This window comes from Ovis canadensis, chromosome 24 (assembly GCF_042477335.2).
Source record: "Ovis canadensis isolate MfBH-ARS-UI-01 breed Bighorn chromosome 24, ARS-UI_OviCan_v2, whole genome shotgun sequence".
Classification (NCBI taxonomy): domain Eukaryota; kingdom Metazoa; phylum Chordata; class Mammalia; order Artiodactyla; family Bovidae; genus Ovis; species Ovis canadensis.
In genome coordinates this window covers 48,078,200-48,218,543 of record NC_091268.1, presented here as the reverse complement: position 1 = coordinate 48,218,543, position 140,344 = coordinate 48,078,200, and the positions used below count along the sequence as shown (strand labels likewise).

General features: G+C 55.4%; 1 protein-coding gene across 14 annotated transcripts; it reads left to right on the top strand.

Annotated features, from left to right (window-relative positions):
* Positions 1-19,345: 19,345 nt before the first annotated feature.
* On the top strand, positions 19,346-138,564 carry GTF2IRD1 (GTF2I repeat domain containing 1). 14 transcript variants are annotated; one of them, XM_069570995.1, is made up of 27 exons: positions 19,346-19,679; positions 59,228-59,356; positions 63,883-64,024; positions 66,438-66,593; positions 68,960-69,143; positions 69,861-70,171; positions 71,193-71,282; positions 73,531-73,614; positions 78,804-78,987; positions 84,274-84,299; positions 85,167-85,275; positions 86,093-86,130; positions 86,712-86,792; positions 87,570-87,659; positions 91,397-91,444; positions 92,582-92,647; positions 93,667-93,850; positions 97,314-97,363; positions 97,578-97,634; positions 99,356-99,439; positions 100,931-101,114; positions 101,844-101,872; positions 125,171-125,248; positions 127,610-127,802; positions 130,969-131,006; positions 133,953-134,092; positions 135,163-135,421. In XM_069570995.1, the coding sequence occupies exons 2-27, from the start codon at positions 59,234-59,236 to the stop codon at positions 135,229-135,231; spliced, it is 2,838 nt and encodes a 945-aa protein (XP_069427096.1). In that variant the 5' UTR covers positions 19,346-19,679; positions 59,228-59,233; the 3' UTR covers positions 135,232-135,421. The 14 variants fall into 14 exon arrangements, with proteins under 14 accessions (XP_069427096.1, XP_069427100.1, XP_069427099.1 ...); XM_069570994.1 differs by lacking the exon at positions 19,346-19,679 and adding an exon at positions 50,106-51,277; XM_069570999.1 differs by lacking the exon at positions 97,578-97,634 and having other exon boundaries at positions 135,163-135,427.
* The last annotated feature ends 1,780 nt before the right edge of the window (positions 138,565-140,344 follow it).

Here is a 140,344-nt window from a genome sequence, read left to right as displayed (position 1 = left end):
CTCCAGGGGATCTTCCCAACCCAGGGATCCAACCTGCGTCTCTTATGTCTCCTACCTTGGCCACTGAGCCATGGGAAGCCCATAAACTGAGCTGCGTACATGGAAATCCTGGGGTAGGACTTGTTGATCAAAAAGAGGTGACCACTTTGTCCCTGCCCTCCGGGAGTGTCCAGTCCAGCCATGGAAAGAGTGACCCGTGTCAGTGCCTGAGGACTGGCACTCATTCACGTGTCCAGAGCACACTGGGGAGTCCTGCCACGTGTTGGGAATGCAGGCATTTGAGGATGACCAAACCAGGTTTCCTCAATGGCTCAGCAGGTTAAAGAATCCACCTGCTAGTGCAGGAGACTCAGAAGACTAAGTTTCAATCCCTGGGTTGGGAAGATCCCCTGGAGAAGGAAATGACAGTACTCTGCCTTATTCTTGCCTGAAAAATCCCATAGATAGAGGAGCTTGGTGGGCTACTGTCCAAAGGGTTGCAAAGAGTTGGACATGACTGAGCGAGCAAGCAAGCAAACCAAGCCCTGTTTGCTCAGCCACCTGTGGCACTGGGTTGCAGGAAGCCTGGAAACCTAGGCATCCCTCCTTGCCCTCAGTGAAGACGTGGTCCATTGAGGACACCAGGGCAGCCGGGAGAAGAGGACCACTTGGAGGATCAGGTGTCAGTGGGCAACCTGGGCAGTCGAGGATGACATAGCTCAGAGAAGTGAGAGATCCAGGAAGACTTCTGGGAGGAGGTGAGTTGGGGATGAGATATGGAGAACAAAAAGGAAGGGTTTCTGGCTGCCCCAGCCCTCAGGGACCATGGCCTTTTCTTGCCTCAGTTTTCCTTTCCTCATTTTCCTGTGAAGGCCTGGTCTCCCCAGATTCCCTGGGGACTCACAGAGCCTCCTCAGGAGGCCCTACAGCATGAGATGCAAGGATGTTGAAGCCCTGAGTGATGGTGAATAAATCCTTCCCTTTCCCTGGGTCTCAGTGTTCTCATCTGTTAAATAGGTTCATCACCCTCATCGCCCAAGGTTTGCTGGGAGGAAAGGAGACGATTTGTGGTTTCTGAGCCAGGAGAAGGCAAAACTCCTTAGCGGTCACACCATCAGCCCTCTCATTTCACAAAGGGGAAACTGAGTCCCGGAGAGGCAGAGGGTCCTCTGTCAGGCTCAATGAGACCCGATCGGGGCCTGAGTTTTTAGGATGATGGCAATGAGCTCCTAACCAGCAAAGTGGGGTTCCTCCCCAAGCCAGGGGGGTCCCCACTTGGGGATGTGTGAGCTCTCTTCTTCTTTGGTACCTTAGAAATGTTCACTGAGGGGCATTATGCAAAGGAGCCCGGCTCAGAGATGCTTATCTGAACCTCAACAAGGTTCTATGTTAAAAATAGCAGGATGAATTAGCTTTGCAGTTGGAGGAGGGCAGTGGGCCCTGTGCCTTGCGGGGCTATAGGCTCCTGGGTCCCTGGTAGGGCATCCAGGCTTCAGACCCTGGGCCCAGCTCTGACAGCCTGGGGTCCCCACTGCAGTTGGGCTCCCATGAGTCTTTGTCTTTTAGTGGTTTGGCAGCATGGTGTAGCCTGTGGGATTGTTAGCTCCTGGACCAGGAATCGAAGCTGCACCCCCTGCATTGGCAGCATGGAGTCTTAACCACTGGACCACCGGGGAAGTCCCCGCCCACAAACCCCTTTTGCACACTGGACACCCAAGCAACGATTCTAAATATCAGATCTGACCCCATTGCTCTTCTGTATACAACCTGCTGTGGCTGTCTGCTGCCCTGAGACTTACCCTCAGTCCCACACTCAAGTCCTGTCCTGCCTGCTCTCTCAGACTCTTCTCCCACCAAATCCTCAGGGCTCCCTGGAGCTCCGGCCCAGGGACCATCCTTCCTGATCATCTCCTCTGCAAGCAAACGCCGGGAGACGGTGAAGGACAGGGGAGGCTTGGCATGCTGCAGGCCACGGGGTCACAAAGAGCCGGACATGACTGAAGGACTGCACAGCAACAGCCTTTGCGCCTGCACTCAGAGCCTTTGCACGGGCCGCTCCTGCTCCTGCGGGAGCCGCGTCTCCTCCTTCCCACCAGGAGAGCTACGTCATCTTTCACTTTAGTGGCTCAAAGGCACCTTCTCGGCGCCTCCAGGCCAGCCAGGCTGGCTGGCTGTCTCCGCTCTTCCAGAGATTTCTCCTCTAGAGTCTGCCTTAGAGTGGATGCATCTGTGGGTCTAAACACCCCAGGGCTCTACATGCTCCCCAAAGTCGGAGGGGCCTCCTTTGGACCTGGCCCCGCCCAGAGGCGGCTCTTCTGCACAGAGCATGTTTTGGGGGGGGTAGAGGGGTGTCAGAAATGACTGCATGCCTCCCTTCAGAGCTGGCTGAACAGACCTGGATTGACTTTGGGTCCTTCACCCTGGCCTGTCCTCAAGGACAGCAGCGAGGGGAGAGGGGAGAGAGGAGAGAGGCTGGTTATTAATTAAAAAGCAAGTCATGTGTAGGTCCTGCCTCGTTCCAATAAAAAACCATCAAGGGTATTTAATTACCTGATCTAGTGATAGATGTGGGGTAGGTTGACTCAGGCCAGGTAAGGATGCTGGCGGTCAGAATGTCAATGAACGCCCGGCCTCTGTGGCTCGGGCCTGAGCTGGGGCGGGGGGCTGGGAGCTGAGGGGCACCGTGGGTGGACGTCGGTGATGAAAATAACCCCCCACTGCCAGTTCCCTCCTGCCAAGTTTCCCAAGTTCCAGGCGGGGCCCACGTGACCGCTTTTATGTGCTTTCTGTCATTTCACTCCCTCCAGCCTCGTGAGATTGGTTCTATTTTTATCTCCCTTTTTCAGCTGAGGCCATTGGGGCACAGAGAGGTCTCGTAACTTGACAAGGTCACACAGCTAGCAAGTGGCCGCATGAGGACGCCAGTCAGGACTCTTAAGCACGGGGACACGAGGACCTAGCATGCCCCTGTGATGCTGGCTAGTGTCATCAAAAGGCCCCTGGTTGCACAGATGGGGAAACTGAGGCAGGAGAGGGCATCACTTGCCAAAATCATACTGCACGTTGGTGGGATCGAAACCTTGTCCCTGGATGCTCCGTCCAGGAGTCTCTCTCCTCCTCAACAGCTAACTGCATGTGGTGGGGGATCCAACCAGGATGGAGGGGCTCCAGGTGGGCCAGGATCTGGGGGCCAGGGCCACCTGTCGAGTCCCATCTTCCTCCACACCTCCCGGCTCCTCCCCTCGCCACCTCCCAGAACCCTCAGCAGCCCAGTCCGGCTGAACCAGCCCAGTACTTCTCTGGGTCAGGCCTGGAAGGCGGTCTCAGCCCAGCCCTGGTCCCAGTGGAATTAAAATAGGCCTGACCTAAATACAAGCACAATGCCAGTGCTGAAAATACAGCGGTGTCAGCAGAAACTCCAGTTGGTAGGAAACCAATGCCCTTGGGGATGAACATTCCCAACCCCACCCCAGGAAGGGGGCCTGGCCGCCTGACTGACCTTCAATACCAACAGTTCCTTAAACGCGTCCCCACGTCAGACAAAGAGGTGGGCAAGAGAGAAGGACACCTCCCCCCACCCTGCCGGCCTGGCTGATGGCAAGTCCAGGAAGCAGCCACATCATCGCAGCTCTCAGCTCTCATCTCACCCCAGGGAAAATGAGACCCAGCGAGGGGAGGGACCCTACTCAAGGATGCACAGCTCGTGAGAAGCAGAGGTGGGGAGGCAGGTCTCTGGTTTCTGGGAAGGAGGACCAGCCTGGGGGTGGGGGCTGTGGGGAGGGTGAAGGGAGCAGAAAACGGGCTCCTGAAACCAAAGTTTGGGTCCATGAGCAGGATCCAGTAAAGACGATGCCTTGACCAGCCTCGGGGTTGGGGCTTCAGGCAAACCCCCAGGGCTCTGCAGACTCCCTTTGGACACCAAAATGAACTGCAGGTGGGCACTGATGCTGTGTCAACAGGTATAGGACCCAAACCTTGCTCCCTTCGGCGGGACCCACATCCTGGGCCATGCGGGGCCCTGAGCTCAGAAGGGTTCCTCGCTCAGTTAAATGCTCTGTTGTTGCCATCTTGAAATTCTTAATAGTTCTATCTTTGGATGTGTGCGTGTGTTGTAAGTGAAATCCAATAGGAAAATGAGCATGAGTGGGAACAGAGCGGGTACCCCTTCCACTTGGGCGTGAAGTTCCAGGGGATCCACTCGAAGCAAGTGCGAGGTGAGCATGCCAGATGAGGGGGCTGCTGACGACCGGGAGGAGCCTACCTTCTGTTCAAACCAGAACTTGTTTCGAATGCAAAAAGAAGACAATGGCTTTTTTTTCCCCCCAGTTACTTATTTATTTATGGCTCTGCCGCATCTTCATTGCTATGCACAGGTTTAGTTGCCCCAAGGCATGTGAAATCTTCCTGGACCAGGAATCGAACCCGTGTCCCCTGCATTGGCAGGCAGATTCTTAACCACTGGACCATCAGAGAAGTCCAGAGGCAATGACGTTCCAAGAATCACAAAGAACCAGGGAACCCTAACATATCCTTTCTTACTTCCCTGAGTGAGCCAACAACTCATGCTAAAAATGATGACATTTTTAGCATGAGTTGGAAGGAAAAGAAAAGATAGGGCAACTCAGAGTGTCTTTTCCTTTTGGTCCTTCCTTACACATCATAAAGCCAAAGGTCAAGGGAGTTGGTTGAATGTGTGTATATAGAAAATTAAGAGAGTTGAGTTGGTTTGGCCTTGTGTTTCCACTATTGGAGTCAGAATAAAACACACAGGCATGTACAAAGCATGATATAAACTGTGTAACTTCAAGGAGATTCCACATATGAGTTAAATGTTCTCACAGCTGCACTTAAAGTTTTATTTACTTACTCTTTAATTTTTTGGCCATGCCTCTCAGCATGCAACATCTGAGTTCCCCAACCAGGGATCGAACTCGAGCCCCCCGCAGAGGAAGCGTAGAGTCTTAACCACTGGACCGCCAGGAGATTCTCCCTTTCAGCTGCATTTAAAACTGGCATTGAACAAGATAAAGACGAATGGTAAAGAACGAAGTGGCACAATGCTAATCATTTAACATTTTCTTAGAATGACATTAAACAGCAAATGTGTTTAAATACCATGATAAGTTGAAAAAGAGACTGTGGAAGAAAGGAAAAAGTTTCATATGTTAGAACTCTGAAGGACACACTTTTTCCTGCTTGTCGAGCAGCACATGCCACCCCACGCCTCTGTCTTCATTCTGAAATTCTGTCGCTGGCCCCAGACCTGGGTGAGGGAGGAAGAGAGGTATGTGCTGTGTGGCTTTCTTTTTCTTTATTCAAGTCTCTGCAAACCTTACTGAGCAGGGTCAGAGTGCTGCGGGTCCATGGGGGCCCAGAGGGTCCGCTGACCCACTTGAGATCAGGGACTCCTTCCTGGAGGCAGTGACATGAGAGCTGAGCCAGGAGAGGTGAACAGAAGGCTGGCAGGCAGACAAGGGGCTTTGAGGACACCAAGTGGCCACCCACCTCGGAGCCTTGGGGGTCTCTGAGTGCCTGGCTCTGGCACGTGTGTCCACCTGAGTGGGAGCTGCAAACAGCCTGGCACTGACCCCTGAGGACCCATCATAAGGCAAGCTGGAAGACGGTGTCCCAGGGATGGGGGCCCCAGCCCCACAGGCCCATGCCCTACCTAGATTCATCCACTCCTCATTCAGTGAATGTACACCTACTGTGCTTCTGGCAGCATTCCGGGCACAAGACACAGAGCAGAAGATGACACAGACTAGATGCGTGGGGACAGCTGATCGGAAATGATCAAGAGCCTGGGGAGGGCTTCCACGGTGGCTCAGTGGTTAAAGAATCCGCCCGCCAATGCAGGAGACCCGTCTTCGATCCCTGGTCTGGGAAGATCCCACATGCCACAGAGCAACTAAGCCTGGGCACCACAACTACTGAGCCCAGAACTGCAACTACTGAAGCCCGCACGCCCTAAAGTGCTCAGCCACAAGAAAAGCGGCCACAGCAAGAGGCCCAGGTACTGCAACTCCGCTCACAACTAGAGAGAAGCCGGTGCACAGCAGCAAAGACTGAGTATAGCCAACAAATAAGTATATAAATTTACTTTTTAAAATGAGAGAGAGCTTAGGGAAAGATGGTCTTAGCCAACGGTGGCAACAGGAAGCTCCAGGTCCATGCTGGATGAGCTGGATCTCAGAACAGGAAGCTGTGGGACTTCTCTGATGGTCCAGTGGTTAAGACCGCAGGCTCCCAATGCAGGTTCAATCCCTGGTCAAGGAAGATTTCACATGCCGCATAGCATGACCATAAAAAGAACCAGACGTTGTTTTCCAGGAGCTTGGGCAGGTGACCCAGATTCCACAGGTGTCGAGAGTTGCCCCTCAGGAGGGCCCAGAGGGCAGGGACTGGTTGCCTCCAAACATGTGAGACCATGGCTCTGCTTTGGGCAGATGCTATGCTGGGCGCTAAGCGTGATGAGTTGACCGTGGAAGCAACCTCACACCACTGAGCCCGGGTAAGCTGAGGGTGGCCTGGGCATCAGCCCTGGTCACCTGCTCATACCCTGTCCAACCACCCAGGCCTGGCTCGGTAGGTGTAGACCTCCAGTGTGTCTGTCCTACCAGGTCCCTGGCCTGCCTCCCCCAGAGGGCCCTTCAGAGCTGGAGGTGGGGGGCACTTGTAGATGACGCCATGGAGGCTTGCACGTGCCAGACAGAGTGCTGATCCTTCAGATGCACTGACTCATTGCCCTCCTTCCTACGGTACCGCCTTGCGGTGGGCAAGCTCCTCATCCTCATTTGATCAGTGTGGCCATTGATGCACAGAGAGGTGAGGTTATTTGCCCAAAGACACACAGCTAGCAAGGGCCGCAGCTAGGATTTGCACTGTTAACCATCAATCTCAACAATCTCTTTCTCTTTATCTCTTGGCTCCCTTAGGGTCTGGCTTAAATGGCCCTTTTTAGATCATTTTGGATGAAGCCCAGGGGAATCCATTCGAGTGTTAGATAACACCTCCTATTTTGAAAAAAAAAGAAAGCAGGTTCAGAGAGGGAAAGGAACTTGCCTGCAGTAGCACAGCAATTCCTGACTTCCTACTCCAGAGCAGAGCCAACAGTCCCATGCTGGCACCCAAAGGATACTTCCCTTTTGAGATCTCAAAGTGTCCCTCAGCCTCCCGGGACCTGGGAGACGAGAACTCCAAGACTGAGCAGTCTGTGCTGATGGGGGAAGAGGAGGCTGAGATCTCACCCGCACTCAACTCGCTGGCAGCAGGGCGCAGCCCTGGAGTGGGACCCTGGTTATGGGGATGCGAGGGGAGATTCTGAGGGTGAGACCCTGGCTCCCTGGGTCTGTGTTTCCCCATCTCCTGAACAACAAGAACACACGTTCCACCCACAGCTCTGCCTTCCTTGGGGGCCAGAGCTGATGAGTTTGTTGAACGTATTCCTTCGAATTTGCTCCCCGGATGGCTTTGCCCTGCCCTCCCTCATCCATCAGCCCAGCCCTGAAGATACAGCTCCTGCAGGTCTCCGACTATGCAAGGTCTCCACTTGAACTTCCAACGGGAAAGTGCTCCATTTACCCCCTTGCTCCTGAAGCCAAGTCCATTTTCTGCGACCTTGGCTTAGAGCACTGACCTCCTTTTCTTAATTACCATCGACGTGGGTTCAATTGAATTAACATTTCCATCTTCGATGCACTTTCTGGGAAGGGTCCACCCTGAGTTCTGGGCCCAGGGCCTCCTGGGTGACATTCTTTTCCCGAGGGGATGGTGGGGAAGGGCAGAGGAAACTTGGAGGGTGGGGGTTGCGGGAGCATCTTCCAGGCGGTGGAGACACGAGAAGAGCGCTGCTTCTTTTATTTATTCTTCAGGCCACAAAAGCACCAGTTAAGTGTGTGTTCAGAGTGACCCTGGCAACAGGCCAAGGTCGTTCCTCTGGGTCGGGCCAGCTTCCAGTCCCTGGAGGATCCCAAGATTGTGCCAATTGCCTGGGACCCAAGAAGTGCCAAGGACCAGAGAGTCACCTGGGTTACCTGGATTGGGGGCGGGATGGACTTTCCCTCGGCTGGGGCAGGCAAAGCTGGCAGAGAGGGGCCTCTGGCCACAGAGGTTCCTCTGGGCTCGACCCAGCTTGCCAAGCATGTGGGTCTCAGGCCCTGCCGGTCAGGGGCCCCGAGTGAGGGGACAGAAATAGGCCATCTGTGAGCTTTCCCAGGGCACAAAGGAGTCTCGGCCCACGGCCTCCGTGTGCGCTGGCATTCTCTGCTCATTTATTTATTTTCAGAGCAGGAAAGTGGATTTGCAACGCTCCTTCTGAATGTTTATCCCCGGGGGAATGTGGGACTCATGAATAATGTAGCACACAGGGGGCGGGGGCTGGGGGCCGGGCCACTGCGTCCTGTCTGGGAAGGCTCCAAGTCGCCACAGATGGCAGGCCCAGGGCACCTCCTGGCTGTGCCCCCTTGCTGCCCTGTGTATTTGGAAAGTGTCTCTGAGCCTCCGAGGCCCCAGCTGTAAGACAGGAGTGCTGGGCCTCGCCCTGCCACCCACAAGGCGGTGTGTAGGTGGTCTGTCCTTGCCCCCGCCCTGGCCCTCTCCTGGGTCTCCGCTGTGCTCACTCACGGCCTCACTCTGACTCTCAGAGCCCACCTGTCTTTCCTAGTGAAAGGTGCTCAGTCGTGTCCATGAATTCTCCTGGCCAGAATACTGGAGTGAGTAGCCTCCCCCTTCTCCAGGGGATCTTCCCAACCCATGGATCGAACCCAGGTCTCCTGCATTGCAGGCAGATTATTTCACAGCTGAGCTACCAGGGAATCCCTGTCTTTTCTAACCATGCGCTTAATAGCATCAGAGACAGACGGTCATTCCACGCTGCTGGAGGCTGTAGGCTTGGGGAGAGCCTGGCCCCACCAAGACCAGGTGGGCTCAGCTCAGAGTGGACTGCTGGGTGGCTGCATGGGCACATCTCCTCCCTGAACTTGGATGATCCGGGCGGGCTCCTTAAAATGGCTGTTCTTACGTCGAAGGCAGGAGGCAGTTCCTGTTCTTGTTCCCACCCTGAGCCTCCAGCCTCATTTCCCCTGGGTAGAAAGGCGGTCCTCTCCTCTGGATGCCAGAAATGTCCCCTGTCCCCGGGGACTGTGCTTGGGGCAGTGGCTCTGTCCTGCCCCTCAACCCTCTGCCAAGACCCCTCAGATCACCCCCAAGTCCTGTGGGACTGTCGCCAGTCAAACCCAACTTGGGAGTGGAAGGACCTTCCTTCCTGTCTCCCCTCACCTCCCAAGAGCTTCCCCGGTGGCTCAGATGGATAAAGAATCATCCTGCCACACAGGAGACTCAGTTGGATCCCTGGGTAGGAAAGATCCCCTGGAGAAGGGAATGGCTACCTACTCCAATCTGCTTGCCCAGAGAATCCCATGGACAGAGGAGCCGGGGAGGCTACAGTCCATAGCGTAACAAAGGGTCAGACACAACTGAGCAACTAACCCTTAACACTCACCTCCCAGGTGAGAGCTCTGCAGAGCCCTCTACTGGTGGGGCGACACCCTGTGGGCTTCTAAATGCTTACCGCTGAACCTGAAGCAGGAATGATTCAAGGCAGGTATGGGGAGGACCGTTGGGGTTAAAAGAGATCAGCAAATGGCTGAGCAGAAGTTGCCTGGGGAGGGGCAGATCGCTTTGGCTGGGAGCGGCTGCGGGGTGGGGACCACCTAACCCCTTGTGACTCCCTGTTCCCCACCCCATCCTCACGCTCTGGGAGGCAGTGACCTCATGCTACTCTCTAGCATAATATTTACCAACAGTGCTGCAATCGAGCCAGGCAGCTCAGCAATTATAATCATGTTATCATTATTGCTGATAATTCCGATCATAAGCATAAATTATAAACAGGAGCAGGGCCCAGCGGGAGGCGCAGGGAGGCAGGGACACCTCTGAGCCAGGGCGTGTGGGAGCTGAGATTGGCCTTCCTCCCCACTCACCCACTCCTCTCTTGTTTCTGGCCAAGGCCAAGCATTCCCTCCATAGCCTGGCCCTGTGGTACTGGTGGCTGCAAGTGGCCCTTTCCCCCCAGGGTCCCCGACCATCCTGGCCACCTCACTCCAAGCCCCACTCTGTCTCCCAGAAACTATTACGGTGCAATTATTACAGAGACTGTCGTTCCAAATTGATCTTTCAGTTACTCTGCAGCTGCAACCATGGAGACGGCCCCAGCTCAATTACATGCCTCTCTCTGTTCTTGAAAGATTCCAGCGGAGGAGAGTCGGAGGAGGAGGCAGAGAGCAGAGACGGCAGAGACCGAGGCGCAAGGAGAGCTGCAGAGAGCAAGGGACGCGAGGACCCCCACAGACAGAGAGAGACAGAAACACAGAGACGCAGAGACAGAGGGAAGCGACAGGCCCCGGGAGAGCTGGGAGAGACACAGGCTCGGGGAGGGACAGAGAGGCCAGGGAGCATCCCACGAAGGAGCTGATGGACACAGAGAGATGGACACAGAGGCAGAGAGAGACGGAGATGAGGAGGGAGAAGGAGAGACCGAGGCCAGGGCAGGCACAAGGACAGAGAAACAGACTCACACGCACATTTTGCTGGAGAGAACTTCACGAAAAGACAGCAACAGACGGAGAGTAACCGAGAGAGCAAGAGAGAAAAGAGACCAGCAAGTCACGTAACAGCAGACAGATGAAGCCCTTTTCATTCATCCATCCATCCATCCATCCATCCATTCATTCAGCAAACATTTGTAGAGCTCTACAGTGGCAGCTTGGATGCGGGGGACCCCGGAGGCACACCAGGACCCCTCCCCACATCCACCCTCACATGAGTTTAATGGGTGAATCGGACAGGGCTCCAATCATTACTCACCCAACATACAATTCCAACTGGAGCCAGAGTTTCCCCCTGCCCTTTCCTGAGGGGCTCCGAAAGCCTTGGTGGGGTGGGGCCCAAGTCAGTGCAGTCAGGAAGACTGAGATCTGGAGGAGGGCGAGCTGACCTAGCGGGGCAGGCAGGGCGCTGGGTTTAGAAGGACTGTGTGTGCAAAGACCTGCCTGCAAGCGCTGATGCACAAGCAAAGACTTGGCTTCAAGGCCTGGACCAGACCTCCCCTCAGAGGATGGGGTGGTATGGAAGGGTGGTAGGTGAGACAGGGAGACCCTATGTGATGCCTTTTGCTGGAGTGGAGGGGATGCAGCAGAAAATCCTGGGGCAAAAAGGACTGTTTTAGCACCTGCTGAAGCCCTGGACCAGTGGGCCCATGGAGTGGAGGCCAGAGGGGGCTGTGCTCTTGGTTCACTATTTCCCATAGGGCCGGAGGACATGGCCTCGGCAACCCATTCCTCTTCAGGCTGAGCTGGGTGACCCCCTGGCTCCAGTGCCCAGGGCTGCTTCATTGCTTCACAGCCCACGCTGTGCGCTCATGCCTGGCCCAGAGCTCCCAGGGGCCACTGGCAACTGGGTCTACAGGATGCCTGCTACACACAGGGTGTTTTCGTGTGGAATCCCCCATCGCAGGCCTGATATGTCAGGCCTGCCTGGCTGCTGGGCTGGGCACTGGCAGTCTGCGACAGAGGAGCCCGTGCGGAGTGCCATGTGGCACAAGGGACGCAGCAGTGGACTGGACCCGCGGGGCTGAGAGTGGTTAAACCACAGATGCCGGAGCCCAGACGACCCTTCAGTTCAGTTCAGTTCAGTTCAGTCGCTCAGTCGGTGTCCGACTCTTTGCGACCCCATGGACTGTAACACGCCAGGCCTCCCTGTCCATCACTAACTCCCGGAGTTTACTCAAACTCATGTCCATTGAGTCGGTGATGCCATCCAACCATCTCATCCTCTGTCGTTCCCTTATCCTGCTTTCAATCTTTCCCGGCATCAGGATCTTTTCAAATGAGTCAGATCTTTGCATCAGGTGGCCAAAGTATTAGAGTTTCAGCTTCAGCATCAGTCCTTCCAATGAATATTCAGGACTGATTTCCTTTAGGATGGACTGGTTGGATCTCCTTGCTGTCCCAGGGATTCTCAAGAGTCTTCTCCAACACCACAGCTCCAAAGCAAAAGACAACCCTTGGAGAACATGAAAGCTAATGCTCCTCAAACTTGAATGTGTATCAGAAAGAGCTGGGGAAAAAATTCTGACCCCTCCAGTGTCTGAGCCAACCCACCTCTGGAAAGGGTCTAAGCCTGTGCTTTAAAAAAATATATATTTATTTATTCATTTGGCTGCATCGGATCTTAGTTGCGGCACGCGGGATCTTTCGCTACAGCGCGCCATCTTCTCTAGCTGTGGTGCGTTGGCTTAGGTGCCCCTACAGCTTGTGGGATCTTGGTTGCTCCATCAGGGATGGAACCCGCGTCTCCTGCATTGGAAGGTGGATTCTTAACCACCAGGCCTCCAGGGAAGCCCCTGGACCTGTGCTTTTAACAAGACTCAAGAGGGGGAAATTGAGGCCGAGGCCCCCCCCATCCATCTGAGCCGAGCTCAGACAGAAGATGCCACAACACCAACCCCCAGTTCCAGCTCGTCCACTTGCCGCACCTGGGCCCCGCCCTTGTGTCAACCACGGGGCTGGGGCTGAACTCACCGAAGGCCTTGGGGTGTGGTAGAAACCCCTTCTGCAGATGAGAAAACTGAAGCTTGGAGAAAAGAAGCTACCCAAATGAAGCAGCTGAGCTTCTGATCTTGCTGTGATTGAGACCAGCAGCGTGGGGTGGGGGTGGGGTGGAGAGCCCAGCAGCAACTTAGCAGCAGCCCCTCTCCACACCACCCTCCACGGACACATGTGCAGAGCGGAAGTCCCCTGAGGCTTTTCTACTGACTTTGCTCTTTTCCTATAGTGTCTGGGGAAGTTGCTTTGAAGTGTGTTTTCCCCTTGTTTTTTCCTCTTCTGGCCCTGAAGTTGTTCAAAATCTTCACTAATTTATAACTCTAAATTTGCTTAGCAGAGCAGCGGCCTGGTACTGCTGTTTCCTGCTGGGGGGCGGGGTCTGGGTGGTGGTGGGAGGCTGGCACGCCAGGACCTAAGAAGCAGGGGCCCCGCATTGGGGATGACACGAGGGGCAAAGGCTTTGCACCCTCCTTGTTCCAGCTCCTTCAAACTGGGCTCATGGAAGACTGGCTTCTGGGTGGGAAGATGGAATGGTGAACTCGACTGTGTTTCTCAGGGACCTCCCTGAGCCTGTGTCTTCCATGGAATGAGCATGATGGAAGATGTTTAGCACCATGCCTGGCTTACTGTGGGCTTCCCAGGTGGTGCTAGTGGTAAAGAACCTGCCTACCCATGTAAGCATTATAAAAGATGCGGGTTCGATCCCCGGGTCAGGAAAATCCGGGAGAGGAGATCTGGAGGAGGGCATGGCAGCCCACTCCAGGATTCTTGCCTGGAGAATCCCATGGAGGAGCCTGGAGGGCTGTGTAGGTCGCAAAGTGTCAGACATGACTGAAGCGACTTAGCACACATACTGGCTTACAGTAAGCATTCAGTAAACGAAAGTTACTGGTTTCTGGTTTTGTTTTTTTGGTTTACAGGATTTTGGTTCCCTGACCAGGGATTGAACCCAGGCCCAGGGCAGTGAAAGCACCAAGTCCCAACCACTGGATTGCCGGTATAAGTGTGAAATCGACATTGATTTCAAAGACTTTAGTACAAGAAAAAGAATTTAAAGTGTCTCCAAAAAAGTCTCAATTTTAAACAATATTACATGTTGAAATGAACACATTTTGGGTTGTCTTTGTTGTTTAGTCACTCAGTCGTGTCTGCCTCTTTGTGACCCCATGAACTGTAGCCCACCAGGCTCCTCTGTCCATGGAATTCTCCAGGCAAGAATACCCGAGTGGGTTGCCATTTCCTTCTTGCAGGGATCTTCCCGACCCACGGATCGAACCCTCATCTCCTGCATTGGCAGGCAGATTCTTTATCACTGAGCCACTGGAGATCACTGGGTTAAATCCAATAAATGACTAAAATGCATTTCACCTAGGTCTTTTATTCTTTTAACGCGGCTGCTAGGAAATTTAAAATTTCCTCCGGGGTGTGTGTTTGTGGCTCACGTCCTATTTCTGTTGGCCTGGGCTGCCATAGACTATACACCAGAGCCAAACCCTGGGGCCTGGGAGCTGGGGTTGCAGATCTACCTGCTTGTGTTGTGAACAGAAGAGCTCCTTGCATCCCGGTGTCTACCCCAGCTTGCCAGGTGTCCACCCCAGCTTGCCAGAGTGCCTGAAATCCCAGGACTAGGGCTTCACTTCTGGGGGTCTGTAAGATTCTAGTAGGTTCCTCTTCTGCTCAGATGCCCCAGTGAGGGAAATGGTTTCTACCCTGAGCAGTTTGGGTGAGCCAGGGAACAAAAATCTGGGAGGATGGGGCCCAGGCAGGGGATGAAAGGAGATGCCCGGAGGCCTGGGGAATGGTCCTTTGTTGGTGGAGGGGGTTGGAAATCTGGGTCACAAACTTGGGAACCTCAAGCAAGCCTATCACTAACCCTTTGTCCCTTCACAGCCCTCAAACCATCTGAGCACCCTAGCTCTGTGAGTGCTCAGTTGCTTCAGTTGTGTCCAACTCTTTGCGACCCTATGGACTGTAGCCTGCCAGGCTCCTCCATCCATGGGATTCTCCAGGAAAGAATACTGAAGTGGGTTGCCATGGCCTCCTCCGAGGGATCTTGCTGACCCAAGGATCAAACCCACGTCTCCTGCATTTCCTCTGTCCCCTGCACTGCAGGCAGATTTTTTTTTACTGCTGAGCCACAGGGGAAGCCCCCCTAGCTGGTAGGGATAACATTTAACATCTAGACTTACAGATTCTCTGCTCACCTTGCTTGACCTTGTTTCATGGATCCTGCATGCTGCCTCGAAAGCACATTTCCATACATTGAATCTCTTTTCCCTTTGGTTTCCAAGATGGAATAAGAGATAGGTGATTCTGAAGAGAAATTAGAGTAGTTAAATCCAGAAACCATTCAAGTCTCACTTTTAAAGGCTAAATAGTAATTATCAGATAAAATCATCATCCTGGAAATCCAAAGAAAGCCAAGGAGATGGCAGAAAAGAATGGCAGGTGGGGGACTGGGAGACCTTGAAGTCCACCCCATCACTCACCGCAGGGCTGCTGTGGGTCAGTGCTGCCCGGCTCGGTACTGAGGGATGCTTACCTGTAAGATGAGGGCATTGGGCTCACTGTCCTCAGCTTTGGTCCCTGTGGTCACATCCAGGGCAGTCAAGCCCCTGGCTTCCTCTGGACTTGCCCCAGGGTCAAAGAAGAGATGCTTTGATGGAGATGGCTGGGCTTCTATCCACATCCCCTCCTACCCCAGAGAGTCTCCATTCCAAGGAACAAGGAGCCAGAAGTGGCCCAGAATGATGGGAAAGGAAACTGTGAAAGAAGGTAGGGATCCAGGCTGGGCCCAAACCCCAGGGGAGCAGAGGGCAGAGTTCACAGGGCAGTTCACTCTGGTGGCCTGTCTGCTGGTCAGAGACCCTGCACCACTCATGCTGGGCCTGGGAGCTCCTGGGCTAATGGGGGGACAGGACGCCCAGATGCCCTGTCACTTCAACACATGAGCCACCGTTCTATATTCCCATCTGTGGAAAGGGGACCGGCAGGCCCACCTGGTTAAGTGAAAGAAGGTGTAGAAAGGGCTTTGTAATGGGAGTAATCTTGGGGGTTTTTTGGTTGTTGCTTTTTAAAGATTTTTTGATGTGGACCATTTTAACAGTTTACAATTTAATTTGTTACAATATTGTTTCCATTTTCTGTTTTCCTTTTTTGGCCAGGAGGCATGTGGGATCTCAGCTCCTTGACCAGAGGTCTAACCTCCACCCCCTGAACTGGAAGGTGAAGTCTTAACCATTGGACCACCAAGAAAGTCCCAACCCTGGGGCTGTGAGGGAGTTAGGAGGAAGGAGGAGAGAAGAACCCTGGTTTCCACATCTACATACATAGAAGGGGGACCTGACCAGGCCAGGGCAAGGATGGGGCAGGGCCAGTGCAAATGAGCTTCATAAAGCCAGCAGGAGACCTTCCTGTAGGCGGGAGGTAGCCACTGGCAAGGACTTCTCAAAGAAATTCCCCTCTGCTTAAACAGCTGTTGCTGCCCTTCCCCAGGAGAAGGAATTGAACTTGACAGAAATGTGAATGTCCATAACCTTGTCCTTAGAATCCCACCTCCTCATGAAGAGCAGTTCAGCAAAAACTCCAAGTCTGACTTTGCCCCTAGATGAAACCAACAAATTTTAAAAATGAGAACTGTCTTTGGAAATTTCTTGGCAGTCCAGGGGTTAAGACTCTGCGCTTCCACTGCAGGGGGTACCAGTTTGATCCCTTGAAGGGGAACTGAGATCCTGCAAGCCACAGGGTGCTGCCAAGAAAAGAAAAAGAGGGGGACTCGCCCTTTATTAAGCACCTGCTACACACCAGGCTCTTTGGTAAACGTTTTCCTGTATAATATGTCATTTAATCCTCATCGTAATCATGTGAAGAAAGGACTACCTTGGCTCCATTTTACAGGTGAGGAAGCTGAGGCCCAGAGAGGCCAACCAACTGGGCCTAGGTCACACAGCTAGTGAACATGGAGCCAGCGGTCATACCCTAGTCATACCCTACTGAGTGGGACCTGGACATGGTAGGCCAAGGCCTTCTGCCCCCAGTATCGGCCTGGGTGAGCTTGGGGGCAGGCAGGCTGTTGCCTCTGGGAGGAGCAGCCCAGAGGCCAGAGGCAAGAGGGTACCTTTCCCTCCCAGCACTTCACTTACATGTCCGCCGCTCCTGATTCTGCCTGCAGAGGGCAGGCCTGAGCACGCACCTGGCTTCAGTTCCTTTAAGCCCTGGGGTCCAGAGGTTTCTGGCACTCTGTCCCTGGACTTCAGGTCCAGCAAGCGTTCTGTCCAGAAACCAACAGCCCAACCAGCCAGCCCTTCCTTCCTGGGACCAGCTTCCCCCAGCTGGGCCCACTGAAGCCATGCCTAACCCCCAAATCCTCTTGGTAATGGAGGGAGCATTAGTCAGTGGGACAAACAAGGGCTAAGGAGCCAGACGCAGCAATGGCACTCACATGCTGTATGTCCGGAAACAATCACTTCAGCTCATTGTGAAATGAGGCCAACAGCACAGCCCTTGCAGGGTTCAGGTCAGGACCAGACACCTAGGTAATATGCCTAGTAGACCCTTAACTAGCATGCCCTTTGAGAGGTTGTTGCTGAACCACGAAAAGATGCTGGGATTCTTGGACCCCGGAGGAGAGGAATTTAATCCAAGGCCAGAGATGAGGCTTGATCGCTCAGAGATTTTGTGCAATAAAGTTTTATTAAAGCATAAAGGAGATAGAGAAAGCTTCTGATATAGGCATCAGAAGGGGGTAGAAAGTGTTAGTGTTAGCAGTGGAGTTATATACTCTCCAGTGAATCAAAAGAATGTCTGGAGGTTGTAAAGACCTCACCAGACCTACTCCCATAATTTACATTTTAAGATAACAGAATTAGCCAGAAGGTTTAATCCAGAGACTTCCTCAGGCAGGATACATTATTGTTATATAATCCTTGTAAAGACCTCACCAGACCTACTCCCATAATTTACATTTTAAGATAACAGGTTTAGCCAGAAGGTTTAATCCAAAGACTGTCCTCAGGCAGGATACATTATTGTTATATAACCCTAAGGAATGTAGAAGAAAAAAAAGTTTGTTCTTTCTTCCTCCTTGAGAATTCCAGACCCCTCTCTCCTTGGGGACCCCTAGACTTCTTATCAACCTGCCTAGGAAATGACTCTCTCACCATCATCACTGTTATCCACAGAGGCAACTCTGTGGTTGACTCAGGGGCTGTGGGAAGGGGAGAAAACCGAGGCTCTGAGGGGTGAACTGCCTTGCCCAAGGGCACAGGTGCTAAGGGGAAGAGCCAGGATTTGAGCCCACACAGTCAGGCTCCAGACCCTGGCCCTTCCACTTAGACACTCTGCCACACCAGGGCCAGCACAGGGTGGGTAGGGATGTGCATCTGAGAGGGACCACAAGACAGGGTGCCTCGAAGTGTCCCCAGGCGTCAGGGTGACAAGGGGGATGGCAGGTGTCCCCAAGAGGGCAGGGGTGGCGTGGGATGGAGGGGCATCTGTGGCCTCATTCCCAATCCCCTGCTATGGCCAATACCTTCTGTGGGCAAAGTGTTCGGTGGGCACAAGGGCCCCTCTTGGCTTGGTTCTTATGGACTTCACTGGTGGCTCAGACGGTAAAGCATCTGCCTACAATGCAGGAGACCTGGGTTTGATCCCTGGGTTGGGAAAATCTCCTGGAAAAGGAAATGGCAACCCACTCCAGTATTCTTGCCTGGAAAATCCCAAGGATGGAGGAGCCTGGTGGGCTACAGTCCATGGGGTCACTGAGTCGGACACGACTGAGTGACTTCACTTTCTTTCACTTTGGGTTGGGCACAGTGGACATGGCCCTGCCAGGGAGAAGCTCTGTCTGGTGGGCTGGCCAGGGGGAAACCAGACCAGCCAAGGTTAGCCTTTACCAAGCACCAGTTGTGTGCCCAGAAGGGCGAGTGGGCTTTGCTAGGACCTCGTAGATTCTCAGTCTGGCTCTCTCCCTGTAGGCCAGGTGCTTCCTGGGGTGGCGGCCTGCCTGTCCCTCCTCACTGTGTCCAGCATAGCCAGGGTCTAGCACAGGGCTCAGGACACTGTGGTGAATCTCCAGGCTCCTCCCAACGATTTAAGATGCATGCTCTGCAGAAGATGGGAGGTGTGCTTCTGACTCTGTAGGGAGGTTGGTATGGAGGGGAAAGGGGTGGCAGAAGCCTGGGAAGGAGCGCTGCCCAGACAAGATGGGACCTGGCATGTCCAATCGGATCAGCTGCGACCTTGGGCTTGTCACTGCCTTCCTTCCCATCCCAGGGGACAAAGGCTGAAAGAGGCACCCGGGCCACGCCATGGGGGGAAATAACCTGGGCACGGCAGAGGTGACCAGCCGCTGCCACTTCAGTTTCCCCAGCGCGCGGGCCCTGGCGTCTCCGGGGATCCTCCCGGCGCCCGCTGAGTGACCTTGACCCTCTGGGCCCGGCTCCCGCGCCCGGGGCGGGGGTGAGGGGGGGGTCTCCGGGGACGAGTCCTGGCTTTCTAATCCGTCGGGGAGGTGGGGCGCTAGGGAGGCGGAGGGGCGCCGCGGGCAGCCAGGGGGCGCCGGGGCCGCCCCTCCTGCGGGCCCCCCTGGCGGCGGGCGCTGGGGCGGCGCGCGCTCGGGGCGCCCGGCGCGGGGCGGGGGGCGCGGCGCTCCCCCCGCGGTGCCCAGGCCGGGGCGCGGGGCGGGCTAATCCCGTATGTAAATGGCAGCCAATGGAGGGTGGTGTTGCGCGGGGCTGGGATTAGGGCCGGGGCGAATGGCTGGCAATCTTACTGGGATTACAGAACAAAGAGCCTCCCTGCGCTCCCGCTCTCGGCTCGGCTCCCCGCGCCGCGCCCCGCCCTCCGCCGCAGCCCGCGCCGGGGGTGGGGGCCGCCGAGCGCCAGCCCCCCGGCCGGCCCGAGAGCCCCCGCCGGGCCCCCTCCCCGCCCCGCGCCCCGCTCGCCTCCCGCCCGCCCCCGCCGCCGCTCCGCGCCTCCCTCCGCCTCTCCTTCCCCCATTCTCCCGGATTAATTAAGGAGGCAGCGGCAGGAGGCTGAGTCCTGGCCGCGGGCCGGGGCCGGGGCGCCGCTGGCAGGAGCGCTTGAGGATCCTCCAAGGTAGGAGAAACTTTTGCGGGGGGTGGAGGGGAGGGCGGGCGCCGAGGCCCTTCTCCCCTTCTCCTCCCACCCTCGGGGGGGGGCCCGCCCCTCCCCCTCCAGGTGTTCCAGAATCTGGGTCCGGCTTTTGGGTGCCTCGGGAGGCACGTGACCGGGATTATAATTCGGGCCGGGGGCGGGGAGGGACGGCTGCCCCCACCTGCCGAGAGGGGGAGCCGGGAGCTGTCACCGCCGCCGCCCCCGCCCCCCCACCGCCTCGGGGCCCTTCCGGAGGTAGGGGGCCACCCCGGACGGGCAGCGGGCGCCCGCAGGCTGCTGCAGTTGGTGAACGAGGTCAGTTGTGCTACCCGGGCGGCGGCGGGCGCCAGTGTGGGAGCCGAGGGGGGCTGGGCAGGCCGCGGCCCCCGCCCCCCCAACTCTCCCCTACCTCCGCCTTGCTGGGGCCGAGCCGATCTCCTGGCCGGTGCCCCACCCCCCCCACTCACAGGCTGAGTCCCATACAGCCAGTACTGCTCCAACTCAGTGGTTCCTGCTGGGGTCCCTGGGGAGGAGGGGCTGGTCTGAGTGGTGGCCGCTGGGCTCCTGATCCAGTGCAAGGAAAGGAGGCTCAGAGGATGGCAGTAGGGGATCACAAAGGTTTCCGAGGAGCAAGTTGGGGATGCCCTGTCTGTGGGTGGTCTCTGAGTTCCCACAGATAGGTGGGGAGGCCCCTGGAGCCGGCTAGATGCCTCCCACCACCACCACCACCATCCTGAGTCTCTGGGAATGAAGGGTCCTGGGTGCCCCAGCCTGTGGCCAGGAAAAGGGAAGGTTCCCTGGCCTGGGCCCAGGACAGAGGGGGACCGTGCCTCTGAGAGTTCTGCCCTCCTGGCCTTGCTGGAGGGGGGCTCAAGCCCTGGACATCCGGCCCTGGGACCCAGGCTCCCAGGACTAGACCTGGGGTGGGAGGCTCCCGGGTCCCAGTCACAGCCCGAGTGAGGGGGCCCGGCATGTAGGGGTCCCCTCTCCGGGTCACGAATGGACTATGTTGCTGCTGAGGTGGGCAGGCCCGGACAGCTTCTCGAGGAGTGGGCATTTGCAGGGGCTCCTCTTCCTGCTCACAGCAGAAGGAAGAGGTGGCCAGAAGCCGCCCCGACCCCGCTGGCCCTCGTCTCCCTCATGTGTTCGGTTGCACCCGTGGGGAGGACTGCTGCTCCCTGCTACTGACTCGGGGTCTCGGGACTGGGGAGGTGCCTCGGAGCAACCCATTTATTTCAGCAGCGTCATTCCCAAAGGGAAAGGGCATAAGCATCGATTATTTATTCAGCGTGAGAGGGAGGCAGTGGTGGCAGGAAGGCTGGTGGCTGCTGGCAGGGAGGGGCTGGGCACAAGGGCAGCAAAGATGGGGGCCGTCAGGTCAGGAGCGGGGGCCCAGGAGGGTGGAAGTCACCCCCTGCCTTCTTCTGAACAGGGACCTGTGGACCAAGGGACAGGCCTGGCCGCGAGAGGACGGGATGTCGGAATCCTCAACCTGCTTTGGGGATATGGGGAGCTTCAGACCACACCCCATCCTGTAGCCTGCTCTGAGGGTGACCTAGAAAGTTGTGGCTCTGACTCAGAGGGTCCCAGAGGACCCCAGCGGAGGAGACGAGGGTGCCCGCTCTTTCAAAATGTGGGAGGACCTGGGGAGAAAGCTTGCAAAACTGGGTCTGGAAGATAGCACTGGAGGGGCAGGCTTAACCTACTTAGGAGGACTGTTTTCTGGATGCCGGAGGAAGGGTCATGTATTTGCAAGTGTGCTTCATTTGTTCATTTCAGGCAGCCTCCTCGAGCTGCCAGTTGTCAGCATCTGATTCTTGCAGATAGTCGGGAAGGCAGACATCATGATAGGGGTCCGGGAGGCACCTGTTTGTGCAGCCTCCCCGTCTCCCCGACAGCTGGGGTGTCCCCGGTTTGGTAACGGCCTGTTGTTGGAGACCCCAGGTGATGTGGTGTGTGACAGCTTGAGGCTCTCGTGTCCTCAGCCTGACCTTGGAACCGAAGACCGGATCTGCCGGTCCATCCTCATTCTGGGTTCTGGTTCGAGTCCTCTGGCTCTCCTCTGGCCCCCCACTGCCTCCTGGGCCCACTCTTTGAAAACTGCACCTTTCCTGAAAGGCCTTTGCTCCTGCTATTCCTCGGAACCTCGGCTTCTTCCTACCTGAGTGGGCGGGGCTTCCTTGAATGGCCCTCCCTGCTTAGGATGAAGGTGGGTAGGAGCTGTAGAATTTGCCTTTCTCCCCTCCTCTGTCAGGACTCAGCTGGCTCTCAGGTCCTCAGGCTGGAAACCTGCCCAGGAACGTCCCCCGGACTGGCCAAGGTGCTACCTCTGTGTCCCCCTGTCCTTCCCCATCCCGGTATTGATCTCACTCAAGAGTTACACGTCCCCGATTATACTGGGGATAGGACAGGGACCGAGGCTTGCTTTCGGTCCATGGTGCCCCGGGTTGTTGTTCAGTTGCTAAGTCGGTGTCAGACTCTGTGACCCCACGGACTGCAGCATTGCCAAGCTCCCGTTTCCTCCGCTGTCTCCCGGAGTTTGCTCAGATTCAAGTGCTCAGTGTCACTTGAGTCAGTGACACTACCCATCTCATCCTCTTCCGCTCCCTTCTCTTTTTGCCTTCACTCTTTCCCAGCATCGGGGTGTTTTCCAGTGAGTCGGCTTTTCGCATCAGGTGGCCAAAGTGTTGGAGCTCCAGGGCTGCTCCCCAAATACCTACTAAGTGAATGAATGAATGAATGAAATCCTGCCCCAGGGTCTGAATAGCTAAGCAGGCTCTCTCGTGTTGTTCCTGAGCTTCCATCTCTGGGGTAGGAAAGACCCCCTTGAGGGTCTTTCCCCAGGCTTCCTGCCCCACATCCTCTGGGACGTTCCTCCTCCCATTACCCCAGACCTGAGCCTGGGGCTCTGCTCCCCGAGTGTCGTCCATGCAGTTTCTCTCGGTCTGTGCCATTTGTGGGCATCTCTCTCTTTGATGCCCGGCAACCAGGGACACAGCCACGTTCCTTGGGACAGACCAGCAGTGTGCACCCAGCTCCAGGGGGTCTGTGGAGGCCTTGAGGGGCACCAGGAACAGGACCCGCAGGGTTAATTCGCTAGTCCTGGCGAGCAGAGTGCTGAGGACCTAGGGCTCAGGATCTCCCAGGGGTGTGTGTGGGGCCCATGAGATACAAACCCTTATGGAGACCGGAAGGTGGAAGGATTGTTTTCTGTGGGAGAGGTGAAGGAGACGGACCTGGTCAGAAAACAGAGGCAAGTCACCCTGTTGGTGACAGGGTGACAAGAGAGACTTCTGGGCGTAAGTGTTGAGTTGTCCAGCTGAGTCCCAAGGGGAGCCAGCTTCAGTGGGCACCCAGGTTCCTCACGGGCAGGGATGTCTGGCCAGGACCATCTCACTGGGGTCAGTAGCTTGTCATTTCAAGTGTCTTTTTGCATTTGAGGTTTTTCCCACATGGCGTGTGGGGTCTCAGTGTCCCGACCGGGGAGCCGACCCTTGCTCTTTGCAGTGGAAGCCCAGAGTCTTAATCCCTGGATCTCCAGGGAATTTCTGATAGTTTGTCATTTCAGCTGCAGGGCCAGGGGTTATGTTCGATGACAGCAAAGCGGCTCAGAGCCCTGGGGGAGGATGGCATCCAGGGCACCGCCCTTCTTCACTTTGGGGTGAGTTAGGTGTCCTGAATGAGCTGGGGGAGGCTGTGCTTTGTCCAGGCGCTGGCTGGGGGTGACCGCTGGGGGTGTGTCAGGCAGGGAACAAAACTCTCATTCCAGACACCCTTCCTCTTGGTCCCAAACTGGGCCTGGCTGCCCCAGAGCTATTTGTGTGCCCACCTGTCTCCCTCCTTCAGGACCACCTGCTCCGGGTGGCCTGATTTAGCCAGTTAAAATAGGGACGTCCGGTTAAATTTGGATTTTGGTTAACTGACGGATAATGCAGTATGGGGGCTATGTGCGTCCGTACTAAATCACTTCAGTCATGTCTGAGTGTTTGTGACTCCATAGACTGGAGCCTGCCAGGCTCCTCTTGTCCATGGGATTTTCCAGGCAAGAATACTGGAGTGGGTTGCCATGCCCTCCTCCAGGGGATCTTCCCAACCCAGGGATCGAACTCGCGTCTCTTACATCTCCTGCATTGGCGCCTCCTGGGAAGCCCGTGGGGATTTGCTTGTTTAGCTGAAGTGTAGACTGAACTGGCGGTCTTGTGTTTTATCTGGTAACTCTCCCCCTGTGGCCTTTGGGAGACGATTGGGGTCGGGGGGACTCGGGTGTGGCTGGGGCCTAGGTTGGGGCCTCACCCTGAGGCTCCGGGGATGGTCTAGAGTGAGATTGAATCAGGTGGTGCTGTGTGTGATTTCCTCGGTTCTCCAGTCTGGGGTTCAAGGATCCAGATCTATTAGACCTGGGTGGTGTGGCAGGGGGAGCTCAGAGACCCCCAGTTTGGGAGGCCTTGTGTTTCAGAACCTTCCGTGCCACTGTGGTTGATGCTGCTGCTGCTGCTGCTGCTAAGTCGCTTCAGTCGTGTCCAACTCTGAGCGACCCCATAGATGGCAGCCCACCAGGCTTCTCTGTCCCCAGGATTCTCTAGGCAAGAATCCTGGAGTGGATTGCTGTTTCCTTCTCCAGAACTGTGGTCCATATGGGGTATTAAGAGGAGTTCCCTGTGTAGCACAGGGAACTCTGCTGAGTGTTACATGGCAGCCTAGATGCAAAGGGAGTTTGAGAAAGCATGGATGCACCTCTGTGTGTGGCTGAATCACTTTGCTGTACACCGAGGCTAACACGGCATTGTTAATCAACATCGACCCCATGGACGTGAGTTTGAGCAAGCTCCGGGAGATGGTGAAGGACAGGGAAGCCTGGCATGCTGTAGTCCGTGGGGTCGTGAAGAGTTGGGCACACCTTAGTGACTGAACAACAACTCTGATATAAAAAGTTTGAAAAAAGAGAGTTTGTTGGGAGGAGCAGGAACTTGCTAGGGACACCCTATTAGATACCAAATTAGGATTTGTGGTCCCAAGATTCACAGAGCCAACCCCCAGCACTGGGAGGCTGTTTCTCTGATGCTTCCCCCTTGAGGCTGGGGATATTGTCTCTGGGGGGGGGGGGGGCGGGGAGGCCCGCCACCTGTCTGGGCTGTGTGCTCATACATAAGATGGCATTGATGCCCCCCCTTCTGCTGAAGCCCCAGGCTGGCCCTGTGGGTTGAGTTGGGAGCTTGGTGGTACATGCTGGGGGCTCTCCAGTGAGGTAGGTGGGTCACCCCAGTGCAGGTCCGAAGTGGAGATGGGGTGGGAAGCCGGAGGTGAAAGGCCCCAGTCTGAGGAGTTGGGGTCCTGGGCAGCTTGTAGATGCCTGGCCAGGTTGTGTGGCTGGGGGAGGAGGGCCAGCTCTGAGCTGGGGACAGCTGGGGCCATGTCCCTTCCTGGACTGCAGCTGGAAGAGACCCTCCAGGCTGCTTCTCTCCTGGAGGCTTGGGCGGGGCCAGGCCTGTTTGCTGGTGGGGTCTCAAGGTACGTTTTCTGACAACTGGCAAAACTACTACCGTATGGGGTGTGTGTATCTGTCCATCCATTCATCGGTCCCTCCACAGGCTGGTGAGAAACTTGGAAAAGCATATGGCTCAGGTCCTGGCATCCAGCCCCAGGCTGGCACATGGGAAGAGCCCACCCCATGTGTTCCCATATATATTGTCGAGGGGTGAGGAATAGCTGGTGAAAGGCCCAGGTCTCAAGTGTGCCGTCCAAGGAGCTCAACCATTGTCTGCATTCACACAGCCCAGCCCCTGTCAAGACATGGAACATTCCATCACCCCCCAAAAGTCCCCTCAAGCCTGTACACAGGCAGCCCGCTCCTTTCCCCCAGCCCCTGGCAACCACTGGTTGGATTTCTGTCTGTAAAGCTTTGCTTTATCCGCAGTGCATCGCATACACGCCATCACACAGGATGCAGCCTGTGTCTAGCTTCTTCACTCTGCATGATGCCTGGTCTGGGCACCCGGAACTGGTCCTTTTGGTGACTGAGTAATATTCCACAGCACGGCTGTAGCACAGAGCCCTGCTGCTCTTGTGCTGGAGATCAGGCCCTCCCAGCTTGCTGAGCCCTTACCTGGCTTGGGGCCGCCCAGCAGAAGACGTGCCTTTTCCATCATGTTCACAGAGGCACCCCATCCGTGCCCCCACCCCCACTGAGAGCCGACCCTGAGCCAGGATCGCTGCACCTCTCTGTCCGCAGAGCTGGAATTTCATCCTCCGTTTCTGGTGACTTGCACAGATGGGAGGCTCCTGATGAAATTACACCTGCCTGCGGCCGCCCTCAGGGCTGCGGTCCTCCACCCACCCATGGTGCAGGTGGGCTCCGGGAACAGCGGATGCTCTGGGTGGGGGCAGAGGGCGGGCCTGAAGGTGTCTCAGCCATCTCCGCGTGCCCCCCTCCCCAGGGAGCCTGGGAGTCCCTGGCCGTGAGTCCCTGGTCTCCCCTTCTGTGGCTGTGTAGTTTGGGATACATATTCTGTGTTTTCCTGAAACAAGGGGGTAGGGAAGGAGGGCAAACGGGAGCACGATTTAGGGTCAAACAATGAGGCTGTGCAGGAGGCCCTGGTTCCTGGGTCGAGAAGATCCCTTGAAAAAGGGATAGGCTACCCACTCCAGTATTCTTGGGCTTCCCTGGTGGGTCAGCTGGTAAAGAATCCGCCTGCAATGCAGGAGACCTGGGTTTGATCCCTGGGTTGGAAGATCCCCTGGAAGAGGGAAAGGCTCCCGATTCCAGTATTCTGGCCTGGAGAATTCCATAGACTGTATAGTCCATGGGGTTGCAAAGAGTCGGACACGACTGAGTGACTTTCACTTTTACTTCACTTTCACTTTCAGCCGGGCTGTGTGACCTCCAGTGAGTTACACTGTGTCTCTGTGCTTTGGGGTGGTCATCTGTGAACAAGAGAACAGCGCGTGGTTCCCAGGGTGAGAGTGAGACTCTTGGGGTCCCATTAGCCCCTGGACTTCCCCAGAGCCCTGGAGGGCACGGGACCCCATCCAGGGGACAGAGGTGGGGCCATGTGGGCCTCCAGTGACTGGTGTCCGCCTCTGCACTGGGGCCACTTCTGTTCTAGTTACCTGTTGAAAAGTTTGAAAAATTCAGTTTCAAAAAATTAAAATTGCTCAGTCGCATCCGATTCTTTGCAACCCCATGGACTGCCCGCCAGGCCATGGGATTCTCCAGGCAAGAATACTGGAGTGTGTTGCTCTTTCCTCCTCCAGGAGATCTTCCTGACCCAGGAGAAGAGTTACCTGTCAGGGCCCTAAATAAAACTTGATTGACAAACAGCTGAGGTCCATGGCTGGCCGTGGCCGCTCTCCTGAATGCTCGCGTGGGCAGCGGCGCTGAGACTTTGGTTGGTCACAGACTAGTCAGGCCGATTCCAGGTCTGCTGCCTGCCCACTGTGTGTGGCTTGGACAGCTGCCTAACCGGCCGAGCCTCAGTTTGTCCCTCTAGGAAATGAACACAGCCCTGCCTGTGGGCTCACGAATGGCAGCGCCTGAGTGAAGCAAGTACCCAGTAGGCACTTGGGGGTGCCCCAGGGGTCATGGCTCCCTAAGAGAAGGGAGCACCGTGGGAGACAGCAGCATGAGATTGGAGGTGAGGAGGTCATGGACTTTTCCTGATGAGCTGCCCCTGCCTTTCCACCATTGCCCCCTCCGCCATGTCCTCAAAGGCCAGAGGCACCCTTGGGCTGTACGTGGTGGAGGGCCTGTGCAGAAGGGCTCTCAGGTGCCCCTGGGTAGCTCCCTGGAGCAGGCAGGACCACTGCCCGCCCAGCCAGCCAGCCAGCTCCAAGGTGGTCCTTTTGGGATCCGAGGGGGTCTTGTGACGAGGCCGGTGGCTTTCATGTTGATCCAGGAGCTGGTTTTTCAGGTGTGGCTGCTTTCAGCAGAGAGGCTCAGCTCCGGAGAGGGAGGGCCTTTGGGAGGGAGCTGGTTGCCCCTGTTCTCCACGTGTACCTGGCTTCCAGCTGGGGGTGCAGCCCTCCGGGCAGGTGAGCTAACCACATCTTCCCTCTGATCCTGGTCCACCGCCCACCCTCCTGGGGCCAGTCACTGCCTGAGACACTCCGTTCTCAGCCTGTCCGGGAGAGAGATGCTCTTGGTTGCCCTGGGTGGGAGACCAGTGTCCCTCCTTGGAGGTGGGCTCCTTTCCCTATGCCAGAGGTTCCCCGCTTTCCAGCAGGGTGCCTTTGAAACCAGACAGGCAAGTGTTTGAGTCCCACTTCTACCACCAGCCAGCTGTGTGGCTTCAGGCAAGTGACTTTACCTCTCTGAGCCTCATCTGAACAAAGGAGTGTGGTTACCCCTGCATGGCCAGGTTCTTGGGAGGATCTGCGTGTTCAGTTGGGGGAAGCTGGTCCTCATCCCAGAGAAGAATGTTTTCTCCACTTGGTCAGATACTGATCCCAGAGGCTGGCCCTTGGAGAGCCCCAGGCCTGCCCTGAGAGGAGCTGGACACCGCTGTCCTGTTCTGGTCTTAGCTACTCTGCTCACGGAGCATGGGTGGTGCAGTGCCTGAGTTTTGCAAGCTGGGAAAAGCCCAGAGGCTGAAGCGCTTAGTCCCTGCGGCCTGTCCACCCTTCAGCCCCTTGGAGTGGGTGATCAGACTTCCCAGATGCCAAGCCCTACCTCGGTGCCGGGCTGTGGGCCCTGTGGTTGCGTTTTGGAGACACGCCTACTCCTCAGCTTGCTGAGGGCAGCCTGCAGGAGGTGACTGGAGGGTGGGTGGGATTCTGACCCAGGAGTAGGCTGGGGTGGGCATCAAGGGTGGGGAGTGAGCAGTGTAAGAAAGGGTCCAGAGCTGGGAAGTGGGACTCCAGATGTGGCAAGACCTTCCATGGGGACACACGGGACCTCCTTTCAGGTCCAGGCAAGGACCTTCATCTGACTGCCTCCCTCCCTGCCAGGCCCTGCCTCTTTCTGTGATGGCCATGCTGAGCTCCATCGTTTTCTAGAACATACTGCATCCCAGCTTGCTTCCCAGCGTGCTGTTGCTTCTCCTTGGAACAGGTTTTTCTGCTGCCCGTCCATCTCTCTGGGCTCATTCTTACAGGTCTCAGCTTGGATGTCACCTCCCTCTGGAAGCCCTCCCTGATAACCTCCTCCCAGATCTGTGTTAGGTGCCCCTGCGCTGCATTCCTACTGCCCAGCCTTCCTTACTTGCTGTGTTCCAGCTGCCCTTTTACTTGTCTGTCCCCCTCCAAGGGGTTGGGGCCATGCTTCCTGTCCCTCCGCACCCCTGCCCCCAGCTCCCCCTGCTTGACACAGCGAGTGTCCTGGACCAACTTGTTAAGTGAATTAGAAGCAAGCTGAGTGCTGGGACATTCACAGCAGGGCCTTGGAAGGGCAAGAGGCTTTTCCACCCTTCGATCACAGCTCTGACTGGCCCACTCCACCATCCCCGGTTGCTGCCACTCCCAGCCTGGCTGTGATTCTCAGAGGGATCTAGAGGGTGATGGTGGTGGGGGGCACCTTGTCTCCCTGGGCTGGGTGCAGCCCAGTTTGGGGGGGTTCCCCCCTCTGTGAAGGGCAGGTGGTGTGTGTGGAGAGCGCACAAGTGTGAAGCCTCAGAACAGTTAATCCCCTGGGCTATTTAGACACACGCTTTTGTGCGTGCACGTGTGTGTGTGCCTGGCTGTGTGGTGATCCAGAGGCTGCGGCTGGTAGACGGTGCCCAGTAAATTGACGTTTGGCTGAATCCTGACCACCAGCCTTGGACACCGAGTGCCAAGTGTGTGGGGCCCCCTCTAGTCCTGGCGGGTGGCATAGAACATCAGTCAGGAGTATGTTTGGCCCCACATAATAGAAGACCCGAGTGTAGAGGCATAAACCCCCGAAGGAGGGGTTTGGGCCTTCCCTGGTGGTCCAGTGGCTAAGACTCCACGCTCCCAATGAAGATGGCCTGGGTTCGATCCCTGATCAGGGAACCTGATCCCGCATGCCGCAGTGAAGTTTGGAGATCTCATGTCTCACAGCTATGATCTGGTATGGTCAGATAAATTAGATAAAAATAAATAGTTTTTTAAAAAAATGAGTTCATGTACTCTCCCCAGGAAAAAGCCTGTAGGTTGGTCCTCAGAGCCTTGCGTAGGGGCTCAGCCGTGCCTTCGGGGACTTTGTTCTTTTCTTCTCTAGCATTGTTGGGTTTTTCTTTTAGTTTATTTGAAAATTATTTCCTTTAACACGTCCACTTCAGGACTTTCTTGGTGGTCCAGTGGGTAAGACTCTGAGCTTCTAGTGCAGGGGGCACCGGTTTGATCCCCGATGGGGGAACTAGAGCCCACGTGCCACTTGGCATGGCCGATGAAAAGTGGAAGGTACACTTCAGCGCTTTCGTGTCTTCCCCGAGTTGTGCAGCGCTCACCATGCTCTTAATTTCAGAGCATTTCATCACCCAAAGAGAATCCCGACCCATTAAGTAGACGCACACACAGAGACGCTCACACACACACACCCATCCCCTGGCAGCTGGTTGGGGTCTGTCTGTCAGGATGGCTCATGTGCTTCTGCCCAGGGCTGGGGCCCAGGGCTTCTGTGGGGGTCCCCCTGCCACCTCCCTCAGGCACCCTTCTCCACTCCTGAGCCTCCTGGGTGGGGGTGGGTACCTAGGAGTACGTTGACCTCTTTTCCTTTTCAGATGGGGAAGCTGAGACCCTGAGCTGGGAAGACACATGGCTAAGGTCCCAGAGTTAGAAAAATCAGGATCTGAAACCACATCTCATGACCCTCAGTCTGGGGCTCCCTGCCCCACTGCAGGTGCCCGGGAGCCTCCCCTGGCGGCCTGATCCAGGAGGCTGGGCGGGCACTTGGAAGCAGAACAGCTGGTGGGAGGTTTGGGAGCAGACCATGGTGAATCGGGGGGCAGTAGAGGGGTGAGAGCAATCAGGGCTTTGGAAACACCCCCAGATGAGAGGAGAGTCCCCAGTGGGACTCGGTGACTGTGGATTCTGCCTGGAGGCAAGAGGCTGCTCAGTAAGTTGATGCAATGGGCTGTAGGCTGATGGCCCCTGGGACCAGGCAGGAGAGAGGGGCTCCAGTTTCTGCCCCCCGGGAGCCCGTGGTGTCACCTCGGGGAACCCTCAAGCCTCATTACGTGCGCAGGTATATCCCAGGAGAGGCAGTCCTTGGGGTCTGTAGGGTGGGGCCGACGAACTGGAAGAACCACCTTCAGGAGAGCCCCCTGGAGCCCGGGGTGGGGGGTGGGAAGATGGAGTCTTGGGGTGGTGAGGCTCCCAGGGGAGGGGGACCCAGTCTCGGTGAGACAGGCCCTGCATTTATCTGGTGTGATGTTGAGTCACTGCCCATGTGGGCCATGCTCATCCTCACAGCGCCGCTCAGACTCTGGGGGTGGTGGGCAGGTAGGCATGGCATCAAGCTGGCTCACGTCCAGGGGCCTGCTGCCCACCTTGGGGAGCCAGTTCAGAGCTATGTCAGCCCCACCAGGAGGCTTCTCTGCAGGCCTTGGTCAGGGGTTGGGGGTGGGGGGGGTGGGACCTGGGAGCCCAGTAGGAGGGGACATACGGTTGCCAGGGGCACCGTCCGGTACGCTGACCTGCCCCTCTGCTGGGACCAGAGAGGAGTGATTTTCTCATGCCAGGCTCCAGACAGATTGCTTTTAGAGCGTGAACCAGTGCCTCCTTGCTCTCTTTTCTTGGCTTGGCATGTATTGCTTCAGACATGAGGGTGCAGACTGGGTGACCCAGAGCCTGGGGACCACCTGGAGGGCTGGCAGGTCCCAGAATTCTCTGCTTTCTCCATGCCACCCCCCGCCCCCAAACATCCTGGAAGCCCCATGACCTTGGCAGCGCCCTCTGCCCTGTTTTTGGCTCAGAGGATGACATCTCTGTATCTCTGGGGTCCCTTCTGGTGGTCAGGACCCCCAACAACTCCGGGAAGCCCACCCTGGGCCTCCCTGTGAGCCCAGAAAGGAGGCCCAGCCCCTGCCCCGAAGCCCCTTGCTCTTTGAAGGGAGGCAGAAAAGATAGTTTGGAGTGTTGAACCCTGGGAGAACCACTCAGCCCTTTCTGCAAACATCTACACACATCACTGGGCAGTGGGCCGTGCTGGGGGGCGCTGCTCAGGGGAAGGGTTGAGGGGGGGGTCAGGTGCATCTTTGCTCCTCTGACAGGCTTTGCTTTGAGTTGGTCCCTAAGGCTTCCGCTGTGTGCCCTCGGGGAAGTTACTCAGCCTTTCTGAGCGTCCCTGTTCTCATCTGTCAGATGGGGAGAGGCTTTGTGCTTGGAGGCTGGCTGTGGGGAACTGAGAGATGCTAACAGCACGGCTCTGGGTGGCCACACAGGGTTGCTGATGATGTGACTCCGGTTTCGTGGAGTTCAGCCAGACCCGAGGCCAAGGTGGGATTTGGACGAACAGCTCTGTGGGGGCCTGGCTCTTAACCTCCCACCATTGCTCTCTGAGGGGGGAGGGAATAGGGTGCCATGGATGTCTTTACCTGGCAGGGGGAGACTGAGGCCCAGAGGGGGAGAGCAGGTTGCCAACATCACTTTCCTAGTGGGTGGTGGCGCCTCAGCTGGACGCAGATCTCCCAGGGGCTGGACCCCTGCACGCTCCTGAGACCATGGGCTGATGGGGGTCTGCCCATCAGCAGTGATCAGGACCTAAGGAGGGGATGGTGTGACCTGGGCTGGGCTCCTCCATGCTCTCCCTGACTCTGGGGTTGGGCGAGAACAGACACGGGTCACTTTACTGGATCACATCACCTGGCTAGAGCTTGAGGGGAGACCTGGGTTGTCCCTGGTGGATCAAGGTAGCCAGGCTCACCTCACCTTACCTGAGTGAGGGTAGAGGTGGGGGCGACGAGTTTGGAGAAGGAAGTGGTGTCTGCATGAGTCTGAGTATACTCAGGAGGCAGGCCAGGAAGAGGAGCCAGAAGGAGGCTGGGAGCCCTGGCTCTCGCTGGCTTGTGTGATAGAGGGCAGGTCACCTACACTCTGGGCCTCAGCCATCCAGCATAGGGCGGATGATGGTCTAGATCCTGCCTCCCTCTCATGGTACTGGGGCCTCAGACGTGATGGTGTGTGAAAGCCGTGGCTGGAGAAGGGTGGTGGGTAGGCACTGGTGTGTTGGGGTCTGTGAGCATCCAGCCACAAAATGCATGTCACCCCCCTGGGGACCTGGTTATTCCCAGATGGCTCAGTGGTAAAAAAAAATCCACAGGGGACACAAGGGACGTGGATTCGATCTCTGTGTCGGGAAGATACCTTGGAGAAGGAGATGGAAACCCACTCTAGTAGTCTTGCCTGGAGAATCTCATGGACAGAGGAGCCTGGTGGGCTACAGTCCATGGGGTCACAAAGAGCGGGACACAACTGTGTGAGCAACCGACACCCCTGTGTCTCCTTCTTGTTTGGTGGCCTTCCTCATCTAGAGCACACAGTGGGTGTGCAGGTGGTACTTAAATAATTGTGAAAGGAATGGATGGGACTTGGGGCATTGGCAAGTGTCGGCTAAGACGTGTGTACGTGTGTAGACAAAGGGTGTGTGTACACACGCTGGGGAGGTGGCAGGTGCAGTTAACATACCTGTTAAACGGACATCTGGATGGTGGTCACCTCCTCTCATGTGTGGGTCACCACTTATAACCTTTGGCTTCTCTTTCTTCACCTGGGAGCTCTGGGGTGGGAACTGGGCCTGATCCATCCCAGTTCTGGGTCCCGCTCACAGCAGGTGCCATGAAGATACTGTGCAGTTAGAGGCCCGGGGCTTCCTGGTGGCTCAGTGGTAAAGAACCTGCCTGCCAATGCAGGAGACGCGGCTTCTATCCCTGGGTCGGGAAGATCCCCCGGAGAAGGAAATGTTAACCCACTCCAGTATTCTTGCCTGAGAAATCCTACGGACAGAGCGGCCTGGTGGGCTACAATCCACAGGGTTGCAAAGAGTGGGACACGACTGAGAACAGCCATATCAGTCACAATCCCACGGTATCCTTTTGGGGGATGCGAGGCTCAGGAGAGTGGACAGGACTGGGACTGGGGGAGCCCCCGGAATGGGGAGGTCAACAAGAAAGGGTTCTGGGGGCGGGGTGTAGTGTCAGGATTTAAAAGAGCATGAACAGGGACTTCCCTGGTGGTAAGCTTCCAATGAACGGGTCCTGAGTTCAAACTGAGAACTAGATCCCACGTGTCACATCTAAGAGTTAGCAGGCTGCAACTGAAGATGTCACACGCTGCGACGAAGATTGAAGAGCCCACGCGCCACGACTAAGATGTGGCGCAGCCAAATAAAATATTTTTTAAAAATAAGTAAAATGAGCAGGAACAAGAGGTGACGGGGAGAGCATCCAAGTTGGGGGGGGTCGAGGCCTGTGCACAGGCCAGCAGTGAGGAGCGAGTGACTCTGGTGGGTGCTCTGGGGCGGGTGGCCGGGCGGGGCGGTGATGCACCTTCCATCTGGACCTGAGAACTTCACGCCCAAGGACTCGCCTTCCCGATGGGGAAACTGAGGCTCAGGGAGGGGGTGGTGGTGCCCAGGCTCCACTTCAGGGTGTCATCAAGCGTTAGAAGCCAGGTCCCTTCCCTGGGACCTTAGCCCTCCACCCCTGCTGGCTCAGAGGTCAGGGCGGTGGGTGGAGTGTGAGCCATAAACAGGAGGAAGGAGCGAGCCGGCGGGCGGGGCCAGGTTGCCGTGGGGGCTGGGAGCCTGGGTGCCAGCCCAGCGCCTGGGGGATTAGCTCACCCACAAGTGATTAGCTTTTTTGTTTTTTTGGCTCAGTCTTTTCCTAACAAGAAAAGGCCTGAGGCTCCTTGTCCACATCCTTCTGAGAAGTCCTGTTTACGTCTGGCGAGGGGGCTCTTGGGAGACGCGGTTGCCACGGGGGCTGGCACCACCCCAGTGCCGGCTTCTCCCCACCGTCTCCAGACACCCAGCCCCCCAGCTCTACACATGCCCGAGAACCAGTGCAAATGGCACACCCTGAGCTGCCCAGGGCAGCTGAGTGCCAGGCCTTCGTTTCCCTTCCGCCCAGCACTTAGGGGAACAGAAGGGCCCTTGTGCTGCCCGTCAGGAGCCCTGGGTGAGCTCACCTGGAGCTGATGAGACAGGTGATGTCGGGAGAGACAGCCACTCAGCAGGTGACGTCAATGTGAAGTCGTCACCACCATCCCAGCCGCTTCTTCAAAGAGCCTGAATCATCTCCAGGCTGGAGGCAGACACTTTTTCACATCTTAGCTCACACATGGTCCCCAGTGGATTTGGTGGTGCCGTTTTGCTCAGGAGGAAACAGGCATGGAGAGTTTGGGTGCCCAGTGGGAGTCACAGGCCAGTGATAGCTGGGGGGATACCAGACCCCAGCTTTGGTGCACCCTAAAGCCCAGGCATTTCCCCCCACCTCCTCACACTGAGAGGGGCAGACAGGACAGCACGGGGACTCAGGCCAGCCAGCCTGATGCACGTGGGACAGGGTTGGACGTGCCGGGGGAGGGCCTTGGATGCCAAGGGTGGCAGAGTTTGGCTCAGCCTGGTTTTTGCCTTTCCCTCACTCTCAGACTTCTGCTTCCTTTTAGCAACTCATTCGTCCACCCAGCAAGTATTATGGACTGCCTGCTGTGGTTATGGGGGACAGCCATGGGCAAACCAAAATCCCCTCCTCGGGACTTCCCTGGCAGTCCGGTGACTAAGACTTCACGCTCGCAAGCAGGGGAGCCAGGTTCGATCCCTGGTCAGGGAACTAGATCTCACGTGCTGCAACTAAACAGACTCTGCCTGCCTCAGCGAAGATCCCGTGTGCCAGAACTAAGACCTGGTGCGGCCAAATATTAAAAAAAAAATCCCCTCCCCACGTGTGCATGTCCTGTTTGGGAGACTGGCGAAACCACCACTTTCTCTGCCTCCCGGGCTGGCCTTCCGATCCAGCCTCCGCCAGCTCACACACACGTTCCCGTCCAATGGAATGAAGCGGCTGTGGGATCGGGATGCTCCGTTGTCCTGGATTGGTGGAGGGCTTGGTATAAGGGTTCTTCCATCTGGTTCCAGAACTTAGAGGGTTTGGGTCCATCTGGAAGGATCTGGGAGGCTTGGTCCCCAGTGGAGACTGTGTTTCCTTCCAGCTGCACTGGTTCTGTCTGGGTTGCTGCTGCTGTCTGGTTGCCCAGTCGTGTCCGACTCTTTGCAGTCCTGTGGACTGTAGCCCGCCAGGCTCCTCTGTCCATGGGGATTCTCCAGGCAAGAATACTGGAGTGGGTTGCCATGCCCTCCTCCAGGGGATCTTCCTGACCTAGGGATCAAACCTGTGTCTCGAGTCTCTTGCTTAGCAGGTGGATTCTTTACCAGTGAGCCACCTGGGAAGCCTCTATCTCGCTGTTAACTGAGCCTTGAGAGTCCTTTCCTCCCCTTCGGGGTCACCTGGTTCTGAGTTATCTCATCCTAAAGAAGGAAGCCCTGGAAGTTCCCTGGTGAGCCAGTGGCTAAGACTCTGCTCTCCCAATGCAGGGGGCTGGGGTTCGATCCTTGGTCAGGGAACTAGATCCCATATGCCTCAACTGAGATCCTGCATGCTGCGACTGAAGATCCCACATGCTTCGACTGAAAGATCTCACGTGCCTCAGCTTACGATCCTGCGTGCCTCAACTAAGACCCAGCACAGCCAAATAAATTAAGAAAAAAAGAATGAAGCCCTTTTGAGCCCACCTCACTTTCCGCTGGAGAAGGCAATGGCAACCCACTCCAGTACTCTTGCCTGGAAAATCCCATGGGCAGAGGAGCCTGGAAGGCTGCAGTCCATGGGGGTCACGACATGACTGAGCAACTTCACTTTCACTTTCATGCACTGGAGAAGGAAATGGCAGCCCACTCCAGTGTTCTTGCCTGGAGAATCCCAGGGACGGGGGAGCCTGGTGGGCTGCTGTCTCTGGGGTTGCACAGAGTTGGCCACGACTGAAGCGACTTAGCAGCAGCAGCAGCACTTTGTACACCTCCTTTCTGACATGGACCCCACCAGCCTCCACCCTCTTCCACTCAGCTCTTTGCCTCCACGCCCCTCAGCCCACCCATTTGCTGCCCGCCCACCCTGTGGTCCTCTAGGCTCCTTGCCCAGCCCCCTGACCTCTGACCTCTGCCCTTCTCCCTTCCCCTGACTCTCTGACCCTCTCTAGTCCCGGTTTCCCTGATTTCTCCCACTGTGTTCTCCCAGGCACGCCAGTCCAGGCACGGCCTTGGCTGCCACCCTTCCTACCCCGTATCAGATCTTGTCCCTCCCGCCCAGGGCCCCCAGTCAAGCCCTGATCAACCCTGGGTTGCAGTCATCCCTGGGGACACCAGGCCCGCCCCCTCGGCCTCCTGTCCAGCCTTTTCCTTCTGTTCCCTGCTCAGCTGGGGGCACGTCATCCACTCCATCAGCAGGCTTAGAAACCCAGGCGTCACTCCAGTATCTCCTCCTTAGGCTTCCTCAGCCCCACTGCTACCCCCAACCCCTCAATTGCAGAACTCTGCCTTGCTTGCTGGCCAAATCACATCCATCCACTCCTTTGCCAAACCCGCCCCCTCCCACACCCCCATCTCGCCCTGGGATGTGGCCATCTCAGGCCCGGACTGTTGCAGAAGCTTGATGGCTGCCGCTTCCCCATCTCTGGTCCTGCCCCCTAAAGTTCACCTGCCAGGACCCCCCTGAACTTCCCAACCCACTGGTGGTTCCCATGCCCTGGAGCTGGATCCCCAACCTGTGGTACCTGTCCGGGGAACTGAAGAACTGGGCTGCACAGCAGGTGAGCGAGTGAAGCTTTGTCTGCCGCTCCCCATCGCGTGCATTTCCGCCTGAAACCGTCCTCACCCCCATCCGTGGAAAAATTGTCTTCCACGAAACCAGTGCCCTGTGCCAAAAAGGTTGGGGACCGCTGCCCTAAAGGATGATGCCCTTCTGAGGTCCTTAGCCTGACCCCAGTGGCCGTGCCCATATCTTCACCCACCGCTTCCTGCCCTGCCCTGAATGTTCCAGCTGTGGGGAGCCTGGCTGGTTCCCCACCCCATCCACTGCTCTGCTTGGGCTGGTTGGGTTTCCTGAGCAGCCGGTAATTTGGCTCTCCTTCAAACAGTCCTGCCGTATTTGCTCGGCATTTGATTCCAAGGAGGTGGGCCCAGCAGGGGGCAGGGCAGTGGTCCCCCTTGTTGATGAACAGTGCCTGGGTATCGCTCCCCTGGCTCTGCCCTCCCCCGCAAACCCCTGCTCCCCTGTGACATGACCCTGCACTTGGGTTGGGTGTCACCTCCTTCAAGGAGCCTTCCCTGATTCCGCCTCCTGCCATCCCGTGCTGCTTGCGTGTCACTCATTTTTACCTTTGATGAAAGTATAATTTACTTACAGTAAAATGCATAAATCTTAAGTATCCAGTGTGATGAATTTTCAGCTGTATATGTGTGTTAGTCACTCGGTCATGTCCTCCTTGTTCCAACCCCATGGACGGTAGCCCACCAGGCTCCTCTGTCCATGGAATTCCCCAGGCAGGAATAGTGGAGTAGGTAGCCAGTCCCTCCTTCAGGGGATCTTCCCAACTCAAGAGTCAAACCAGAGTCTCCCACGTTGCAGGTGTATTCTTTACCATCGGAGCCGCCAGGGAAGCCCTTGACCTGTGTATATAACCCCACCAAGTATGTGTTAGTCGTTCAGTCGTGTCCAAGTCATTTCAACCACGTGGACTATAGGCCACCAGGCTCCTCTGGCCATGGAATTCTCCAGGCAAGAATATTGGAGTGGGCTGCCATTCCTTTCTCCAGTACCCCATGTAACCAGCACTCAAATCAAGAAGTGTTATCCTGTTTTAATCTCTTCTTTCTGAACCTGTTTTAACTGTCCTTTCAACTCCCAGCCTGGGACTCTTCCAGAGCAGGAGCACCTGCTGTCTGTCTCTGCTCTGTGGAAGGAAGTGTGATGGTTCTGGTGTGTGTGTGTGTGCGTGTGGTCACGTCCCCATGTGCATGATCGTGCCTTAGAGGTGGAGCACGGCAGGGGCTGTGGCTGTGGGAACCTGTGCATTTAGAGCCTGGCCCTGCTGCAAGGCCAGATGCCCCATCCTTGGCTGGGAGAGGGCCTGATCCTGCTCCCCGACCCGGGGCCTCCGCAGGGAGCCGCCACCCCGCCCGGAGAGGCCCCTACCGGCTGGCAGCCTGGAGATTAGTCTCCAAGGCCACAAGGCCAGTTGCCATAGGCACGCGGGCCCGAGTCAGGATCGTGATTGCTCATCCTGGTCACGCAGGCGGTGGCCGCCCCTGCCTGCCCGCCAGGAGCCGGAGCCGGGCTTTAAATAACGAAGTGGAAACCTGACCCTGGGGAGCTGTCTGCCCACGAGAGCCCGGCCTCCCCTCCTGCTGGGGCAGGCCCGAGGGTGACCCAGACACTCGACGCTGCCAACAGCACCCGCCCCGTCTCCTCTGGGGCACAGCCTGGGTTTGAGGGTTTCCCTTCCTTGTCTTAGTGCCCAGAGCACAGGCATGGCCCTAGCCTGGTCCTGGGGGGCCCCATGTGAGAAGAGAACACCATCATGAGTCCCCTTCCCCACCTGGGAGGGGTAAAGCCCTGCCTTCCAGGACCCAGGGCTCATTGGAGACGGGGCTTTGCTTGGCCAGGCCCCATCTCCTCCTCCAGGAACGGGGAAGGCCTCTGTGGTTTTCCCAGGAAGTGGCGTGATGCACGTGTGTCCCTGAGTCTGCGCTTTGCCCTGGCCTGGGCGGTTTTCCTGTGCTGGGCATGGGGCGGCAAGTGGGTTGGTTATTAAAAAAAACAAACAACTTTTTAAGAATATGTTTTCTGTTACTTCTTTCCAAATGGCAAAAAGTCATACTCCTCATCTCAGACCACAAAACTGCAGAACAGTAGAGGGGAGAAGGCCATTTGTGGATGCCGCCCATTGGAGATAAAACGTCTAGAATCTCCATCTAGGCTTTTCCATGAGATCGTCTGTCTGTACGAAGCTGGTTTTCAGCCCTCGTGGGGCACTTAGGTTGCCTGCCATTTCTCATTCTTGTGTGCTGGTGTGTTTATTTACAGAGGTCCAACCTGATTGGGTGAAACATCTTGTACATAAATCTTCGTGTTTTGCATAATTTTCTCAGGATACACTGATAGGGAATTTCCTGATGGTCCAGGGGGTTAGAACTGTGAGCTTTCACTGTTGAGTCTGGGTTCAATCCCTGGTCAGGGAGAGAAGATCCTACAAGTGGTGTGGCCAGGAAAAAAGAGTCTAAATTGAGAAAAGGACTAGGTCAAAGGATTGTTGTTCAATCTCTCAATTGTGTCTGACTTTGGGACCCTGTGGACTGCTGCACACCAGGCTTCCCTGTCCTTCACCATCTCCCAGAGCTTGCTCAAACTCGTGTCCGAAGAGTCGGTGATGCCATCCAACCATCCCATCCTTTGTTGTCCGCTTCTCCTGCCCTCAATCTTTCCCAGCATCAGGGTCTTCTCCAATGAATCGGCTTTTTGAATCAGGTGGCCAGAGTATCGGAGCTTCATCCTCAGCATCAGTCCTTCCAGTGAATATTCAGGGTTGGATCCAAGGGTGGCAACTCGGTTAAAGCTCTGGAGACTTATCAAGACAACTTTCTTTCTTTCTGGGTTTTTTCTTAAGGTGTTTAAGAAGTTATTTATGTTTATTTGAGGCGGTGCTGGGTGCTCGTTGCTGCACGCGGGCTTTCTCTAGTCATGGCGAGCAGGGCCACTCTCGTTGTGGTGCGTGGGCCTCTCGGTGCTGTAGCTTCTCCTGTTGCAGACCAGAGGCTCCAGAGCGTGGGCTTCGGTAGTTGTGGCACACGGGCTGAGTTACCCCTTGGCCTGGGGACTCTTCCCGGACCAGGGATTGAACCCGTGTCCTCTGCATTGACAGGTGGATTCTTAATCACTGAACCACCAGGGAAGTCCAAGACAACTTTGCTGTGTAACTGGGGATCCCAAATCTGTCTTTTTAAAAACTTATTAATAAGGGGAAAAATAAAAGCTATTTATAAATCAGCAACTCGATGAATGTTAGAAACCAAGTCACCCAGATAACCACCCAGATCAAGCTCAGAGCACTCCAAGCTCCCCAGAAGCCTCTATTAGGCCCCCTTCCATCAATCACTCCACCCTGCCTTCCTGCCCACATGACCACCATCCTGACCTGTAACATCGGAGTTGAGCCTGTGTTTGAGATGAGTGTAAAGGGGCTCCTTCAGCCTGATCTTTCGCGCCTGGATTCCTGCATCATGTTGGAGAGATTTCAGCCGTGGCGTGGCCTGTTGCTGTGGTTAGTTCATACGTCTGAGGTCTTTTTCAACAGACCAGGCACCAGAGAGGACGCAGTGAAGGCAAGCATGTGATCAGTACGCTGAAAACAAGATACCGTCTGAATTATTGACTGTTTTCAAAGACATGAAGTGTGTTTCCATAAAGGCCCTGCTCCGATGAATAGGAAGGACTCTGCAACCAGTGCAGCACTTAAGCTCAGGGGAGAGCATGCCATGCTCTGGGGCGACCGTGCGCCGGGTGTGCAGGGATCTGGGTACAGTCTGTGCCCTCTGGATCTTGGTTTCCCCGGAGATACATGGAGGTGGCAGGATGAGAGTCCATCCTGCCCTGAATGCTAGGACTCTATACCCTTAGAGACACTAAGAGTGCTTTTCTTAGTGGGTGAAGTTTGCTCCTGTGGTCCTGTTGACCAGCTTGCTTCCCTTTTAAAAAAAAAATATTTATTTGTCTGCACCGGGTCTTAGTTGCACAGGGGATCTTCAGTCTTCATTTGGCTGTGCAGGATCTAGTTCCCTGACCAGGGATCAAACCCGGGCCCCCCGTATTGGGAGCGTGAAGTCTTAGCCACTAGACCACCAGGGAAGTCCCACTTGCTTCACTTTCTACATAAAGCGGACGTGAACGGTCCTTGATCTCTGCCCTCATTACCCCCAGGCCAGGTGACTTGACGGAAGGATCTTTGCAGGTGGTGCCCATCTGTTCTTTAAAAACATCCACAGACCCGAGTCTCTAAGAGGGCTTGGTAAGTGGGCAGCTTTCACTGGAAAACCCCCAGGGATGGGGAGCCCCTGGGCCCACCATTTGGGAACAGCCCTCCCCGTGGGGAAGCACTTCCTGTATAGAGTCAAAGCCTGTGTCCCTGTACCCTCCACCAGAGTGATGTCAGTGCCCCTGTACTAGCATGGGGCTATAGGAACCAGTCACGGAACCAAGGACTGGGGGGACGATGGGCATCACCAGGCCTGCATCACGGGCTCCCTTGCTAGTGCTCGGTAAATGGTAGCTGCTGCTGTTAATGTTATTACTTTTGTTTTCGTTGAGATTTTTGTTGTGTGTGTGTGTGTGGTCTTTTTTTTTTTGGCTTCAGTGGGTCTTAGTTGTGGCACGTGAGATCTTTAGTTGTGTCTTGCAAACTCTCAGTTGCAGCATGTGGGATCTAGTTCCCTGACCAGGGATCGAGCCTGGGCCTGCTGCATTGGGAGCAAGGTTTGGGGAGGTGAAATAACTTACTTCCTGGAAGGCAGGGCTTTTCTCTCCTGGAACAGTGCCCAGGATCAGGCTTTCTAAAAGTTACTGGGGGACTTCCCTGGTGGTCCAGTGGTTGAGAATCCGCCTTGCAGTGCAGAGGACCCTGGCTTGATCCCTTGTCCAGGAACTAAGATCCCACGTGCCTCGGGGCAACTAAAGCCACACATCCCAACTAGAGAAGCCACCCACGCCGTAACTAGAGAAAGTCCATGCATCACAATAAGAACTCGGGCAGCCAAAGAAACAAGAGGATTAATGGATGGATTTATTTTCATTGCTTTATATCCTGCCTTATTTCAGAAGTGATTTGAAAGCCTGATAAAGAAATATAAACTATATAGAAAGATAGTAGAAAGAAGAGAGTAACACAAGAGCTGTATCCTAACGAGGAAGCAGAAGTGAATCTGAATTTGATGAAAATGCATGCCGTGGAATCCGTTTCCGTTAGCATTGGGATCGGTTGTAGGTAATGTGATAAACAGAGGCTTGAGAAATGAGGGGTTTGTTTTCTCCTGTAATGAGGAGTCTGGAGGCGAGTGGCCCAGCCCTGGGGCAGCCTTCTGCTACTTCAGGGAGAGCAGTGCCTTCCCTGCCCTGGCTCTTCCATCCTAGGTGGTAGCTTTGGTCATCCTGGCCTCAAGGGAGTGCGGGCCATCGGGCAGCAGGGGGGCGGCTGGGACAGTCAGTGCCTGCTCTGTGGGCAGGAGAGAAGAGCATCAGGTAGGGGCTGAGTGAGCCGGCTGCACCAGCGGCCCCAGAACCCTAGATTCTTCCTGTTCATTAATCACCAATGGGATGGCCACTCTCTAGTGGTCAGTTGGAAAGGGAGTGTTGGTCTTTCATATAATACACCAGGAGACAGAAACGAATGGATCATTTTTTTTTGGCTGTGGCTTGTAGGATCTTAGTTCCTTGACTGGGACTCGAACCTGGGGTCCTGGCAGTGAAAGCACCAAGTCCTAACCACTGGACTGCCAGAGAATTCAGTGAGTGTTTTTTTTTCTTTTTTACAACTGGTAAAGGTTGATTGGGCCATCCCACAGACAGAGGAAGGAGCCTAGCAGGCTACAGTCCACGGGGTCAGAAAGAGTCAGGCACGACTTACGGACTAAACAGCAAAAAGTAAAGGTTGACTCAGCTAGGATGCTTTTAGCTGCAAGGAGGAGAAACTTGCGTTGAACGCAGCTTACAAAACACAGACTTTCATCATCCAGCTTGAAGCCTGGAGGTGGTGGATCCTGAGTCCCGGGGGTCCCGGTTTTCCTACCAGTGAACTCTGCCGCCCTCCTCGTGTTGGCTCCACCTCCTGGGTGGCGCCTCTCGTGGTCCTCAGATGGCTGTTGTGGTTGGAGGTGTCACTTTCAGACCATCCAGACATCCTCACTTCAGTCCCTTTCTAAGAGCTGCTGCTGCTCCTAAGTCGCGTCTGACTCCGTGCGACCCCGTAGACGGCAGCCCACCAGGCTCCCCCGTCCCTGGGATTCTCCAGGCAGGAACACTGGAGTGGGTGGCCATTTCCTTCTCCAAGGCATGAAAGTGTAAAGTGAAAGTGAAGACGCTCAGTCGTGTCCGACTCTTAGCGACCCCACGGACTGCAGCCCACCAGGCTCCTCCGTCCATTGGACTTTCCAGGCAAGAGCGCTGGAGCAGGGGAAACTTTGCTACGCGCTTCATGTCTCAGTGGCCAGAAGTGGGTTCTGTGCTTCTCTTTAAACCAGTCCCAGGAGAGGGATTGGGATCGCCTTGATCTAAGCCTCAGCATCTCCAAAATTCCCCGCCCTGGGCACCTACCCTTAGGTGGCAGGACACAGTGGACACTCTCTCAGCAGGGAGGAGAGAAAGGACTAGGGGTCAGAGGTGGGATCGTGATTCAGGTGTCCCAACCAGAAATCTGGGCTGGACACCCCTGGCGGCCCAGTGGTTAGGAATCCGCCTGCCAGTGCAGGAGACACAGGTTCCCTCTCTACTCTGGGAAGATCCCACGTGCCTCAGGGCAACGAAGCCCGCGCGCCACAACTTGAGAGCCTGCGAGCCACAGCTTCCGAAGCCCATGCTCTGCAACAAGAGAAGCTACTGTGATGAGACGCCCGCGTACTGCAAGCAAGAGTAGCCCCCACTCGCTGCAACTAGAGAAAGCCCGCGTGTACCAACGAAGACCCGGTGCAGCCATAAATAAATACAGTTAATTAAATTTTAAAAATTCGACTGTCTTTCATAGTACAGCAGCCACTGTAAGACCCCCAGCTCCAGCTGCCCGAGTCAAGCCGGCCTGGGCAGACGATAGCGGAAGTCAGGTCTGTGGCCTCTTTTGTTCTCTGCCAGCTGCAGCGATGGGTGGGCAGTGGGGAGGGGGCGAAAACTCAGGGCCCCAGGTAATTCCTTCCCCACTGCAGAGCCCCTGGGACAGGATATGCATTGGAGAGTGGGGCTGCTGGGGAGGGGGTGGGGGAAGGGATGCCCCCCCCACCTCAGGAAGGGAGAAAATACTTTTTGTTTGTTCTCTCAAGCTTCTTTTTCAAGAAACACAGGCATATGGCAGCGGATGGTGCGGGGGCCGTGTTTGGGTGGTGTATCTGCTCTTGCCTTTGCCTTTTGCGTGGTGATAGTATTTTTTTTTTCCCACGGGCTCTAGTGCCCAGCTGGTACACCGGGCAGTGAGACTTCAGTCAGGTGCTCCCCGGCATCCGGAAGAATTTTAGCTCTTCCCAGCAGTGGCTTCTGGCATTTCCCATAGGGAAGGGATGGGAGAAGTTTCCAGCAAACCCAGGTCTGAGCTTTGTAGACTAGGTCTGAGCTGAGAAATGTGTGTCCAGGAGGTCGAGGATGGGGCCCAGAATTTGTGAGGGGGGATGTGGTGGCTCAGTGGTAAAGAAGCTGCCTGTAATGCAGGAGACCTGGGTTCAGTCCCTTAGTCGGGAAGATCCCCTGGAGAAGAGAATGGCAACCCACTACAGTATTCTTGCCTGGAGAATCCCATGGACAGAGGAGCCTGGCGGACTACAGCCCATGCGGTCGCAGAGAGTCAGTCATTCAGTTGCGTCTGACTCTTTGCAACTAACGTACACTTCCCTGCTAGCTCAGTTGGTAAAGAATCTGCCTGCAATGCAGGAGACCCTGGCTGGATTCCTGGGTTGGGAAGATCCACTGGAGAAGGGATAGGCTACCCACTCCAGTATTCTTGGGCTTCCCTGGTGGCTCAGCTGGTAAAGAATCTGCCTGCAATGCCAGAGACCAGGGTTCAATCCCTGGGTTGGAAAGATCCCCTGGAGAAGGGAAAGGCTACCCACTCCGGTATTCTGGCCTGGAGAATTCCATGGACTGTATGGGGTTGCAAAGAGTCAGACACAGCTGAGGGACTTTCACTTCCATGGTGAGTGAAGGGTCCTGGATTCATTCCGGAGGCTCCTGTAATGGATTACTGTAAACTTGGTGCCTTGAGACAACCCGAATTTATTCTCTCGCCGATCTGGAGAACAGAACTGAATCAGCACCACTCAGCCAAAACCCGTGCTCCCCTTAGTGGCTCTCGGGGCGCATCTGTTACTCGCCTTCTGGTTTCTGGTGGCTGCTGGCGTGTCACGGCTGCGGCCACCTCCCTCTGGTCCTCAAGGCCAGCGTCTTCCCATCTCTCTGCTTTGTCTTCACGTGACCTTCTGTGTTTGTCGCACCTCCTTATGTCGCTGTATCGAGATACATGGGGACTTCCCTGGTGGTCCAGTGGCTAAGACTCCACGCTGCCAACACAGGGGGCCTGGGTTCCATCCCTGGTCAGGGAACTAGATCCCACACGCTTCACCTGAGAGTGAGTGCTGAAACTGTAAGATCTCAGGGCTTCCCTGGTGGCTCAGATGGTGAGGAATCTGCCTACGATGCAGGAGACCCAGGTTCCATCCCTCGGTGGGGAAGATCCCTTGGAGAAGGGAACGGCTACCCACTCCAGTATTCTTACTCTGAGAAGCCCATGGACAGAGGAGCCTGGTGGGCTATAGTCGATGGGGGTCACAAAGAGTCGGACTTGACTGAGCAACTTTAACTATAAACTATCCTCCATGCCCAAACGAAAAACCAAAAGATCCTTCGTGCTGCAACTAAGCTCTAGAGTAGCCAAATTAAATAAATAAATATTTTTAAAATTAATTAAAAAACGTTTACATGTAATGGCATTTAGGGCCCACCCAGATAATCCAGGATAATCCCTGCATCTCAAGGTCATTAACTTAATCATATCTGCAAAAATGATTTTTCCATATAAGGTGACATTTCAGGCTTCAGACATGACTGTTTGAGGGACGTACCACAGGTCCTTAAGGGCAAATTTGAGCAGCCATTCTTATAGAAGGACTCTCTGGTAATATATACCAACTAGGAAGAAGGAGTCAGACACGACTGAGCGACTTCACTTTCACGCATTGGAGAAGGAAATGGCAACCCTCTCCAGTGTTCTTGCCTGGAGAATCCCAGGGATGGGGGAGCCTGGTGGGCTGCCGTCTATGGGGTCGTACAGAGTCAGGCACAACTGAAGCGACTTAGCAGCAGCAGCAGGAAGAAGGAGGGGGTGGAAATTCCCAGCAACCTCACTTCTCTTCCCAGCTCAGCTCTGCCCCACACTGGCGTGGCCTTGCCCACGTGCCTGTGAACTTCTAAGTATATATTCAAGTTCTGTTCATTCTCCCAAACAGCTGCCCCCTGGGGATGCACCTGCACCTTCATACTCTGCCCTTGGGTGTGTCAGTTACCTGTCACTGCATAACAAATAGCCCCAAACTTAGCAATATCAACAACAGTCATTTCTCATTTTAGTTTCACACAATGTGGGTTTTGACTAGACTCAGCAAGATGGCTCTTGCTTGGGGTTTCTCCTGCAATTATGGTCAAAAGATAGTTGGGGGAACTTCCCTGGTGGTCCAGTGCTAAGACTCTGTGCTTCCACTGCTGGGGGCCCAGGTTCGATTGCTGGTCAGAGCACTAAATCCCACATGCCACCCTTGAGAGTTTGCATGCCACAACTAAAAAGATCTGCGTGCTGCAGTTAAAACCTGGCACAGCCAAATAAATGAACAAACCAACCAATCCCAAACACTTCCCTTGACTCATAGAATGAGGGCTGTATATCTCCAAGCCAAGCTTCTCGCCTGTGCCTCTCTCCACAGAAATGACAATACCATCTCTCCACTCCTGTTCTCAGAGAACTCCTACTCACCCTTCAAAATCCTTTCAACAGTCATCAACTCAGGGAAACCTTGTTTGGAAACCCTGACTCCCCTAAGGCTAAACAAACAAATTATTTAAATGAAAGAGAGAGAGTCCTTTTTTCCTCGTGTCAAACCCTATTGTCTGGGCCAGCAGGGAGTGCTTCTAGGAGCTGTGCAGTAAATGAATGGTGGTGAAGGGAGGGCCAGGAAGCATCACCCCTGGGGCCTCCCCACAGTAGTAGCCAGGCCTCCAGCTTCTGTCAAGCTGCTGCAGGCTGCCCCCGATCCCCCAAGAGCGCACTGCCTGGGGACTGCGTCCCAACTGATGGCTGGGTGGGTATGCTGTCTGTTCTCTCCCGCTGTGGCTTCGCTGCGTGACCGCCAAGCACCCAGTGTAGACCTCGGAGTTCAACAACTGTGTATGGAAGGGAAGGAGGGGTGCCCACCACACGTGCCCTTGATACGGGGGAACCCGGACATGTAGGCACGTAGGAGGAGGGCTTCGGTTGCTTCACACCCAGCCCGTGGGTGGCTCGTCGCTCATCACTGCCCTGGACAGGCTGTTTGCAGGAGGGCTGGTGGCGTTTGTATCTTGGTTCACTCCTAAGCCAGAGGGACAGGTGACCGTCCCCAGCCTGGTGGGGCCCAGCCTCTCTGTCTCACTCTGGCTGGGGGCTGCTCTTGTTCTGTGTGTGTTACGTACACACTGTCTCTCTCTCTCTCTTTTTTTAACCCATCCCCTTTTGAACGCAGAAGCTCACTCACCTCCACCTCTTTAAGGACACACTCTTCAAGCTCTGGGTTGATTTTGAAGGTCTGGGGATTCCCAGTTGGGCCACTGGCCAGGGAAGGCCTCCGCCAAAGTGGCCCTGAGTGCTGGGGACAAGCTCACTTCCTGCAAGCCCAGGAAGGAGAAACAGACCATCTGCCCAGGGGTCTCCTCACGTGCACCTGCACTGTGCTCTCACAGATAAGGAAGCAGGGTGCCAGGTGGGCCCCCTCTCTGCCAGCCAGCCAAGCCCACAGATCTTTCACTGCTCCAGGGGGAAGTGAGTTGAAGGCTCAGTCGTGGGGTGGAAGGAACCGGGCTTAGCCGGCGTGATCTGGACTCAGGCCCTGGCTTTGCTGCATCCTGGCTTTGGGATGCTCAAGCCTTGAAATCCTCCTCTGTGGAATGAGGACGGTTATACTGCTATATTTAAAGTGGATCACCAACAAGGACCTACTGTAGAGCACAGGGAACTCTGCTCGGTGTTATATGGCAGCCTGGATGGGAGGTGGGCTTGGGGGAGAATGAGTGCCTGTGTGCTTAGTCGCTCAGTCGTGTCTGACTCTGCGACCCCATGGACTGTCGCCTGCCAGGCTCTTCTGTCCATGGAATTCTCCAGGCAAGAATACTGGAGTGGGTAGCCATTCTCTTTTCCAGGGGATCTTCCTGACCCAAGGATCGAACACACGTCTCCTGCATAGCAGGCGATTCTTTACCGTCTGCGTCACCAGGGAAGGCCCTTGGGGGAGAATGGATCCATGTGTATGTATGGCTGAGTCCCTTCGCTGTTCACCTGAAACTATCACAACATTATTAATCGGCTGTTTGGGCTTCCCAGGTGACGCTGGTGGTAAAGATCCCGCCTGCCAAGGCAAGAGACGTAAGAGACAGGGGTTCAATCCCCAGATCGGAAAGATCCTCTGGAGGGGGGAGTGGCTACTCACTCCAGTATTCTTGCCTGGATAATCCCCACAGACAGAGGAGCCTGGTGGGCTTCAGTCCATAGCGACGCAAAGAGTCAGACACGACTGAAGCGACGTAGCATATACCCCAATACAACCTTAAAAGTTCCAAAAAAAGATGAAGATAGTGTAAGGACTGGGAAAAAAAGAAAAGGGGGAAAAAATGAGGATGGTTGTCAGAATTCAGTGCTTTGGGGACTAACCCAGTCCTGGGACCTGAGAAGCAGCCCTGTGGCTCTCCCCCTCCCCACCGGGCACCCCCTGCCCTGACTCTGGCCCCCTCTGTGTGTCCCCTGCCGGTGCCCCAGGCCCCTCATGGCATGGAGGACTGGCACCTGGGCTCCTTCAGTCAAGTTCATAAGCCCTGACCTGATTCTCACCTGCCTGCCTCCAGCCATGAGCAGGGCCAGCCCACCGGTCTCATCAGCCAGCCACCCAGCTGGGCTGTCCCTGTGCCTGAGGTTCCTCTGAATTAGGGTCCTGCCCCAGGGAGGCACAGCAAGAGAACAGACTGCGTGTCAGATGTCCCGAATCTCATCCTGACTTCGCCACTCACTTTTAGCAAAAATGTCATCCCTCTGGGGCTTGGTTTTCTTCCACCTTTAAGATGGGCCCAGGGGACTTCCCTAGTGATCCAGTAGCTAAGACTCCATGCTTCTAATACAGGGGGCCCGGGTTCAATCCCTGGTCAGGGAATTAGACACCGCAACTAAAGATCCCGCCATGCCAAAACCAAGACCTGGCACAGCCAAATAAATAAATATTAAAGGGCTTCCCTGGTAGCTCTTGAGAAACCTATATGCAGGTCAGGAAGCAACAGTTAGAACTGGGCATGGAACAACAAATAGGTTCCAAATAGGAAAAGGAGTACGTCAAGGCTGTATACTGTCACCCTGCTTATTTAACTTCTGTGCAGAGTACATCATGAGAAACGCTGGACTAGAAGAAGCACAAGCTGTAATCAAGATTGCCGGGAGAAATATCAGATGACACCACCCTTATGAAAGAAAGTGAAGAGGAATTAAAAAGCCTTTCGATGAAGGTGGAAGAGGAGAGTGGAAAAGTTGGCTTAAAGGTCAACATTCAGAAAACGAAGATCATGGCATCTGGTCCCATCACTTCATGGGAAATAGATGGGGAAACAGTGGAAACAGTGTCAGACTTTATTTTGGGGGGCTCCAAGTCACTGCAGATGGTGACTGCAGCCATGAAATTAAAAGATGCTTACTCCTTGGAAGAAAAGTTATGACCAATCTAGATGGCATATTCAAAAGCAGAGACATTACTTTGCCAACAAAGGTCCGTCTAGTCAAGGCTATGTTTTTTCCAGTGGTCATGTATGGATGTGAGAGTTGGACTGTGAAGAAAGCTGAGCGCCGAAGAATTGATGCTTTTGGTGGTGTTGGAGAAGACTCTTGAGAGTCCCTTGGACTGCAAGGAGATCCAACCAGTCCATTCTGAAGGACATCAGCCCTGGGTGTTCTTTGGAAGGAATGATGCTAAAGCTGAAACTCCAGTACTTTGGCCACCTCATGCGAAGAGCTGACTCATTGGAAAAGACTCTGATACTGGGAGGGATTGGGGGCAGGAGGAGAAGGGGACGACAGAGGATGAGATGGCTGGATGGCATCTCTGACTCGATGGACGTGAGTCTGAGTGAACTCCGGGAGTTGGTGATGGACAGGGAGGCCTGGCGTGCTGCAGTTCATGGGGTCGCAAAGAGTCGGACATGACTGAGCGACTGAACTGAACTGAACTGAACTGGTGGCTCAGTGGTAAGGAATCTGCCTGCCAGTGCCGGAGACACAGGTTCGATCCCTGGTCCAGGAAGATCCCACATGCCTCGGAGCAGCTGAGCCCAACGTGCCACAGCTAGTGAACCTGTGCGCTAAACCCCGGGAACCGCAACTAAGGAGCCCACATGCCACAAATACCGAAGCCCGTGCACCCTAGCGCCCGTGCTCTGCAAAAAGAGAAGCCACTGAAGTAAAAAGCCCAGGCACCACAATCAGACAGTAACCCCTGCTCGCAATGAAGACCCAGCACAGCCCAAAACAAATAAAATGTTTTTAAAGTGGCTAATTTAAGAAAGAATGGGCCCTGCTGCACTCCAGGGATGGAGGTCATAGCTGTCAGCTTGCTGGTAAACGGGCACTCCCAGGGGAGGTGGGCAAAGAGAGGAGGAGGGAGCTGGAGGGGGAGCAGGGCAAGGAGGGTGCAGTTCAGTTCAGTCGCTCAGTCGTGTCCGACTCTTTGCGACCCCATGAACTGCAGCACGCCCAGGCTCCCTGTCCATCACCAACCCCCGGAGTTTACCCAAACTCATGGGCACTGAGTCAGTGATGCCATCCAACCATCTCATCCTCTGTTGTCCCCTTCTCCTCCTGTCCTCAATCTTTCCCAGCATCGGGGTCTTTTCAAATGAATCTGCTCTTCACATCAGGTGGCCAAAGTATTGGGGTGTTGAACCCCGGGACGAAGGGGCCACCCGTTGCTGGAGGTCTGGTTCCCACCAGAGTGAGGTCTTCCCAAGCGCCCAGGTGATGCACAGCAGTAAGGACAAGGTCAAGGACAGCCCCCCACCCCCAGCCTTCCAGCTGGTCCCGAGTGCCCAGTGTGGGGCGTTTAGGACTGGGAACCCCTGCCGAAGTTCCGTCTCCTTGCCCTCGCCCTAGCCCCAGGGCCGGACAGAGTGGTCTTTCTGGGCCCGGCTCCCGTGGGGGCCTCCCTCCCAGGGGCAAGTCTGCCTTGAATCAGGGCAGCCGTGACTCAGCCGTGGACACAGCACTCAGCTAAGCTTTGGCTCCGACACTGGGCAGGCCTCCAGCTGTCGGCGGCCAGCAAAGCTGCCACTGTCTGGGCCAGGAATCCTGGGCAAGTGTGGGAGGCGGGCAGTGGGCAGGAAAAGCAGAGATGCTTGGAAACTTCCCCGGAGATTATCCAGGGCCAGTACCCGATTGCGTGTCAGAATCCCTGGGGCACTGAAACGTACAGTGTCCTGAGTTTAAGGCAGACCTTGGGGCTTCTGGGAGCGGGGCCTAGGAAGCTGGACTAGCAGGTGTGGGACTCAACACCCGTGAGCTGGACTCACAGGTGGGCAGAGCAAGGCTGGGAAGCCGGGTGACGGGGACGGTGTCACACAGCAGTATCCCTGCAGACCAGGGACCCAGGGTCTGCCCTCCACCTCCCCCAACTCTGCCTTTTGTTGCCTGCCCATGGACTGTAGCCCGCCAGGCTCCTCTGTCCATGACATTCTCCAGGCAAGAATGCGTGAGTGGGCTGCCGTGCCCTCCTTTCCCCACCCAGGGACTGAACCCAAGTCTCCTGCATTAGCAAGTGGATTCTTTACCTCTGAGCCACCAGGGAAGCCTGATCTGCTCTGTGGGGCTTCATGAAAGCCCCAAAGGTTGTCCTGTCTGCTACCCATGTGGCCTTCAAGCGCATCAGGAGAGTGGCTTCCTCCCCGTTGCTGTGATCTCCTGGATGAAGCAGCGCCCCCCCTCCTCTGGGAGACCCCCCTTTTGTCCCCTCCCCTGAGGAGCTCCCCAGACCCTCTCTCATCTCTAGATGAAGTTGGGTATTTTGGACCCAAAGGCAGGACCTATTGTCCGTGGCTTTGTCTCCTTTATTTGGTGTCTGTCCTTGTTCTCAGTGGCCAAGAGGGGTGTCTGGGCTCCTGGTCTTCCTGATGCCTGTGTCCTGGGGAGACCACTCTGCCTGGGACTAAGGGGATTCTGTGCTAAAACCGGGACAGTCCCAGGCAAATCGGGGCGAGCTGATCAGTCTGGCTGAGCATCAGCTGTCGATTCCATCAGCTGATCTTCCTGCTTCCTGCATCCTGGTAGGTGTGAGCAGTAGAGTCCTCATGGCGCACGTTGAGGGGAAAGGACCAGGTTTGGGGTCAGAGAGACAGATGGACAGGCCTCATCCTCACTACCCACTGACTGGGGCCTTAGGCGAGTCTCTGTGATGGAAGGCTGATGTAGCAAGGAAGGATGCTCACGTGGGCGGGTGAGCCACCCTGGACGTTCTGACAAGCGTTGAGGTGGTGCTGATGCTGCCAGTCCTGGGACCACACTGGCAGGAGCGCCTGTACAGGACGCCTGTCGGGTCCCTCACTTTCAGTTTCTGGACCATTCCTCCTCCGTGATCCAAATACATTCAAAGTTGCAATCCCCCAGATTACCTGTTGGGAGCCAGGCAAGCCTGTCATTGCTGGACAATAGCTTTTGAACGTCCTGGCTCCCAGCCAAAGTGGCTGACCATCACATTTGTTATTACCCCATGCAGTTTGCTGGATCTTAGTTCCCCAGTCGGGGATCGAACTCATACAGTGGGAGCTCAGAGTCCTAACCCCTGGACCCTGGAGCTAGGGAAGTCCCTAACTCCCCTAATATTCGTTGAGTGTCCTTGAAAACTCAACCAGGCGTTTGAGGCAGTGAAAATACAGTAAAGCAGACACCCTCCCGTCTCCCGGAGCCGAGTTCCAGTTGGGGAAATCTGGCAGGAAGCACGTGAGCAGGTTGCTTCAGACACTATGAAGGAAATGAATGAAGAGATGGGGGTGGGCTGCCATGTGGCTGCTGGGTCAGGAAGCTGATGGAGCGAAGGGGGCAACGGGAGAACATAGGGACCTGCCAGAACCTTCTCTCCTGGAGGAGCCGAGTCCAAGCCCCCCAAGGGGCGCACATGGTGTGTCTGGGCAACGGAAAGAGGGTGGCGCTGGAGCCCATTACAGTGGGGCTGGAGCGGCGAGGAAAGGGGCAGACAGGCCTGGGGCCCACGGGCCTACCGCTCAGGGAGGTGACCTTCTGCCAGTGGTGGGAACCCCCTGGAAGCTTCTTAGCGGGAAAGCCACATGAGATGATGTGGCTGCTGTTTGCAGGGGGCCTGTGGGGGCAGGAGGTGGTCAGGGAGACCTGTGAGAGGCCATTGCCAGAGTGGGTGAGCGAGGAGGGCGGCCTGGACGGGGAGGTGGCGAGAAGCAGGCAGACCTGGGTGCGTTCCACAGCTGAGCTTGCGGGACTCCCTGCCCCCAACCCCGGATCGTTTCAGGGGTGAGAGAGGTGGGACTCGGGGATGAGGTCCCTCGGTGTCCAGCTGCATCTGAGCTGATGGCAGGAGAGGAGAGGATCTGAGTGGGGAATGTGGGCTGTGTTGTGTTTGGATTGCTTGTTGGGCACTGAACAGTTGACGTGGAGGAGACAGCATCTCAGGAGAGGAGGGAGAGAGGTGGAGAAGCACCAGCGAATAGATGATGTGTAAGCCGAAAGAAAGTGAAAGTTGCTCAGTCGTGGCCCACTCTTTGCGACCCCATGGGCTACACAGTCCATGGAATTCTCTAGGCCAGAATACTGGAGTGGGTAGCCTATCCCTTCTCCAGGGGATCGAACCTAAGTCTCCTGCATTGCAGGCGGATTCTTTACTAGTTGCCTGGAGAAGGAAATGGCAACCCACTCCAGTATTCTTGCCTGGAAAATACCATGGATGAAGAAGCCTGGTAGGCTACTGTCCATGGGGTCGCAAAGAGTCGGACACGACTGAACGACTTTTCTGTAATTATAGCTCTTTATCAGTTGAGCCACAAGGGAATGAGCTTCCCTGATAGTTCAGCTGGTAAAGAATCCGCCTGCAATGCAGGAGACCCGGGTTCAATCCCTGGGTTAGGAAGATCTGCTGGAGAAGGGATAGGCTACCCACCCCAGTATTCTTGGGCTTCCCTGGTGACTTAGCTGGTAAAGAATCCGCCTGCAGTGTGGGAGACCTGGGTTCGATCCCTTGGTTGGGAAGATCCCCTGGAGAAGGGAAAGGCTACCCACTCCAGTATTCTGGCCTGGAGAATTCCATGGACTTGCCTCCTGGCCAGGGAGGGAATGGGACAGGGGCGGGGAGAGGGCCTCTGGTGGAGAAGCCAGGTGTGTGGCCCTGGTACCCTGGGAGAAATGTTTGTGGTGGGATGATCACAGCCCCACTGCTGCCTCTCGGCCCCCGCAGACCTTGTCCCCCAAGGAACCTGGGTGTGAGTGGAAGTCCCTTGTCATTCAGGGCTTCCTTGCTGCTTGTGCCCCAGGTTGGGAGCCGGTCACTGGGGATGCCACTTCTGATGGCCTCTCTGGGTGACATAGAGCAGCCCTTAGCTGCTCCAGCCTCATCGTGTCCCCATCCTCGCTGGCATGTGACCTGTGTCGTGGCTCAGACGTTGGCCTCCCATCCGTTCCCCCCAGGGACCGTCTCCTGTACTTTCTGAGTCACTTGCCTCCTGCTCAGCTGGCATACTCCATGCTCTCTGTTCTGTGCAGTCTGTTGATCTTATTGGGTGGTTTTCTTCTCCCTCATTTTCAGATTAGAAGTAGCCCCACCTGACACATTTCTCACCTTATACCTTACATTGGGATTCCCTGGTGTCTTAGATGGTAAAGAGTCTCGCCTGCAATGTGGGAGACCTGGGTTCGATCCTTGGGTCGGGAAGATCCCCTGGAGAAGGGAATGCCAACCCACTCTAGTATTCTTGCCTGGAGAATCCTATGGACAGAAGAGCCTTGCAGGCTACAATCCATGGGGTCGCAAAGAGTGGGACACTACTGAGCGACTTCACTTTCACTTTTTCCACCTTGCATGTGAGAAAATAGGGGCTTTCAATGGTTGACCCCCTCCTCCTCCCCACCGTGTGGTTCTGGCAGCCCCAGGGCTAGGTCTCACCACATATGCATGGTTCCAGGCTCATAGCTCCCAGCCTGTTCCAGCACTCTGGGCGACCCCTCTTCCACCGGCAGCAGCTCAAGCCACAGGAACCTGCCCCTCTCAGGAGCTCAGGAGAATCTTCTCTGTCCTGGAAGCATGATGGACAAGGAATCAGGGGACGACCCACAGCGCAGCCCCCTCCGCACTCCCCTCCTCCTTCCCTGAGTCCCTGGCTCCTTCCTAAACGGATTAGGACCTTTGCCGGAAGGAGCCGGCAGCCGTCTGGGGCGACCCGGAGGCCAGGCCTGGAGCACTGTCTGGTGCCTCCTGCTTTGCCCTGATTTGATTTGCGCCCCAGCAGCTGGGAGGCTGGCAGCCTGAGGCCTTTCTGGATGTGGCTGAAGGGACTGGGGAGGGCAGGGGGGTGGCTGAGGGGAGGGGGCAAGGCTCCATGCACCCCAGTCAGGCCAACCTTTCAGCTGCTCTTGCAATACCCCCAGATTAGGCTTCGTGTCGCGGAAAGCCCCTGGCTGCTGTTTGGTCCATTAGCATGTCCTATCCAGGGCCTGGCATAACCCTCAGCATCCCTGAATGCTGCCAGTTTCAAGCTTTTATTAAAAAGTAAGGCAACAACTTGTGCAGTGGGTGATATGCCTCACATCTGCTGCAAGGGGTGTGAGCGCAATCCCTGCTTGGGGAACTAAGATCCTACATGCCATGCGGCCAAAAAAAAAGAGACGGTTGATAGTGCATTTCAAATGTTCCATAGCTTTCCTGTCTGCTTGTTATCAAAGTTACTGATAATGGGACATTAAAACATTTGACTGTAATTGTGGATTTTTTTCCCCCTTAGGTAAGACAACCTAGGAGAATAAATACATTTCATAAACATTTAGACGTGAACCCATACTCACTTAGGGCAACTGCTGACCTGGCCAGTTATTAAAATTAATATTTATCTACAACTAAGTAGCCAGCTTGGGCCAGGACAGTGTCCAGGGCCAAGCTCTTGTTGTTCCATCACTAAGTTGTGTCCGACTCTTTGTGACCCCCATGGACTGCAGCACGCCAGGCTTCCCCGTCCTTCACTTTCTCCCACAGTTTTCTCAAACTCAAGTCCATTGAGTTAATGACATCCAACCGTCTCATCCTCTGTCACCTCTTTCTCTTCCTGCCTTCAGTCTTTCCCAGCATCGGGATCTTTTCCAGTGAGTCGGCTTTTCACATCAGGTGGCCAAAGTATTGGAGCTTCAGCCTCAGCATCAGTCCTTCCAATAAATATTCAGGGTTGCTTTCCTTTAGGATTAACTGGTTTGATCTCCTTGCAGTCCAAGGGACTCTCAAGAGTCTTCTCCAACACCACAATTCGAAAGCATCCATTCTTCAGCGCTCAGCCTTCTTTATGGTCCAGCTCTCACATCCATACATGACTACTAGAAAAACCATAGCTTTGACTGTATGGACCTTTGTCGGCAAAGCGATGTCTCTGCTTTTTAATATGGTGTCTAGGTTTGTCATAGCTTTTCTTCCAAGGAGCAAGTGTCTTAATTTCGTGAGAAAAGCTCTAGCGTATCCCTGATTCCTTTGAATGTTTCCATCATTGAATTTGGACACATTTCACCATGTCACGTGTGACAGGCTCTGACATTTGCTGTTCTGTGTCATCGATTTCACGATCCACTAAAAGGCCACAGTCTGGTTTGGACCACACTGAGCTGGGTCCTTGGGGTGCAGCAGGAATTGGCTGACCAGTCCCTGCCCTCATAGAGTTTATGCCCACCTGGTGGGTGGGCAGCTCTGGTGGCAGAAGACGCTCTGGACTTAGCACCAAGGCAGCAGGCCCAGCTGTCACCTGCTGGGGCTCTCCAACCCCCGGCCCCAGTTTTGTGCACAGACGCCTGCCCCGCCAGGAAGCCAGCAGGGCAGGACTCACAGACTCCTTCTGACACTTGCAGCTCTGCTTGCTCCTCCCTCACCGGAACTGGCCGCCTGGGGCCTCTGTACAGAGCACTAGAAGGCCTGAGCCTGGGCAGGGGGTCGAGGGTCCCTGTCTCTGCTCCCTGCTCTCTCCTTTGCTTGGACTGACGAGGGGGCAGGTGGCCCATAGGAAGATGCTGGCACTGGGGCATTCTGGGGAAGGGATCCTCGGACCCGATTCCTGCGGTCAGGAAAGGGAGGGGCAGGGTGGATGGGGGGTGGGGAGGGGGCAAGGGAGGCTGACCTTTGTTATCTAGTGGGGCCCTGGCCTGGCCGGGTGATTTAGGACCAGCAGGCCTGTCCCCGCCAGGTGCAGCCCCGATACGGGGCCCTGATCTGAGGGCACCCCAGCTCTTTCCTCCAGAAGTCTCATGACAAGGGGCAAAGTCCTGTCTTGGAGAAACCTCCTCTGGGATGAAGGGGCCTCTGTCCTGCTGTATCTCTCTGCACTCCTGAGACTCAGTCCTGACAGCCAGGAAGTAGACTGAAGCTCCACAGCCTTGGGGCAGCAGCAGCCTTGCCCCTGGGAACTGTGATGGGGTTGCTTAGGGACAGAGGGGAGGCCAGTGATGCCTGGCCCATCATGGGAAGGAAGGGGTAGGAGAGGGGGCAATCCAAGGAGCCTTCCCAGCAGAGGTGACAATTGAAAGCTAAGGGGGCAGGGATTTCCCTGACGGTCCAGTGGTTAAAACTCCACTTTCCAATTCAGGGGGCAGGGATTCAATCCCTGGTAAGAGATCTAAGACCGACCCCCCCACCCCCGCCACCACCATGCTGTGCAGCGTGACCAAATACTAAAAATAATAATAATTTTTTTTTTAAAGCTAAGGAGGCAGGCAATGGATGCCAAAGGGGCCAGGGAGGGCATTTGGACAATAGAACCAGTGACAACTGAAGACCCATAAAGGGTGGGCATATGTCTGGAGGATGGTGACATTTAGAGGACTGAGAGCATGGGGGTATAAGGAGGAGCTGAGGCAAGGGACAAGTCTGGATCCTGGAATACCAAGCTGAGGAGTCGAGAGCTAGCGTGGGTAGTAGGGAGCTATGGAGGGTGTGTGAGCAAGGGCGGGCCAGGCCAGAGCAGTGTGTCGGGGGAGAGCTGGCATTTAGGGCCTGCCAGGCAGACTGCTCCTGACACTGGGCTTGGCTCCAGGGTGCAGACTTGGGGAGACAAGCCCTCGGTTACTCTGCCGCCTGTCTCCCACGCCTGTGCGCACCGTGCAGGCTGCAGCGGCTCCAGGCCGGTTAGAGCTCAGAGTCCTTCATGCATGGAAGACCCTTGGGGGAGGAGAAGACCAGTCCTTGACTCATCCCACCTGGGAGGTGGAGGTGGTCTCGGGGGCTCGGCGGGTTATGGGGGGGACAGACGCTATGTGTGTCCCGCCCCACCCACCTCCGCCTGCTCCCCGCCTCCCTCCCTCCATCCATCCAGGCAACCATGGCCTTGCTGGGAAAGCGCTGTGACATCCCCGCCAACGGCTGCGGGCCTGACCGCTGGACCTCCGCCTTCGCCCGCAAAGACGAGATCATCACCAGCCTCGTGTCTGCCTTAGATTCCATGGTGAGTGCCCCAGGGGGCAGTGGGACAGCCGGCCCTCGTAACTCTGGTGCTCACAGGAGCCCTGCCGATCTAGGCCTCAGTGTCCCCCACCTGCCCCAAGGCCTCTGCCCTTCCAAGCAGGCAGGAGACTTAAGTGAGATCAAGCCTGTGAAACCTCAGCTCTCGTCCCCTCACCCTTTGTCTTCATTTCGTCACCTCTTGCACTTCAAGTCCCATCCCTGGGATGGTCACAAGTGTCCCTCCCTGGGGCTTCCCATGTGGTCCAGTGGATAGGACTATGCTCCCAATGCAGGGGGCCCAGGTTCAATCCCTGGTCAGGGAACTAAAGATCCCATATGCTGCAGCCAAGATCACAGATCCCTTGTGCCGTAGCTAAGACCCGGAGCAGCCAAATAAATGTTTATGAATAACCAGATAAACTATTTCAGTGACTCCATTACACTAAGCATCATTTCTGGAGCTTGGGGGGCCCACATGTGGCTAGTGGTCATGTTATCAGACAGTGTAGAAATAGAACATCTCCGTCACTGCAGAAATTCTAGGGGACCATCTCCAATGGCTCAGCGTCAAAGAATCGGCCTGCAGTGCCAGAGACCTGGGTTTGAAAGATCCCCTGGAGAAGGGAATGGCAACCTGCTCCAGTATTCTTGCCTGGAGAATCCCATGGACAGAGGAGCCTGGTGGGCTACAGTCCAAGGGGTCGCAGAGTCGGACATGACGGAGTACGGCTGGCAGTGCTGCTGTGGAGGGTGTTTCAGAGACTCCTTGGAGGAGCTGATGGCCCTCTGTCCTCGTACCATGACCAGGACAGACTCCCCCACCACCCTGCAACGAGGCCTTTACAGGTGTCCTGAGGGACCCTCGTGGATGGCAGTGGCACTTGATTGACAGTGCCTTAACTCTGCTGGCACCCTCCAGCCCTTGAGCCGGGTCCTCAGGCAGTCTGCGGTGGAGGGGGTCAGGGGGCAAAGTGCTGTCTGCTCATCACCTCCCCCTATCCAGTCTGTGACCTTTTTCCAGAAGTTTCCTTGTGACCCCCATTCTCTGTGCCTCTGGGTGAATCCAGTCCCCGCAGTGACCTCACCTTCTTCGGCTGTGAAGTGACCACATAGCAGAGGCTCGCCTCCAGCCCTGGTGGCCTCCCCTTGGAGACAGCTGAATCTGTTTGTTTGTTTGTTTTACCATGTTGCCTCGGGGAAAAGGATCGGCAGGGTTTGGTTTTAATCTTAGAGAGAGGAAATGAACACCATCCCTGCCCCAGGGGACAGTCTTGCTGGCCCTGAGATGTCTCCAGCTTCCTCACCAGGGCGACTCCCGGCTGGAGCTGCCACTTAAGGCATGATCGTGGCCCAGAGAGGGTGTCAGTTCAGTTCAGTCACTCAGTCGTGTCCGACTCTTTGTGACCCCATGAATTGCAGCACGCCAGGCCTCCCTGTCCATCACCAACTCCAGAGTTCACTCAAACTCACGTCCATCGAGTCCGTGATGCCATCCAGCCATCTCATCCTCTGTCATCCCCTTCTCCTCCTGCCCCCGATCCTTCCCAGCATCAGAGTCTTTTCCAATGAGTCAACTCTTTGCATGAGGTGGCCAAAGTACTGGAGTTTCAGCTTTAGCATCATTCCTTCCAAAGAAATCCCAGGGCTGATCTCCTTCAGAATAGACTGGTTGGATCTCTTTGCAGTCCAAGGGACTCTCAAGAGTCTTCTCCAACACCACAGTTCAAAAGCATCAATTCTTCAGCGCTCAGCCTTCTTCACAGTCCAACTCTCACATCCATACATGACTACTGGAAAAACCAGAGCCTTGACTAGACGGACCTTAGTTGGCAAAGTAATGTCTCTGCTTTTGAATATGCTATCTAGGTTGTTCATAACTTTTCTTCCAAGGAGTAAGCATCTTTTAATTTCATGGCTGCAGTCACCATCTGCAGTGATTTGGAGCCCCCCAAAATAAAGTCTGACACTGTTTCCCCATCTATTTCCCATGAAGTGATGGGACCAGATGCCATGATCTTCGTTTTCTGAATGTTGACCTTTAAGCCAACTTTTCCACTCTCCACTTTCACTTTCATCAAGAGGCTTTTTAGTTCCTCCTCACTTTCTGCCATAAGGGTGGTGTCATCTGCATATCTGAGTTTATTGATATTTCTCCCAGCAATCTTGATTCCAGCTTGTGTTTCTTCCAGTCCAGCGTTTCTCATGATGTACTCTGCATATAAGTTAAATAAGCAGGGTGACAGTATACAGCCTTGACATACTCCTTTTCCTATTTGGAACCAGTCTGTTGTTCCATGTCCAGTTCTAAGTTGCTTCCTGACCTGCATACATATTTCTTAAGAGGCAGGTCAGGTGGTCTGGTATTCCCATCTCTTTCAGAATTCCACAGTTTATTGTGATCCACACAGTCAAAGGCTTTGGCATAGTCAAGAAAGCAGAAATAGATGTTTTTCTGGAACTCTCTTACTTTTTCCATGATCCAGCGGATGTTGGCAATTTGATCTCTGGTTCCTCTGCCTTTTCTAAAACCAGCTTGAACATCAGGAAGTTCACGGTTCATGTATTGCTGAAGCCTGGCTTGGAGAATTTTGAGCATTACTTTACTAGCATGTGAGATGAGTGCAATTGTGCGGTAGTTTGAGCATTCTTTGGCATTGCCTTTCTTTGGGATTGGAATGAAAACTGACCTTTTCCAGTCCTGTGGCCACTGCTGACTTTTCCAAATTTGCTGGCATATTGAGTGCAGCACTTTCACAGCATCATCTTCCAGGATTTGAAACAGCTCAACTGGAATTCCATCACCTCCACTAGCTTTGTTCGTAGTGATGCTTTCTAAGGCCCACTTGACTTCGCATTCCAGGATGCCTGGCTCTAGGCGAATGATCACACCATCGTGATTATCTTGGTCGTGAAGATCTTTTGTACAGTTCTTCTGTGTATTCTTGCCACCTCTTCTCAATATCTTCTGCTTCTGTTAGGTCCAGACCATTTCTGTCCTTTATCGAGCCCATCTTTGCATGTTCCCTTGTTATCTCTAATTTTCTTGAAGAGATCTCTAGTCTTTCCCATTCTGTTCGTTTCCTCTATTTCTTTGCGTTGATCGCTGAAGAAGGCTTTCTTATCTCTTCTTGCCATTCTTTGGAACTCTGCATTCAGATGCTTATATCTTTCCTTTTCTCCTTTGCTTTTCGCCTCTCTTCTTTTCATAGCTATTTGTAAGGCCTCCCCAGACAGCCATTTTGCTTTTTTGCATTTCTTTTCCATGGGGATGGTCTTGATCCCTGTCTCCTGTACAATGTCACGAACCTCATTCCACAGGTCATCAGGCACTCTATCTATCAGATCTAGGCTCTTAAATCTAGAACCTGGCTTAGATCACATAGCAGCGGAATTGTGATTAGAAGCCAGACTTCTGACTGTCCACAGAGCGCTAACTGAGATAAAATCCTACACTATCAGACGCTGCTGCTGCTGCTGCTGCTGCTGCTGCTGCTGCTGCTAAGTCGCTAGGAAATCAGTCCTGAATATTCATTGGAGGGACTGATGCTGAAGCTAAAGCTCCAGGACTTTGGCCATCTGATGCAAAGAATTGACTCATTGGAAAAGACCTTGATGCTGGGAAAGATTGAGGGCAGAAGGAGAAGGGGGTGATCAAGGATGAGATGGTTGGATGGCATCACCGACTCAATGGACATGAGTTTGAGCAAGCTGCGGGAGTTGATGACGGACAGGGAAGCCTGGTGTACTGCAGTCCATGGGGTCGCAAAGAGTTGGACACGACTGAGCGACTGAACTGACTGACTGACTACCGCATGCCACGAGCTTTGCCGGCAGGCTTTCCCAGTGAGGTGGGTCAGAGGCCTGAGATGCTGGTGGTCTTGGTTGCAGGGCCTCCGTGTTAGGACTTCCTGTGCCCTAGGCCCACCAGTCTCAACTCTGGGGCTGTAGAAAGAACCTCTTTGCCTCATCCCTGCACTGGCTGCCCTGATTTAGAGATTCATTCCCACCAGCCAGGCCCCATTGAATCCCCAGTACAAGGCCATTGCACCTCTGGGATCTGGATGGTTTGTCTCCATTTTACAGACTGAGAAACTGAGGCCCAGAGGAGGGCATGACTTTTAGAAAGAAGCTGGTGCAGGATTAAAGCCTAAATCTAGCCTTGATTCTCCTAGGACCCGTCCCACCTCCTCATCGGGGACTTAGAGCCCCAGACAGGATTGCTTCTGGGCTGGGGCCAGGCCTGAGGCCAGAAGTCCACCAGGAGCAGGAGGGCCTGGGGGTGGGACACAGACCTTGTGTGCCTTTGTCCTCCTCCAGAAACCATAACCTGTCCTCTTCCCCGACCTTGGCCAAGCTCTATGGGGGTCATTCATTAATTCCCACTGCAGCATCTAAAACCCAAGACTTTGAGCTGCAAGGGGGATCTCAGGCAGCTGGGGCCTCAGCTCTCATCCCCCCAAATCTGGCCCTGGGGGTGTCCGGAGTTGGGGGCCCTTTCCCGGGCTCACATCCCTGCTCCCCGCGCAGTGCTCAGCGCTCTCCAAGCTGAATGCCGAGGTGGCCTGCGTCGCCGTGCATGATGAGAGCGCCTTCGTGGTCGGCACCGAAAAGGGGAGAATGTTCCTGAACGCACGCAAGGAGCTGCAGTCAGACTTCCTCAGGTTCTGCCGTGAGTACTCGGGGCTCCAGAGGGCCGGGGCCCTCCGTCCTGGAGGACGGGAGAGCTGGCACCTCACTGGGTCCCTGACACGACGCCAGGTGACCGTCCTGTGTCGGGGGAGACACGGGGCAAGCAGGGTGGGTGCAGGCTTCCCAACGTGGCATTGTCGGGGTGGAATCACACTGCAGTCCCTCGGGCAAGAGAGACAAGCCGACCCAGCCCTGGGTGATCCAGACGCAGCCGCCTCCATCCGCTCAGGGACAGAAGGGGACACTGAGGCCCAGCGCTGTGGCCCCATTCCTGTGCATCCCTGACGCGGGGACTGAGTCCACGTGCTCGGCTAATAGTTATTGAGCGCCTGCTGTGTGCAACACCCTTGAAGCACTAACTCCTTCATCCTGACATCAGCCCTGGGAGGCTGGCGCTGACCCTGTCTCGGTAACAGAATCTTGGAACTGCCTCCTGGAGGCCCCTGGGGATGAAGTGACTGGGTACTCGTCCCGCACGTAGAGAATGCTCTAGAAACAGGAGCAGTTAGGGATGAGGTGATGAAGAGTGCTGGGCGCTGGAGCTCTCTGCAGTTCCCAGCGGGCCCAGGGGACAGTTGCCCCCAGTCTACAGATGAGAACATGAGATGCAGTGAATGTATCCGGGGACGGTGGTGGGGGTGTGAAACGCAGCCAACGGGTGATGGAGGTGGGGTCTGCCCTTTCTAAATGGGGGGTGCAGCCTGTGCACCCTCTGGGACCCCTGCCAAGGGCCCCTGTTGCTCCCAGAAGAGATGAGCCCTCCTAGCTGTGAGCCAGTAGCCTCGATCCAGAGGGGTCACTCTGAAGCCCCCAACTCTTCAGTGCCGCCTGGGCCTCTAGGGCTCCTCAGAAGCAGGCCGGGCCTCTGCGTTCTCTCCTCCCTGCATCCCTGGTGCCCAAGCGCACACCCTGGCTCCGTGCGTGTCCCTGCTCACCGCCACCTCCGTCCCTCCTGTTCCTCCCTCCTGACAGGCCCTCCCACCCCCCTGTGCCTGGCAGATGCCCCCTATCCTTCAGACTCACACCCCTCCCGGCCTCATCCATGCCCCTCCACCCAGCGCCCAGGCTGTGGCTGCCCCAAGCCCACTCCATGCACTCCTCCTGTGCCCACAACTTCCATCTGCACTCCTGGTGCCCCAGCTTGGTGGTGAGCTCCCCAGGGAGGGGGGTTGGTTTCCCCTCTTGGGAGGTTAGAGCCCACATGGGCATGCAAGCCCATGGTTTGGAAGACTCAGAATTCTTGGGGCTAAGAGCAGGCCCTGGAGCCAGACGCCTGGGGCCGCGTCCCAGCCCTGCCCCCTGCTGGGCCTTAGTCTCCTCATCTGTGAAAGGGGACCACGGTACTACCCTCTCCTGGGTCAAGCTGAGGATTAAACGGATAATACATGGCAAGCACCTAGAACAGTGCCGGGCACGTAGTTCATGCCCAGTAAACGCCAGCCATTGTTTTCCTCGCTGTCAGTAGCCCTTTCATCACCCCACCCCAGGTCCTGGACTCTGGGGTTAGCCATTTCTGGGAAGGCTGACCCCCGGTGCTGGGACACGTCATAGTATCCTTACTAGGATCCAGCTGCTTCCCTAGCCAAACCCCACTCCCACCCGGCTCTCAGAACTTGTCCCCTCTCCAGGCTTGGACGGGAGACCTGGGCCTGGGCAGGGTGGGCAGTGGCGGGGTCTAGCCCTGGCGGACCAGGCTGGGAGCCAGCGCGGAGCCTGGGGAAGGTGCACCTGGCTTCCCAGAGCCGGGCAGAGCCGCTATTTATAGCGCCGGGAACTTGGCTGGTTTATTTCAAGCTTCACAGGTCCCCAAGGAGAGCAGACTCCAAGCTGAGAGGGGGGGCCCCCGGGCCCTCCTCTCATTCTCTTTCCAACGAAGTTTCTAGCATCCTCCCTACGCTCCCAGGCCCCTACCCTGGCCCAGCCTGGCATGAAGTGCTTCACAGCCCCCTTCAGCCTCCTGCTGGGGTCCCCATCATCTCCCCATTTGGCAGAGCAGAGAGGTAGGACCTCGACTGGTTAAGACAGAAAGGGGTGCTGGACCAGACATTCGTTGAACCCCAGTTTTGCCCCAGGCCAGCTAGTCTCCTGGATGAGAGCTCACAGACTGAGGCCCGGAGAGGGAAGGGACTTACCCAGGGTCAGCCGGTGAGTTAGAGGTAAGCAGGGATGAGGGCCCTGTGCTGGGCACTGGGCACTCAGATGACCAGCCTGGCCCTAGGCAGGGCGGCTGGGGCAGACCTCACTCACCCATTAATCCTTCATTCATTCCTCCGTGGGCACTCCGTGTTGCGTGCCCAGCTGCAGGACTCAACCCAAGCCAGGGACATCCCCGCTCACTGGGCTGCTGGTGAGATGAGAACTCACCACGGCCTCACATGCTCTGTGTCCTGCAGGAGGGCCCCCGTGGAAGGAGCCGGAGGCAGAGCACCCCAAGAAGGTGCCACGGGGTGAGGGTGGCGGCCGGAACGTCCCACGGTCTGCCCTGGAACATGGCTCGGACGTGTACCTTCTGCGGAAGATGGTAGAGGAGGTGTTTGATGTTCTTTATAGTAAGATCCTTCCTCATTCCATTTGGGGCCCCCAGGTGGGTGGGAGCCCCCGGCCCCACCCTCTCCAGCTGAGGAGGCCCCGCTCCCGCCATTGCAGGCCATGGGCAAAACCTCAAGGCGTGGGGGCCTTCTCCCCTTCACCCCCCAGCTCTCCCCCATTCTGCATCCCCAGGCATGGATCTCCAAGCCCAGCCCCATTTCCTTGAACCACCATCCCTGCCCTGATCTAACCTCCAGCTCCCTACCGCTCCCCCACCTGCCCTGTGCCAGGCATCTTCCTAAAGCACAGGTCTGACCACAGAGCTCTTTCCTCTGCTCCCTTATTGGGCTCCCCGTCACCCTGGACGTGGCATCAGCCCCCACCCCAGCCCGCCAACCCCCCCTCCAGCCCTTCTGACCCCCTTCCTCTTCTCCCACTCACTGTGGCTTCATATCACACCTCCTCACCTTTGCTCTGCTGCGCCTGTCGGGCCGGCCCTCCCCTCTGTCTGGTGGACATGGCATTGCTCTCTGAGGCTCAGCTCCAGGAAGCCCCCAGCTCTGAGCTGGGTTAGGGTCCCCTGTGGGCACCACTGTGCCCTGTGGCCTCGCCCAGCTGCTCTCCAGGATCCGGGACCTGCTTGTACTTTCTGCTGTTCTTAGCCTGCAGTTTCAGAACCCAGCAACAGCAGGAGCCCAGAGGGTGTTTGTTGAATGACTGAATGAAGGCTAACTGGCCATCCAAGTCGTTCCCCTGGAGTGGGAGAAGGGGAAGGGATGAGCAGGCCTGGCCTCCCTCAGGACATGTCAGGTTGCCGCCAGGTGTCCGGCCCAGTGGTGACCTCCACGCTCCCTGGGTGATCTCAGGCGGGTCCCTTCCATCCCTAAGGGCCCCCCATTATTTCTCATTTGCGTTATTCCTTCCCCTCCTGCAGCCTTTGGCTTTCTGGAGCAGAGGTCTGGGCGAGTGGGGAAAGCCTGCTGAACTCTAGATGTCAGTAGAAGGAAACCAAGAAGAGTCAGGGTCTGGAGGCCTTGGTGGGCACGGGGGCCCCCTGGGATGGGAGGATGGTCACGCGTGGTGGGCTGTTTCACTGCAGACACTCTTGCCAGATACAGGGCACATGCCCAGAGCCCCTGTGCCCCTGCTCACTGTACCCCGACTCTGCCTGCCTGCTTCAGGCAGAGTCAGGTGTGGCTACTAGGGGCGCAGCTTCCTTCTGGCTCCTGGTGCCGTGCATCAGTCGCTTCAGCCGTGTCCGACTCTTTGCAACCCCATGGACCTTAGCGCCCTGGGCTTCCCAGGTGGCACCAGTGGTAAAGAACCCACATGCAGTGCAAGAGACATAGGAGATTCGGGTTCGATCCCTGAGTTGGGAAGTTCCCCTGGAGGAGATTAGGGCAGCCCACTCCAGTATTCTTCCCTGGAGAATCCCAAGGACATAGGAGCCTGGCAGGCCATAGTCCACAGGTTGCAAAGAGTCGGACGTAACTGAAGCGACTCGGCACACACACACACAGACTGTAGCCCAGCAGGCTCCTCTGTCCATGGGATCCTCCAGGCAGGAATACTGGAGTGGGCTGCCATTTCCTCCTCCAGGGGATTTTCTCGACCCAGGGATCAAGCCTGCATCTCTTACGTCTCCTGCATTGGCAGGCGGGTTCTTTACCACTAGCGCCACCTGAGAAGCCCTCTGGCTCCTGGTGGGGGGTGGCAGAAGCCCATGAGCCCAGGCCCCTTGGCCACCCCTTCCTTCCCTGCTTCCCTCATGCTCGCCATCTTTTTTTTGGCCACAGCATGTGGAGTGTGGGATCTTACTTAGTACCCCAGCCAGGGTAGGGGGGTAGTTGCGCCCCTGCATAGGGAGTGCGGAGTCTTAACCACGGGCCCACCAGGGAAGCTCTTGCCCATCTTCTCAGCCTGTCTGTCTGTTCTGTCTCTCGCTTCCTCTCCATCCCTCTCTTCCTCCCCTGCCCTCCCCTCTCTCATCCTTTCTCCTTCCTCCCTCTGGCAGTTGCCCTTCCTCTGTGTGTTCTCTGTCTCTCACCGCGCCCTCCTCACCTCCTGCCTGAGCCCCCGGCCCTGCTTTCCCTTCCACCCAGATGCCCGGAGAAGAGAGTGGCAGGGGAGCCAGGAGACCCTGTTGATGGGCAGCCGTGGCCCTCGGCCGCAGGGGGGCCGTCCACAGCCCCCGCCTGCTCCACCTGCAGGGGGGTCAGTCTGTGTGAGGTTGGCAGGCAAAGGGGCCTGTGGGGTCCAGTCTCCTGGGGGCCCGGCACCGTAGGGAGTGGCTCAGCACAGCCCCAGCTCTGGGGTGCACCTGGCCCCCGCCCTGTCCTGGCTGCCCTCTCATGAGGCCTCTCTCCTCCACCCCCCGTGCCCACAGGCGAGGCCCTGGGCAGGGCCAGCGTGGTGCCACTGCCGTACGAGCGGCTGCTCCGGGAGCCGGGGCTGCTGGCCGTGCAGGGGCTGCCTGAGGGCCTGGCCTTCCGGAGGCCGGCCGAGTACGACCCCAAGGCCCTCATGGCCATCCTGGAGCACAGCCACCGGATCCGCTTCAAGCTCAAGAGGTGAGTGAGGCCGCCGGCCTGGGAGTGGCCGAGAGCCAGTGACCGGACCATGGGGGCTGGGCCGGACGATGACTTGCTTCCGTGCTGTGGCCACTGGCCCAGCCGGAGGGGAGGGGACTTCAGATTCCCAACCGGGGTCCCTGCTTGTAAGAGCTTCCAGTCTGATGGCAGGAGTGAGGCAGAAATGCAAGCACAGAGCGTGCTCCGAGCCAGGTGTGGTCACAGAAGTCTTCCCCGGGGACTTCTGTGTGTAGAGAGGCTCAGCTGGGGAAGAAATAGCCGCGGCAGCCCCGCAGGTATCAGGAACAGCCTGTGTGGAGGCGGGAAGCCACATCGTGGTGCTCCTTGGGCTTGTCAAGCAAGGGTTCCATTAGGGGCTGGTGGGCGGGGGAGGGTACCGATTGCCCGGTCAGCCGGGGAGCAGCCTGAGTCACCCATCAGGGCACCGCGGCCAGGGAGGAGGGATGCGTTAGGAGATGGAAGCTGATTGGCTGCAGCTGAAAGGATGTGATGGGTGGTTCTCGGGGAGAGCCCAGGCATGGGGCCGTGCACATGGCACACCCCCACCCAGGCCTGCACCCCCGCCTGTAAATGAGGATTCGCTCCCATCCCGTGTGCCTCACAGGCTGTCGTGCTCTCTGCAGGGAGGGCTGGGGGCAGACGTAGCCCTGGCTGGACGGGGGTGCACAGCCATCACGTGTCCTTTGCTTCACCCAGGCCGCTCGAGGATGGCGGGCGGGACTCAAAGGCCCTGGTGGAGCTGAATGGCGTCTCTCTGCTAGCCAAGGGGGCTCGGGACTGTGGCCTGCACGGCCAGACCCCCAAGGGGCCACCTCAGGACCTGCCCCCCACCGCCACCTCCTCATCCGTGGCCAGCTTCCTGTACAGCACGGCCCTCCCCAACCACACCGTGCGGGAGCTCAAGCAGGAGGCGCCCGCCTGCCCGCTTGGCCCCAGTGACCTGGGCCTCGGCCGGCCCGGGCCGGAGCCCAAGGCCCCCGCTGCCCAGGACTTCCCAGACTGCTGTGGTAAGCTGCTTCTGGGGCTCCTGAGTCTGGGAGTGGGACAGAGGTCACTCCTGCAGGGGCAGCTTCCCAGGGGAGGTCGGGGTGCTCAGGGCTACAGGAGGCGTCTCAGAGCCAGGGGCTGGGGTGGGGCAACTGGCATCCTGGCTTGGACTCAGTCAGACCCCAGCCTCCGCCCAGTCATCTGTGACTTGGGACAAGAGATGCCCAAGAAGATCCCCGGGGGAGTCTCTGGAGGGGGGGAGTAGGCATACCAATCAGGCCCTTGCCTTTAATGAGCACCTACTGCATACCCAGTGTGGAATTAGGGGTACTGGAAACATAAGGGAGAACTGGGCATGAGAAAGACCTGTGTCCTTATTTTGGCCCCTCGACATAGTGGCTGTGTGTCCCAGGGCAAATCTCTCTGCCTCTCTGAGCCTCAGTCTCCTCCTCTGTAAAATGGAGATGCTGAGAGTACCTGTCCAGCTGGGTTGTCGTCGTGAAGAAATGGCAGAGCACGCTGGCAGTGCACATTCTCGGGCGCAGCCGCAGGCCTGCTGAATCCAGCACGTTAGGGTGGGGCCCAGCCACCTGCAAACGGACAAATGTGCCAGGTGGCTCCAGTGCGTGCTCAAGTTTGAGAACCACTGTACCACAGCCCTGAGTGCAATGCTTGGCACAGAGTAGGTGCTTATAAATTACGAGAGGGAGAAAAAGGGAGTCCACCCTCCCCTCCACAGACATGCGGGCTGAGCAGGAGGATAGGGCTTATATGCCTGAAACAAGCGTCCCCACCTGTAAAAGGTGACCTGGGATTCTGCCCTTCTCTGTGTGCCATCCAGAGAGCAGACTCTGCTACAGAATGTCTCAGGCCTCTGGTCAGTGAAGCTGCCTTGAGTTCTTGATCACGGGGCTCAGTTCTGGGTTCTCATTTGTGGGGGAAATGTTACCCCAGAGCCCCGACCTGTGCACCCAGGCAAGATCTAGGGGAATGCCTCTTGGGGCCCACCTTGAACCTGTACCTTTCCGCTCCCTTGTCCAGGACAGAAGCCCACTGGTCCTGGCGGTCCTCTCATTCAGAATGTCCATGCCTCTAAGCGGATCCTCTTCTCCATCGTCCATGACAAGTCAGGTAGGGCAGTGCCCGTGGCAGCACCCTGTCCAGAGTGGGGATCCAGGACTGGGGTGGTGCTTCCCGACATGGATGTGTGTCCCCTGAGTCTTTGTGAGAGGTAGGAGGACCAGCACTGCACAAGGGACTTGTGCGTAAAACCAATATGTAATAGTTACACAGTGCTGCGTAACAAATTGCCCCCAAATTTAAAACTCCAGGCCTTGATGCCTTATGGTTTCTGTGGGTCAGGAATTCAGGAGCAATGTAGCCAGGCGCCTATGGTTTTGGTATCTCTCATGAGGCTGTTGATCAAGATGTCAGCTGGGGCTGTGATCATCTGAAGGCTTAGTTGGAGGATCCACCTCAAGCTCGCCCATGTGGCTGTTGGCAGGATTCGTATTCCTTACTACATGGGCCTCTACAGGCTGCTTGAGTACCCTCACAATGTGACAGCTGGCTTCCTGGAATTGGTGATCTGAGAGAGCAAGGAGGGAGCCACACATCTTTTATGACCCAGCCTCAGAAATCACTTGTCCCTTCTGCCATGTTCTACCCATTGCTGCTGCTAAGTCGCTTCAGTCGTGTCTGACTCTGTGCGACCCCATGGACGGCAGCCCACCAGGCTCCCCCATCCATGGGATTCTCCAGGCAAGAGTACTGGAGTGGGGTGCCATTGCCTTCTCTGGTTCTACCCATAGAAGCCAGGAATTTGGGACTTTCCTGGCGGTCCAGTGGTTAGGACTCCATGCTTCCACTGCAGAGGCGCAGCTTCAGTCCCTGGTCAGGGAACTAAGATCCTGAAAGCTGCATGGCATGGCCATAAAAAGAAGCCAAGAACTTCATCCAGTTCATACTCAAAACGGAGAGAGAGGAAATAAACTCCACCTCGTGAAAGAACAGGTGTCCAAGAAATATGTGGCCAGATGGATAGATATTTTTTGTTTTAATTTCAGCCCTTTCAAGCAAGGGAGAGGCTTCTTAAGAATATATTTATTTGTTTGTTCGGCTCTGCGAGTCTTCGTTGCAGCACGCAGGATCTTCAGTTGGGGCTCGTGAACTCTTAGTTGTGGCTTGTGGGATCTGGTTCCCCGACCAGGGATCAACCCCAGGCCCCCTACTTTGCGAGTCCAGAGTCTTAGCCCCTGGACCACCAGGGAAGTCCTGTGAACACATTTTTTAAGTACCACGCAGTATAGGGGACAGGAGAATGTGGGATTCACTTATACCGAAAAAAAAAAAGGATGAAGTAAGCCTTTGCAACAGCTTTGCCTTGTGGAGGTCTCAGCCTCACTTTGGTGAGAGGTTCGTTAAGAAACCAGGTACTAGTGGGGTGATCTCAGACAAGTTACTCAGCCTGTCTGAGACTCAGTTTTCCCACATACAAAATGGAAATAATGCTGCGTTTGCTATCTATGTTTACAAATTGTTCTGAGGGATTAATTAGGATACTACGTGCTAAATTGCTTCTGTCATGTCCAGCTGTTTGCGACCCCATGGGCTGTAGCCTGCCAGGCTTCTCTGTCCGTGGGATTCTCCAGGCAAGAATACTGGAGTGGGTTGCCATGCCCTCCTCCAGGGGATCTTCCCGATCCAGGGATTGAACCCGCATCTCCTACATCTCCCACGTTGGCAGGAGGGTTCTTTACCACTAGCGCCACCTGGGAAGCCCCAATTAGGATGTTACATATGTATAAAGTACTTAGCCCAGATAACCACTTAATAAATTAAAGATGTTCCTTTTATAATTTTAATGAACCAAATATCTCTTTAGTGACTCACGCTAAATTGAGGCAGAGACTTTGGCTTTGTGGGAGAGGCCAGCAGGGCTGCGGGTTCGAGGGGACAGCGACAAGGCCAAAGCTGGGTGAGAACCCAGGTGCACCAGACGTAACGGTTAGGTTTTGAAGGTCAGGACTCAGGAAAGGCCCAGGATGGACTGGCTGTGCCTGCATAATACACACTGCCCGTGGGGCAGACAAGGGGCTTCCCAGGTGGCTCAGTGGGTAAAGAATCCACCTGTAATGCAGGAGACATGAGTTCGATCCCTGGGTCGGGATGACCCCCTGGAGGAGGAGGGCGTGGTAACCGACTCCAAGATTCTTGCCCGGAGAATCCTGTGGACGGAGGGGCCTGGCGTGCTGCAGTCCATGGGGTCCACCCCAGAAACTGCGCACACCCATGCGGTGGGTGGACAGAGGCCAGCGGCCTCCAGACCATGGGGTCCCTGCTCGGACGGGCCTCACTTGTCCCTCCTGTGTTTTGATAGAGAAATGGGACGCCTTCATAAAGGAGACTGAGGACATCAACACGCTGCGGGAGTGCGTGCAGATCCTGTTTAACAGCAGATATGGTGAGTGGGCGGCGCGGGCCGCGGGGTGGCCCCGGCAGCGTGCTGAGCAGCTCATTATGTGGCAATCACTCGTGTTCCCCAACACGGCAGCAGGAGCCATATGCTGGTGCCCGCGCGCCGTCAATGCGAATGTCATCTCCTGTCTGGGGAGGGGGTGGTTGTGTCAATATTTCCCTTCCAGATTCCCCGAGGTGGTGGGGGGCGGGACTGATGGCATAGCCCCAGACGTTGACTCACCTGTGGGAGGCAGGCCGGAAGCCTGGTGGGACGACTGCCCATCTAGGGGACCATCCAGAAAAATGTTTGTCGGCCTCACATGCCCACAAGTTCCCTGTGGCACTGCGCTGTATCCCACCACCTCATTTGTGCCCCCTTCCTGACGTGCCCCCTGCCTGGCAAGCCCTTGGCAGGTTTTTCAGACGAGACTCTTTACTTGTTCTTCAAAACTCAGTCTGGGCCCTTAAAACCCCGATGGTTTCCTCTCCGTTCCGTGCCGCATGCTTGATGCACAGTGTCTGTATCTGTCCCCGTGAGGGGCCCGGGCAGCCCTGGCCCCTCGGTGTCCCCGGCACCCAGGCCAGAGCCAGGCTCAGAGCACATGTCGGCTCACGGTATTCCAGGACACAGACACAGGTGGTACCCAGGGCCAGGGTCGGGGGTCTTCCACATGGTGGTGCTTCAGCCAAGTGTGCAGGGCAGCCACTGGTTGGCTCGGAGGCAGGGGCCAGACCTGTAAACTCACACTGAGACCTGGGATCCCCAAGTCCCCTCCCACACCTGGTCCCCTTTGTCCCATCAGCAGTCGCGTCTCACCCTCACTGACTGGCTCAGCCTCTGTGGAGCTCTGCCTGTGAGCCCCACTCTGATCCGATGCAGTGTGGCCCTGGCCAGGGTGGGGTGAGGTGACGCAGGGACCCCCAGATCACTCGGCTCGCAGCTGTGATGTCACTGAACTCACCGGCATCGTGCAGCCCCCCGGGGAGTGGTCCCTCTGCATAAGGGGGCCGGGGCAGGGGGCCGGGGCAGGGGGCACCACCCAGAGCTACAGGGACAGAGAGGAGAGTCTGGGGCCGCGGGAACTGCTGCACCTGTGGGGCCAGGGAGAGCACTGCCCTGGGAGTCCACAGCCACCTGCCAGGTGCCCTGGAGTTGCCCCGTCTTCCCTCACCTTGACCTTCTCACCATAACCAGACCAGCCCCAAATCAAGACAGCTCCACTGCCCTCCCTCCCCTCCTTGCTGTTGTTCAGTCACTAAGTCGTGTCTGACTCTTTTGCGGCCCCATGGACTGTAGCCCTCCAGGCTCCTCCGTCCATGGGATTCTCCAGGCAAGAATACGGGATCAAACCCGGGTCTCCTGCTTGGCAGGTGGATTCATGACCGCTGAGCCACCTGGCCGGCTCCTCTCCCCTGCTGCTTGGCTGAAAAAAAACCCTCTTTCTCTGCTCACAACACTTCTGACAGCAGAAATCAGTGTTTTCCACTCCACGCAACCCTGCAGTTCTCTGTGAATACCAGCTGGGGGCCCTACATCTTGTTTTAATTCTGACCCTAACTCCCTGTAGTTACAGACGCCCCCCCAGGTTAAGGGTTCAGTCCCCCAAGACTGCACCCCTACTTCAGACACCGTTCGCAAGTAATGGGTCCCCAGGGTCCCCACACCTCTGTCCAACTTGTCTACTCATCTGCAGTTCCCACGACCCCCTCCAGGGATTTGGCAATTTGCCAGAAGGATTCCCAGGTGGCTCACTGGCAAGGCATCCACCTGCCGGTGCAGGAGGCGCAGGAGATACGGGTTTGATCCCTGGGTTCGGGGAGATCCCCTGGAGGAGAAATGGGAACCCACTCCAGTATTATCACAGAGAAGCCTGGCGGGCTACAGTCCATGGGGTCTCAGAGAGTCGGACACAACTGAAGCGACTAAGTATACGCGCGCGCACACACACACATGCACGACACACACACCAGAGCTGAAGATCACGTGTGTCCTTACTGTATCACATACCGCACTTGCTTCTTCCCTTTTTTAAAAAAAGTTAATTTCACTCATTTAGTTTGTCTGTGCGGGGTCTTTGCTGCTGCACAGGCTTTGCTCTAGTTGCGAGGCTCGGGGGCTGCTCTCTAGGTGTGGTGTGCGGGCTTCTCTTGTTTCGAGCACCGGCTCCAGGGCACAGACCCAGTAGCTGTGGGGCACGGGCTTAGTTGCGAGGCGTGTGGGATCTTCCCGCATCAGGGATTGAGCCCATGTCTCCTGCATTGCAGGTGAATTCTTCACCACTGAACCTTCAGGGAAGCCCGCTTTCTTCCCTTCATTTTTCCTCTCACTCATTGATCTGTTGGCTCACTTCTCAGTCATGCGTTTTGAGCCCCTGACCTTGTGCCAGGCACTCAGAGCAGCTCTGGTCTCAAGGTGCTTCAGCAGGTGCCTAAAGATGTGTCTGCGGTGGTACGCGGTGGTTTACGGTAGTACGTGCTGGTGTGTAGTGGTGTGCAGGGGTGGGGGGCTTTAGAAAGGGAGGATGACTCAGAGCCAGGCTTGAGGAGTCAGGGGCGGCTTCCTGGAGGAGGTGTTCTTTGATCCACCCTGGGGGTGGGGAGACTTAAGTCACGTGGGCTTGATGGGCTGGTGGGTTGGGGTGGGTCTGAGTGAGGCCGTGTACTGCAGAGGGCTGTCAGCACCTGAGTTTCTCCCCTTCCTCCCCAGGCAGGTGTGAGCCGGATGGGGGAGCAGGGAGAGGGTAGCTGGTGAAGGCTGGCTCCATCTGCAGTGGGTGGGTTCTGCCCTCACCATGCAGGCACAGCAGGTGCCAGTCTTTAGCCTGTTGTGTGTGCTGGATGTTTCCAGAATGTTGCACCTGTCCCCGAGGCCAGCACCTGGGCCCACCACCGTGGCCAAATCCAAGGAGGAGTGTTGGGGTTGAAGTGGTTCAGTCCTTGTTCCTTTTCAGGCCAGGGCTCCCTCTGAGCTGTCCCTTCGGCTCCCCAGGGGAGAAGCTGCCCCCTCTGTGAGTATTGGGAGACCCTCTGGGTGGATGGGGACGTTGGCTGGACACCTGAAGCATCCCTCAGACCCAGGACTTGCAGATCTTGTTCCTGGTCCCCACCCCGGCCGTTTCAGCTCCCAACTCCAGGTGAAGTGGGCCGGTGATGGGGCTGGGGCTTCAGACAGAAAACAACAGAAAAGGAATGAGGGGACCCCAGCCTTCAGGAAGCCTCAACGTCTCTACCACTGAGGAGAGGGTGAAATGACACAAGGGCCCAAGGATTGTACATGGGGGCTCCATCCTCCCCTTCCGAGCAGTCAGCAGCTGGGGCTTCTGCAAACCAGATATCTGTCCGGGCTGGTGGTAGGACAGGCCCAGTAAGTCAGATGAACCCAAGCAGAGTTGGATTCACATGGACTCGAAAAACCCAAGAACCCATCACTCAAGTGCTGAGGCTGGGGGGATGGCTGGTGATGCTTGGGAACCAGTTGGGGGGGGGGCGGAGAAATGGTTTGACAGCTGCTGAGATTTCGAGGGTTTAATTAGACAGCGAGCCAAGTGTGATCTTCACAGTGGGATCTGGCTGCCAAAGCCACCCACGCAGACCTGGGCTGCGTCAACAGAGAAACAGGCTTGGCGGCGCCCCAGGGAGCGTCCTGGATGGAGACTCTGCCCTGCCTGGGTCCCGGCGTGGCTGACGGCAGGAAAGATGGTCCAGGTCTGGGCTGGCACTTGTCTGGATGCAGATGAAGCCTGGCGTGACCCAAGGAGCCAGGCCAGGATGGAGAGCGGCTTGAGGGGCAGAGGGGAGCTGGCGGGGCCTTGGGGCAGGCTGGAGACACCCTTGGGCAAGGCACGAGCGAAGTGGACACCCGGCCCAGCTTTGTCTCCCAGGCTTTGGGGCCCCATGATAGCACCATCAAGCACATACTAGGCATTCAAAACCACTGGGTGAGAGAATAAATGGAAAGGAGGGGCTAAGGGACTTCCCTGATGGCCCAGTGGTTAAGAATCCACCTTGCAATTCAGGGAACGTGGGTTCGATCCCTGGTTGGGGAACTAAGATCCCATGTGCCATGGTGCAGCTAAGCCCGTACGTCTCAACTACTGAGCCCACGCATCACAAGGAAATACCCTGCGTGCCACAACTAAGACCTGATGCAGACGAATTAGTTAATTAAATTTTTAAAATACTAAAAAAGAGCAGAAAGGAGAAGCTGGGGTGTAAGAGCGACTGAAATGGTAGGACCACACCGAATGGTCTGGAAGAAAAAAACAAGGAACCGCTTCCCAAGCTCAGATTCCATGTACACTGCTGTTGGCAAAGCTGCCAGCTTCCAGCGGCATCTCATCTATGTCACCGACGAGTGAGCAGCCTACTGGACCCCTCCCTGGAGGAAAGGGCATACCTGTATGACCGGAAGCATCTTGCCAAGAGCCCAGCATGAGCCTGGAAGCTTCCTGAAGCTGCCCATTGACTCCCAGATACACAAGGAGCAGCTACTGTGTGTCCTGCCCTAGTTCCGTCCCAGACTGTGAACCAACGCACAGATAAATATCTTTGTAACGTCAGGTTATGATAAATGTGGGATGAAAAACAAAGCAGAGTGGGCTAGGGAGGGATGGAGGGGGCTGCTTTAGGCTGGTAAGGTGACAGCTGAGAGGATGCTTGAATGGAGACAGGGAGGGAAGGAAGGCTATTGTGATCTGGGAGAAGAGTGTCTGAGTAGACCGAAGTGCACGTGCAAAGGCCCTGGGGTGAGTGTGTGCCTGGTGTGTTACGGAAGCAACAGGGAGGCTGGAGAGGGACTTCCCTGGCGGTCCAGTGATTAAGACTTCGCCCTCCAATTCCTGATCGGGGAACTAAGATCTCACATGACAAAAAAAAAGAAAGCTAGGGAGACTAGGGGGAGCAAGCAGAGAGTGGTGAAAGGAGGGAGGTAAGGTCTGAGGTTCTGGTCACAGAGGGCTTTGTGGAACTTTGGCTGTTGCTGAGTGAGATGGGAGACTATGGGCATCTTTTAAAGGGCAGAGTGAAAAAAAAAAATAAAGGGCAGAGTGACATATTTCAGGAGGATCCCCTCTGGCTGCTGTGTGGCCAGAGTGGTTGGTACCTGGGAGGTGGGAGGTGGTGATGACCAGGCCCTGGGGCCCTGCATGTCCTGCAGCCTCCATCCCGCGTTCAGCCTTGCCGTTGCCCTTCCAGCGGAAGCCCTGGGCCTGGACCACATGGTCCCCGTCCCCTATAGGAAGATCGCCTGCGACCCAGAGGCCGTGGAGATCGTGGGCATCCCAGACAAGATCCCCTTCAAGCGCCCCTGCACCTATGGAGTCCCCAAGCTGAAGCGGATCCTGGAGGAGCGACACAGCATCCACTTTGTCATTAAGAGGTAGGGGCGGGGAGCAGCGGAGCCTGGGCTTGGGTACCGGGGTGGCAGAGCGGGGCAGGGGGGAACAACAGGCATGAGGCGGGGCCCTGGGGCGGTGACAAGGGGTTGGGGTGAACGAAGGGATTCCCTGACAGTTGTGTGGCTTCCTCCTTCTGGCCTCTTGTGAGAATGAAATGGAAAAATGGAGGCACAGTGCTTGGCCGAAGTGGGCACTTGCTAAGTTCTCAGAGGTGTTTTCCTGCCCCTAAAGAAGACCCGAGGGTTTCACGGTGGTGCGGTGGTGAAGAATCCAACTGCCAATGCAGGAGGCGCAGGTTCCATCCCTGGGTCAGGAAGGTCCCCTGGAGGAGAAAAGGGCACCCACTCCAGTATTCTTGCCTGGGAAATCCCATGGACAGAGGAGCCTGGCAGGCTACAGTCTGTGGGGTCACAGAAGAGCTGGACACGACTGTGTATCTGAACAGCAACAATGAAGGCCCTTAACTGCCTTCAGAGGGGAGCCCCTCTGAGCTCCGGTGGGATGGGCCAGCCTCTCGCCTTCTGGCCTCCCGTTGGGTGGCCCTGCCTGCTGGTAGTTTGTCTGCCTTTCCTGCTCTTCCGGGTGATCAGTTTCCCTGGTGCAGGTGGGTGGGAGAGGGCAGGCACGACGGGTCCAGAACGGCAGCCCCTGCCTCCTAGACCTAGACCTGCCTCTCGCCCCTCCACCCCCGATCCCCACCTTGTCTCCCAGCTCCCGCAGGGGGCCTTGCCCTCACATCCGGCTCAACTCACTGCCGAGCCTGTGTCTCCAGGCAAGGCCAGACTTCCTGGGATGCTTCCTCCTAAATAGTTAGAGATGAAAGGGAGGGGGCCAGAGGCCATTCTGTCCAGCCCCCTGCCTCCAGCGGCACTGATCGCATCGGCCCCCTCCCAGGCATCTGTTCTGGGAGCTCTCTGGGGACGCGCTCCCACCGTGTGTGTGGACTCACGTGCCTGCTTGCATGTTTGATGCGCTAGACTGTAAGCTGGGGCTGTGGCTCGTTGCCGAATGCCCAGCACCCACAGCAGTCCCTGGTATGTGCGAGATGCCAATACCTATCTGTGGAACAGATGGATGGATGGATGGATGGATGGATGGAAGGAAGTGCTTGTCCAAATTTGGACTCGTGCCATCTGATTTCTTAGAGCGAAGGAAATAAACAGGGTCTTGGGAGAAAGGAAAATGGTGGTGGAGGGGGGCTGAATACCTGTTGAAGGTGGTCACAGGGCCTCTGAAGGTCCCATCAGTTAAGCCAGACCTGGAGGCTGAGAAGGGCCGCCCGCACCCAGCTAAGCAGTATCTGGGCAAAAGAATTGACCTCAGTGAGCAGCCCAGACGCCCAGGGTTCCAGAGGGTGGGGATTATCTTTGAGAGCGTGGAATTGTTCTGGAGCCTTGGGAAGGACCTCTGTAGGGTTGCTGGATGCCAGCCTGGCTGCTGGGGGAGACTGGTGTGAGTTGGTGGCTGTGGCCTCAGGCCTGGTTGGCATGATGCGCGGAGGGAGAGAAGTGGCTGGATTGGGGATCGAATCTGAGCGGTGATGCCCATGGCGTGTGCTGGTGGGTGGACCGTGGAAATGAGGTGGGGGGCAGGAAAGAAGGATCACCCCCACACGGCTGCTTGAGTTCATCTTGGAGATGCTCAGGAGATGAAATTTTCAGAGGCCCCACTGAGAGGTCGGAAGCTCAGGTCTGAGATGGAGATAGAAGTCTGAGAGTTGCAGGCTTCCCTGGAGGTCCAGTGGTTCAGACTTCACACTCCTGGTGCAGGGGGCTTGGATTCAATCCCTGGTCGGGAAACTAAGATCCCTCATGCCGCGCAGCATGGCCAAAAAAAAAAAAACTATAAGAAATCTTGAGAGTTGGCAGTGTGGTCCAGGAAGGGATCACAGGGCAGAGGAGAGAAATAGAGGTGAGAAGAGAAGAGGGCCCACATTGGACCCTGGGATCCCCATGTTAGAGGCTGGGGTCGGGAGGAGGAGGGGTCACCAGCAGGGGAGGCTGAGCATGGCCCAGAGCTGGGCAGGCATCGCGCCGCCACTGGGGGTGGTGACTCTGAAAGCCAGCTCTAACAGTGGGGGACCCCCTCTCAGAACCCTTCACCAAGTGGCTGCTCCCAGGGTGCCAGGCCGTCATCTGTCAGCTACCTCCATACACACCTCGCTTTCTCTCCACCTTCGCTCCTGGTTCTCTGAGCTCCTGCTGCCTCACCTGTCTCCACCCTTTGCTGAAACCCTTCCCTCTCCCTGGCACTGCTCCCCACCCTCCTTCCCACCTGTCTTGTCTTTCAAGGCTCCCTTTCCTGCCTGGAAGCCGTCCCCTATCCTCACTCAGAATTTACCCGTCCGGCAGCAGGTGGCTTCTTCCCCCTATCAGTGCCCCCATGAGCCCGCCATCACACGGTGGCAGTGGGACCACCTCTGAGCCGCCTCTTGTGCCCGCTGAACCCCTTCCCCGGGGCGGGGATCCCACTTGATAAATCACTCTGGAGCTGAATTGAAATCAAGCACCCTTCTTTCAGGAAGTGCCTACTGTTGGCTAGCTTAAATCTCTCTTGCTGCTGCCTGGGTCCTTTGCCTTCAGTTGACTCCTGGCAGCGAGAGAGGGGGTGCAGAAAGCAGCAAGGACATTGCAGTGACCCTTTACATGCCTGACCATGGTATTTGCGTCCTCACTGTGACTCACCTTCATCTCCCTCTATCCAAACTGTAGTTCGTTTAACCCTTCACTAGTATTTGCCAGGCGCCTCCTGAAGGCCGAGCCCTTCACTGAGCTCTACTGAGGACCTCATGAAACAATAGGCACAGTCCTCACCTGCCCCCAGGAGTGATGGTCGCTCCTGTGATGAGTCCTGGGAGAATCAAAACAACATGTTTTCAGGTGCAGACTCGGTGACATCAGAGCAGCAAGCCTGTGGGACTTCCCGGAGGAGGAGGCTTGGACTCAGGCAGACCGGGCTTGAAATCGCACTCTGTGTGATAACCTTGAATAGCACTTCTCTTCTAAGCCTCAGTGTCTTCATTTGTAAAAACAGAGATAATGGTGCCCGCACCCCCCAATGACATAGTCCAGTGGCTAAGACACTACGTTCCCAACGCAGGGGGCCCTGGTCAGGGAACTAGATCCCGCATGCCACAAGTAAGAATTTGCATGCACGACTAAAGATCCCACATGCCGCAACTAAGTTCCGGCCCAGCCAAATAAATATTTTTTTTTAAAAAATGATGCCCCACCTTTCAGGTTTTTCTCATCCTAAAATGAGGAGGTGGACGTAATATACCTGGCCTGTAGTAGCTGCTCAGCAAATACAAGGCCTTTCCCCTGACCTCATCTCCCTCCACATAGAAGAGTACTTGAGCATATCAGTGCCGACAACCTAGGTTTGAATGGCCCTACCATTTCCCAGCTGTGCGTCCTTGGGCAAGTTACTGAACTGCTCTGTGCCTCACTTGCCTCATCTGTAAAATGGGGCCGATGATTGTTCAAGCCTCATAACACTGATTGGAGACTAAATAGATGTGAGTAAGGGGCCTAGGGGCTTCCCACGTCAGACCTTCTCCCTGTCATCTGCCCGCTGCCTCCAGTTCTACCAGGAACTGCAGGCCGAGGTCTCGAGGCCCCTCCCCTGTGCTCCCTGATAAGTAAATGTGACCGTAGATCATAAAACTGCCATTAACGCTGGCGGCCTCCCATTGCTGGGCGGAGCTGAGGAAGTGGTTCAGAGAAGAAGGGAGGTGTCCCCAGAATTCCTCCCTGCAGCTGCTGCTCAGCCTCGGGGGACCCCGACAAGTATGAGCCTCCGGGGCATCGGAGGAGCCAGAGGCCTCTCAGAATAAGAGAAGGCATCTATCTTGCTTCGAGGCTCACTGCCCTGGCCACCCAGGCTCTGCCTTGTGTCACCAACCTTTTTGCCTCTGTTTGAATTTCCCTCTGGGTCTGCCTTGGGCACTATCGGGTCCCGTTGTATTTCGACTCAGACATCCCTTCCTTTTGGGGGCTTCCCTGGTGGCTCAGAAGGTAAAGAATCCACCTGCAATGCGGGAGACCTGGGTTCAACCCCTGGGTTGGGAAGATTCCGCTGTAGAGGGGCATGGCAACCTACTCCAATGTTCTTGCCTGGAGAATCCCATGGACAGAGGAGCCTGGCAGGCTGTACAGTCCATGGGGCTGCAAAGTGTCAGACACAAGTGAGCCACTAACACACACACACACCCCTTCATTTGTCCCAAGTCACCTCTGCAGCCTGAGCTTAGTACCCAGGCCCTGGCCCCTTGTCCAGCCGCCCCTTGGCACACAGGCTGTACTGCAGCCGCACCCCTGTCCCCCGACCAGCTGCGTGAAGCTCCTCAGCCTGCTGGGGGCCACCTGGTGGGGGCTGGGAGCAAAGCAGAGAGAACAGCAGCCCTGGAGGCAGGCGGCTAGCCTTGCTGACCTTTATTCCATCCTTGTTTCCTGGAATAAGAATTCCAGGTGTCTTATCAGAATGACTCAGGAGTCCCTGCGTGGCCCCTGGGCCATCAGCCATCCCCGCTGCAGTCCGCTTTCTGTGTGCTGATGGAGAGATCCAAGGGTGCCATGCCCTCCTGGAGGCTCCCTTTGCCCATGGGTAGAGATCACCTGCCGGGGCACAGTGCTGCAGGCTGGTCACCTCCCACGGGACACCTCTGGTGGAACTGCCAGCCCTCCCCCGTGTCTCTACCTGGCCCACCTCTCAGGCCTCTCACCTCAGCTCCTCATCCTTAACTCCAGGAAGTCTTTTCCGACCCCCTCCCTGCTTGGGTCCCTTAGGCTTCTGAGACACCCCTGAGAGGTCCCATGCGTCACCCTATGAGGCTACAATCTGGGACTACCCCGGCCTGTGCTGGGGGATTGGCGTCTCCTGTCACTGAGACCCAGGTGTTGGTGGGTAAAAGCTGCGGAGTGCTGGTGGGAAAGAAGTGTGAGTTATCTCCAACTGTGGCCAAGGAGAACTGGGGTCTGTAGGAAGCTCCCCCACACCCCCGGGTGTCGTGATGAATAGGTTGGACCCTCTGGGACCCCCCAGGGCCTGGCCAATCAATGCCTCCCCTGACTGTGGGGAAATGGTTTGGGGTGTCTGGCTGTTGGCGGGTATCTGGCTCTTCTGGACCGTGCCCTCTCCTGCCTCCATATGTGGCCAGCCCGGTGCCCAGGTCTGCAGCTGCAGCCTGCATGTGGGACTAGAGTGACCGTCACGGAAGGGACCTGAGCCCGGCTCCCCTCTCATGCCCGTCTCTCCTCTCTCCCCAGGATGTTCGACGAGCGAATTTTCACAGGTATGTGTGGGGACCGTCCAGTTCGTTCTAAAGTCGCCAAGCTGATGCCCCTGAGTTCCTGAGCTGCCATCACACCGGACCCTTGGGTGGGAGTGGAGCCTAGTGGTGGCTTCTGCATTCTGGGGCAGACATGGGGGCCCCCAGCTCCCAGGTGCAGACAGACTATGAGGACACCCAGCCCCAGATGTTGTCAAATGCGAACGTGTGGGAGGTCCTCTGCTCAGCTGCTAGCATTTTAAACTTTAGTTTTCAATGGTCTCCTAAGTGGGTTCCGTTCTTTTCCCTGAAGTCCAGCTAGTGAGCTCCGGGGTCAACCCAAGTTTGCATCCAGAAGAGGTGAGCCTCTTCTTGCCTCTCACGAAGAAGAGGTGGGCTCTGCTGGGCACAGCAAAGGGAGCTCGCATCTTGGGGGGCAGTGTATCGGGGTCCCTACCTCCCCCCTGGTTTGTGACCTTGGGCAAGGTCATATGGGCCTCAGTTTCCACATCCGTGAAATGGTAAGAGGTCCATCCTCTGGGCTGGTGTTCTGGGTTCCTGGAATAACTGAATGTAGAGGGTGGTCCCGTGGTACATCCTTGGGGAGACTTGGCCCCTTTCCCAAGGGCTCCCTGAGCCCTAGTAGCACATGTGCAGTCAGGGCGGTCATTTCCAGCTTCTTCTTCCTGCCCAGTCCTCTGAGATCCTTGCCATCCTTGCTCCTCGTCCCAGGAGGGGTCTCTCTCCCTGGACCCCTTCCCAGCTCGGCTGGATACGGAGACCACAGGGAGGGACGGAGGCCAGGCCACACGTGAGAGGCGCCCCCCAGGCCGAGAAGGCTGGTGAGCCTTCTCCCTGACTGCCCTACCCCTCCCTGGCTCTCCCCACCAGGGAACAAGTTTACCAAAGACCCCACGAAGCTGGAGCCGGCCAGCCCGCCAGAGGACGCCTCTACGGAGGTGGCCCGTGCTGCCGTCCTGGATCTGGCTGGGACCGCCCGGTAAGGCCATTCGCCATCCCCACCCCAGCTCCGCGGGGAGGAGCAGGGACAGGCCAGCTCCCTCCACCTGGACGCCCCGCACGGGGCCGTCCCACACAGACACCGTGTGCGGGCCGGGGAGACTCTACAGGGACCCAGAAGGAGCACAGAGACTCCGCCGATTTTCTTCCACTCAGAGGACTCTCGTCACCCCTCGGGATCTAAGAAACCTTCCCTGCCACCCAGACTAGACCGCCGTCTGCCCTGCGTGGCCACAGGGCCCTGCACTCCACTCATGACCTGGTCACCCTTCACCAATGTCCCCACGGAGGCCCTGGGCTCCTGGGCGCCAGGGATGGGCCATCTGTCCCGGAGTTCCCCCCGTCCGGTCCGGTTCTGCCCTGACGGTGCTCTGTGAATGAACTGAATCATCCAACCCAGGGCCCTCCCCAGCTTCACTTTCCCCTTCCCCAGGGCCCCCAACCCCCTCCAGGCTGCTGGTCCCTACAGTTCTCAGTCCCGCCCAGCAAGCCCTGATCACACCCCCGCCCCATGCTAAGCTGTGGGGCTCCTAGACTGGCCAGACCCAGGCCTCAGAGCTGCCAGCTGGTGGGCAAGGTGGGCACCTGGAAGGTCACCCCAGGAGAGGGAGCAGGGCCTTGACCAGGGCAGCCGGGAGACTGTTGTCCTGGGCGACGGGACCCTGGGAGTCTTGCTGGGGTGGGAGCCGGTGCGGTCAGGGGTGTGTTTTGGATTGGCAGCCGCCAAGGCCCCCTGACTGCTTGAAGGGCGAGAACGGGGGCTGATGCCATGTCGTTTCTCGACTTCCTTCCCACAGGTCAGACAAGAGCGGTCTCTCCGAAGAGTGCGGGCCAGGTGAGGAGCTGGAACCCACTGCGTGTGTCTAGGGCAGTGGGTGCCTTGGGCAGGAAGCAGGCTCAGACCGTGAGCCCGGTTCAGTTCAGTTCAGTCGCTTAGTGGTGTCTGACTCTTTGCAACTGCCTGGACTGCAGCACGCCAGGCCTCCCTGTCACCAACTCCTGGAGTTTACTCAGACTCATGTCCATCAAGTCGGTGATGCCATCCAGCCATCTCATCCTCTGTCGTCCCCTTCTCCTCCCGCCGTCAGTCTTTGCCGGAGGACTAAGGAATTTCCTCTGCTCCCCACTGTCCCCCCTTCCCAGCTGCAGAGCAGGCTGGGGACCAGGGAGGGGCATGTGGGATGCGGTGGCTTTGTGTAGGATTCTACCACTGCCTCCTCATCCTTGGCGATTCTGGACTCAGTGGCCAGGTCTATACGTTGCTTCTGTCTATAGATCAGACACCAAAGCCAACTTGACTTTCTCTGGCGCTACTAACGAGTCCCAGACAGGGGAGTGTTCAGGAGTGACCTACCTTACCGGGCCAAGTTCATGCCCCCACCTGACTGGATTCCTCATCTGCTCCTCGTTTCGCAGGAACCTCCGGGGAGCTGGGTGGGCTGAGACCCATCAAAATTGAGCCAGAGGATCCGGATATCATCCAGGTCACCGTCCCAGGTAAGGGCTGATCCTGCCGCCCACACCTGAACGTTCAGAGATGGAGGAGCTCCCAAAACGGGGGCCCTGGAACCGCCGCAACCAACATGTCCCCTCCCGGGCTGACCCACTCTGTCTCCCGAGCACCTGCCCCGGCCAAGAAGGTGTCTCCAGGCCGCTGTTTCTCAGTCTGGTCTGACCGTGAAAGGGTGCAGCATTCTGGGTGCTTTCTGCAGCCATCCCTGCCCTCTGGGCTGGGAGTCAGGTCTCTGCTCTGACCTTCCTTAAGGTCCCCACAGCCATCACCTCTCTGGCCTGGATTCCCTGGGATTTGCGAGGCAGAGTGGAGAGAAGCAAAGGTCATCAGAGGGTCTTCCCTGGGGCCCAGTGGTTACGACGCCACGCTGCCAGTGCAGGGGACATAGGTCCAATCCCTGGTCAGGGTCCTATGTGCCACACAGCCAAAAAGTAAATAGAATGGAAAGAATTTTAAAAAAAGAAAAAAGAGAAGGTCATTGAAATAAGAAGATTTGAGTTTGACTCCAGACCTGGATCCCTCTGAGCCTCAGTTTCCACATCTGTGAAGTGGGGCATGTCCTTGGCTTCTGGAGGTGCAGTATGGGGTAAACCCAGGGCTCCAGGCCCCTCAGGCCCCCGCTGACCCCTGGCACAGCTACCCTCCCAGAGTCCAAGGGGAGGCTTCCTGCTCTATGGGTGTGCAGGGCTGGGGGTCCCTGGGGACCATGGCAGGGTGGGACAGACAGAAGGTGCTGTCAACATGTGGAGTTCTGCCTCCAGACCCTTCCCCAGCCTCTGAGGAAATGACAGACTCGATGCCTGGACATCTGCCCTCGGAAGATTCTGGCTACGGGATGGAGATGCTGACTGGTAAGAGATGGACTGGGCTCCCCTGGTGGCTCAGACAGTAAAGAATCTGCCTGCAGTGCGGGAGACCCAGATTCGATCCCTGGGTCAGGAAGATCCCCTGGAGAAGGGAATGGCAACCCACTCCCTTGCCTGGAGAAGTCCACGCATAGAGGAAACTGTTGGGCTGCAGGCCACGGGGTCGCGAAAAGTCAGACACGACTGAGCATGCACACTCACGCATTCCGACCGTGGGAGCTGAGAATAGATGCTAGAGGGCTGGAGAGAGAGACAGACGCTTGTGATAATTTAGACAAGAGGAATGAGTGGGCAGGTGGAGATTAGCAGGGGGACAGTGGAGTTCTCCACGTTTTGTGTTTTTGAAAATGGTCAAAACCACAAAAAGTTGAGAATAATTCAATGAATCTCACACGCTCAGCTCCAGCCATTATCAACAGATGTTATCACAGGTAATAAGAAATAGGAACTTGAACTTCCTCAGTGGTGCAGTGGTTAAAACTGCACACTTCCAATTGCATAGGCTGCGGGCGCAATCCCTGGTCAGGGAACTAAGATCCCACATGCCATGCGGTATAACCAAAATTTTTTAAATTAAAAAAAAAGAATGATACATAGTTAACGTTTTTGAAAAGTAAGTCATTAGAAAGACAAATAGTAAATTATACAAGGTTTGCAGATCTGGTGGAAAATTATATTAGTCCTTCCATGATTTGAGTTTGGAAAACTCTGTAATAAGGGCTATAGGGCCAGGGCAGGAAACTTTAGGAAGAGGGCTGGAGTTTGTTATGTTACCCTTGTGTGTGATGTCTAGTGTGGGCTTGATGGGAGGATGGGGTGGAGGGGGATGTTACTTAAGGACACCATGCAAAAGTATAGTAGGTGTATTTCAATGAACAGTGAAACAAAAAGCTCATCATGTTCAGTGTGAGAAGCAAGTGCAGAAAGATACAGACAATATAGCAGTTTTCCAAATTTGAAATGTAAAAATAGTATTGCAAATGTTTTATTAATATTTTAAAAATCATGTGCAAATATGACAAAATGCTCACATATTTTCATTCCGGCTGGTGGCTCCATGAGAATTGGTTACCATGCTCTGTATGCCTTACTGCACTTTTTAATTTTCCCCTACCAAAAATAAACAAACGACTAGAAAAACAAATAAGAAGGCTTCCTGCAGGCCCAGATGGGTGGTGGCAGAGCAAAGGCAGGGCGTCTCTGCTGCTCGTCTGCTTCCATCTTCCCTCTCGGGAAGAACGGGATGGAAACAGGGAAGAGTCCAGACTCCTGGGAGTTCAGAGCAGGAAGGAGGCATCGCGGGTCCCCAGGTCTGCTGTGGGTGAATGGGTCTTCAGGTAATACCCGCGGTGCACTGTCTGTAGGATGGGAGAAGTCACGGCGGACAAAGATGGGCTGACAGCAGACTTGGAGATGACGCTTTGCCCAAAGCGAAGACAGGTAGACTGTGCCTTTGTCCCAGGCACAGTTCCGGGGCGGATGTCTACATGGGCAACTGTGAGCCCTCAGAAAGGCCCCCCTGTGGGGCCAGCCACAGGAGTGGGTCGACTCATTATGCCATCAACATTTCCAACTGACCCTGGGCTGGCTGGAGAAGCTCCTTATGACTTTTATAAACAAAAGGGTTTCGACTCTAAACACAGTTTTAAGCAGTGTTTTCAGTTTAAATGAAGGTAGTTGAGGACTTCCCTGGCAGTTCAGTAGTTGAGACTCCCCACTCTCAGTGCAAGGGGCACGGGGTTGACCCCTGACTGGGGAACTGAGATCCCACATGCTACTCAGCACTGCAAAAAAAAAAAAAAAGAGTTATTTGAATTTCAAGCCAGAAAACGGGGCTCCAGGGGGATCCCAGCCTCCACGTGGGGAAGATTTCCCCCAGTGTCCTGGAGGGCCCGGTCCTTCCTTGAACGTGTATCAGTGAGGCTTTAGGCAGCAAGACTATGCAGATTGCAGATCCCGGGGGAGGAATGGTCCATCCATCCAAGAATGATGTTCCCCATGGCCTTGACAGACTGGAACACTGCGCTGAAACACACAGGAGAAAAGTCACAGCCCCAGGATGTATGTTGTGGGTTGCGTCCACTGAGGACCAATCTCTGAGATGGAGCCTAGTGTGTGGGGTGTTTTTTAGGGGCTGCCCTTGGGATCAGCACCTGGGTAAGGCTGGGGACAGAAGCAGGGGAGGGGACAAGGGGGAAGGCAGGAAGCAGGGAGCTGTGTGTGTGGAGATGGGGGCTGGGTTGATGATCCGCCTGGTCACCCTCCATCACTGTTTCCAGGAATTGATGTCAGCCCTCAGAACTGCCTGTCTAGGTGGAGTCAGGTGGGCCCAGCATCCACTGCCCACAATGTACCTGTTTCCCTGACGAAAGTTTAGTCCTAAAGCTCTGGCCCTTTTAAAATCAGGGGCTGAGCAGAGATGAAACCTTCCAGAACCTTCGGGGTTGAGCCCCAAGGCTCCAGCTCGTCTGGATCCGAAAAGCAGGCTCCCTTTGTCCCGCATCAAGAGAGTGGGGCCTTGACCACGTCATGGGAGCTCTCCCTGTCATGAGAGTCCCTGCACCCCTTCTCATCGAGCATCCTTTCCACCAGCTGGCCGAGAGCAGACCCAGGATCCACCTGCTCCACCCCTCCTCCTCGGCCCAGCCTTGTGGGCTGAAAAGGGCCCTCCGAGGGTTGGCCCCGTGGCAACACAGGGCAAGCTTCCTAAGCCGCAGTTCCCTTCTGGCTGTTTCAAGTGTTGCAAACCCCAGTGCCTTCCTCCAGTGCTGGCACGAAAGAGTCGCTGCTGATGGAGGTCCCACCCCGGCACCCCACTCCTGTCTGCACTTGTATCTCATCTTCCTGCCGAAATCTGTCATCTCTTGAGTTTGCAGCCACCCTTCCCATACACACAGCTCCCATCTCCCTGCCTATGCCCCTCACCTTCCTGGACACTGGGATCCGACCCACGTATTCCTCTCCTCGACTCCCCAAGGGCAATCTCCCCGCTCCCCCTTACAGCCTCAGCCCTAACCCCCCATATTGTTCCCTGTGCCGTGTCTTTGCTGCCTGTTGAACCCACATCTGGGGACAAGGTTGAGTCCTTGCCAGGGTCAAGTCACCTTGTCAGAGGCCCCGGAACCTTATGACCTTAGATAGCTTCACATCCCCATACCCTTATCCGTCTCCATTTTTAAGATTTTTTTTTATACAGACCATTTTAAAACCTTTATTGAACTTGTTATAATATTGCTACTGTTTTATGTTTTGGATTTTTGGCCGTGAGCCGTGTGGGCTCCCTGATCAGGGATCGAACCCACAACCCCTGCATTGGAAGGCAAAGTCTTAACCACTGGACCCCCAGGGAAGCCCTGTGCCTCTGTTTTTCTTTATGACGTCGCTGCTGTCTGACATCACGTGTTGCGTCTGGCGTCGTGCCAGGAGGACAGGCGTTGTCTTATTGCTGCGTTTCCTTTGTTCCTGGAGCAGAGCCTGGAGGCAGTGGAAGGAAGGATGGGGTGGCGTGGGCTGGTCTCCAGGCCGCGCGTCCCAAAGGTGTCCGGTCTCGAAAGCTCACATGGAGGCGAGGGTGGGTGCTTGTACATAACTGGGGTCCCTGATCCCGTCTGGGGGTCACCGTGCCATGCTCTGGACTCGGCCTGCACTCCCTGCCTGTCTGACCTCACTTCGGAGGTGCAGAGATGATGAGTGTGGCTGCACGGCTCCCTCTTCTCTTTCAGACAAAGGCCCCGGAGAGGACCCTCGGCCCGAGGAGAGGCCAGTGGAGGGTGAGGCACTGTCCGCTTCCCACTTCTCTCTCCCTCCCTACCCAGGCCTCCTCCCCTCCCCATCCGACAGCTCCCTTTTGTCTCTTCAGACACCGGGTGTGGGGGTGGGTGTCCTATAGGCTACTTGAATTGGGAGGTTTATAGACCTGTTTTCTAGAACTAGGAAGTACGTGGTCAGAGGTAGGAGCAGCTGTTCCTGGTAAGAGAAACTGTAAGACTTTATTATTTTGTTCTATATACACCCTACTCCTTTCCAGAAAGCTTTTAAGGCTGAGGTCTGTCTGAGCCTAGTCTTCCTGAACAAGTCGAACTGAGGCCTGAAAGCACAAAATTGGCTTTGGGTCCAATAGACATGTTCAGTCTCAGGAACATGGTTCATTCCCAGCTTGCAAAGAGTGGGAGTAGGACAGGCAGGGAGGTCAAGGTGAGGATGGGGCTGTGTCTGCCCCTGAGATGGAATGACTGGGTGTCAGAGGAGAGGAGTGTCTCTTTCCCAATCCCAAACCTGCGGAGTGTGACTGTAAAATTTTAACAGAGATCTACTGCCACCTGGTGGCAGAACACTCAATTTGCAGGCCTAGTGTACACACACTGGTCAAGTCACTGTGCTTGACGACTTCCCAGGTGGTGCAGTGGTCAAGAATCCACCTGCCGATGCTGGAGATGCAGGTTCAATCCCTGGGTCAGGAAGGTCCCCTGGAGAGGAAATGGCAACCCACTTCAGTATTCTTGCCTGAAACATCCCATGGACAGAGGAACCTGGTGGGCTACAGCCCAGGGGGTACAAAGAGTCGGGCATGACTGAGCATATGTACATACATACATAAGTCACCGTGCTGGTCTAGAGTGGCATTCACATAGAAAGTCCCATGGTTATCCTTAGGCCTCAGAACCTTCCACTCAGGCCTGGTTATGCCCCAGACCTGATTTCACAAGCAGATATTTGAGCCCAGGAATTGTGGACCTGTCTGCAGAGAGGCCACTTCTGAGGAAATAGGTTACCTGCCATCACCACCCTTCCCCTTTCCAAGGTCTCAGCGTAGGGCATCCTTGGTGCCAGCAGAGCTGGGACACGAGCTGAGAAGCAGGGTCCTGCTGCCGCTGGGGAGGCTCAGCAAACTGCCCTTTGCCTTCCAGACAGTCACGGCGACGTGATCCGGCCTCTGCGGAAGCAGGTGGAGCTGCTTTTCAACACGCGATACGGTGAGCGAGGAGCCAGGCAGGGTTGGGGGTATCTGGGTCTCCCTCCAGCTGCCCTGTTATCAAAGGGACTGACCCCCCCATCCCAGCTGCTCCCTGAACAGAGAGGAGCTGCGGGGGCTGAAGCACTGCAGGGGCTGCTGCCCAGCCCCCTCCTCAGCTCCAGACATCCCGCCTGGGAAGACTGAGGCACTGCTGGAGAACCCCACCCTCTGAAACACAGCACCGCTGTCTCCTCCATCACCACACTCACACTCACGGTCTGCCTTAGCCTCAGCTTGGAGAGGCTGCTGTGTCAGCTGTAACTGCCCCTCTGTCCCCCACAGACACCCTCATTCAGGGTCCTCAGGAGGATGCACGCATGACAAGATCTTTCCTGCTAGAAAGGCAGGGGAGAAGCCTACTCTTCATTCAGCCCCTGTGGTTGGCCAGGCGCTGGCAAGGTGCTTCACACACCTTCTCCCATCCTGTCTCACAAAAATCCCTGTGTCCTAATGCCCATTTTACAGATGTGGAAAATCGAGGCCTGGGGAAGTGCCATGGCTTGTCTGAGGCCCCATGCCTAGTGAGTGGTAGTGCCTGGCCTGGGCCTCAGATCTCCAGTTCCTGAGGTGTGGTGTTGGACCACACAGGGGGTTGGGGTTATTTATGGTGGTAGGGGGACCTTCCAGAGGGCCTTTCTGACAAGTGGACTTGGGTGGAGCTGGTACCAGTCTCCTGCACTGCCAGGGCATGAGGGCATAGACTGAACGTAAGACTGAGGGTCCCACTGACTTGGATTCCCATCCCCGGGACCTGAGGGACCCTGGGACCTGAGACAAGTCACATCCCCTCTGGGCTCTGGGACGCTTACCCAAAAGACTGAGGCTGACGGTACTTAACCTCTCTGGAGGGTCAGGAAGGTTCAGCTGAGAGCTAAGTTTCAAAAGGGCTCCGGCCCCCCCATGCAGACATGGGAGGTGGGAATCGAGGCTCGTGGCCCCGTAGATCTGGATGGCCCTACAGCAGCCGTATCTCTGCAGCCAAGGCCATTGGCATCTCGGAGCCTGTCAAGGTGCCCTACTCCAAGTTCCTGATGTACCCAGAGGAGCTGTTTGTGGTGGGGCTGCCTGAAGGCATCTCCCTCCGCAGGCCCAACTGCTTTGGGATCGCCAAGCTCCGGAAGATCCTGGAAGCCAGCAACAGCATCCAGTTTGTCATCAAGAGGTAAGGCCCGGCAGGGTCCACAGAAGCCGCTTCAGGCTTGCCCAGCACCAAGGAGACGTGCCAAGTAGCTATTTTCCTCTTTAGATTGGGGAAGGTGTTGTGTTTTTTTGTTTTGTTTTGTTTTTTGATGATAGGGCACTAGATGAAGTTTGGCCTCAACTGTGCAGGTACAAGTTTGCCCAGCCCCAGCTGAGGCCTGAAGGACCTAAAGCAACCAGAGGGGACTGCCCTCTCAGTCCCCAGGAGAGCAGTCCCCAGCTTGCCTGGATGTAAGACAGGGATATGCCTACTGGCTTGCTCTCCTGGACCATTCTGAGCATCCTCTGGGGGTTGGAGGCATCTGAATTGACAATGCCCCATTTTTCCTGGATTGGAAAATCGGGCGTTGGCATTTCAGGTTTCTTCTCTTTCCTCAAGCATCTAGTTTTCATCAGCGAGGACCCAGAGAGCTCCATTGTATCCAGCCTGTGTGCCCAACTGAGATATAAAGTCCCTCTGGAGGAGATGAAGGCAGCTATTGAATTTTTAAAAGAGGAGGGAGGGCCTGGGGGTGACCTGTTTTGCCCTTCTCTGTGTTACTGGGGTGTCTTGTAAACTTAGGTCTGGTTTGGTTGAAAGTAACAAGAAAGAAGGGATATTTAAAGCTTTGCTCTGCCCAGGGTAGTAGATGGCCCCCAAATTGGGAGACTCAGGGTGTCCTTCATGCCTGGAGTGGCAGGCTGGCATTGGGGTGCAGGGCAAGGAGCTCTCTTGTGGAGCCTGGCTTGCACCAGGTTAAGCGGGGAGGGTGGTACTCCAGGTACAGATATGAATATGTGGTTCTTTCCTTCTACAAATACACCTTGAGTGCCCACCATGTGCCAGCAGGGATTCATCAGTGAATGCCACCGAGTCCTGCTGTTGAGTTGGCTGACCTCATCAAATAAAATCCCAATGTAATATCAGGTAGAGATAAATGCTATAACACAGGTTAAAGGGGCAGAGAGGGGCAGGAGGAACCAGTCAGTGGAGGGGACATCAGAGCAGAGACCTAATGAAGCAAGCCTTGCAGATATCTGGTGGAAGAGCTCTGAAGCAGTGGAAAGGCCTGGAAAGGCCTGGAAAGGCCTGAGGCAGGGACATGCTTGTGCGTTTCAAGTCTAGCAAGGTGCCGGTGTGACTGGTGCGGATTGAGCGAAAGAAGAGTGTGAGTGGCGAGGCACAAGAGGTAGAAAGAGCTGGATTATACAGGGTCTTGGGCTGGCGTAAAGGGTTTGGATTTTATTTCAAATGTAATGAGAACTCATTGGACGGTTTTGAGAAGGGTGGGACCAGTAAGGAGGCTGTACCTGGCCCTGAAGACACAGTGGCATCTTGGACTCAGTAAAGGTGCAATGGTGAAAAGTCATCAGATTCAGGCAATGTTTTGAAGGTGGAGCTGGTAGAATTTGCCAGTGTATATGATGCGGTGTGAGAGGAAGAGGGGCTGAATGACTGAAGGTGGGGGACTGAGCAGCCAGGATGCTGGTGATACCGTTGTCCAGGATGCCGATGATGAGGTTGGAGGTCAAAGTCAAGAGCTGAGGGACTTTCCCTGCAGTCCAGTGGTTGAGACTCCACACTTCTGATGCAGGGGGCACCGGTTTGATCACTGGTCTGGGAGCTAAGATTCCACATGCCACACGGCATGGCCAAAACATTTTTTAAAAAAATGTAAGAGTTGGATCTGACTTCTGTTATGTTTGCAGTGTGGGGGAACCTTGCAGAGAGGGATGGCAGGTGGATTATAGGGCTCAGACACAAGGGAGAGGTCAGGGGGCAGACAGAACGTGGGAAGCTGTCAGGATCCAGGAGGAACATAACATGTAGGGGCCACTTGCCTCATCCATCCCCTCAAACTGAGAACCAGAAACACTTGGGTGGTTCCCACACTCCTGGGTCTGAGTCTGGCTCTTCCTGTTCCTCCCCTTGACCTTGGGCACGTTGTTCAGGTGTCAGGTGGGACACACTGTACCGTTTATAGGGTGGCCCTGAAGGTCAAAGCTTAGCAAAGAGCTTGTCACAGTTAAGGTGGTTTGGAGTTTTGGGGTTTTGTTTTTTTTTTTTTAGTGTCAGATTTATTGAAGTTTAATTTTATCCTTTTTCAATGTACAGCTCTTTGATTTTTGGCAAGCTCATACAGTCACATGACTACCCTCAAAATACAAAGCAGGACTTCCCTGGTGGTCCAGTGGTTAAGACTCCGTGCTGCCAACACAGAGGGCGCAGGTTCGAGCCTGGTTGGGAAACTAAGATCCCACATGCTCTGTGACATAAGCAAAAGATTTAAAAATCAAATAAAAATGTTTAAAAAGATACAGAAGCTTCCCTTGTGCCCCTTTGCTGGCTACCACAGCTCCTGGCAACCACTGATCAGTTTTCTGTCATTTTGCCTTTTCCAGAATGTCATATAAATGGCATCATGCATTGTGCATCTCGCTGGGTCTGCCTTCTTTCACTCAGCTGTTGAGACTCAGCCATGTGGTTGCCAGTATCAGGAGTTCATTTCTTAAAATATATATATATATATATATATATATATATATATATACACAGCAGATTTTTTTAATGAATTTAAGTAATCCCAGTTTCCTGAATGCCAAGTGAAAAAAATGATTCAATTAGAAAAGAGTGATTAACTTTGTCCAGGGGAACCTTTGGGATGTTAGGATTAAGGACTAGTTGGGGTGATTGTAGGAGATAATTGGAAGAGAGAGATTGAGCACTTGAATATATTTATTTTATTTTGGTATTCCTCCTTTTAAAAAATTAGCTAAGAATACTATTGCAAATATTAGTTAAAAAAAAAATAGTCACTTCTTAGTGATCTTACTTTTAAAAAGGGTACATTTTGGATGGAGATGTAAATGTTCTGAAATTAGCTTCCCCGTTGGTGCTCGTGGTAAAGAAACCCCCCCTGCCAATGAAGGAGATGTGAGAGATGTGGGTTCAATCCCTGGGTCGGGGAGATCCTCTGGAGAAGGGGATGGCAATCCACTCCAGTATTCTTGCCTGGAAAAAACCATGGACAGAGGAGCCTGGTGGGCTACAGTCCGTGGGGTCACAAAGAGTCGGACACGACTGAAGCAACTCAGCCTGCATGCAAGCATGGCTGCATAAACAACTTCGGTTAATATACTAAAACCTGGGACTTCCCTGGTGTCCCCTGGTTAAGACTCTGAACTTCCAATGCAGGGCGCACGGGTTCAATTCCTGGTTGGGGAACTAAGATCTCGCTCCTGGCTGGATCCTCAGAGCCCAGCACAGCTGCCGGATCTCACATCCCCACATCTGTCGGCAGGACCCTGCCTGGGCACAGGGACCCTAGACCTGGACTGTCCAGAATCAAGAGGGCCCATTGTACAGATGTGCAGACTGAGGCCCAGAGGGCAGAGCTGGGGGGGCCTCGAGGGGCCTTAGTGATAGCCCCTCTTGTGTTTTGCAGGCCTGAGCTGCTCACAGAAGGAGTCAAAGAGCCCCTCTCGGACAGCCAAGGTACCCTGCCCAGGGTCATGGGGCTGGGCTTGGGAAGGGGCCCAGGCGTCTGCCACCACCCCTCCTCCTGCTTCCTCCTTCTTGGTTCCGTCTCCCCTGGCATTCCCCCACCACCCTCCCCACCAAGTTTGTCCCCACCAGATGCCACCTCTGTCCCGGGTCCCAGGAGCTACCCGCTCACCCTGGCTTCTCTCCCCTCCCCCAACGCCCCCAGAGAGGGATTCCGGGGACCCTCTTGTGGACGAGAGCCTGAAGAGACAGGGCTTTCAAGGTAAGGTTGCAGCTCAGGATGGGGTCCCCTGTCCCAGTGCCATGACCTTGACCTGGCCTTGGAGGGCCAGGCTGGGGGTGGGAGGGGCTGGCTGCCAACCTCAGGGCCCCCCGAGGGGGGTGGTCTGAGCCAGGTGGGAGGGCAGCCAGGCAGGGCTGTAGTGTATCAGCTCTAGGGAGAATCTCCGCCAGGCGCCTAGGGATTCAGGGGACGGCGGGGTGCGGGGTGAAGGAGCCACTCGCTGTCAGTCTGGGGAGGCAGCTGACCTGCCCGCTTCGTGTTAGGCAGCTGCCCATGCCCTTCATGCTTTGAAATCAGAGGAGAGGAGTTGCCAAGGGCAAGGAGGATTCTCCTGAAAGGGAGGATTGTGGCCTGGCCGAGGAGGGGTGGAAGGACATGAGTGTGGAGGGAGAGGGGTGGAGGATGGGGCAAAGCCTGAGCTCAGGGCTGAAGGGGGGACCCTGGGTAAGAAACAGAGGGTCGGGGAGGCTCCGTCCCATCCCTCCCAACGGTAGGGTCTGGTAGGACTACTCTGCCTTTGGGTTGAGATCAAATCAGTGGGATGCCCGGGTGGCTCAGCGGTAAGGACTCCACTTGTCAGTGCAGTGAACGCAGGTTCGCTGTCAGGTCAGGAAGATCCCCTGGAGGAGGAAACGGCAACCCACGCCAGTTTTCTTGCCTGGGAAATCCCATGGACAGAGGAGCCTGGTGGGCTACGTACAGTCCACAGGGTCTCAAAGAGTTGACCATGACTGATCGTGTGTGTGTGTGTGCGTGTGTGTGTGTGTGTGTGTGTGTGTGTGTGTGTGTAGCATCAGTGGGGGCTGCTGTGACTGAGAACGGCTTTGCACATGCACATCAGAGCAGCTCTGGAGAGTGGCTAGAAGTCCCCCAGGGTGGGTGTTCCCCAGATGGGCCCTGTGACCCTAAGGAGAAAGTGGGGTCAGCCAGACCAGAGACAAGAAGGGCCAGCCCCTGGGGGTGGAGGAGCCTGGGGACCTGGGCCCCAAATCCCAGAGCAGCACCTGCTTACCACCAAGCCTCTCTCTCCTCCCCAGGCCAGAACTTTCTGTGATGGGAGAGTCGAGTCTCTCACCTTACCCCATGGCTGTTCATACTCAGCCCTTTTAGCAAACTGGGGTCCAACTACCCAGAGACCCATCCCCTCCCTCCAGCCTCCCCCGCCTCTCTTTGCCCACAAGGCAGTGTCAGGCTCTGAACTCCCCCAACATCCAGGGGCCTCGTGGCAGGTGGACACATGGGCTTCTTAGCAAATACCCTCCGGGTGAGTGAGCGAGTGACCGTGGGAACTGCCAGGCTGGCTCCCTGGCTCCACGGGGTCATGGTCAGTGACCTCAGGTCCCTGCTTAGCCTCCTGCCTCCCTGCTGGCCCTGACCGAGGCCCCATTCCACTCATCATGATGCAGGGATGCTCCCCTTTGTGGGGTCTCTCCCCTCCAGGTCTGGCTCATTGGTGTGGTTTTCAAATGTCAAGAATTAATTTCCTACTCATTGCTGTTGTCGCAACAGCGTGCATCCTTCAGGAGCAAACACACGTCCCCGTCAAGATGTTAGTGCTGGAGTTCTCCGAGGGGCCCCTCCAAGGAGCTGATAATTGCCCAAGAAGGAGTTTCCCATAATTAGAAAATCATATTCTGTGAAAGTCATCAAGTGCCTTTTCATTTAACAGCCCAAATTCGTAATTGTTTTTCACTTGGCAGAAAATTATGACGCCAGACTCTCGCGGATCGACATTGCCAACACGCTGAGGGAGCAAGTTCAGGATCTGTTCAATAAGAAATATGGTGAGCCCCAGGGTGCCCCAGCCAGAAAGGAAGAGAGGTGGGGCCTTGGTCTCCTCTGGGAAGACTGCTCAACCCGCATGCAAACATTTCTTGAGCACTGGGACTTCCCTGGCAATCCAGTGGTTAAGACGCCACACTTCCAATGCAGGGGCCGCAGGTTCAATCCCTGGTCAGGGAACTAAGACCACTCGTGCCACGGATGTGGCCAAATATCACTACTGCTGCTACTACTACTACTAATAAAACCACTGGATTATTAAAGATGGTAAACGTTATGAGATGTGAACTGTGCCTCAGTAACACCGAACAGACAAGCTGAAGCAATGGCGCAAACCAGGGGTAACATGAAGACTCAGCAGTTCTATCCTTAATGAATGTGGGGCTCTGAGTTTCCTAGGAGCCAGAGCAAAAAGGGAAATGAGACCAGTTATACCATTCTGATGCAAAGAGCTGACTCGTTTGAAAAGACCCTGATGCTGGGAAAGATTAAGAGCAGGAGGAGAAGGGGACGACAGGGAATGGCATCACTGACTCAGTGGACATAGGTCTGGGTAGACTCTGGGAGTTGGTGATGGACAGGGAGGCCTGGCGTGCTACGGTTCATGGGGTCGCAAAGAGTCAGACATGACTGAGTGACTGAATTGGAACTGGTTACCATTCCCAGTGTCCACGAGATAAAAATTAGTTTATTGCCCAGAAAAAGTGCAGCTGTTTCTCCTTGTCCAAGACGTGGGAGATTTCTGCAGGCGTTTCTTCATAAGCGGGCTGCCTGGGACACTGAGGGGTGTCCGACGCTTGGTCCAGGAGGATGCTTCCGTGGTGCACCCTGCCTAGCCAGGGAGCTGTGGATGTTCATGTCAGCCTGACGGCAGACAGCAGCTCAGCGTGGGTCAGTAGTGGGCTCAGGACAGCCCCCAGGCTGTAGGACAAAGTACAGGCCCTGGGATGGACATGCCCCTGCCCTCTGCAGAAGGTGGGCAGCGGGAGTGAGGCTGAGCCCCGGATACGGAAAGAGGGCCCTGAGATCTGAGCCACACCCTGGCTGGCTTCCCTGCTTCTACATGCGATCTGCCCTCTCGGGCCAGGCCGGTCCAGAGCCAGGGTGAGGCAGAACCTCACTGGGGGAGGAGGGTCAGGCATTGTAGGGAAGGACCAGGTGTGCCCACAACGTACCATCTGCAAGATGGCTTTCAGATTCTCGAGCTGTGAGGCTGACACATTAGGAGCGGTCTTCTCCCCAGCAACCATAGCCTCACATCCCCTGCCTGCTCCTCAGCCCGGCTCAGGCACAGACCCACTCCCCCAGCCCCCTAGGCCCCCCACTTCCCGGTCCCCTACTGATTGTGTCTGTCTGTAGCGCTGCACGATACCCCCCATGCCCCCATGTGCAGGGGTGCATCACACTGGTATATGCGGAGCACCCCTGGATGCGGACAACACACCAGCCCTGCCTGTGGCTCCCGACAACACCTCCGTCCCTCTCCTCCGCAGGGGAGGCCTTGGGTATCAAGTACCCGGTCCAGGTGCCCTACAAGCGGATCAAGAGTAACCCTGGCTCGGTCATCATCGAGGGGCTGCCCCCGGGGATCCCGTTCCGAAAGCCCTGCACCTTTGGCTCCCAGAACCTGGAGAGGATCCTTGCAGTGGCTGACAAGATCAAGTTCACCGTCACCAGGTACTCAGGAGACGGGGGAAGAGAGAGGAGGCAAGGGCCAGGCGGGGCCTCGTGTCACGGACCCTTGGCCTGGCCTTCGGGTGATCCTGCCCTTCTGGTGGGACAAGGCGGCTTTCCCAGCACCACCTGGATCCTTTCCCAGCAATGCCTGGATCCTGGAGGTTAGAGGAGGGGGCCCTGCAGGCCAGCTGGGGTGCAGAGAGCCCCAAAGAGATGAGACTAGGTCCCCCGCATCCGCATACACCATAGCAGGGGCAGCCTTCATGGGCCCCGTCTCCCTGCCTCGGTGGCTGCTCGCTGCACTCCTGTTCCTCCAGGAGAGAGACCTTTGGCCCATGTCAGAGGGGAGGAGACCGAGACGAGATGTGCATGGTGCTGAGGAGCCGGCAGGGCGGCGCCAGCGGGAGACCCTGCTCACCTGGCGCACAGCGGCCCTGCTGACCGTCCCGGTGTCCCAGGGGCCCGTGCGCACAGGGCCCCAGACATCCTGTTAAATGCAGTTTCTGGGGAATTCCCTGGCCGTCCGGGAATTAGGACTCGGTGTTCTCACTGCCAGGCTCCCGGGTTTGATCCCAGGTCAGGGAACTAAGATCCCACAGGCCACACCATGCAGCCCACTCCCCGCCCAAAATTGCAGATACTGGTTTAGCTGGTCCAGGGCAGGCCCCACACATTCCTTGCAAGCTCCCAGGCTCTCCCCTGACACTCCTGTCTCTATTTCTTTTCCAGGCCTTTCCAAGGACTCATCCCGAAGCCTGGTAAGAGGCGCTGGATTTGGGAGGGCCACTTGGTGTGGGGGGCAGGGGTGGGCCACGGTGCTAGGGGCAGAGGCCGGAGCGAAGCTCACTGTGGGGCGCAGCTTCTGGGCCCCTGGAGCAGGAGTCCCGCCATGTCTGCCCTGGGAACTGGCCCCGGGGTGGGAGAAGCAGGAAGGAAGGTCAAGTTAGCACCGGGACCCGGTTCCTGTGACACAAAAAGGGATGGTGGTGGGACACAGGTGACTTTTACACTTCACGCAGCCAGGATTCAGGAGAGAAGGGCCCGGCTGGGTCAGTGACCCCCAACTTCCCCCATGAGGGGCCTTGCTGAGCAAATAAGGTTGATGGCAGGTGGGTTCCTAACTTCAGAGAGAGGAGTGTCTGCGTGGGAACCTGTGAGCTTGGTGGTGAGATGTGGGTAAGCGTTTACCCACTTTGTAAAATGCATCCACTCCCATCCATCCTTCCCCAGGCTATGTCCTGGCCCTCCCAAACCCTGAATAAGCAGAGGTTGTCCCCACACAGGTGACATGACCCCTCGATCAGCCCCTAGGGATGGCCCAGGCCTCCAAGGAGGTGGCTGCCTGTGCTGAGCCCAGAGCCTTGCTGCCTCTCCTTTCCTACGCAGAGCCACTGGCAGCCCCAGGCCCTTGGGGAGGCTGTGCTGGGAACATAAAGAGCCTGCAGTACAGGAATCTGAGGGCTTCTCTGTTGGCTCAGTGGTAAAGAACCCGCCTGCAATGCAGGAGATGTGGGTTCGATTCCTGGGCCAGGAAGATCCCCTGGAAAAGGGACTGGCTACCCACTCCAGTATTCTTGCCTGGAGAATTCCGCGGACAGAGGAACCTGGTGGGTTACAGTCCATGGGGTCACAAAAGAGTCAGACACGACTTAGTGACTAAACAACAACCGGAATTTGATGTTACGGCTCCGGCCACGTCACTCACCACCCGTCTCTGTGCACCCTGACCCTCCCGCTGGGCCTGTTCCCTGCACCCTGGCCTGGCTTGGTGGGCTTCTGGGAGGGGGTGACCTGGAGGGGTCTGACTCATCAAGGCGTATAGTGATGTGGCAGCTGCCATTGGCTGCAGGGACCCCCAGGAGGAGAAGCAGAGGGAGGGGTGCTCGGAGAGGGTTTCGGGAGAGGAAGGCTTTGATGGGACCTCAGGAGAGCCGGACTGGAGAGCCAGGAGGAGAGGGAAGGAGAAGCAGGTGGTCGGATGGGTGAGTAGGAGGGGTCCAAGGCCCACGCCCAAGGTGTTTTTCTAGAACTCTCAGAGGTGCCATCAGACGATGTCAGTAAGGTAGAGACAGTGGCCCTGGAGGAAACCTTGCCAAGACGTTTCTGGGCATCAGACCAAGTGCAGACCGCTTCACCTGGGTCCGTTTTACACGTGTTTCTGGAGGTCTTTCCTGCCATTGCCAGGCAGTGTTCTGGGTACCGTGGTTACAGCAGTGGACACACACAGGGCGCATCTCGTTTACTCCTTCCATCTGGGAGTTTGGCACGAAAGCCCATCTTTTAGGGGGAAACTGAGACTCGCATCTCAGCGAAGTGCCTGCATCACGCAGCCAGCAGGTGGCCCGGCTGGCCTCTGGGCCTGTGATCTGCAGCTGGTCGCCCCCATGGGTAGGTGGGGCCTGTGGCTGCCGGGGTCTGCAGGACAGAACACGGAAAGGAGGGCCCAGGTGCTCGTGAGGACATCACAGGCCTGTGGATCCCCTTCTCATCACATTCCCAGGCCCATCCCTGCCCTGTGACAGGCCGCCCAGCTGGCTGTGGACCTGCCTGGCTCCAGGGCCGTGGCTGGTGGCCTGTGGTCCACTCGCCTGCCCCGAAGCAGGGGCCCCGCAACCCTGTCAGCACTTGTACCACTGAGTCAGCTTCAAGCCACTGCCCGCCCTGACTTCCGTTTCTGCCCAGTAGGTGTCCGTGCTGGGCAGTGTCCGTCCTGCTCCTGCGAGCGGCGGCCGTGGGAGTGGGCAGGCCTCCCTCTGCTGGAGAAACACGGCGAGCCAGTCCATCGGCCTTCCCGCTGCACGCCCTGTGCTGCCCAGGGCTTCCTACCCAGGCCCTGTAGAGGCCTGAAAATACAGCAGCTCCAGGAGCGTGCATGTGTTTTAATGAGTTTGAAAACGAAGCAAGAAAACGTCATTTCTGACCCCTGATGTGTGCTGGACTATAAGTTCAGCGCTTGTCCCAGTTACCTTTTTCTGTCCCTTGCCTGCCCCCCGCCTTTTTTTTTTATTGCGCTGGGTCTTCAGTGCTGCGCACGGGCTTTCTCTAATTGTGGCGAACAGGGTCTCTGTGGTGCGCAGGCTTCTCATTGCGGTGGCTTCTCTTGTGGAGCACAGCCTCTAGGGCTCATGGGCTTCAGTAGTTGCAGCGTGCAGGCTAGGGAGTTGTGGTACGCGGGCTTGGTTGCTCCGCGGCGTGTGGAATTTTCCCCGACCAGGGATCGAACCCGTGTCCCCCGCATTGGCAGGCAGATTTTTATCCACTGTACCACCAGGAAAATCCTTCTGTCTGTTTTTTTATGGATGAAGAAATAGGCCGAGGGAACTTCGGTGACTTTCTGGGGATGCCAAACCCGTTAGGGGAGGAAGCATTGACCCCACACCTGGCTCCCTGCTCCATCTGATGCCAGGCAGGTGGCACGTCATTCAGAGCAGCCACCAAATAGTGGCAAGTCGGGCTTTGAGGAGAAACACTGGGGGCAGAGAGGCAGCCAGCAGCCTTCGCCTCCTTCTGGGGGTGACCTGTTCCACTGACCACGGCTCGCCCTCCTGCAAGGGGGTTTTGATGGCACATCTTCCTGTTTGAGCAGCTTCTTTAATCCCAGCCTTTATCCCGTGGCAGCCACCTGACCTCCATTTCTCTGTGCCAGTCTGCCCACCTGCCCATCAGCCTTCCCCATAGCCCCTGCGTGTGTAGAGAAAATGAGTGTTAGTCACTCAGTTGTGTCCAACTCTTTGCAATGCCATGGACTGTAGCCCGCCAGGCTCCTCTGTCCGTGGAATTTTCCAGGCAAGAATACTGGAGTGGGTTGTCATTTCCTTCTCCAAGGGTATCTTCTCAACCCAGGATCAAACTCGGGTCTTCTCCACTGCAGACAGATTCTTTACCGTCTAAGCCATCAGGGAAGCCCCTGGGAAATGCTTTCTCTGCCCACATGGTACAGGAGAGGATGGCAGACTGCCTGGAAGAGGAGATGGGAATGTGGCGCTGGCCCCAGGCCTCGGAGAGGGAACTGCCAGCGCCTTTCCAGGCATTGACTCCCTGGGCCAGGTGTCAGCCTGGAGGGGTCAGAGCTGGCCAGCTCTGTGCTTACTCATGCCACTTGTCACACTGGGCTGGGAAGGCGTCCAGGCTCCCAGGGGCCTCCAAGGGTTCACCAGAGGTCACTGGGTGCCGCTCCTGCCCCAGAAAGGGCTGTTCCCAGACTGTCAGACAGTCACGGAAGCCTGGTACGGGCCAGCTCCCGGGGTTCCCAGGGGAATGGGAGCAGGAGATCGGGTCTCGGGGGAAGGCGGAACGGCAGCAGGCGCCAGAGCCTGGAGGAACGGGGGCTGTACCGGAGGCAGGAGCCCTGGGCACGTGGAGGGGTGGCAGATAATGTGTTTAGGGGTTGGGGGCTGAGGCGGTGTGGGGGCCGTGGGAGAGCACAGGCTGGCACACAGACAGACCCAGGCTGCAAGCCCGGACCCCTCTTACTAACCATGTGACCCTGGGATCCTTGTTTCTCATCTCCAAGCCTCTGCTTCCTCTTCAGTGAGATGGAGCTGGTCATACTTGCTTCCCCAGGTGATCTGGGCAGCTGAGTGGTGGGCAGCGGTGGGTCAGCCGTGGAGGATGGTTTCCCCCTGCTGATGATTCAGAGAAGTATTTGTAAAGCTGCCAGGTCTGGACCAGCTGCGATGGGAAGGGCTCGGCCAGTGGGGTTGGCAGGCAATTTTGTTATTCCAGGGGGTCAGGAAGGCTTCCTGGAGGAGGTTCTCTCTCTCTCTCTCTTTTCTTTTTTTTTTTTTTTGCTGTGCTGGGTCTTTATTTGCTGCGCGTGGGCTTTCTCTGTTTGTGGCGAGCAGAGGCTGCTCTTCATTGAGGTGTGGTGGCTTCTCTTGTGGAGCACAGGCTTTAGGCAAACAGGCTTCAGTAGTTGTGGCTCGAGGCTCCACACCTCGGGCTCAGTCACCTTTGCTTAAAACATAAGCATTTTCCCGTCTCTTTAAATCACTTTATAATGCTCTGTCATCGAGGTGCATTGTAGTTAAATGACAGCCCTGTCCCCCAAGAGTGGACAACGGGGCAGCTCCTCACACCGTGGCCACCTAACATCCGCTCATCCGATGGTCTGCCGGCTACCAAGCCTTCCCATACCAATACATTTGACCTCCTCCCTGTCCCCATAACCAAACCTACAGGAGGAAACAGGCTCAGAGAGGTTAAGGAGCTCACGGGAGGTCACACAGCCCGCTCCCAGGCTCTTCCCACCGCACCCCCCCACTATCCACACTAGGCAGGTCTTTGCTGCCCCCTTCTGGTTATCAGCATCTGTAACATTAGTCCTGTCAAACCCTTTAGGCTCACAGTCCTCTGAGCTCACTTGTTTGCACAACAAAACATTATTGAATGTCTGCCTTCTCTATGCCAAGCGATATCTGGGAATACAAAATAGGAAAAAACAACTCTGCCATCATGGTGCTTATATTCCAGTCAGGGAGGCAGATAACTAAGGACAAATAATATATTCAGTAGTGGTGAGTACTATGGAGACAGATGCAAAGATAGGCCTTTCTTTCAAGAGCACAGTTTTAGAGGCTACCAGGAGGAAAGGCCTGAATGAAGAGAGGGTATAAGCCGCGTAGAAATCTCGGTCAAGACATCCAGGGAGAAGAGTCCATCAGTGCAAAGGCGCTGGGGCCCTGGACATATTTTGAAAATAGGGTCAACAGGATTGCTTTTTTTTTTTTGGCCAAGCCTCACTGTATGCAGGATCTTAGTTCCAGGGATTAGACCAGGGATTGAACCTGGAAGTGCGAAGTCTTAATTATTGGACCACCAGGGAAGTCTCCCAGCAGGATTTCTGAGTGTGGATGAGGGGTGTGGGAAAGAAAGATCAAAGATGGCGTCAAGACTTTGGAGGAGGAGGGGAGGTAGGATCTGCGTGGTGGGCAGATTTGACACCCAAGTGGATAGGTTGGGAAGGTAGTTGGATCTGTAAGCAAGAGAGAGTCCCATTTGGGGGGAGCGTGTGACTCAGGGGCAGAGCATTCAGCTGCAGAGAGTCCCACTGGAGACTCGTGTATATCAGTCCTGAAGCTGGATCATGGTGGTGTTGGGCATGGACAGTCACGAGGGCTCCGAGGATGAACCCTGGGGCCCTTTGAGAGCAGAGGAGAGATAAGTGAACCCACCCAGAGGGTGTGAGTGACAAAACCGTTGGAGAAGGAAACAGATCACCCGGGCCCAGAGCTGCTGCAAGGCCGGGTGCACACCTGAGATGGGCCGTGGGATGGAGCAGCCCAGGGGTCCAGGGGCGGCGCGGTCAAGAGCAGTATGAAGGAGGGCAGGGGACCTGATTGGAGTCGTGAGCTCTGGGGGAGAACGAGAGAAAAGATGTGGAACTCAGCAGGGTCAAGGGAGAAATGGGGTAGGAGCTGCAGGGTGAAATGGGATTTAGCAGAGGGATTTGGAGATTGAATAGTGATGGGGTGATTTTTAGAGGAATGAGTGACCTAGTGGCAGGGCGGATGGGGAGGTGGCCAGAGGAGGGGCATCCCCCTGAGAACAGGAAGGGTTTGGGGGATGCTGAGACCACGTGCCAGACAGAGCCCTCTGCCCAGAGAGGGATAGGGGAAAGGTGATAGGGACAGAAGACTGTCTTGGGGCGGAGGGGTGTGGGAGGAAGGATTATTGGAGTCAGGGTCCTAGGGGAAGGACTGGGAAGACGGAAAGGACCAGTCCCAGAAGATATGACCTGGACACTGTGGAGAGGCCACCACTGTTGATGACCAAGAGGTTTAGATGTGGCTGGAGGGAGGAGAGGTCGTCAGGACAGGGAGGGTCAGGGGCTCGGAAGGTGTGTCTGCCAGCAGGTTGATCCCCGGGAGGCAGGACGGCCGCAGCCTGGGTTTCCCAAGCCCCGGGGAAGTTCAGTGCCTCGCTGAGCCCCCACAGCATGCCTGGCCCTGGGCCTTTGACCCGAGGCTTGTGGTGTCTTCACAGCAAGCCTGCAACGTTGATACTCTCTTCATTCCCATTTAGCCGCTGACCACACTGAGGCTGAAGGAAGCAGTCAGGTGGTTAACACAGGGCTGCAATCATGCTCAGGGCCATTCCATTCTGGAGACTGGGCCAGTGGCATTGGGCAGCGGGGGTAGACGGCAGCACCAGGGTGAGGCCGGAATCATACCCGGCCTTGACGTAAATGCTGGTGACTCAAGCTTTCTCCCATAGCACTGGAAGCTTTTTCTGTCAAGGAAATGATAGGGTTGGATTTGTCTTGTCTTATCATTACCATGGTAACCACTCTTCTACCCCCCAAGGTAGATGGGAGAAGGCAAAACTGGGGCAGCGTGGGCTGCACGACCCAGGGGTGGGTGGAATTAGGATCTAGAGGTGGCAGCGGGGAGTGAGGAGGGAGAGAGGGCAGAAGGTTCCAGAAGGGTGATGGTAGTGTCCATCTTCAGGGCAGGATCTGTAGGGCTGTGAGAAACCCAGGAGCACGTGTGCAATTGGCAGGATCCAAGTGGTGCCCAGAGCCTGCAGGGTGGCACTGGGGCTGGGCCCAGCCTGGGTGAAGGTGGCAGCTGGAACCGCAAACTCTGGATAGCGTGGAGCAGGCAGAGAGGTCCCAGGGCAGAGCCCGAGAGCTCACTGCCCTCCACGGAACCTTGAGGGTGAGGAGCCTGCGAAGGCACAGAGGAGGTGGAGCCCGAGGGAAGGAGGTGGAGGGATTTGCAGGTCAGAAGAGCTGAGTCAGGCAGCTCTTTGCAGATCTCAGATGACAGCGGAGGCCTAGGCAACCCCAGAGGGATCAAGGAAATGAATATTCTAGAACCGATCTTGAAGCACAGCAGTTTAAAAAAAAAAAAAAAAGTATTGTTAGGTAGTGAATTCCCTGCCACTGGAGGCATCCAAGCAGCCACTCACCTCGGGTCGCTGCAGGAGATGGGGGAAGGCTTTACCCATTGCAGCCACCTCTGGCTTGTGCGTGCCATGCCTATCTGCCCAGAGCCGCAGCCCTTTGGAACCAGGGAGGGTGCAGACCCAGGGGCCGCCCCACCCGCTGCCACCCCTGCTGCCCTGCTGACAGCTGTCTGCCCTGGCTGTCTTCTGGCCAAACACACAGTTCCCCTAGGCCTCAGCCAGCTTCCTCTTCTCTTGGTTGGGTTCTTTGGTCTGCAGCAGCTCATTCTCCCTGCCAGCCTGAGGGAACTCAGTGGTGAGCAGCCAGGCACCCCCCTACTCCCACTCACTACCCGAGAAAAGGGGCTAGGGACCCCATAGTCAGAGCAGAGCTGCCGACTTCCTCTGTAAGGCTGGCGAGCCCGATTTTGCCCTTGACCTGCACCACCCCTGGACCTCCGGGTCCTTTCCCTACTTGGAGAGTGGGACAAATCCCCAGCCAAACCAGGGCTGTCCTGGGTGCCCCAGCAAGGCAAGAAGAAGAGTGACAAATGGCCTGTCGTGTTTGGGCGGGCAGGCAAGGCCAAGAGGCCAGCTAGGCCGGAGCGTGGAGGGCCTGGAAGGCCTGGCTTTGCAGCGTGGACTGGACCCTGCAGACCCGGCCTTGGCAAGCCCTTCCGCTGACATCTCCACGGCCAGATCCCAAGCATCCCCGCAGGCCAGGATCCACACTCTGCTGGGCCCCAGCTTTACCTCGGAAGGGCCCCACTCCATAAACCCTCCACTTGGCTTTTCATTTAAGGAACTCTGTCAGATTATATTCTGCTGAGAAAATATGACTTGCTGGCATCCCATTTGACCTACTTCCCACCCCAGTGTTGCCTGAGGCCCAGTTTGAGAAGCTCTGCTCTGGGTGAAGGGTCTGCCAAGGGGAAGGCTGTGATCCCTTTTGCGGAGAGGGTCCCTGGTGGCTCAGACGGGAAAGAATCTGCCTGCCAATGCAGGAGATGCAGGTCGCATCCCTCCACGGGGAAGATCCCCTGGAGGAGGGCATGGCAGCCCACTCCAGTATTCTTGCCCGGAGAATCCCATGGAGGGAGGAGCCTGGCGGGCCGCAGTCTATGGGGTTGCAAAGAGTGAGACACGACCGAGCGACTACTACTTTCACTTCCCATGAGGAAGGAATGGCCCCAGCCCCACGTGGCACCTCTTGTCATTGTCCCCATTGGGGCCTCTTCTAGCTCTCCTGCCACTCATTGGGTGCTGGGAGGGGTGGGCTTTCCCGAAAAGGGCCTGACATTGACCTCAGCAGAGGGCACTGGGGAAGGGACTGAATAGGAACAGGGGAAAGTCTCCTGCTGGCCCCACTCAGGAGCTAGGTGACCTTGGATTTCCTTTCTGTGACCTTGGATGAATTAAGTACTGTCTTTAACCTGGGAAAGTAACCTTGCTATCTCTTGGCCTTGAGCAGGGACATGGAGCAGGGACAGCCTCTGGTCCACCCTCCAGCCTTGTCACACACACACACCCTTTCTCTCTCCCCTACCCCACCCCCTCTCCGCCCTTCCAACTCCGTCAGGCTCTTGAGAGCTCAAAATAAGATCGTCCTTTCTCAAGTTTCTAAAGATACCACAATTCCAGAGCCAGCCACATGTTTCTCCACTTAATTATCTCTGCTTTTCTTTGTTAATTAGGCTCCAGTAATGATCTCCCTTCTGCCATCCCGGGAGGAGCTGGCATCTGCTGGGTGGGGCCCGGAGGCCTTTGTGGGCAGACGACTGGCTGCCAGGCCCAGAATTGGCTGGCTGCCTCCTTTCTTCCAGGCGAGGCGGCCCGTGGGCCGTGGAACAATGTGGTGTCAGGAGGCCCCACCCTTTCCTGGCCTGTGGGGGCCCAGCGGGGGTCGCAGGCTGCCCCCTACCCTGCCCCTGGGGTGCTCGGTGGTGGTCCCAGCCCTGTCCTCCCCAAGCTCTGCCAGGTGAGGGGAGGGCTACCCTAAGGTCCCCAGCAGTTGTTAGGCAGGGGGCTCGGCCCGAGAAGGGAACAGTGAGGGGCTTCAAACTCTTGTGCAGCATTCCAGAAAACCTCACCGAAACTAGTTCCGCAGCTGGGACCACCCAAGCCGACGGGAATAATCAATGCCTTTATTTGGGCTGGAATGGGATCAGCTCTGGGGTCACCAGGCACCTCGTGCCCAACCGAAGCTCTCTGGCTGATAAATGCGTCTTTGAGCCACAGAAAGTGGAGGCCTGGGGCACAAAGGATGGCTCAGCACACGTGATTTCCTGGATGGACTGGCTCTTCCCAACCTCCAAGAAAGAAAGTAAAAATGTTAGTCCCTCAGTCTTGTCCGACTCATTGCGATTCCATGGACTGTAGCTCACCAGGCTCCTCTGTCCATGGATTCTCCACGCAAGAACACTGGAGTGTGTTGCCATTTCCTCCTCCAGAAGATCTTGAGCCAGGGATCGAACCCAGGTTTCCTGTATTGCAGGCAGATTCTTTGCCGTCTGAGCCACCTCCAGGGTCTGGTGGCAAAAGAGACCTCGTGGTGGTGGGAGGTGGGGATGGGGACACAGCCCTAGCCCTCTGCAGTCTCTCTGCAGGCTTGGGGACAGGACAACACAGCCTGCAGAAGGGACCCCTTCAAGTCTGGGAAAAAGGGCCAGTTACTTAGTCCGTGAACAGTCCCGAAGTGTCTGCTGGACCAGGCTTGCCTGGTGGCTCAGACGGTAAAGAATCTGCCTGCAATGCAGGAGACCAGGGCTTGATCCCTGGGTAGGGAAGATCCCCTGGAGAAGGGAGTGGCAGCCCACTCCAGTATTCTTGCCTGGAGAATCCCTTGGACAGAGGAGCCTGGAGGGCTGCAGTCCATGGGGCTGCAAAGAGTCGGACACAACTGAGTGACTGATGCCTTCACTTTCTTCATGCTGCCTCCTGGGATTTACATTCTGGTGTGGTTGCAGAGAAGAGACAATGTGCGAAGGATCAAGGGTACCAGGTGTTGAGGGCTGAGAAGCAGATGGGAGAGGTTGTGTTTATTTTTAGGGAGTCGCAGTGGGTTGATATGGAGGTGGCCAGGGAAAGCCCGTGAGCAAAGGCCTGAAGAGGGCAGTAGTGAGCCAGGGGTGCGCAGGGAAGAACCTTGCAGGCCAAGTACAGACTGTAGAGACCCTGAGGTCCCCTGCCCCTGTGGGAGGTGGGGTGGAAATGGGAGAGAAGGCCGATTGTGGGGGCTGGATCAAGATGCTGACCCTTATTCCAAGGGAGCTGGGAGCCAGTGTAGGCTTCGGAGCAGAGGAGAGACAGAATCCAGTTTAGGATCTAACAGGACCCTTCAGGCTGCTGGGTGAGGACACATAGGGAGGCAGCGGGGGAGGGAGGGTGATGTAAGGAGGTGGTCATAGCAACACAAGCGAGGCCCTGGGAGTGGCCACAGCCATGGTGAGTTTTTGACTCTGGGCAGAGTTTGTAGCTAAATCCAACAGTTTGCTTGCTGGTGGGGGCTGTGAGCAAGAGGAAAGGTGGGGGGAGTCGAGCTTGACCTCAGGGATTTGGAATGAGCTTCTGCAAGGATGGAGGTGCCGGTAGGTAGCTGAGATTCAGAAGATGCAGGAAGAGGGCTGGGGTGGGGAGTGGGAGAGGTCTCAGGCATGTTTGTGGCTTGTTAAGTCTGGGGGCTTCCCAGGTGCCTCAGCGGTAAGGAACCTGCCTGCCAGTGCAGGAGACACAGGAGACGCAGGTTTGATCCTGGGGTCAGGAAGATCCCCTGGAGGAGGAAATGGCAACCCCCTCCAGTGATCTTGCCTGGAGAATCCCAAGGACAGAAGACCTGGCGGGCTGCAGTTGTTGAAGTCGCAAAGAGTCGGACATGACTAAGCATGCGCACACATCTCCAAGAGCAGTTTGATGTACAAGCAGGGGGCTCCAGACTTGAAGTGTCATTTGGAGAATCACAAGTGCATTGCTGGTAATATTTGAAGCCCCAATGGGGACTTCCCTCGTGGTCCAGTGGTTAATTGCACTTCCAATTCAGGGGGGCGCATCCATCGTCCGGGAGCGAAGATCCCACATGCCGCTTAGTGAGGCCAAAAAATAAAAATACATAAATAAAGCCCAAACAGAATGAGATCATCAGGAACGAGTGGAGTCAGCGGGTCAGGACCCTGGTACCTTCAGTCTTTGCAGGTCAGGAAAAAACCGGGAGGAGCCAAGAGGGGGTGGTGTCCTGGGGGTGAGTGGAAGAACCCCCTTCTCCCTAGGGGGAGGCCCTTCTCCCCTTGTGACCCTGAGGCTCCCACGGCCCAGAGACGTAGCTGAGCATCTTGCAAGGACATCAGAGGTCAGGCCCTGAGCGATGATGGCTTCTCAACAGGCGCCAGTCCCCATAGCTTCGGATTATAGATGCCCCACAAGGTGGGCGGGAAGAGGCTTCCTCTCCGCCCCACAAAGTAGAGGAGCCCTGGGTTTCCATTGTCTGTTTCATGAAACAGCAGGTTCCCCATGACCTCTCAAGTGGGGACCCGGGGAGTGCAAGGCTGGGTGAAAACTCCAGCAGAGGGTCTTGTTCCCCAGGGGGAGGAGGATGGATTTGCCCCACAAACAACAGAGGCCCTCAGCGAGTTTAAAGCAACAGAAGAACATGGTCAGACAGACTGTTTAGATAAATCTGAGTGGCTTGCAGAGTGGAGGGTGGAATCAGGGAGGCCAGCCGAGAAGTTCTTGCTGCATCAAAGGTGACAGGATGTACCTGGGTTTTGTTGTTGTTCAGTCACTAAGTTGTGTTTGATTCTTCCCAACCTCATGGACTATAGCCTGCCAGGCTCCTCCATCCTCCATGATCTTCTGGAATTTGCTCAAACTCATGTCCATTGAGTCAGTGACACTACCTAATCATCTCATCCTCCGCCGACCCCCTCTCCTTTCGCCTTCGGTCTTTCCCAGCATCAGGATCTTTACCAGTGAATCAGCTCTTCGCATCAGGTGGCCAAAGTATTGGAGCTTCCGCTTCAGCCATCAGTCTTTCCAATGAATATTCAGGACTGATCTCCTTTAGGATTGACTGGTTTGATCTCCTTGCTGTCCAAGGGATTCTGAAGAGTCTTCTCTAACACCGCAAAGCATCGATTCTTTGGCCCTCAGCCTTCTTTATGGTCCATCTCTCACATCCGTACATGATTACTTGCAAAACCATGCGTGCACGCGTGCTAAGTCATTTCAGTTGTGTCTGACTCTTTGCAACCCAATAGACTGTAGCCTGCCAGGCTCCTCTGTCCAAGGGATTCTCCAGGCAAGAATAGGTTGCCATTTCTTCCTCCAGGAGATCTTCCCAACCCAGGGATCGAACCCACATCTCTTCTGTCTCCTGTATTGGAAGATGGGTTCTTTACCACCTGGGACAACCTGAAAAGAATGTAGCTGGAGGCAAAGGGGTGCAGAGGGGTGGAGTTTCCTGTGGCTGCAGGAACTCAGTGGCTGAAAGCAGCACAGGTTCGTTTCCTTGCAGGAGTAGTCAGGGTGTGCACAGGGCGGGCTCCTTCGAAGGGCTCTTCGGGGGAACCTGTTTCCATGTCTCTTCCATCTTCTGGAAGCTGCCTACCTTCCTTGGCTTGTGGCCCCTCCTCCATCTTCAGAGCATATCCATCCAACCTCTGGTGTCCCCTCTCCTGCTTTTGACCTTGCCTCCTTCTTCCAGGGACTCTTGTGATTACATTTGGGGCCCACTCGAATAATCCCGCATCATCTCCCCATCTCAAGATCCTTAAGCATAGCAGCATAGTCCCTTCTGCCATGTGAAGAAACAGGCTCCAGGGATTAGGGGATGGACAGCTTTGGGGGCCACTATTCAGCTGAGGTTTCCCTCCTGAGTAACCGTGTGAGAGGGTGGGGTCAGGGACCCACGAGATGAAGGAGGGACAGGTTTGAGGGAGGCCTGGGCAGAGACTGGTGGGGGATGTACAGAACAAAGGTGTTCGGGAGGCAGGTGGAAACATGGGTTTGGGGTTATGGGTGTAGAGAGAGCTGGACGGGGTAGAAGGAAGATCTGGTTCCTCAGCACGTGCAGAAACTGAGTCATGATGAGCCTTCAGTACGATTTCAGACCCTCTACCTGCCCTTGCAGCCTCGGCGGAGAGGCTGTACTGCCAGCTGGTCAGTGATCTGGGATGAATCATGGCTCTCCTGCTCACTCCCTGTGTCACCTGGGCAGGTGGCTTTCTCTCTGTGCCTTGGTCCCCCCATCTGCAGCAGGGAGATACTCCTAGGACCGACTTCCTAGTGTTGTCGGAAGGATTAAGTGAATGAATGCCTGCTGAGGTCCAGGAAGAGTTTCTGGCACGTGGGAGTTTAATTTCTCGGACAGTTATCTGCCGAGTGCTTGTGATGCGTCGGGCGTTGCTGTGGGTGCTGGGGCTGTAATCGTGAACACGTGCAGACAGACCACACACTCGGCCCACAGGGAACATCTGTTCTCAGGCCCCTGGCTGCAGGGTTCATCGCTGTTGTAGGGTAAGGGTCGTGGCCTCAGAATACTTCCTTTCTCCCTGGCCCCTGCCACAGCAGAGCCCCAGCCCGTGTGGTCAGCTGACTGCCTCTGCCCACCTTGCCCAAGTTGGGCGCTGATGCCCTGCCAATCACACTTAGTGGGCGGCCTTCTGCACCTGGCCGGTTGTGGCCACAGTTCACAGGTCAGCCTAGGCCTTGTTGGCCTTGGGACCGTGAAGGAGGGAAGGGAGGGGAGAGGGAAGGAGGTAACTTCCCTTGGGAAGGGCCATGAGTATGTCCGCTCCCAGGACCGTCCATCCGGGATAGACCCCCCCTCCCCCAAGAAAACCTGATGTTTGCTCTGCCCAGCCTGGCTTGCAGGTTCAAGCTGCAAGCGAATTTTTAATTTACAATTAAATGGAGCTGCAAGAGAATTTGGAGAAGGCAATGGCACCCCACTCCAGTACTCTTGCCTGGAAAAATCCCATAGACGGAGGAGCCTGGTAGGCTGCAGTCCATGGGGTCGCTAAGAGTCGGACACAACTGAGAGACTTCACTTTCACTTTTCACTTTCATGCATTGGAGAAGGAAATGGCAACCCACTCCAGGGTTCTTGCCTGGGGAATCCCAGGGACAGAGGAGCCTGGTGGGCTGCTGTCTGTGGGGTCGCACAGAGTTGGGCACTACTGACGCTACTTAGCAGCAGCAGTAGCAGCAAAAGAATTTGGGAGGAAGCCCTCTGCCGAGCTACTGGGCTGTTCTCAGGTGGGAAAATGGCACCCAGGGGTCAGAGAGACCTGGGTTTGAGCCTTAGTGCCACCCGTCGCAAACCATGTGGCCTTGGCGACTGTGGCCAGGCACCTTGACTCCTCTGAGCCTCAGGTTCCTTATCTGTAAAATGGGGATCATAACACCTAGAGGTCAGGCTTGTTGTGAGGAGTAAAGAACATCACTGTGTAAATCGCCAGGTTCTGTCTCCGCCAGGCATGTGTCGTTAGCTGATGGAGAGCTTGCATCCTAGTGTTTGGCAGAGGGGAGGGCCTGGAGGAGCCCCAGAAGGGGAGGCCCCGGCCAAACAGCCCTCCGTTGGCCATCGTTTCAGGCTCTTGTTGCAGTGTGTCAGCTGGAGGCCAGGCAGCTGGGCTCTAAGAGGAACCTGGATCACCTGCCCAGGCAGGTTGTGGTCCACCCACCACCCACCTCCATCCCGGGGAAGGGAGATGGATTGATGGAGGCACAGAGCCCAGCCCTAGAGAACCCTGGGAAAGAAGGCATGCCTTCTTCCCTCCCCTGACCCAGGGAACACCATGTACTGATCAGCTCCATCATAGTCCCCAGCACATGACTCACCCTGCCATCCATCCCTGCATGTAACAAGCAATCAATTGATTGATGGCTGTAACTTTTTATTTTGAAATAATTTTTAATTTACAAATACTTGCAAAGATAGTACAGAATTCCTAAATACGGTCTGACCCCTGTAGGACGCTAACATCTTGTAGAACCATGGTCCACTTGTCAAAATTCAACATTAGATGGTGCCTGCAATGGACTAAACTATAGGCTAGATTTCTTCAGTTTTTCCATTGATATCCTCTTCACATTCCAGACTCCAATGCGGGATACCACACTGCATTGAGTATTCATTTATTTTTATTCTTTCATTCGTATGCATACATACTTGTTTGGGCGCTTGTTAATAAATACTGCAGTGAACACCTGTGAACCCACAACCCATTTAAGAATCAGAACAGTGCCAGTAACATACCCACCCACATGCTGTCCTTCATTTTGTCTGCCTCTCTCCCGGGAACAAATATTCTGAATTTTATGTGTCTCATTCTCTTGGGGGTTTTTATTTCTTGCAAAATTGCAAAACTACAGGCAAAAAAGAATAGAATAGTATAATGCCTGTCAGTATATTCTTTTGCTAAATTCACTAATTTTTTTTTTCTTTTTGGCCAAGACTCTCGTCTTACAGGACCTTAGTTCCCCAAACCAGGGGTTGAACCTGGGCCTTCTGCAGTGAAAGAGCGGAGTCCTAACTACTAGACTGCCAGGGAATTTCCTGGAGTCATTGGGAGCTGGTGGTTCAGACGGTATAGAATCCACCTGCAATGCAGGAGACCTGGGTTTGATCCCTGGGTCAGGAAGATCCCCGGGAGGAGGGCATGACAACCTACTCCAGTATTCTTGCCTGGAGAATCCCATGGACAGAGGAGCCTGGCAGGCTGCAGTCCATGAGGTTGCAAAGAGTCAGACACGACTGAGCGACTAAGCACAGCACATTAATTCTTAACATTTTGCCAAATTCCTTCCCTCCCTCCCTCCTCGTCTCTCTCCCACCCACAGACCCCATCCCCATTGGTTTCTGTCTCTGCCTCTTTCTCCATCAAAGTAACTTGCAGGCACATCTTGACTCTTCACGCCTAAATATTTCAACACACATCTCTCCAGAACAATGCTCTTCTTTTTTGCAGACCTATAATACCATTGTCACACTTATGAAACTTGCTAACTCCCTCTCATCTAGTATACAGTTTGTATTCAGATTCCCAGAAATGTCTTTGATGGTGTCATCCCCTGTGATTTAATCACTGCTCACGAGTTTTTTTTTTTAAATGTCTATTGCATAAAATACTTGCTTTAACAAAAATTGTTTCATTTTGCTTTTTTTTAAAACTTTTTTTTTAGAATTTGTTTTAAATTTACGTATCTATCTATTTTTGGCTGCGTAGGGTCTTGGTTGTGGCTTTTGCACTCCTCATTGCCAGCTTAGTTGCTCAACAGCATATGGGGTCTTGTCACATGTGGGATCTTAGTTCCCTGACCAGGGATCAAACCTGCGTCCCCTGCACTGGAAGGCAGATTCTTAACCTCTGGACCACCAGGGAAGTCCCCAAGGTATCCTATTATAGAAAGTTTGGAACTTGCTTCTGTCACATTACAAGACATAACATAGCATTAAAATGTGTCGCCATAGCTGTTTTTTTCAGGGCTCAGTAATATTCCGCTGCACTGACTATACCACGATCAGTTCATTCATTTTCCTGTCTTAGGCTGTCTGGGTCTTGCTGTTACTTGCTGCTACTGAGAGTGCTCTTTAGCCCACCTGAGCATGTTTCCTTTGGCATACGTACGAAAGATTCTCCTGGGTACATGAGATCACGGGCGAGGGCTTCCACCCCACTGAAGCACGGCTGTCCCCTCTCTGAGCCTCAGTTAGTCCATCTGCAAAACAGATGACTCCTGCTGCCCTACAGACAGATCCTGGAAAGGGTTAAGAGGTGAACTGAGTGTATCCTTTCTCCTGGCGAAGGCCTGGTGCCAGGAAAGTGCAGTATCCTACGAGTCACAGGGGCCCAGGGAAGGATGTGGCTTGTCCCCTATCTGAGTGAGCCCTGCTCCCTGCACAAGGCAGCTATTCCACCAAGGTGGGGTGCCTATGGATATCCATCTTCTGGCCTCTTGAGACCCAGGCCAAGTAGACACTTGGGTCTACTTTTTTACTTTAAATTATTATTATCATTCTGTGTGTGTGTGTGTGTGCTCTTTGCAACCCCATGAACTGTAGCCCACCAGGCTCCTCTGTTCATGGGATTCTCCGGGCAAGAATACTGGAGTGGGTTGCCATTTCCTTCTCCAGGGGATCTTCCCGACCCAGGGATCAAACCCGCATCTCTTGCGTCTCCTGTATCAGCAGGTGGACTCTTTACCACTAGCGCCACCTGGGAAGCCAGGTGACAATCAAAAATAACAATTAAAAACAATCGGTATTATTTTAGTGAGTTTATCTATTTTTGACTGCCCTGAGTCTTTGTTGCTGTGTATGGGCTTTCTCTCGTTGCAGTGTGCGGGCTTCTCATTGCAGTCGTTTCTCTTGTTTCAGGATTTAGGGCACATGGGCTTAGTTGCCCCGCCACATGTTAGATCTTCCTGGAACAGGGATTGAACCTAGGTCACCTGCCATTGGCAGGCGCTGGACCACCAGGGAAGTCCACGGGTCTGGTTTATGGCTGGATCGCCCAGTCCAAGCCCGGCAGAGAGGAGAGGCTGCTTTGAGAGGAGAGAGGAGAAATAGTTATTATATTTTTTCCCCCGGAGATTGGCCTGTCCCCTCTCTCGCTGCTGGCTGCCTCTGTGTCATTTTGGAATGTGATTCCCAGCACACAGTCATCAGCCTGAGCTGGGCACCTCAGACTAGGCGCAGAAAGGCCAGGCTGCTCCGGGCTCTTGTACTTTGCCCCTGGAGAGCGTTGTGGGGCCACCCCAGGCGTCACCCTGAGCTGCCTGGCTTAAAACTATGTACCCAGCATGGCTGTGATTTAATAAGCTTGGTTGCTTGCTTTCCCTCAGGCAAAATTCAGTTAATCCTTGGGCTAACAGACAGCCGATTAGAAAGGACAAGATGAGAGCTCCTGGGGCAGACCATAGAGAGAGAACCCAGAAAACTGGAAAAAGCAAAACTGGGCAGGAGAAATGCCAGCCCAGGGCAGTGGGGGACGGGTCACTGCAGCCTGGGCAAGTTCAGCAGCACTTTCTGGATGGCACTGGGGTTCCGGTCATGAGGGTGACCTCCTCCTACCCCCAAACTGTGTGCTTTATTAGAAAGGGGTACTTGGTGTGGGGTTTTTGTTAATGTTTATTTTTATTCATTTCTGGCTGTGCTGGGTCTTCGCTGCTGTCTCTAGTTGTGGCGAGAGGGGGCCGCTCTCTCGTTGCGGCGCACGGCCTTCTCGTTACGGTGGCCTCTCTTGTCGTGAGCACGGGCTCTAGGGCACGCGGGCTCAGTTGTTGCAGCTTCCGGGCCCCAGGGTGCAGGCTCAGTAGTTGTGGCACATGGGCTTAGTTGCCCCAAAGTACGTGGGATCTTCCTGGATCAGGGATCGAAATCAGGTCTCCTGCATTGGCAGGCGGATTCTTTACCACTGAGTCACCGAGGAAGCCCGCTTGATGAGTTTTAGAAAATGTCCTCCCCTAAATGAGTCAAGCAAACCCAGAGAGTTAAAAGAAATTAAACTTCCATTTTCTGGAAGAGTTTCCTAGGTCAGATTTCATTTCCTGAGAGTACGTGAGATGACTGAGGCAGTGGTCTGGTAATCATGTCAGTGATGACTGGACATTGATGGTATAAGACCTTACTTTTTTTTTATGTCGTATCATTAAATCCCTCCCTGACAGGTCAGGATTCCCATTGGAGGGATGTCAGAACTGACTCAGAGAGGTTGAGTGCTTTTCCAAACACCACACAGCATTAGGGGGTACAGTCAAGATTGCCTTGGAATCTGCTGTCACTGGCCCTGGGGATGCCCTTTCTCCCCACTGTCCATAGGCATTCAAGCAGGTACCTGGAGGCTACACAGCCTCCGCATGGAGCCCTGTGATGTTTCCAAATGGAGAACATTTTGAAACGTTTGCAACCATCGGGGTCCTTACAGCCAGCCTGGGTTTACAGACACTCCGTCAGGTCCTCCTGGGGAAGAAGAGTAATGACAACTAGCCCGAGACCACGCCAGGCACGGGCAGGACGTCCTCAGCTCCGTGGGGTCGTTGTTGCATCTTTCCAAACAAGGAAATGCAGTGGCGATCACGATCTTCGTGAGCTGATAACAGCCGAGACTTGAGACCAGGCAGCCAAACTTCAGAGCGTGTGTTCTTAACTGGTCTTAAATTCCAGCAACAAGGCTGTACCTCAGTCTATGAAAGACCATGGGGTTTCTGGCCGAGACCGCACGGGCCCCAGGAATTGTGCCTCACCACCACCATGCCCCCCAACACACACACACTCTCTCTCATTTTCTCTGATCCTCGTTTTGCTCATTAGCAGACCAGACTTAGTGGTAATGGTTGCCAGGGCCGCCCCGCCCTGCCCACGGCCGTCCTTGGGGAGGTCCCTGGTGACCACCGGCCTGGCTGCCGCCTCTCCAGGCAGTGGGCATATGATGGTGGTGGCAGGAGCCTGGCAGTGTCAGGAAGGAGGTGACCGACCTACAGCCTGCCAAGAGGCCCATTGGGCTGAGCCATGCAGGCTAGCAGGGAGCGTGGCCTTCCTCCCCCATGTCTGGGGCTCGCCAGGACTTGTGGGGGCCAGCTGGGGACGGTGACCACAATTCACATCACAGCAGACCAGCTCTGTCCTAGGCATCTCTGAGCCCGGACCCGAGTGTGTTCATCCCTACCCCTGCAAGGCTGGAGGTAATGTGAGGGCACCTGTGGTTCAAGTTCAACCTCCCAAATATTGGGTCCCTCCTTAGCCCTCATCCCACGAGGGCTTCCCTCCTTTTTCCTCCAAGTACACAGAGTCCCTTGGAGGAAATCAGGAGAGTCCCTGCAAGGAGATCAAACCAGTCCATCCGAAAGGAAATCTACCCTGAATATTCATTGGAAAGACTGATGCTGAAGCTCCAATACTTTGGCCACCTGATGCGAAGAACTGACTCACTGGAAAAGACCTTGATGCTGGGAAGGATTGAGGGCAGGAGGAGAAGGAGGCAACAGAGGATGAGATGGTTGGATGGCATCACCGACTCAATGGACATGAGTTTGAGCAAACTGGGAGATAATGAAGGACAGAGGAGCCTGGCAGGCTACAGTCTGTGGGGTCACAAAGAGTCGGATGCAACCGAGCACACGCGCACACACACTCACAAAACATCTGTTGAGCACTCATGGAGTGCCTGGAGCCCCGATGTACGCCAATCGGGCTGAGTCCCACAGGGCCTTGGGGGGCACAGCTGTCACCCCCTCCGAGAAGCCCTCCATGATCCCCGGCTGGGTGGGGGGGGTCCCCCTCGCTCCCTGTGCTTCCACCAGGCTCTCACTGACAGTTCTCAAGCCCGAAGGGTCACCCCGTGTTCCTCACTGTCGCCTGCCTCATCTCGGACTGTTTTCTGTACTCTGATTCAAGGTCAGCACTGCATCCCCATGGGACCGTGCTTGTGAAATATTTGTCCAAGACAAATATTGTTTTAGGACAGTGAACAGAAATGCTGAGAGGTGACACAACCCACCCGTGACTGAACCAACACAAGCCTAGGTTTTCGACTCCAAGTTCTTTGCCCTCCCGGAGCCTGGTGTTGCCTCTCCCCCAAGGCGCGGGCAGTGTGATGCTCAGGGCCGCCCTGTGTCTCTCTCCACCCACTGGCAGCGGAGCAGCAGGGGTCTGCAGGGGAAGGCGGGGTGGGTGAGTGAGCCCCACGCTCCCAGACACACCCGCGTGCCCAGGTGACAGTCACATCCAGCAACCACGAGAACCTGAGCTTGCAGGCTTGTCTTTGAGGTGCTGTCGACTTCCTTTTGTTAGTTTGTTATTTATGGCTGCGCTGAGCCTTAGTAGCTGCACACAGGCTTTCTCTAGTTGCAGCGAGCGGGGACGACCTAGCTGCAGTGCCAGGCTTCTCATTGTGGTGGCTTCTTTCGGGCTTCAGTAGTGGTGGCGCACCAGCTTGGCTGCCCTGTAGCATGTGGGATCTTCCCCGACCAGGGATCGAACCTATGTCCCCTCCACTGGCAGCCAACCACTGGACCACCAGGGAAGTCCCCTGTCTACTTCCTTTTAATCCAGAAGGCTATGTCATATACCGACTGGGTCCTGGCCCTGCCCTGGGCTTGAGAGGAGACAGAGGCGTGGAACTATGAGCTGATAGAACGAGAGATTTAGAGGAAACACCTTAAAGATCAACCCTGCTTTCTAGAGATGGGAAACTGAAAATTCAGGAAACCCAGTGTGCCTGGTAGAGCGAAAGACCCAGACTCCTGGGTCAAATAGGGTATTCCTGGCCCTGTGCGGCTGTGTGACCTTGGGCAGGTTACTTAACCTCTCTGAACCTTTGTGGCCTCGACTGTGGTGAGCAACGGCCATGACCGTGTCTGGGAAAGCTGCCGGCGGAGTGTCTGGTGCACGTTGGGTGGATCCAGGTTGATCTTTCCCTGGCTCCACGCAGAGTCCCGGAGCCATCCCTGGTGGCAGGGGGAGTAACTGGATAGAGACTGTCTTCCACCTCCGTGCAGGCTTGGGGTGGCCCCGGGACCCAGGACTGTGTCCTAGTTGTCTGCTGACATGGACGAAGGTCAGGTTGATGCTGCCACCTCTGGGATCCTGAAAACCATGGGGAAGGGCTCTGATGGGGTGTGTGGGAAGGTGGGAGGGCTCCCGGGTGCCGAGTTCGGGGTCTCTGTGGCCAGGTGCAGCCATCACTCCCCGAGATGGGGACGCAGGAAGAAGATGTTATCTGGGATGTCTGATGCTGGCAGTGCCCCCTGGCACCCGGATGGCTGATTGGTCGTGCTTGAAGAGAGAGAGATCCCGGAACTCTGAGATTCGGATATCTGGATGCTAGAACCAGGAGCGTGGGCATGAACTGGACCAGACAGGGCTATCGTGGGGGGGGGGGCGGGGACTGGGAGGGCAGTGGGTGACGGAGGAGGGGAGGAGGGGTGTCAGGCGGTGTGGGAAGCTCTATGCCCTGCAGGGCTGGGCAGGCGAGGCTCCTCCCTGGTGGTGGAGCCAGGGAAAGGCTGGGCCTCGTGCCTGGGGTGTGAAGTGCAGGCGGGGGCAGCAGACAGTCTGAGTGGCACGGAGCCCTGGGCCTCCCAAATGGAACTGAGTTCTGTGAGATTTTTCCAGATTAGAACAGGGGTTGTTTTTCTTCGCCGACCCATTCTGTCTGCTCTGCCCCTCACCTCCCAGGCCCTGGCTCCCTGCCGGCTTCCAGCTCCCCGCCTCCACCCCCCGAGACCCAGCCCGTGTGGTGAACTGTGCCAGGGTGCCCTGGGGCCCTTCCTGGAACACCCGCTCCTGGGACACATGCCCACGGCTGCTCTGCCAGGACCTCCTCTACACCGTCCATGCCCCGCTTCTCTCTGGCCCAGCCCAGGCCTGTCTCTGGGGGCTCCACTGACCCCAGCTGCTCTTCCAGGCCAAGGAGAGGGCTGAGGGAGGGGAGCACAGGGTCCGGGCAGAAGGTGCCCCACCAAGGGCCCCCCTGGACACTGACCAGGAAACGTGTGCAGCCCTACAACCCCAAAACCTGCCTAGTCACAAGCTTTGGGCTCTGGGTCTGCGAGGCAGCCAGGTGATGACTTCCTGCAAACCCAGCTCAGTCAGGCTGGCACAAGCCCCCCCTACCTCCCCACCCCCCAACCCACCCTATCCCCTTCCCCTGGCCCCACCCTGTGCTTCAGCCGCAGCCAGCACACTGACCTTTCACCTTTCGATGCCTGTGCAGGGGGCTGATCCTACACCTGGGGTGTCTTTCCCCACACACACTCCATCCTGCCTTCCAAGAGACCACCCCCCCTTGAACATGCCCCCTCTCCCATCTCCTCGGGGGTGTCCCCGATCACACTTCTGGGGGGCACGCAGCCTCGCTGTCAACCTTGCTAGGCTGTGAGTCCCTGGGAGGAGGCTCCTGGCCTCCTTCTCCTCGGGGTGCTGCGTGCCTGATGCGGGGCCTGGGCTGGGGAAGCTGTTCAGAGAATGCGGGATGGGTGGATGGATGTATGGACAGATGGGTGAATGGATGTATGGACAGATGGCTGAGGCCAGCAACAGGCTGCAGGGGAGTGGTCGGGCCCTGGAGAGCCTGTGCCAGCCAGCGCGGGTCTGGACCGCCGTGTGGGAGAAGGAGCAGGACCTGGGGCCAAGCCCGTGGGGACCCTCACGCCCCCTTGCCTTCCTCTCGTAGATGAAGATGATGCCAACAGGCTCGGGGAGAAGGTGATCCTCCGGGAGCAGGTGAAGGAGCTCTTCAACGAGAAATACGGTCAGTGCCTAGCGAGGGAGGGAGGGCAGGGCTGCGGGGCAGCCTTCCTTGGGGTCCCCCTGCCTCTGCAGCCAGCCTGGCCTCCAGTTGTCCCCAGCTGACCTGTCTGCTCCCTGGGGACATAGTTGCACTGTGACTGATGGGAGCTGACTCCTCATTCTCCCCCCCAACCAAGAAAGCGGCTGGGGAGAGGAAACAGTCAGCGGTACACACAGCTGGGACAGCGGTCAGCCTCAAGCGCCTCTAGGGCTGGGCTGTGTGGCAGAGGCCGTGGGGCACGGCCAAGCGCCTCTTCACACAGACGCTTGTCTGCCCGGCACACTCTCAGCCCTGAGAATCTAGAAGAAGGAGTCTGATCCCGCCATCAGGGGGGCTCAATGTGGGGAGGGAACTGGCCATGGAAATGATGCAAAGTGCCAAGTCCCCTGCAGAAGGCATCCAGGTGCCAGGGAAGAACCAGGGTGGCACAGCTGATAATACAGCCACCACCAGCGGAGCAGTTTCTAGATTACTGAGTGTCAGGCAACACTAGGTGCTCTGTATACATTTTTGTTTTCCACCACTTTTTAATTTTGCAAAACTGAAACTCACACCCATTAAATAACAGCTCACCATTTTCCCCTCCTCCTTTCTGTTTCTATGAATTTGAGTACTCTCAGACCTCACATAAGTGAAAAGATACAGTGTTTGTGGTTCATCCATGTTGCAGCTTGTGTCAGAATTTTCTTCCTCTTAAAGGCTGAATAAGATTCCCTAGTATGTGCCCTCTGTGGGGTCGCACAGAGTCGGACACGACTGAAGCAACTTAGCAGCAGCGGCAGCAGCATCTGCATTAGATTTTGTCTGTCCACTCATCCACTGAAAGACACCTGTTGCTTGCACCTCTTGCCTCTTGGGCAGCTCTGTATATGTTTTGTTTGTGATGAATTTAGCAGTATTATCTAGTTTGTATTGTAGTTGAGAGTTAGAAGACGATTTTTTTTTTTAAGAATTTCAGAGAGTGACGAAGGAAAGCGGGAAAGTGTGGAAGTGTGATGAGGAGGCAGGGGTAATGGGGGCGTATCCATGGCTGGATCAGTGAACAAGAAAGCTCCTTGGAAGAAGGGACGTTTGAGCAGGAACTTGCATGTCACGGGGGACAAACAGAGGGACGCTTGCCAGGCGTAGGGAACAGCTCAGTGACTGCGGAGCAGTGAGAAGGCTGGTGGGCCAGGAGTGGGAAGGTGCGGCGGGGGAGAGGTTCTCGATGAGTGCAGAGAGGCGGGCAGGCCAGGACTTGGGGTTTCGTTTTGAGAGTAACAGGAAGCAACTCTGCTGTGTGGTTTGCTGTGGCTTTTTCACTTTTTATTTTGAAATCAGCTTTCAAAGCAGAGAGAATGACTCAGTGACCCACCGTGTAATCCACAGACCTGGCTTCTGTGTTTATCGACATTTAGCCAATCTTATATCTAAGCCCAGTTCATTGGGCTTCCTGGGTTGGTACTAGTGGTAAAGAACCCACCTGCCCATGCAGGAGACTTAGGTTCAGTCCCTAGGTTGGGAAGATCCCCGGGTGGAGGGCATGGCAATCCACTCCAGTATTCTTGCTTAGAGAATTCTCTATAGAGAATTCCAGTATTGTCCATAGAGAATCCCATGGACAGAATTCCATAGGCATGGTTTGATAGCTTTAGTCTTTTAAAACAAACCTAAGACATCCCGTCATTTTGTCCATAAATACCTAAGTAGGGTCTTTTATTTTTTCTAACACAACAGGAGTAGATTTTACATCTATATATATATTTTTTTGGCCTTGCAGGATCTTAGTTCCCCAAGCAGGGATCAAACCTATGCCCCCTGCAGTGGAAGCAAGCAGTCCTAACCACTGGACCTCCAGGGAATTCCTTGGATTTTTTTTTTAACTTATTGAAGTAAAAATGACTTACAATGCTGTGTTAATTTCTGCTGTACAGCAAGGTGACTCAGTTTTATAAATATATATATATTCTTTTTCATATTCTTTTCCATTCTCGTTTATCACAGGATATTAAATACAGTTTCCTGTGCTATACAGTAGGACTTTGGTGTTTATCCACCCTATCTATCTATCTATCTGTCTATCTATATATATATATATATAGATATAATAGCTTGTACCTGCTAATCCCAAACTCCCAATCCTTCCCTCCTCATCCCCCACCCCTGGATTTTTAGTTTTGCTAACTGGGTTCAAACAAACCAACCAGTGGTGTGTGTGTTGACTTACAAACTCTCTGGGGTACAGTGGCTACCGAGTGGGCCATGCTGGGTCCCAGCCCTTCCCCAGAGAGCTCGCCTTAGACCAGGGAATCTTCCCTCACCCTGACCCCCTGTGCACTCTAGGTGAGGCTCTGGGCCTGAACCGGCCCGTGCTGGTCCCTTACAAACTGATCCGGGACAGCCCAGACGCCGTTGAGGTCACGGGCCTGCCTGACGACATCCCTTTCCGGAACCCCAACACATACGACATCCACCGGCTGGAGAAGATCCTGAAGGCCCGCGAGCACGTCCGCATGGTCATCATCAACCAGCTCCAGTGAGTGCCCCCGGCACCTGCTGCAGGGGGTATGGGGGGGCGCGGGGGAGGGAGGGTGCTGTCTGGATCTGGGAGGGGAACCCTCAGAGCTGGCCCAGCCAGGAGTCCAAAACAGAAACAGCGAGAAAAGGAGAGAGAGGAAACTCTCACTTGCACAGAATCAGGTAGGCAGCCTAGCTGTCTTTCATCTTTTCTTTTTTTTGATGTGGACCATTTTTAAACTCTTTATTGAATTTGTTACAATATCGCTTCTGTTTTATTTTTTGGTTTTTTGGCCTCGAGGTGTTTGGGATCTTAACTCCCTTGACAAGGGCTTGAACCCGCACCTGTTGCACTGGAAGGCCACGTCCTAACCACTGGACTGCCAGGGAAGTCCCAGCAGTCTCCTCTTAAAAGATGAGGAAACAGATATCCAGAGTGAGAAAGGGACAGTGTAAGTCACAGTGGGTCAGCTGGGCTCCGGACCCAGACATCTTAGTCTGTGCAGGCTGCTGTAACAGCGTACCACGGACCAGGTGGCTTAAACAACAGAACTTTATTTCTCACTATTATGGAGGCTGAGAAGGGCAAGATCAGCGTGTCAGCAGATTTGGTCCCTGGCGAGGCTCTTCCTGGTTCATGAGTGAGCATCTTCTCACTTTGTCCTCACAGGGTGGAAGGCATGAGGGAGCAATCTGAGACCTCTTATATAAAGGCACTAATCCTGTTCATGAGGGCTCTACCCTCCATATCTAATCACTTCTCAAAGGCGCCACCAACAAATATCATCACACTGGGAATTAGGTATTTTTCCACATTTGAATTCTTCGGGGACACAAGCACTTAGGCTATAGTGCCAGATGTCCTGATTCTAACCCCTTTCAATTGAAACACATGGCCTCAGCATTCATAGGTATTTATTTTTTCAATTTTAATTAAATTTGATTTTTTTTTTACTATGCCACTCATTTTTACCTGTTTTACTGTATTTAGAAAATAACAGTAATTCAGTACCCCCAACCCTAGAAATAGCCACTGTCTGTATTTTATTGTATATCCCTATATACTTTTTTAAATACGGTAGTTTATTTGATTATTTTTCGGATTTAAAAACAATACGCACAGCAAACTTGGAAAATATAAAAGGTAGAAGGAAGGAAGATAACCCATAACCCACCTATTTAGAGTTAACACTGGTGGTGCATTTCTTTGACTTTCTGTTCTATTCCCATATTTTCTTTCCAGTTTTACACTCCCTGTTTTTGAGGGTTTTTTTATTTTAAATTTTTATTTATTTATTCACTCATTCATTTATTTTGGCTATGCTGGGCCTTCATTGCAGCTCCCGGGCTCAGTAGCTGAAGTCCTTGTGCTTAGTTTCAGCATATGGGATCTAGTTCCCTGACCAGGGATCAAACCCACGCTGCCTGCAGTGGAAGCGCAGAGTCTCAACCTTTCTGGCGGTTCAGTGATTAGGATTCAGCGTTTTCCCTGCAGTGGCCTGGGTTTGATCCCTGGTCAGGGAGCTAAGACTCCACAAGCCACACATATTGTGGCTTTTTTATTTTAAAAATACAACTTTTTTTGAGGGGGGAGGGGGCAGCCAAAACTTTTTTTTAATAAAATAATATAAAGTAAAATAATTGTGTCAAAAAAATTGTATCATTCAACTGATCTGAGTTGTCCAGCTACAGAAATAGCAATATGCCAGAGGCTTGTTTGGACTCGTGATAAAGATACAGTAAAATATCTATTGATCTGTGGGGAGAAATCATATTATTCAGTGAAAGTGAAAGTCGCTCAGTCATGTCTGACTCTTTGTGACCCCATGGACTATATAGTCCATGGAATTCTCCAGGCCAGAATACTGGAGTGGGTAGCCTTCCCCTTCTCTGGGGGATCTTCCCAACCCAGGGATGGAACCCAGGTTTCCTGTGTTGCAGGCGGATTCTTTACCAGCTGAGCCACAAGTGAAGCCCCAGATTATTCAGCAGGGCCTCAAAAGTAGAGGTTTCCCTCCCTTCTCATGTATGTTCACCCCCTGAAGTAACTTCTGGAAAATAGGAGAAAATGCCCACCCACCCCCAGTAGGTGTACCTCTCAGAGAGAAGACATTCTGGGGTTTTCCTTCCATGTTTCCCATATATCAGTTCAGTTCAGTCGCTCAGTCGTGTCCAACTCTTTATGACCCCATGAACTGCAGCACACCAGGCCTCCCTGTCCATCACCATCTCCCGGAGTTCACTCAAACTCACGTCCATCGAGTCAGTGATGCCATCCAGCCATCTCATCCTCTGTCGTCCCCTTTTCCTCCTGCCCCCAATCCCTCCCAGCATCAGAGTCTTTTCCAATGAGTCAACTCTTCGCATGAGGTGGCCAAAGTATTGGAGTTTCATATATATGTAAATTAGGTTACAGCTAATTTGGGGAGGTTCTTATAATAATGCTGCAAGTAAAATAATCATTAAAATAAAAAGTTATAGACATAGTAGGGCTTCCCTGATAACTCAGTGGTAAAGAAACCGCCTGCTAACGCAGGAGACAAGAGTCCAGTCCCCGATCCAGGAAGATCCCACACGCCGTGCGGCAACTAAGCCCGTGTGCCACAACTGCTAAGCTTGTGCTCTAGAGCCTGGGTGCCACGAGTACTGAAGCCCGTGTGCCCTAGAGCCTATGCTTTGAAACAAGAGAAGCCACCACAGTGAGAAGCCCTGGAACTGCAGCTAGAGAGTAGCCCCCACTTGCCGAAACTAGAGAGAGCAATGAAGACCCAGCACAGCCAAAACTCACTAAATAAAAATAAACATTAAAAGAAAAAAAAAAAAGAATCCAGGTTCCTTTAAAAAAAAAAAGATGTATTTAAAACATAGTACTATCTCGTATATCCATTTACATAAATGTAGGCACACACTTCAGATCACTTGGTCAGACGACACCCTCGCTTTCTAGAGGAAACCAGTCAGAGGGGTGACCTACGTGGCTCGGCACTGACGGTGCCAGGCTTGCCATCACCCCACCTGCTCTGGGCGGGGACGCTGACCACTTTCATCTGGGTCTTTTCTGGCTAACGTTCCAGCATTGGTGGCAGCCTCTTCATCTCACAATGTTGCCCACATTCAGGGAGCAGGTGAGGAGGGGGAGGGGCAACCTGGTGTTCTGACTGCCACCTCATTTCTCTCTTTTTCAGACCTTTTGCAGAAATCTGCAGTGACGCCAAGGTGCCAGGTGAGTCAGAGGCTAAAGAGGCCACCCTTCTGCTTCTCGGGGACCAGACACAGCTGGGCCAGGGGGCACACGATAGAGGAAAGTGTAGTTGTCCTGCCTGGAACTTCCCCAGGAACCCTGAGACCTTCTGCAAGGCCAGTATCCCCAGAAGGTCCCAGGAAGCCTGCAGGTGCCCTTCAGAGAGGCCCTGCCATGGAGAGCTGATCCTGGCAGATCAGCTAGAGATAAGGAGGGGCAGGCAGGAGCCAAGCAGGAGGGGGCATCAGGTAGGATGGGGACGCCACCTGGGGTGGGGAGAGGGGGTGACCTATGCCCTGCAGGGGTGAGGCAGGTGGGCGCTGCCCAAGACTGGCTGGGCCCCTGGACTCTGCCTGCATTTTCAGGGCAACACCTGCACTAGACCCTAGTCTTCTAGAACCTTTCAGGGTCCTGGAACCTGGGAAGCTCTGGGATTCTGATCAAGCAGGTGTGTCACAGGACTTGAGAGGCTGGAGCCCAGGGATTGGAAGGTGCACCTCTGATTAAGAACACTGATTTACAGGGAATTCCCCAGCAGTCCAGCGGTTAGGACTTTGGACTCTCACTACTGAGGGTCCAGGTTCAATCCCTGGTTGGGCAACTAAGATCTCACAGGCCACATGCCACGGCCAAAAAACAACAGCGCTGATCTAGTCCCACCTCTCATGGTACAGCTGGGAAACTGAGGCCCAGGGAGGGGAAGGGACTTAGCAAGGCCACACAGTGAGCTGGTGGCCTCCTCGAGCCTGGTGTGCTGACCATCCATCGGAACCACAGGCCACAGTGGACTGGAGGCCCCAGCGTGGCTGTTCAGTGGGGACAGTGACAGGATTCAACGAGGCTACCCCACCCCAGCCTGAGACTTAAGGTCCTAACTCCAAATGGTCAGAGTTCCCCTGGAATGCCACAGCCTTCTAGCATGTGCTGATGCCAAGGGCATGGTATGGGATAGGGAGGTGACTAGGTTTGGGAGCTGCTCCCAAGTCAGAGGCGAACATGCAGAAGGCCCCATGGAGGCCTCCAGGAGGAGAGTTTGGGACAAATTATCAGAGACTTAACGGGCTTCCCTGGTGGCTCAGACGGTAAAAAAAAATCCGCCCGCCAACGCAGGAGACCTGGGTTTGATCCCTGGGCCTGGAAGATCCCCTGGAGAAGGGAATGGCTACCCACTCCAGTATTCTTGCCTGGAGAATCCCCATGGATGGAGGAGCCTGGTGGGCTGCAGTCCATGGGATTGCAAAGAATCAGACACGACTGAGCAACTAACACTTTCACTTTATCAGAGACATATCCACTGCCCCCCACCATAGCCATCTTTAGGGTCTTACAGTGACCTCCACGGTGGCCACAGCCCGGGGTGAGCACCTCTGAGTTGTCTGCACGTGGAGCCTCCTGCAAAAATCCCTCCTCCCTGGCTCACAGCCTGGGTTCCTTCTGCCTCCACAGTCTTCTGTTTCCCGGGATCTCCACTCATACCGCATCCAGACCCCAACCTCTGGCTTTGCTTCACCAGCTAGACAGTTGCCCACCCAGGCCCAGCATGCCCTCATCCGTGTCATTAAGACCTTTCCATGGGCTTTGTCAATAAGCTGTATCCACTCAGTCAAGCCCAAATCTCCACTTACACAGCACACAGCTGCAAATATTTGGGGAGGAGCCACACCGTGCAGGGAGATCTTAGTTCCCTGACCAGGGGTGGAACTTGTAGCTCCTGCAGTGAAAGCATGGAGTCCTGGCACTGGACCACCAGGGAAGTTCCCAATACACAGCTGCGAATCTTAATTTTTTTAATTTTTGGCTGCACTAGGCCTTCATTGCTCTGGGCGGGCTTTCCCTAGTTGTGGCGAGCAGGGGCTCCTCTTGGTTGCCGTGCGAGGGCGTCTCATCACGGTGGCTTCTCTTGTTGAGGAGCACAGGCTCTGGGGTATGCGGACACATGGGCTTCATTGCCCCTCAGCATGTGGAATCTCCTCGGACCAGGGATCGAACCCGTGTCCCCTGCATTGTCAGGCGGATTCTTAACCCCTGGCCCATCAGGGAAGTCCCCCACACATAACTGCAAATCTTTTTGCTAAGTCTTTCATAATCACATGAATTGGATTCAGTAACAGCACAACCCCTGCTGGTCCTGCTCTGTGCTGGGCTTAGTACTGGGTTCCTTCAAACTCTTAGTCTCCTTTGAGTCTCGTATCATACAGTTTTCCCCTTTTGGCTCAGAGAGGTTCATCATTTTCCCAGGGTCACACAGCTAGTAAGTGGCAGCTATGGAGTTTGAACTTCGGGCTTCTGGCTCTAAACTAGGCTTTCTCTCCACTGGGACGCTGCCTGTCCACCAGGGCCTGTGACCTGTCATTTGCCACAGCATTGTGAGATCTGGGCCATCACATGTCGGTGGTAACAGTAGCAACCATACTGATAGCAGTTCTCGGTTGTTGAGTATTTACTGGGGACCAGGTACATTATCTCATGAGATGCTCCCAGCAAACCTGCAGAATCCCACTCACATTTTACCTGCGACAAAACTGAAGGTACAAGGCCATTAAGTGACTCTCCCTGAGACCCAAGGCTGTATGGCTCTGAGTCTGGGAGTTCTGGGGAGCCTGGGACCTTGGACTCTACCTGGTCCGAGAAGGGTATAAGGAAACCCTGGGCCTGAGCTGAGCCTGCTGGGGAAGCCTCCCTGGAGGAGGAGGCCATAGTGTCAGCAAAGCAGACAGTGGGCGGGAGGAGGAGAGTGGGCAAGTCGGGCATGGGGGCTGCTCAGGGAAGGCGGCTCTGGAGATGGGCCTCAGCCGCTGGGGGATCAGGAGCCTTGAGTGCTGAGAAGGGGACTTCAAACCTGCCAATAAGGCCTTCTCCAAGGAGAAGTCAGGAAGGTGAGACACAGTGGCCCTGGCACCCAGCATCAGCAACCCTTTCTCCCACCAGCCAAAGACAGCAGCATTCCCAAGCGCAAGAGAAAGCGGGTCTCCGAAGGAAACTCCGTCTCCTCCTCCTCCTCCTCGTCTTCCTCTTCCTCCTCCTCTAACCCGGAGTCGGTAGCATCCACCAACCAGATCTCACTCGTGGTAAAGTTGCGCAGAACAGGACCTGACTGCTCTTCCCTTTGGCTTTCAGCCGGCACTCGGGCAGGGTCGTCTACACTGGGGCGTGGGTCCAGGGTGCGGGGAGACGCCGGGTGCTGAGCAGGGTCTGCAGACTCAACTGCCTGCCCCACCCGTGAGCTAGTCCACCTCTCCTCTCATCAGGTGCTCACAGGCACCCCAGGGAAGGAATTCACAGGCCCACTATGCAGATGGGCAAGCTGAGACCTCAGAGTGGGAAGGGACTTGACACCTCCTCCCACTCGATAGGACCTTGAGCAGATTCCCGGGTTCCTAGGGCAGTCAGATGCTAGACTAATCTCTGTGCTCACATCACATGCTCTGAGCCACAGGGCTGTGAGGCATGGGTGTTACCCACAATACGTAGATGAGGAAAACCGGGGACAGAAGCCCATTAACTCTGCAGCCTCACGCTGGTCAGTGGTGGATGGACGCCCCACCTCCAGAGCACCACCTGCTCTGTCACGTGGCTCCTCCCGAGGGGAAAGCTTCATTAAAGGCACAATCCAAGGGTTCTTTCTGATTTCAAAATATCAGCTTTGGAATCCCAAGTCCAAATGGGGAGAATAATTGGAAGCCAATTGAAAATGACTTTAGGATTTGTTTATGCTCGGACCCCTTCCCAAAATGCACAGCAGTTCAGGCTTTGCCTCTGTCCCTGCCAGGGTGCTCACAGAGGGTCCTTCAACCCTCCCGCCACGCAGAGAGACAGGAAGGCTTGCTCTGGAGCCTGAGGCCTGGAGGGGGCTAAGTTTATGGGGCTCAGGCCACCTGTTCTGAGCGATCCCCAATTTCTTCCCCACGTTTGCCCACACGGTTGGTCCCTGGGACACAGGTGGGAACAGGTCAGAAAGCTCCAGCCCTGGCCCGACAGTCACTGGTGAACCGTGAGATCTTAGGTCACACCCCCCTCTCTGGGCCTCCCACAGCCTCAAAATAAATAGCATCCGAGGAAGTCCTTCAGAAATCGTCCCGGGGGGCTCTCGGAGCCACCTGGAGTCCTAACCCAGGCTGTCTGTCCCCCCTCTCTCTAGCAATGGCCAATGTACATGGTGGACTATGCCGGCCTGAACGTGCAACTCCCGGGACCTCTGAATTACTAGACCTCAGTGCTGAATCAGGACCTCACTCAGAAAGACTAAAGGAAATGTAATTTATGTACAAAGTGTATATTCGGATATGTATCGATGCCTTTTAGTTTTTCCAATGATTTTTACACTATATTCCTGCCGCCAAGGCCTTTTTAAATAAGTAAAAAGAAAAAAGAAAAAAAAAAATCATTGCTTCTGTTCCTAACTGTTACTTGTTCTCTTTTGGAATTTGTGGCTGCAGCTGCCGTCCCTGGAATGAGGTCAGGAAGTTTGGCTCAGCTGGCCTGCCCAGGCCTTCCGTCTTTGCCAAGAGCAGAGGCCACGGCCCTGACCACAGGGCCCTGGGTACAGGCTTCATTCATTTTGCTGCTGCTGGGGTCACACGACCTCAGGACGCAGTACCAGAAGAAGGTGAAGTGCAGGGCCGAGCCCCTGGCCTCAGGGAGCATGCCGTGTGGTGGAGGGTCATCTTGTCCTGGCCCCAGTAACAGGTGCAGTCAAGGTCAGATATGATAAGGAGACATGGAATCTCCATAGCTAGACAGAAGACATCTTGGAGACGGGACCTTTGGGTTGGGCCCGGAAAGGTGACATGGCTCTTGGTTTTTTTTATTTTTTGGCCACGCTGTGCGGCACGTGGGATCTTAGTTCCCAGACCAGGGATTGAACCTGCACCCCTTGCTTTGAAAGCATCGAGTCTCAACCACAGACTGCTCGGGAAGTCCCTGAGGCGGGTTTTGGCTACTGTGTGCACAAACTCAGTCACTCAGTCGTGTCTGACTCTTTTCAACCCCATGGGCTGTAGCCCATCAGGCTCCTCTGTCTATGGAATCTTACAAGCAAGAATACTGGAGCGGGTTGCCATTTCCTCTCCCAAGGGAACCCTCCAACTTAAGGATCGAACCCATGTCTCCTGCATTTGCAGGCAGATTCTTTACAGCTGAACCACCTGGGAAGCCCCAGGTTTTTGCTAGAGCTCAGGGTATTTAAGCAAAGTGGTGGGTCACAGCTACTGGTCAGAAAGACCAGTTTGGTGACAGGTGGAAAGGTGAAGGAAGTGATGAGACTGAACTTCAGAAAACAAGTCCAAAGGGTCTGGCAGTCATTCAGGCTGGCCATACTGGCCACTCCTTCAGTCCTGATGGGGAAGCCGGGGAAGGACAGGATGCCCTGGAAGCACATGGCAGGGTGCCTTTACCTAGCACAGACTCAAGAAACGGTCCTTGAAGCACGCTGTTGTTCAGTTGCTCAGTCATGTCCAACTCTGCGACCCCACGGACTGCAGCCCACCAGGCTTCCCCATCCTTCACTATCTCCCAGAGCTTGCTCAGACTCACGTCCATTGAGTCAGTGATACCATCCAACCACCACGACCTCGGTCGTCCCCTTCTCCTCCTGCCTTCAATTTTTCCAGCATCAGGGTCTTAGGAGCTGGCAGGACAAATAGGGAGGGCTGGGGCTGGACACTGTCATGGGGAAGAGCCACATGTGTAAAGGCAGGGAGACTGGACTGAGAACCTGGGCATTCTAGGAACGAGAAGGAGTTGCTGGAGCAGGGGAAGGGAGGAGAGTGGCTGGAAGTGAGATGGAAAGGTGGGCAGGGGTGGTCCACACGCTGTGCCCTGCATGTGGTACTATGATGAGGGGTGAACCGGGGCAGAAATGCAGTGGGCTCTGCGGGCCCAGCCTGCTGCTCTGCAGCTACATTGTATCCTTTTCCCCCTGGGTCCTGGTGGAAGACCTTGAGGGCTGGGCAGAGGTGAGGAGGGACGCTGGGGAGAGCTACAGCACGGAGTACCAGGGGAGAACCAAGACCAGGTCTGCACATTTTGGAAGGGCACGCCTTCCCCCGCAGAGGAGAGAGAAGCCGGAGTCCACGTGGGAGGCTCTTGCTGTTGTCCCAGCCAGAGCTGGTGGGGGTTTGGGCCAGGTGAAGAATAACAAGGAGGTCAGCCAACAGGACTTGGAGGTCAGTTAGACGCCAGTGCTGGGGCGTGGAGGGGTCAGGGTGGACTGCGGCGTCCAGCCAGGGTCCAGCAGGAAGCCTGCGATGTGGAGGAACTGAGTCCTGAGTCAGCTAAGTACACAATCCAAACAGGCCAGGAGCTCCCGCCAGCCCTCTGGGTCAGCCCAGTGCCCAGAGCCGAGAGGCAAGGTCCTGTCCCAGCCTTCCAGACTTCCTCCTGGAAAGACACAAGAAGCCGCAACCACAAGCTTGGCATGCCCCCACTCAGACTTTTCCTCTCTCTGCCACATTCCAGTGGCCCCAGGACCTGCCGGGCCCTCCACTCCATCTTCAGTTCCCTGGCTTTAAGCCCAGTCCGCCTTTAATCTCCAGGATCAGGGGAGGGGCGACCCCCTACCATTGACCACCCACTGCCCTCAAGGCATCAACTGCCTAGGAGATCAAGGACCGCATGGTAACTGCCACCTTGCCGTCAGACCCTCTCTCCTGGCACTCAGCCTTCCTCCATCTAATCCTGTCTCTCCCTGCATTAAAAAGCCCCCACTGCGTTCCCTCCCCTGCACCATTCAGTGCCCGGCCCTCCCTCTGTCCCCCTCCTCTGCCTCCCACCCCACCGATCTGTGCCCTTTTCTTCTCCACAGCAGCCACTGGGCAGTGAGCGTGCCTCCAGCCTGGCCACTGGCCTGCGTCCCTGTAGCCCGGCCGGCCCGTGGCTCGGGCCCACCTGGCGCCCCAGCCGCCGGGCTGGCGCCGCCCGGTTGTCTAGACCGGTCCAGGCCGCCCCGCCCCCGCGCTCAGATCTGCAGCCAGAGCCGGAAGTGGCTCCTGCCCGGAGCGGGCGGGGCTTTGCGTGCTCCAGACGGTGCAGCCGGCGGCTGCGCGGAGAGGCGGGGAGCCCTGGGGAAGGCCGCTGAAACCCCGAAAGACCGGACTCTCCGCCTTTGTCATCCTTCGGACGCATGCAAATAGGCGGATTGGTGCAGCGAAACTTTGTGCCTTGGTGCCAGGCTTCATTGCAGAAATAAAGGGAATCCCCCTTCCCAAGACAAAGCTTTTGAACAAAGAGGTCACCTATATCCGTTTTCCTTCCCGTCCCGGAGGCTCAGGGCTTTAGGAGATGTGTCCGGGCTGAGTACCGAGGATGTGCTTAGGGGCCTCTGGCCGCCTCCCCTCCACCCGCTACCCGGCCTGTTTGCTTAGTCCGGAATGTGCCCACCCAGCGCTTCCCCCGCCCCCCAGATCTGCCAGCAGGCCCTGCTTTCCGCAAGAGAGCCCAGATGCTGTTTATGCAACCTCCCCAGAATCTCAGTGTACTGTACTTTTTTAAAGTGATTTGATTCAAAGCACTCATTCTTTAATTAAACTTCATTTGGCTGCCATCTGTCTGGGTTCAAAATTGGCTTCGTGTTTTGCAACTCTAAATGAGAATTGTTATTGAATGTGTAAACACATGCACCAAAAAAAAAAAAAATCACAAAACACTTTCAAAAGTAATAAATGAGGAATGTGCAGAAGCAACATTAGGAGCTGCATCTTAAACGTTCTAATTGCTGGGGAATGTATTCTGGTGGGTACATAATCATGTTATATACAAAACTTTGTATAGAAATCTGGTATCAATGAAAAGATCAAGATTATGGAAAATGCCAGAATTATATCAGACTGAAAACAGTAATAAAGCAATCATCATCGGAGCAGGGACAAAGCGAGGGTGAGGCTGGAGGGGGGAAGGGCAGCAGTTCCATACACCTGCTCCCCTGCGGGGAGCTTCCCTCACCTGGCTGGCTGCCCCGCTTCTACTGAAAAGAGGAAGGTGAGCTCTGCTGGCAGGGGCTTCACAACAGCCCTTCCAGATACTTCTTTAAATAAGGAGCCAGGGGACTTCCCTGGTGGTCTGGTGAATAAGACTCCAGGTTCCCAATGCAGGGGGCCTGGGTTTGATCCCTGGTCAGGGAACTAAGAGCCTGCCTGCTGCAATTACTGAGCGGCCAAAATACATTAAAAAAAAAAAAAAAAGTCCAAGTTTTATTGAGGGTTGTCTACTGACCTCCAAGGTAGAAGGTCTCCTCCCTCCCACCTGCCCCGGCAGAGAAGAAAGAAAAGATGGACTGTAGCACCTCTTTGAAGCCTTGTGTTAGTGGCTGGATAAGAGGTCGGTGCTCTTTGGGGGGAAATGGTCTTCAGGATTTTTCAATGAGGAAACTGAAGCATGAAGACAGGGAAGGAGCAGGGCTAGAGGCTGTTGGTCTCAGGAAGGGGCGGGTTCTTGCTGGCGTTTGTTTCTGGGTGATCGAGACTGGAGGATGCGGGAGTGGAAAGATAGGTGGTAGTTGAGATGTGGATTAAAGCAGACCCCAGCATCCCCAAGACTCTCTTTGGCTGATTTGTCCTCTGTGCCCCCTTGATCTTGTCTCCCTGGCCGTCTCCCCAGCACCACCTTTCTATCACAAAGCAGCCTCTCTCTTCCTTTCCAACTCACGTAACTGCGCCTTCCCGTTTTACCTATCACTGAAATGTCCCCTCCTTGGGGGCCTCTCCAGACCACCTAGTCTAAATCAGATACGCTCTACTTCATAAGTTTTACATTTCATCTCCTTAAAAAAAAAAAGAAAACAAACAAAAAACATGTATTATGATTCTTCCCTTAACTTTTTTTTGGCTGCACCTCACTGCTTGCAGGATCTCAGTTCCCCCACCAGGGATCGAACCTGCGCCCTCAGCATGGAGCCCTAACCACTGGACCACAAGGAAATTCCTCTCCTGTAACTCTAAATCCTCCTTCCTAGTGAATCCAGTAAGCTTGCCCCCACCACCCTCCCCCAAGTCCGTCTCTGGGGAACCATGACAGGTGCCTCTGCCCATTTTTCCACCATGAAAGCCTGCTTGCTTGAATTCTAGTCAAGTGTTTGGACTCCAGAAGCCCACTGTTTCAACATCCGTGTCCCTGAAACACCCACTTAAGATGCAGGAAATGGGAGCCAGGATAAACACTCGGTGCTACAAGAGGTACCAAAAACAGTCCACCTGGCTTACACTCTTGCAGATAATAATAAAATAACCACTCTGTGCTAACCGTCTACAATGTCAGAGCCATTAGGTAAGACCTTTTGTGGGCAATGTTAATCCTCACAGCCCTGCAAAGTAAATATTCCTTCTTCC

What these genes read in the sequence shown, in the direction of transcription:
- GTF2IRD1 (XM_069570994.1), top strand. Translation starts at nt 51,251, where the DNA reads ATGGAGGTCATAGCTGTCAGCTTGCTG. An exon ending in CATCGTCCATGACAAGTCAG is followed by an intron (nt 71,283 to 73,530) that starts GTAGGGCAGTGC and finishes GTGTTTTGATAG; the next exon opens with AGAAATGGGACGCCTTCATA. An exon ending in GTCATCATCAACCAGCTCCA is followed by an intron (nt 127,803 to 130,968) that starts GTGAGTGCCCCC and finishes TCTCTTTTTCAG; the next exon opens with ACCTTTTGCAGAAATCTGCA.